This window comes from Rattus norvegicus, chromosome 4 (assembly GCF_036323735.1).
Source record: "Rattus norvegicus strain BN/NHsdMcwi chromosome 4, GRCr8, whole genome shotgun sequence".
NCBI lineage: Eukaryota > Metazoa > Chordata > Mammalia > Rodentia > Muridae > Rattus > Rattus norvegicus.
In genome coordinates, this window is record NC_086022.1 from 135125638 (window position 1) to 135269816 (window position 144179).

At 44.4% G+C, this 144179-nt stretch overlaps 3 long non-coding RNA genes across 24 annotated transcripts; 1 reads left to right on the forward strand and 2 right to left on the reverse strand.

The window, feature by feature from the left end:
- Positions 1-8360: 8360 nt before the first annotated feature.
- Positions 8361-69273, forward strand: LOC102555697 (uncharacterized). 17 transcript variants are annotated; one of them, XR_005503790.2, is made up of 9 exons: positions 8377-8644; positions 10182-10274; positions 13550-13654; positions 15508-15750; positions 64896-65088; positions 66849-67009; positions 67452-67681; positions 68328-68448; positions 68892-69273. It is a non-coding gene; the product is annotated as an uncharacterized LOC102555697 (long non-coding RNA). The 17 variants fall into 17 exon arrangements; XR_005503788.2 differs by lacking the exons at positions 10182-10274; positions 15508-15750 and adding exons at positions 40577-42943; positions 60076-60196; XR_592238.4 differs by lacking the exon at positions 10182-10274 and having other exon boundaries at positions 8361-8644.
- On the reverse strand, positions 12095-29281 carry LOC108350739 (uncharacterized). Of its 5 annotated transcripts, XR_010066240.1 has the most exons (8): positions 29119-29281; positions 28511-28586; positions 26647-26853; positions 25498-25667; positions 22182-22285; positions 21445-21547; positions 17262-17502; positions 12095-13013 (listed from the first exon to the last, which is right to left on the reverse strand). It is a non-coding gene; the product is annotated as an uncharacterized LOC108350739 (long non-coding RNA). The 5 variants fall into 5 exon arrangements; XR_005503802.2 differs by lacking the exon at positions 26647-26853; XR_010066239.1 differs by having other exon boundaries at positions 28511-29281.
- Positions 69274-82961: 13688 nt separating the features above from the next.
- LOC120102356 (uncharacterized) lies at positions 82962-90616 on the reverse strand. Of its 2 annotated transcripts, XR_005503803.2 has the most exons (4): positions 90475-90616; positions 89853-89985; positions 85384-85486; positions 82962-83272 (listed from the first exon to the last, which is right to left on the reverse strand). It is a non-coding gene; the product is annotated as an uncharacterized LOC120102356 (long non-coding RNA). The 2 variants fall into 2 exon arrangements; XR_010066242.1 differs by lacking the exons at positions 82962-83272; positions 85384-85486 and adding an exon at positions 88069-89289 and having other exon boundaries at positions 89853-90607.
- Between the last annotated feature and the right edge of the window lie 53563 nt (positions 90617-144179).

Sequence of the window (144179 nt, forward strand, 5' to 3'; positions counted from 1 at the left end):
GAAAATTAGACCTGAAAAAGGAGAAACTTCAGCAATAAAATCTCATGCTTTCTAGTTCAGTACACTCTTACCTGAAGCCTGTCTCGGGTGTCCAGGATGAGCAGGGTGGCACATGCTGTGTCCGGGAGTCACTTAGCTTCGTGTCCTGCACGTTCCAAAGGCTGCTTATTGTTCCTTCCAGAGAGGACCGAGTGCAAGCAGGTGCTCTCCTCATCGGAGTTTCTTGTTGGTGAGCCCAAGGACAGAAAGCAAGATGGTCCTGAGCATTTCATGGCTATTTTGAGCCCCCCCCCTGCTCCGAGAAGGGATTGTATAACTAGAGAATCATATGGCTCTTGCCTACGTCTAATTACTGGCTTTCACCAACACCACTTTTCTTCCCCAAACTAGAGAAAGTTGAGTGACTGATGGGCATCTTTCTCCCTTTCTGCATGTGGCCCTTGGGATTCCTATGACTTTGATCTGCATATTTAATTGGATAAAGAAAGACTAGGGCATAGAAATCAGAACCTGAGCAGGCCAACCAGCAGCTGGCCATGTTAATAGAGAGAGCAAGTGGCTCACATAACCATTGTGCTTGGCCAGAGCTTTGTCGTCCTTGTCCACTGTGGTGGCCCATTGGATGCTGGCTGGTCCTTTCTCATTAGTGTTCCTTCTGAGTGGAACGGCATGGTAGATGGTCTCTTGTCCTGGGGAATGGAGACTTCCCACGAGGCTATAACACAGAGGACTATCCCAGTGGGTGGGTGGAGCATCGTGTGTGCTGCTAATCTCAGATACAACTGTGTAGACAATGACAAGGTCATCGTCTTAGTCAGGGTTTCTATTGCTGTGGTAACACACCACGAGCAAAAGCAACTTGAGAGAATTGCAAAGGACTTATTTCAGTTGACAACTTTCAGGTCACAGCCCATCACCGAGGGAAATCAGAGCAGAAAGTCAAGACAGGAACTGAGGCAGAAGCCATAAAGAAACAGCACTTGTTGGCTTGTTCTGTAGGAGTTGCTCAGCTTGCTTTCTTACAGCAAGCAGGACCACCTGCCGACGGTTGCATGTCCACAATGGGCTGGGTCTTCCCACATCAATCATGGATTGAGAAAATGCCCCATAGGCTGGCCTACGGGCTACTTAGACACAGTTCAGGGCCCACTCCCTGAGCCCAGGAGAGTCCATAAACAATAGTAGCTAGAGAAGAGGGTAGTTAGTTCTGGTGGGAACAGTACAAAGGTCCTAGGACTCAAGTTTACCAACTTAAATGACATATATAAAGGTAAATTTAAATACATTTGAACAAAACTTGATTTGTAGCCTTTTAGAGGTGATTTTTAAATGGTATTATTTCTTGAATTCTCAGAATTGGACGTGATATATGCTTGCCCTTGCCTACTCATCTAAATTATACCTGCTTCCTTTACTCTGCCCTGGGAGCCTGGCTCATCTGAACACTACGGCTGGATTCTCTTTTCTTCTGGCTTCTGGTTTGTTAGCTTATAGGGAGGGCCCTTTATCTGAGTAAGGATGAACTCAGCATACACTTCTGTCGTGCCTCTTGCTGACAAGCCTGTGTGACAGAATGCCCTCTTCTGTGGAGCTTGTGCTGGTGTGCCCACCTCCCTCTTCTCTGTGTCCCTCTGCTCTTCACGCCTCTCTTACTTCCCTCCCCACTTCATTGCCACACTCTCAACCCACATGTGTAGATCATTTCCCTATTAAACACCTCTTAATTCCTAATTGAGGGTTTCATCTAGTTCCTGCCTCCAGGTTAGTGGTTTAAGGCAGGGATTCATTTTGTTCTCCAGCAGGCGTTTGGCAAAATCTGGAGATACGGTTGATTGTTACAAGTAGGGGTAGTTTGGGGTGTGCGCTGTGGGCATCTAGTGAGCAGAGGCCAGGGGTGCTGCTGACCATCCCATGATGCACTGGGCATTGCCCATAGCCAGCAGTTATCCAGACCCACAAGTTAGTAGAGCTGAGACGCTGATGCCATGAGAAATGCGGTGTTAATCATGAGAAGTTAATATACCTGAGAAACCCGACCTTAGATGTTAGTGCTCCTGTCCCTGTACTACTGAAATACCAGCACGAATTTGTAAGCTACGTATGGATAAAGCAGTAACGTATAGATAAACGTATAGGTAAAGCAGTAAACACACTGAAACTCAATCTTGTGGTGTTAGCCGAAAAGTCAAAATGACGTTATTCTGCTGAAATCAAATGGATGCTCCCGGTGAGAATGCTGGTGCTGACTGTTTGGGGTGAGCTGCTGCTTGGTTTGCTGTAACCTGGGACACGAGGCACTTCTTTCTGAATGTCTGTCTACACACGCTCCTGGGAAACCATGTCCCGGGGTACCCAGCAGGGCTGGGCTGGCTTTCATTGGGCTCCCGTATAGTAGTCATCTGAAGAAGGCCATTATCACCGGTTCTCATTAACCTGTGTCAATTGGAGTTATGTTAATCGGTGCTAATATGTTCATAAATGCAGCCACAAAGGAGGGCCCCATGGCATTTCTCAGTCTTCTGTCTCTTTGGAGATGTTACTAAAGACTTCAATAAATTAAGAGAGGATATTAAAATTAAATGTTTATGTGAGCCTCTGAGCCCCAGGTCCGTCCTGGGGGCACTGTGAGAGGAGAGTAGCTGGTGCTGGGTAGAAGACAGAAATGATCCCTGGTTCCTTCCCAGGGTCAATGGTGCAGAACACAGAAAGTTGCTGCTGTAGGGCAGGATGATTTTATGATGAATAAATAGAGACCTTTTTATTTTTTAAAAAAAATATAATCATTAGAAAGAATGCCTTTTATTCTGTCTGAGATAGGGTATCTCTATGCATCCCTAGGTGGCCTAGAACTTGATATGCAGACAAGGCTGGCCTTGAACTCATAGAGACCCACTTGCCTCTGCCTCCCAAGTATTGGGCTTCAAGATGTGGGCTGCCACATTTGGAAAAGTCTTTCTTTTTTTCTTTTTTCTTTTTCCCGGAGCTGAGGACCGAACCCAGGGCCTTGCACTCTACCACTGAGCTAAATCCCCAACCCCTGGAAAAGTCTTTCTAATAGAATCCTTATCCTCTAGGAGGTACCGGATGGGTAGTTCCCACCCCTATTTCAGTCACCCTGCTTTCTTTTCTCATCTGCGGGTTTTGAAACAGCCTCTAGACAGCAATGTGGGGGTTCTTCCTCTTTGTGAAAAACATTTGTTGTTCTTCCCGGCTTTTCCCCTGGCTGGGGAGGGTGAAAGCCTCAGGAGGCTTGAGATTTTCCCATTGATTTTCCCACTTTCTTCTAGACCGCCACAGCCCCCTGCCTCTGCCCGGTCCCTGCCCCGTATCTCACAACACGTCTAATTGATTGTATCAACTGCAAAAATCTTGTGTTGCTCTTTATTTCGCTCTTGTACTAGCACCTTTTGCAAATCTAAAACAATTATGAAACCATTTGGAAACAATAATGTTGAAATGCAAATACTTCAACGTTATTAAACTGTTAGCATCTCGGTGAATTATTTCCTACAGATAATTACTTCATTTCTTTATAGCCAGCCATGATGGACTGCTACTTAGGGTTGCTTTCCTGTTCTGTCAGAAAATACAGTTACAGGTTGGAAACCCCTCTGGATTCTCAACCACCAAGGCCAACACCATCTCAAAGCATTTTTGGTTATGGTGTCCTTGTTGTTGTGGTGTGTGGGGAGTGCTTCAGTTTAATTTGGATTTTATTTTTAAATAAATATTTGGCTACGATGATTTTGATGAAAAGCTCTTTGCTGGCTTTAATGAAGGATTTTTATGGATCCATATAACACCCATGTCTTAATTACTACAAATGGACAATAAACTCTTTCATATACGAGAATGGGGAACATAGTGAGCACCATTAGGAACAATTGGATTTTCACTTGATAATTCAGTAAAAAAAAAAAGATGTAAATACTGCAAATAATAGCCCAAGGGGGTGTCTCTGCAGCTCCAGGAGAAACTGTGGAGCAGAACTAATTTTTACAGAGATGTGGCTCTGTGTTTTTTGAGCTGTGACAAAAGCAAAATATAAATTCATGCCGCGAATGAAATAGTCACTCATTTGGTGGGTGCTAATTAATTTCTCTCTGTGTGCCAGAGACATTTAATTCCTCATCACCAAAAGCCCCTGAATTGAGGAATATGCCCAGAGAGGAAATATCTGATGCTGGGGAGTTACCTACAGTAGATGAGTGCTGATGCAGAGGGCTGTCTGCTTATTTGAGACAGGGTCTTACTGTGTAGCTCTGGTTACCCTGGGACTGCGTAAACAGGCTGGTTTTGAACTCATAGAAGTCTGCCTGATTTTGCCTCCCAAGTGCAGGGCTTAAAGGACTGTGATACTGGCTTTGGCATTTAATATACAGTTGCAAAAAAATTGACAAAAGTATACACTTAGTATACTTTTGATATGCACTTTCGTATACTAAATGTATACTTTCAACCTTATTTCAAAGTGCACTTCTACTTTTAGAAAGTTGACTGTAAAAAAGGCACACTGTGTGACCCCAGCAATAGTCAAGACATCTTATTATTAGCCGTGTCTCTTGCCTGCACCAAAATGTCATGTCCTATGACTGCCATGTGCCACCTACGTTTGTGTTCATGACTCTATGACATTTGTATCTTGACAAAGCCACCTTGTGATTTGCCCCTCAGGATGGATGTTCATGCTGTTCAGAAATCCATAACTATTTAGTAACTTCCTATGCAGAAGGTTTTGAACTAGTGTGTATCCAAGGCCCTCTTGTAAGATCAAGTAAACACAAAGGTGTCCAGAGGCCCCTCTTGATCCCCTTTGTTTAGGTGGAGTTTCCAGCTCTTGTGCTACTAAGTACTACGTGTCCAGACCATGCTGCTTCTTCTAGCAGGTCAAACATGCAATCTTTCTGAAACTGTTCTTTTTGTTGTTGTTCTTTTGTCTTGTAGTTCCATGAGAGTATTTAATTTTGGAACGGGAATGTAGGCTCAGTGCTTGCCCAGCATATGCAATGCTTTGGGTTCATCCCCAGAAAGGAAAAAAAAAAAAACTTGGTTCATAATTAGATGGGCCAAAATTTCAGAAACCCCTCTTGGCTTTCTAAAGGGCTCAGAGTCTTTTTCTGTGTGTGTTTATGTTTGTATATATGTGCAGGTTTATGTGTACATGTGTGTCCTTGTATGTGGTGGCCTATAGTCAGTGCCAGATTTTATCTGTCATCTACCTATTATCTACCTACCTCTGTCTGTCTGTCTGTCTGTCTGTCTGTCTGTCTGTCTATCTATCTATCTATCTATCTATCTATCTATCTATCTATCTATCTATCTTCTATCATCTATCTCCATCTTCTTTTTTTGAGACAGGGTTTCTTTGCCTTGCCCTGGCTGTTCTGGAACTTGCTCTGCAGATCAGCCTGGCCTTGAACTCATAGAGATCAGCCTACTTCTGCCTCCTAAGTGCTGGTATTAAAGGTGTCCACCCAGCACATTTCTACTGTATTGAGGATGTTGTCTCTCACTGAAGGGGCCTCTTGACTCAGTGAGATTTGTTGTTAAGCAAATCCCAGGGCCCCTGCCTCATCAGTACTGGGGTTAGAGTCTTCTATCACTCCTGGCTTTCTCTGTGAGTTCTTGGGACTGGAATCCTGATCTTCATGGTCATCTCCCCAAGTCTGTGCAGGAGTAGTAGATGGTAATGTTCTAATGATCTTCTGAAAAACCGAGTGCTGTCCTTTTTCAGAAGGAGATTCATACCTTGACTCTGGGGTGAATTAGGGCAGAAGACTATAAAACTCTAGAACCAAAGTATGAAGAAAAATTTCCACTGTAGGTTTTTTTTGTTTTTCTTTTTCTTTTTTTTCTTTTTTTTCTTTTTTCTTTTCTTTTTTGTAGTGAGACAAGTCTATTGTTTCAGGGATCAGGACTTTTTTAGTGGTATGGGTGGAAAGGTCTAATTGGTCATAGCAATCAAGTGAGCAGAAAAGGGCTGACTGGTTATAGCACAGCACCTAATTATCATGCAGGCAGGAAGCCAGAGTGGGATGGTTGTGCTGACTTACCCAGCCTTGCCCAGAGCTCTGTACAAAGTCACTTTTTAGACAAGGCCAGACACCTGTGTCCTGGGACACTCTTCAGACAAAGACAAGCAGAGACAGGAAGCCCTGCTGAGAAAGGGAGTCCTCCATTCTGCCCTGAGTTCAGAAAGCCATCTGGCCACAGGATGCTACCTTAATAGCCAGGCTCCCGATATTTCCCCAGCACCAATAATACAGTTTATTGGCTTCTTATAAAAGGTTTTTTGAACCAGACTTGGTGATGCACTAGCAGTTCAACACATGGAATCTATAAGTGGGAGGGAGGGTCATCACAAGTTCAAGGTCTGTCTGGTCTACACTAAGTGCCGGGGGAGTTAGGGCCTATAGACATACATACCATCACTACCATGATGACCCTTTCCCCCTCCCCTACCACCATCACCACCACCACCTCTACCACCACCACCATCATGACCCCTGCCCACACCACCATGCTCCCCACACCATGACCCCTCTCCTCCTCTCTCCTCCCCCTACCACTGACATCACTACCACCACAACCACCACCACTACCACCACCACCACCACCGCCAACCCCCATAAATCTTGGGTGTGCTTTCCCATTGGTACTTGGTTGAAGCTCTGTCATTGGACAGATAGCTGTCATTGGGGTTCACTTCCTATAACACAAAGAGTCACCTCTGCCCTAGCCTGTTCTCCCCTTTCCCACAGCTCCTATCTACACACATGGGATTCCCATCTAACGTATCTGGTGTTCTACGATGACAAACTCATTTCCAAAGGACCCGGAGTCAGAACCAGAGAAGTTATTTCTACTTCAGTTTCAGGATTGGTGAGTTGTTTTCATTTCTTTCCTCTGAAAAAATGTTTAGTTCATCTCTAATCCAAGAGGACTGCCTGAGTTCACACAGGATTCTTTTGCTTTACTTGACTAGCCAATGCCTAGATTTGGGGGAAGGCCACACCATGCTCTTTTCCTGCCATCCTTTCTTCTGACTTCCTCTGTTAGCCCTTGTATATAAGCCTACATTAAACTATCCTTAAGGAAACCTCTGCTTCATGAAAATTAGAATTTAAATGTTGATTCAAAGAGTAAGCTGTTTCCAGTTCTTAAAAGATTAATCAAGGTGTCAAGGAGAAAAGGTTGCTCAGTTCTGTTATCCAGATATAACTCAATCCTACTCTGTGTTAATATTCTGACAAGGTTGATGTCACTTCCCAAACTAGATTAAAATTTGTTTTTATTTTATGTCTACCAGTGTTATGCCTGCATGCCTGTCGGTGCACCACATGCACACCTGGGGCCTTCAGAAGCTAACGGAGGATGTCACATACCCTACCAGAGTTATGGTCAGTTGTGAGCTGCCATGATGGCGCTGGGAACTGAACCCAGTTCCTCTGCAAGTGCAGCACATACTGTTATCTACTGAGCCATCACTCCAGCCTCTCAACCCCCATCAGATTATGTTCAAAGAGTTTTTTTTCTTCCCTCTTGGAAAGTTACAGGCGACATCTGGGCCACATAGCTACATTGTCTCATTATTTGTTTGCTATTCAGCCATATTGTTTAGGAGCAGAGCGAACTGTGGTTCACTATCCATTCTGGTTTGGGCCCTTTTCTGATGTGGCTGGCTGGCTGCCTTTCCTCTTTCTCTAAGTTTTAGGACATCTAATTCTGGACAAGGGAAAGAGATTTCCCTCTTCCTCATCTCTCTCTCTATCAGGTCTTCGTCCTTATTCTTTCCTTTTCCCTTTCCTCTGCACTCTCCACCCCCTCCCTCAGCTGGCCTGTGTAGGTGGAAACACTAACAGTCCCAAGGGGATGTCTCAATCAATACCCACACGACACAGTGCAGAAAGATTTTTCTCTCTGTTGTTACTGCAGTAATTTGATATTTGCCTTGCCAATAGCCACCATGTCTTCTTTTAGCTAAGTGACATTTATTTGACACCTTTTGTCACATGAATAATCTTTACCCTGTGCAGTCTATTTATCTTCTTTGGGGGCAATTTCTGTTCACATAACATTTGTGGTGTAAGTCTATTGCTTATTGAACATGTACAGTGCCCCGGGGCTTGGAGGGAGAGACATTTTCTCACCTGACCCTCAAGAGGTCAATGGAGGAATCGTGATTTGACAGTGAGTCCCCTAGACGCAAGAAGCTAAGGGGTTTCTGCTCACTGTGACGGAGCTAGGATTCCAACTCTGGCCTTCCAGAGGCCAGTTGGTGAGGTAACAAACTGTCCCCTCCCCCAACAGCTGAAGGAACTTAGAGAGGGTGTTTAGATGTCTGACAGATAGATGACATCACAAAACAGAGTCTGTTCTCTTGCCAGGAGCTTCAAGTGATACAGAGAATCACCTGAGATCCAGGCTCTGCTAGACTTGTCCCCAACGTCCTACTCCCCCAGTCTCCCACAGTCAGGGTGCCCCATATCAGCTGAGACCTAGGGTTCTGTCTGAATTTGTTTGTTGTTTCCTAAGGTTCTAACCTGGCATCTTGCTCAAACTCCTTGGAGGACTCAGACAACCACAGGGAGCCTGAGAAGGAGCTGTTGTCTGGTGGACTTAATCATCGCCCAGACAAGACACAGTAAGGGATAGAAACGTGTTGGCTGCAGAAGCATTGGTGTGGAAAGAGAGCTGGCAGAGGGGCATGCACGCTTTGTCACATGGAGAGAGTACAAATCCTTGGGTGGAGGGAGGCTGGGAATCTGGAAGGTTCATCTAGAGGGCAGAAGAGCCCATAACTGGAGCTCCAGTACAAAATCAAATATGCTGACCCTCCAGGTTGTCAGTTCTGGGATTGCTTTTATTCCCACTTAGAAATTTCTTGTTTTAAAAGATCATTTTTAATTTATTCTTTGAAAATCTTATACGTTTATACAATGTGTTTTGATCATGTCTACCTGCCATGATCTCCCTCCAATTCCCCCCAGCGCTGTCACCCTGTAGGAGAGAGTCTTTTTTTTCTCTCTAGCCTCTTAAGAATTGTTGGGAGCGATGCCCTTGAAGCCCTCCATTATTGATGTTATTATGGTTAGTTAAGTATGACTGGGTTCATGGAAAATCCCCAGCCAGCTGCAGAATATTAATACAAATCTGGTGGTCAAGATAAATTCAAACTCAGGCCTTCATGCTTGCATGGGAAGCACTCTTCCCAGTGAGCTACCATCCCAATCCTGCTGTGCTTTTAAGAAGATGTATTTATTTACACACCAGAAGAGGAACTCAGATCCTATCAGATGATGATAAGCCACCATGTAGTTGCTGGGAATTGAACTCGGGACCTTTGGAAGAACAGTTAGTGCTCTTAACCACTGACCCATCTCTTCAGCCACCCTGCTGGATTCTTTTAAGTGAGGAGGATTTTTGTGTTTGTTTGTTTTCCTAGACATGGTTTCTCTTGTATCCCTGCCTGTCCTGGACTCTCTCTATAGACCAGGCTGACTTCGAATCCAGAGATCTGCCCGAGTGCTGGAAGTAAAGCTATGTGCCATGGTCACCTGCCAAGAGCATTATGAAGATTCTCCTGCTCATAATTTTAAAAAAAATGTGGATTTTTTTTGTGTAGTGAAAAGCAACATTTCTTTTCAAGTTATTTGCCGATTTGGAGATTTGTCAATTATTTCAAATTTATCTCTACATAGTCAGGCTCAGTAGACAGCACAGCCGATTCTGAGAACACAATGCTTTTTCCTCCCTAAATAGGGTTTTCTTTTAGAGCAAGGGCGAATCTCAAAATCACGCTCCTCCTCCTGGCTCAGTCTGCCAAGTTGCTGGAGTTGCAGGAATGTGGCACCAGGCTTGCAAAGAGTACTTCTTATTAACTTTAATTTCAAAACATTTATTTCACACAAATGAGCAGATACACAAATGGATGGGAACCGTCGTGAGCGATGAACTTAATGTGACAGTAACTCATGAAAATGTTCCTTCAGCACAAACTCTAGTACCTCTGTCGCCTCTGTTTATTCCGGATGGATTTTAGTGGCTTTCAGATGTCTTTGCAGTTGAAAAAAATTTAAACGCAAACACTCCAGTGGTCACACTGAGTGACACAATTGAATTAACTTGAGTTTAGTTTCCTGGTCTTTCTAACCGCGGTGTTGTCTCTACTTATTTTGAAGCTCCTATTTAAACACAGAAATACACTTTACCATGGGACAGAAGATAAGAACGACGAGCAGAGCAGGGGAGGCCCTGTGTGTGCTGACATGGAGGTAATGAATTCTCAGAATCTATTTCCACGTAGAACGCAATGTTTATTGAAGAATAAATAGAAAAGTCAGGCCAGTGAAACTTACATCGTACTGAAACCGAGAACGACGACTGCTTAGAACTTAGATCAGTGGCAGGCTGCTTTTTGCTTTGTTGCTGCTGTTGTTCATTTGTTTTCTTCAGTGTTTTATCATCTTTTGACATCTTTTAGATGAGCCTTGGGCTGGAGAGCTGGCTCGGTGGATAAAGGTGCTTCTCACACAAATGAAGATCTGAGTCTTATTTCTGAGTCAAGAACCAACTCCGGACACTTGTCTTCCGAGTGACTTCTACACACAAGCTGAGATGTGCACAGGCGCAGTCAGACAGACACAGACACACCCGCACATACATAGACACATAATTAATAAAGACTCGTCATTTATGATGATAGTAATGAAAAGAGCAACTAAATCAGCGAAGGATTTGGCCAAGGCATCCCACCCAGGAAGTGTAGGTACACAGAGGCCCAAGTCTCAGCTACATCTGAAGCATTTCTAGATGGCCTGTAATTCCTGGTGCAAGGGACACACTATGGGAAGAGTTGTTACAGTGTGTTGTTTAAAGACTGATGACAGGAACATTGTATGTGTTTAGTACAGATGTTTCCACCGTGGGCATGACTGTGCACTCAATGAGACCCAGGTGAACAATGTTCCAGGTAATGAATGCTGGAGAGGCCATAACTGGGCTTACCCACAAAGCACTTAATTCATACAAATTCAGCATGGTGTCCAAATTCATGGCAAATCTGAGTTCTGGAACTTTCTGGAAATAAAAAAAATATATTTGAATGGACCCAGCTATACCTCTCTTGGGCATATACCCAAAATATGCCCTAACATATAACAAAGACACGTGCTCCACTATGTTCATAGCAGCCTTATTTATAATAGCCAGAAGCTGGAAAGAACCCAGATGCCCTTCAATGGAGGAATGGATACAGAAAATGTGGTACATCTACACAATGGAATATTACTCAGCTATGAACAACAATGCCAAATGACTTTATGAAATTCATAGGCAAATGGATGGAACTGGAAAATATCATCCTGAGTGAGATAACCCAATCACAGAAAAACACACATGGTATGTACTCATTGATGAGTGGCTATTAGCCCAAATTCTTGAATTACCCTAGATGCACAGAACACATGAAACTCAAGAAGGATGACCAAAATGCAAATGCTTCACTCCTCCTTTAAAAGGGGAACAAGAATACCCTTGGCAGGGAATAGGGAAGCAAAGTTTAGAACAGAGGCAGAAGGAACACCCATTCAGAGCCTGCCCCACATGTGGCCCATACATATACAGCCACCAAACTAGATAAGATGGATGAAACAAAGAAGTGCAGGCTGACAGGAACCGGATGTAGATCTCTCCTGAGAGACACACCCAGAATACAGCAAATACAGAGGCGAATGCCAGCAGCAATCCGTTGAACTGAGAATGGGACCCGAGTTGAAGGAATCAGAGAAAGGACTGGAAGAGCTTGAAGGGTCTCGAGACCTCATATGAACAACAATGCCAACCAACCAGAGCTTCCAGGGACTAAGCCACTACCCAAAGACTATACATGGACTGACCCTGGGCTCCAACTTCATAGGTAGCAATGAATAGCCTAGTAAAAGCACCAGTGGAAGGGGAAGCTCTTGGTTCTGCCAAGACTGTACCCCCCAGTGAACGTGATTGTTGGGGGAAGGGTGGTAATGGGGGGAGGATGGGGAGGGGAACACCAATATAGAAGGGGAGGGGGAGAGGTTAGGAGGATGTTGGTCCGGAAACTGGGAAGGGGAATAACAACCAAAATGTAAATAAGAAATACTCAAGTTACTAAAGATAAAAAAATATATATTTGATTTATTATTTGAATCTTCAGATGCAAAATCCACAGAGACAGAAGACTGCCTGCTGAAGAAATTTATTATTGCGTGACACTACTTATATCTCTGTTTAAACAGAGACTTCAAAATGAACAAAGACAACACAATTAAGGCCAGGAAAAGAATTCAGGATATTCTCGTGACCTCTTGGGAAGGTCACAGCTCCTACCCTAGCTGTAGTAATTCTACTTAGCAGGAATGTTTTGGCTTCATGTATCTGAGCTATTTATTTCTTTTTTTCCCTTGCAGTCTCAAGAGTGCCCACCTGTCTGGGCAATATCTGAGCTATTTCTAATCCAACTGTCTCTCCACCTCTTCAGAGGCCCATGTTTCTCATAGGTCCTGAGCCAGCCTGAGCCAGAGTTCTGAGTCTTTGCAAATGTAGTTGCTTGGAGCACATGTTCTTGTTAGGGTACTTGACTCTGCAGCCCCACCATGTCAACAGGAGTCAATAGGAGTGTCGATGCTCACAGCAAGTGGGGTGTAGCCATCACTCTCCCCATTCCCCTGTGGTCTGATTGCCCTATGCCTGGGCACATGACAAAGTCAACATTGTGCACTCCAATAACACTTCTCTCTAATTCTTCATCAGGGTGCTCAAAATACCAGCCCACTCCCTCGGCAGTCAAGGCAGAAATAGAGCCACCCTGCATCGATGGCAATGTCGGAAGTTGTCTCTTAGCAGCCATGTTTACCATTCTCTCCCAGTTGTGTTTTCTTCCAAAATGGTTTTCCAACACACTGTCTCGGGGGACCACTGTGACCCTCTAATCCCATTAAGAGATGGTCCCTTTGCAAGGAAATCTTATCAGAAATTCCCTAGGAAGAAAAAAAATCATTATTAGATTTGGCTGAGGAAATCTTAATTATATACAAATTCAGCCTGTCCCAAGGATGTCCCTGGGGAGCTGGGGCCAAAGGACCCATGCACTATCCTTACCCTGCCAATGCTCACTCAGAGCTTTGATTTTTACTCTAGAGGCACTGAAGAGGACAGGTGTGGTCCATTTGGTTTTTGGCATAAGATAGAATGCCCATGGGAGTTAGGAGCACCCACAGCCAGTGCCACTGGTGTCCACAGATCATCTGGGGAAGAGGGAAAGGAAATTTTCTAATACGTAATTTTCTTGGTGGGATGGTGGTGGGATAATTTGGATTTGGGGAATAGAAGGTAAGTGACTTCTTTGGCTCAGGTCGTAAATGCCCCCTGTCCCCCCTGAAGGACCACGTGTAAAGTCTTGGTTGAGAAGTATCAATAGAATGTGGTGGTCTAGTGGGAGGTCTTTAGGTTATTGGAAGTATACCCCACTGGGAAATTATGGGACCCTAGTCTTTAATTTTCTTCTTCTTCCTAGTGATAAGGTGAGCAGTTCAGCTGTGTGACACACTCCTGTGATATGTTGCATTACCCTGGGTCCAAAGCAAAGGGACCAACCAATCCAGGTGGAGACTTCCAAACTGTGAGCACAAATACATCTTTTTTCTTTCTACATTGTCCTAGTGTTTGCTGTAGTAATGAAAGGCTGACTAATACAGTGACTGCAAGTATTCTGTCTCATATGAAAGATGAAACCTGACTAGACAGGAAGTTCCCACGGCAGCCTAGATCATGCTTATGAAATCACACGCTTCTTGTGAGACCGTTTGTTTGCCAGTCCTGGCTCTCTACCTCAGACCCATTTCGTGTCATTCCTCTACTCTGCTTAAGGGGACAGGAGATGACCCTTGCAGGCTCCACTCTCATCTGGCTGGCTTTGGTCAATGGGATGTTCAGGCAGGAGGGTAGGCACAAGCCCAGACATCTTCCATCCTGTTTCTGCCTTCCTGCTGGGGACAGGGTCTGGAGGCAGCAGCGTAAGCTTCAGTTTCTGTAGCTTCAGGCATGCCATGGTTCTGGTTTCTGTGGAGGCTCTGATGCCCTGGGCTGGTTTGATGCTGACCCTACCCTCTGTGTCTTACCTGTTGGGCAGCAATATCTTCCTGCAGTCCTGGAACTCTGAACTTCCCAGTGTCCGCTGTGGCTTCTGAACAATTCCCATTGCTGGGAAACCAGTTCCCCCCTTAAACATAGTCTGCTTCAAATGTAGAGATGTCTCCATTTTCCCTTAGATCATGAAGGACACAGCCTAATGCAAACCATACATGGGACAGAGGTTTAGTTTACTCTTTACCTCCTTCCTTCCTTCCTTCCTTCCTTCCTTCCTTCCTTCCTTCCCCTCTCTTTCTTTCTTTCTTTCTTTCTTTCTTTCTTTCTTTCTTTCTTTCTTTCTTCTTTTTTTCTTTCTTTTCTTTCTTTCTTTCTTTCCTTCCTTCCTTCCTTCCTTCTTTCTTCTTTCCTCTCTTTCTTTCTTTCTTTCTTTCTTTCTTTCTTTCTTTCTTTCTTTCTTCTTTTTTCTTTCTTTCTTCTTTTCTTTCTTTCTTTCTTTCTTTTGTTCTTTCTTTCGTTCTTTCTTCCTTTCTGTGTGTGCTTGTGTGTACAGAGGTATAGGTGCTCTTGGAAGTGAGAGGCACTGGATCCCCTTTCAGTTACAGGTAGTTGTGAGTCATCCAGCACAGGTTCTGGGTACTGAACTTGGTTCCTCTGTTAAGAGCAGTGCCCCGTTTTAACTTCTGGGCCTTCTTTCTTTCCCACTCTATTCATGTGCTTTTTTTCTCAGATTCCATTAAGGAGTAGACCCAACCTGTTCTAGATGTGTCTCTTTGCAGATGTGTACAACATTAGAGAATCTTTGTTTTCATGCTTAATGAGGTTAATCAGTTGAATGGCCTTAGGGGCCAGCATTTATAAACGCTGCCGGTCCAGAGCTGGGTGTTGATACGGGGATCTAATAGGTAGCTCCCCGGGCTCGGGAAGACTCCTGCCACCCACACTGGCTGCTCTCTATCCTGACTTTTTGTTGCTAGGACTCAGTGTCTTGGTGGAAAGAAGCCTATCAGCTCAGCCTGGGTCCTCTGGCTTCTGTACCAATGTGCACATGTGGGAGGAGGAAGTTGTATGCTTCAGCTTCTGTACTGGGTGTGAGGGTCTTTAATCATCACCCTATTTAAGAGCATATATGATGGAAGGGCAATTCCTCAGAGGGAGCTGGACTGATGCTGGCAGTGGGTGTGGGTGTTGGACCTACAGCAGGCAGGGATTCAGCACTTCATGTATGGTGGGCTGTCTCATGGTTGTCATTCATAATTCTCCAGAGGGTCTAAATGTGCTTGAAGTCTATTCACAGTTGTCTGTGAGATGGTGATGGTAATGATGATGATTATGGTGATGGTGGTGATGATGTTTTTTTTTTTTTTTTTTTTTTTTTTGAGACAGGATTTCTCACTGTGACCCTGGGTGCCCTGGAAGTCTCTTCAGAGGCCAGGCTGGCCTTGAACTCAAAAGATGTGCTTGCCTCTGCCTCCCGAGTGCTGGCATTAAAGGTGTGCACCAGCATCAGCAATCACCACCACTCAGCTTGAGCATCATCTTATTTAAGTCATTGCAACAGAGGGATCTGCCCAGCAAATGACAAAGGTCCTACAGCTGGGAGAGAAGCACAGTTGGATTTTGCCTCTGGTGGGTCAGACTTCAAAGTCTGGCATGGCAATTGGCTTGGTTCAGGGTTTCTCTGGTGGGAAATGGCCACTTCTTGCCTTCCTAACAGGAGGCCACTTCTTGCTCTTGTCCCACAGACATCCCACCTGATTTCCACATTGAATGCTGCATTTTCTGAAGGCCCACACGGCAGCTTGCAGTCAGAGAGCTGTGTGCTGTGTCAAGTCTCTTGCTCCACACAGGTGCTTTTCAGAGAACTCTAGTGATAAAGCCAGAGAGAGAGAGACAGAGAGAGAGAGAGAGAGAGAGAGAGAGAGAGAGAGAGAGAGACAGAGAGACAGAGAGACAGAGAGACAGAGGCAGAGACAGAAAGGACTAGAGGGAGAGAGAGAGGGAGACAGACAGACATAGATAGAGACAGACAGACATAGAAACAGACAGAGATGGAGGGAACACAGAGAAAACCAAACACCCAACCACCTACTTACCACTATGATTGTTTCCTTCAGGGACTCACAGAGTATAGTATAATTACTCTCCAGTAATCCCTAAGAACAGTACATCCCATTTGGCTCCCCGTCCAGTGCTGAGGATGGAACCTCGGTGGGGTGGGGTGCAGGCAAGGGTTCTACAACTGAGCTGTATCCCCAGGTCTTATGTTTTAACTAATTCGACCTTGGAATTAGTGTTCTTTAGCGTCTCTGCTTATGGATGTCGCTCAAGAGAACTCAGTGTGACGAGGTCTTCTATCTAGGCAAACCAAGCAGAAGGCTCCCCACCAGTGGAGAGGGAAGCTTGGGGGCTGGAGCCCTCTCTTCCACATCCTAGTGTTTTGACTGTGCTGGTTGGGGTGTGGGGGAGTTTATGCTCTTCCGTAGCGTCTTCTGTTCTGTTTGCATAGCAAGACCTGGGCTTATGTTATGTTGCATGATTTTACTTTTTATGGTACTGGCCTGGACCCCAGGGCTTCATGGGTGCCAAGTAAGTGCTCTATCATTGTGTTACACCCCCAGCCCCATAGCTTCTTTTTGTGAATCTCTCTCCTCTCTTCTCCAAATACAAGGGCACAGCATCTCATAAAATATTAAAAAGCATTATGTTACATTTTAGGACTGTAATAACAGCAGTGTAAGATAACTGGAGGTCTTGTAGGTATTTCACAACAAGATTTGAGGTCGGGTTCTAGTTTCAGTGTTTGTTCATGGATTCCATTACACTTTGGAGTTGAAGCAAACATATGACATCATCTGTTTCATTTTTTTTGTTTGTTTGTTTTAGCTCTCTCTGAGCTGCCTAGAAAAAGATTCTTTAATTTGATTGAGGCATCACCAGTTAAAATGGCAGTCTGCGGTGGCACATGCATTAATCCCAATACTCAGGAAGCAGATGCAGCTAGATCTCTGAGTTTGAGGCTAGCCTTGTCTACAGATAGAGTTCCAGGATAGCCAGGAGTATAGAGAGAAACCTTGTCTCAGAAAACAAAACAAAGCAAACCAAACAAAACAATAAGAACAATGAAATAGCAATCTCACTTCAAATTCAGTGGAACTGACATTTTCTGATGCAAAGTTTCCAAATGGAATTTCTTAGCTTGGTCATGTGTGGATGTATTAATGATGGCAGCAGTGGCTTCTGTTTAGCGACATTGTCATTAGAGGATTAAAGAGTAAGGTTTCTGCAGGATTATGGTGAATTCATCTGAACCATAAGCCATCTTCCCATGACGCATTGCAGCATCCACCTTTTGGCTACAGAGCAGCGAAGGCTTTAAATCTGAAAAGAGAGAGTCAAATTCTGAATTAGTCGTGTTGTCCTATTAGCTGCAGATTTTATGATAAATTCTGCACATAATAATTACCCTGCAACAGTTCTATCTGTGAGAACTTGTACAAATTCTATATATATCTTTAAAAATGAAGACGGATGAGTAGTGTTTTGGCCAAACAATAAATATATAATGAATCATCACCTTTGATCTTTCTGGCTTTCTATGGGGTCAAAGTTGGAATGGGTTATAAATCATGATTTATGCCTGGATGTCTCTGGTATTTTTTTTAATGTAGCCTTTCTCCCCATTGGTTTGCTTTTGAGTCGTTTAATTATTCATCACTCCCCAGCACCCAAGCTTCTTCAGAGTTAAGTGTATATGTTTAATTTTGAATGCAATTAGATTTTCAATACTTGTTTTCCAGCTCTGCTGTAAGGATATAAAAGTATCTTTTAAAATATATTGCATTATAGTATATTAATAATGGAATGACATTAATGTAGAGACTGCTACAGTAATTCTTCTCCTAGGGTTCAGGCCTTGTGAGCTCTCCTCTCTCCCTGTTAGCATGTCCATTGGTGTCATTCTTGGTCAGGTCATGCTTAGGCAGTCCTGGTGGTGAGGCTTCATGTGTACCTTCTGACATTTCTGGGAGACTCAAACTCATACTGAATTCCTTCATCCTCCGTGTCTTACAATCTTTCTGCCCCTTCTTCTGCAATGATCCCTGAGCCTCAGGTTCAGGTGCTGAGCTGTAGATCTACTGGAGCTGGGCACAAATAGTGCCCCAGGGAAAAGAATACTAATGGGCTTTCCAATACTAAATTGTCAGTCAGGCTGAAAATATACATGCAAATGACGTTATATGTACTTAATGTATTTAGGAAAATATATACATATATATGTATATGCACTCATATATACATATAGGAACATACATGTTTACATATACATATATACGAACATATATGAATATATACACATATATATATTCCATATGTATATGTAGTCCTATATGTATATATAGGTACACATATATTTAATAAATATGAATATATTCCTACATGTATATGGATTCCTGAATGTATATGTGTATTCCTATATGCATATATGTATATGTATGCACATGAATATATGTAACGATAATTAATGAAAAAAGAGGCCATGAATTTGAAAGGCAGGGGGCATACATGGGAAGGGTTGGAGAGTGGAAAGGGAAAGAGAAATGATATAATCTCAAAAAATTATTTTAAAAAAGATTGCGGTAAATGAAAGCCTAAAACATACGCATACATAGACACACATGTGTACCTATGACCAACTGCAAATGGGTTAGTTTTTTTAAGCAAAAATTTGCAGGCATTTCCTTCACTTGCTGTCTTTTCCTGCTTTTCGTTGGAGTTCAGATTTCTAAATCCTCACATGAGCTGTGGGGGGCGAATACGCATGCTTCTTCCCATAGTTACAACAGATTTGAAAGTGCTGCCTGATTTAATAGGACAGACACTTGTAAAAAGGAACGTTTTTGTAGTAAGTGTGTATGGATCCACGTGCATGTGTGCACATGTGTGTAGAGGCCACAGGTCTATGCTGGGTACCTTTCTCTGAGATTTTGAGACAGAGTCTGTCCTCGGTCTCTCTGCTCACTGATTGGGGTATCTGGCCCATTGGCAAGCTGCAGGACCCTGTGCCTCCCCAGCCCTGGGCTTATAGGTGTGCACTGCCTCGCTCAGGTTTAGGCTGGTTCTGGAATATGAACTTAGACTCTGTGCTCGTTCAACAAGCAGTTTATCAACTGATCCATCTCCCCGCTCCCTGATGAGATGAAGACTTTAAAGGGGGATTTCTTTATATGATAATTAGTTAATACTACAGTAAAACAAAGCCCGATCTAGCTTTGCAGCTCCTGAGAAGCAATAGATCTTTTCAAGCTAGAAAGATGGCGTGTGGATGCCTCCGTGGTTGGCTCTCCATTAGGGCTGATGGAAGGCCGAAACTCTGTTTTAGCCCCTCGGCTCCAAGTTATTTGATGTTAAAACACATCAATCAACTTTTTAGCATAACTTGATGCTGTAATTGGATCCTGACATAAGCTTATTTCATACATTACTTCTGTTAATTTGTTTTTATGCCCCAGTTAAAGTTTCAAGCCACTTAGCACCTTATGAGGAAGAAACAGTTGCCATCATACTTAAGAAAAACCCTTGGGTGCCTCACACCCTGGGCGAAATCCCTCTTCGCTCGCCCACTGTCTCTATACCTTGTGAGTTAGTTCCCCTAAGTATGAAATTGTTGAAACAGCACAGAATATTTTAGCTAAACTGGAGTCACCTCATTAAGCATCCTATGTAAGGGTTGAATGTGGCCGTGTGGCCACTCTAGTGGATATAGTCCCAGCACTAAAAAACATTTATTGCCACCATTAAAAAAAGAACTTTTAAAATGAGTTTGAAAGAAAGCCATTACCTCCTTAACTACCAAATAAACTCAGTGGTCTATGTAGATTATGATGAAATATCTCTGCTGCTTCAATCTTATTCTCTTTGTTCCCGAAGCTGTAATTCATGCTGCGCTTTTGCTGACAACTTGGTAACTACGTTTGCTCCCGGCCTGGTCCTGCCCCCTTCTCATCTCCCGCCTTCTTTCACTTATGGAATTTGCTTTGTTTGCTTTGCGCTCTTTCTCCCTCTTGCAATAAATTGTTTTTTTCCTTGTCCCCCCTTACCCCCGCCAGTGCCAGCCCATATGTGTGTGTCCTATATACACTTAAAATAAGACTTGGGTGCTTTGGGGAGGTGTGGTTGAGAACTGGCCACCCGAGGGTGTGTTACTTAGAGATTCTGCTAATGTCGTTTTGTAAATCTTGCAGCCTCCTGATGTGCACAGAGGAGAACTTAGGCTTGGCAGAGTACTTGCCTAGTCTACACAAACGCCGTTAGAGCTCCAGTACCACACAGGCTGGGGTGCATAAAACACAGTGCTGCATGCCTGTAATCAGCACTCAGGAGTCAGAGGCAGGGGGATCAGAAGTTTAAGGTCATCACTGGCTGAAAACAAGTTTGAGGCCAGCCTAAGTTGTTCTATGAGAATCGGTCTTTAAAAATATGTATATATGTACAGATATATGTATATTTATTTATAATTATAAATATGTACATATATATGTGTACATGCATATCAAAACATATTTAAGAACGTGTAACTGAATTTACTTGGATTGGGAATCAAGAAGTACTTTCTCTATATATCTTAAAACCAATATTTTAAAATAAAGCAAAACAGGAAGGCTCAGTTCCCTGGTAAACCAATCCCTTGCCCCAGGTAACTCTCAGGGCCTGAAAATACTGAGATCAGTATGGAATTTTCTCCATTATTACATTTCATGTATTTATTTTGTGTGTGCTCGCGTGAATGCAGGCACATAAGTGCCACAACATGCTTATGGAGGTCTGAGGACAGCTTTTGGGAGGTGGTTCTCACTTTTCACTCTGTCGGACCCAGGGATTGAACTCAGGGCATCTGGCTTGCATGGTACTCCATGTTACTGCTGAGACCTCCAGGCCAAAGTTTTTGAAATATCACGAAAAAGGATTTTGCCTATTGAGCCACAAAGTGGTGCAAGTGGTGCAGTGTGTGTGTGTGTGTGTGTGTGTGTGTGTGTGTGTGTGTGTGAAGGTGCTTGTCACTCAAGCCTTGCAACCCGAATCTGATGCCCAGAACCCACGAGGGAAGGAGAACTGACTCCTGAAAGTTCCTGAACCCTTTCACTCTTCTTCTGCACTTACACACACACACACACACACACACACACACACACAGAGTCCCATGATGGTGCCATTTTGAAAGTGAAAGTGATCATAGGATAATATTTCCTGTGTTTCCAACTATAAGTTGCCTTAAAGCAACAAGTCAATCCTTAGAGTTTTACAGCTCTGCTCAAAAGAGACCTTCAGGAGCCTAGCAAAACTGTCTTCTGAGGGGCTTCATCCAACAGCGGTTGAAAACAGATGCGGAGATCCCAAGCCAAACATCAGCTGTAGCTCGAAGAGTCTGGTGGAAGAGTGCGGGATAGAAGTGAGAGAGCCGGATGAGGAAAGAACACCACACGAAGACCTACAGAATCAACTAACCTGGGACCACGGAGGCTCAGAGACTCAACCACCAACCAAAGAGCATGCAATGGCTGGACATAGGCCACTACACATTTGTAACCAATGTGCAGCTTGGTCTTCATGTGGGTCATCTAACAATTGGAGCGGGGGCTCTCTGACTTTGTTGCCCGCCATTGGATCCCCTTCCCCTAGCTAGACTGCCTGGTCAAACCTCTGTGGGAGAGGATGCGCTTAGTCCTCTAGCAACTTGATGTTCTGGACAGGGTGCACTAGGCGGATTCTCTTCTCTGAGAAGGGGAGGGGGCACTGGGGGGAGGAGCTTCTGAGGGTGGGACTGGGAGGAGAGGAGGGAGGGGGGCTGTGATTGGGATGTAAAGTAAATGAATTAACAACCACCACCACTACCACCACCACCGCCACCACCACAACAACAACCCACCAGAACTTTAACCAGGTAGAATATGTGGACACCTAAGGATAATGTTTCACAGGAAATCTTGTGGCTCTGTATTATAGACTGACTGGCAGTTCTTTTGCACTGTCATGCAAACACAAATGGTGGGTATATTTACCTGAATAGCACCAGTATCGGCTAACATGGTGTTCCCCGGAACAACAGTAGTACACATACTGTTATGTATTCAGCATCTGCCTGGAGATGACCTGGAGTTGGTCACTGGCATTAAGAGAATGTGGAGAAGATTTTAGGGAGAGTCTGTTTTCAACATTCTTGTACCTTTTGAATTCAGAGCAAAACAACAACAACAACACCACCACCAAAACCTAAAAGAAATCTGAACTCTTACTGAGAATAGTAGATCTTGATGGGAGTAGGTTCCCATCTTTCCTGTGGTTCTGAATAAAGCAGCCTAGTCTTAGGGCTGTCTCCTGGACACATTACCACCATTAGATTTCTCAAGGAGAAGCAGGTTAGGAAGTGCAGATGTTGTGATGGTTTTGAATACTTCTTCACAGAGGGTGCAGGCAACTTTTAGACAACGTGGCAGACTTCTTTTGGTCTTTTGAAGAGAATGCAAGACACGGTAAATCCATGAAGAGTCTTCTTGGTATTGGCCTACTTTCAGGAACCGTATCTCTAGCAGTAAGTAGACAGAGCCACTCACTTTACAGTGAAACGTGATGTGCAGAATTTTTTAATGATGGAAAAAGCAAAAGATCTTTACTGCTAATGTATAAGAAGCTTTGAGCATCCCTGGGAGACTGGAGGAATGACTCTTTCTTCAATAAAAACCACAGTGGGTGCATTAGTTGGGGTTGTCTAGAGGAACAGAACTTATAGAATGAGTATACATACATACATATATGTGTATATATTCTATAAATATTTTCACTATATAAATATATATTATATATGAATACTATATAGATGTAAATGCAATATATAATATATATTATATATGACACAGTCTCTTAATGACAGTGACCAGCTCCATCAGGTAATGATCAAGGAGGAACTGTATCATTGCTATTCTGGGGGAGTTCCATGTTTGCCAACACTGGTGCTACGTGAGCACATCGAGTAGCTACTCATTGTGTTTGCGTGGCCTTGCAAAAGAACAGCCAGTTTATAAGTACTGTACACAGTACATATATATTTATGTATAATAAATATACAATATATGATATAGATTTATAAATATATAACATAACACACATTTATAAATATATAGAATATAAATATATACATTTATATTTAATGTAAATATATTAAATATAATACATGCATGGTTAATGATATATAAATATAAATATAAATTTATATGATTTATTATAATGGCTTGCAGGCTGTGGTCTAGCTGTTGTGAGGTATCCTCCAGAGAAGACTACTTAGACACAGGTTCGAGCCAATAGTGAGTCTTTACTAGCTGGTCAGTGACTACACTGGGCATTTGGGACCTGAGTACAGTCCCAAGCCTTTCTCGGGGTGAGGTTTTAAGTACAAACTCCACATCCTGGATTGAGATACCTCAGCGAGAACAGTGCATTCAGAGGTGGAACAACAGAAGCCAACAAGGAAAGGTTAGTATATTAGAGATGTTCCCAGAACTGTGGACTCAGACGGTTATGTCTTTGTTTTCATTTTGGCAGGTGGTGCTGCCTCTGTGCTGGGTTCCAAGGCCTGAGTGGTATTTCCATCATGGCCTCAGTTATGCTAAGGTCTAGAGTGAGGTGCTATTATGCAGCCAATCCAACAGTGGCTGTCTACCAATGGAAGGTCCAGGAATCCAGTATTTGCTCAATCCACAAAGCTGGATGTCTTGGCTGGTCTTCAGTGTATTACTGGAATCCTGAAGAAGCAGGCTCTAAGGGCACCGAAGGAATGGACTTGCCAATAAGAGCAAGCAGGCAAAGAGCAAGCTTCCTTCTTCCATGTCTGGCATGTAGGCTGCCATCAGGAGGTGTGGTCCAGATTAAAGGTATGTCTTCCCACCTCAAAAGACTTGAAATTTCTCTCACAGATGTGCCCTGCCACTTGGGTTTTAGTTAATTCAAGCTAACAACCATGAATAGCCACCACAGAGAACTTATTTACAGTAAAACTGCACTGAATAAGCTATTTTTAAAGTGACAATTTGTTACCAAAGTGCCAACGAAAAAAACACACCCCGAATATAAAAGTTTAGTTTCTGGAAAATTCCAAGTAGGATGTTTAAACTCAGTTTTTCAGTTTGGTAGGGCAAGTCATAAAACTCCTTCTACACTTTCCCTACTTGCTATGCAGCCCACTTAAACGCATAGCAGCCCTGTCTGTCTTTTTTTAAAGGTTTATTTATTTTTATTTTACATATACGAGTATTTGCCTGCATGTGTCTATATGCATCACATGCATGTCTGGAGTCTCAGACGCAAAGAGGGTGTCAGATCCCCTAAAACTAGAATTATGGACAACTTTGAGCCACTGTATGGGTGTTGAGAACAGAACCCAGGTCCTCTGGAGGAGCAGCCAGGGCTCTTAACTGCTGAGCCATTTCTCTGGCTCTGTCTGGAAATGCGGGTTGTTGTGTAGTCTGGCGAAGCCTTTTGACCGTTATATCATCATGTGGATCTATACTTGCTGTGCCAGCCATGGCTTAATTCTTATTTCCATGGGAATGTATAAAATGCTTTGGGCAGGAATAAATCCAGCCTCACCATAGTTTTAAAACTAATTGCAAACCATCTGTGCTATTTCATGAAACCCAGGCTTCAAGATGGAAAGCTGGACCTAGGTGTGCTAATGTTTGTGTCTGCTTTCTTTCTTTCTTTCTTTCTTTCTTTCTTTCTTTCTTTCTTTCTTCCTATCTATCCATCTATCTATCTATCTATTTTGCACACTGTAGCTGTCTTCAGACACACCAGAAGAGGGCATCGGATCGCATTACAAATGGTTGTGAACCACCATGTGGTTGCTGGGATTTGAACTCAGGACCTCTAGAAGAGCGGTCAGTGCTCTTAACCTCTGAGCCATCTCTCCAAGCCCCTGTGTCTGCTTTCAAATAGCCTTTTGTAGAGCCCACAGTGGTGGTTTGAATAGGAATGGCTCCTATAGACTCAGCTTGTGAATGCTTGGTCCATAGGGAATAGCCCTGTTAGGAGGTGTGGCCTTGTTGGACTGGGTGTGGGTGTGGCCTTATTGGAGGAAGTGCATCACTGTGGGGGAAGGGCTTTGAGGTCTCATTTGCTCAAGCTAGGCCTAGTGTGGTATTGTCCTTCAAGATATGGAACTCTCAGCTTCTCCAGCGCCACATCTGCGTGTATGCTGCTGTGATGATAATGGACTGAACCTCTGAAACTACAAGCCAGCCCCAATGAAATGTTTTCCCCTTTAAGAGTTCCCTGGCTGTGGTGTCTCTTCACAGCAAAAGAAACCCTGATTAAGATACTCACCTATCTGCCTAACAGGTAACGAAATCCAGAAGGCTTCAGAGTTGCAGAGTCGCAGCCTAGGGCCAGTGCAGCCAGTGGGAAGACCTCTTCACAATTGTCCCCTTCTTCCTAGATGTGATCCTAAATGTGTCCTCAGTAAACTTCTCCTTTCTTTCAGCATAGGACAGATTCTGGGCAAAAGACAAAATGAAAGTGTGTGTGTGTGTGTGTGTGTGTGTGTGTGTGTGTGTGTGTGTGTGAAGCAGTTGTTAAGAACACAAACTTGTTAAGATGGCCCTGCAGTTCCACCAGGGGCTTTGGAGGATGGTGGCCTACGTGGGTCATGCAGGGGCACTGCTCAGAAACTCCCTGCAGTGAACTCCCTAATCCTGTTCAATGCTATACTGTTGGTGTCTTGGTGTTCCGAATGGTTTTAGATAGACACACCATATTTTCATTCTACATCTGGGTTCTCCAAATTATGTAGTTGGTGCCAACTGTGGGCCTGTGGTGAGTTTATACAGATATTTTGCTGGGGTTTCCTAGCACCTGTGCAGGGGTGGCACCTTATACATTCTTGTACTAGAGCAGCCATCTGCAAGGCAGAGGCAATGGATAAGAAGCTGACACACGGAAACTTGGGCCACTCTCATGCATGTCCTCTCCCAAGGCTCTGGGAAAGCTGAACGAGTTAAAAATATTTGTGCAAAATTGTCTGACCTTTGTCTCTCTCTGCCTCTAGATACACCTCAGCTGATAGGATGCACTGTTTGGAAACTGACAGGGCATTCATGGCTGTTGTGATAACTGTAGGAGGCATTGCAGGCCAGTGGACATAGCTCAGAGATGCTTAACCTTTACCATACACTGAGCATGCACACATGGTATAGAAATCTCCTACATCATACATGACATTCAAATGACTCAGGTGTACATTCTTGTGTGTGTGTGTGTGTGTGTGTGTGTGTGTGTGTGTGTGTGTATAATTCATGTGTGCATATGTGTAGAGGTCAGAGGCTAACCTAAGGTATTGTTTCTCAGGAGTCATCCATTTCCCAACAGTCTCTCATTGACTTGGAGCTTGCCAAAAAGGCTGTGCTGGCTGGCCTACGAGCCCCGGAGAGCTTCTTGTCTCTCTACATCCCCAGTGCTGAGATTACAAACACACACCTCTATACCCAACTTTTTCCTTTTTCTTTTTCTTTTATGGATTTTGGAGATTGAACTAAGGTTCTCCTGCTCTGAAGGCAAGCAGACACTTCGCCATCTTCCCAGCCCCCACAGCATTGATTCTTGAGCATGAAACTAAGTTTCTCTTCACAGGTGTTAGGAAGGTGACCCCCATCCTCCACAGAGCTGCGGCCTGCTTTTGCTTGGCTTTACAAAACACAGAAATATTCATGGTTATAAGTGCAGTAAAATTTGAAACACTATCATAGCCTGTGCATTGGACCGTACTAAGAACTCACCACTGCGTTTGAAATCCTGTTACTAGAAGTAACTGTTTGTGGTAAGGAACCCCTGAGAGAGTACCCAATGGGAGTCTGCACAGGCAGAAGAAACTAAGTCACCTTCAGGCATAAGATAAAGCTTTATACACTTAGCACATATTACAAAGTGTCAAGGTGAAGGCACTCCCTCTAAGTGGGTGGCAACCCTGGACATCTTGTGTGATTTATCGCAGGGCAGGACTTTGAAAACTGTGGCCTGTGGGCTGGATTCATCCTGTGGTATGTTTTTGTAGAGTACTTGAGCTAAGAATGGTTCTTTTACTTTTTTGGTTGTCATACTTTAAAGTTGTTTAAAAAAATGAAAAGAATATTTAACAGTAATCCGTGTGACTCATGATTCCTAAACTAGATCTCTCTCTCTCTCTCTCTCTCTCTCTCTCTCTCTCTCTGTCTCTGTCTCTCTCAGTCTCTCTCTGTCTCTCTGTCTCTGTCTCTGTCTCTGTCTCTGTCTCTGTCTCTCTCTCTCTCTCTCTCTCTCTCTCCTTCTCCCTCTCTCTCTCTGCTATTTTGTTTTTCTCACCAAAGGTCACTGGTTTCTGGTCTACCATGGAGAATCTCAAGTATGTTTCTAACACCCACACAGTTATAATAAGCTTATTATCTGCTTTGCTCTTTGTTGTTTCTCTTTCCTGTTGCTGTTGGGTAACGTGAATTTGGTAATTTGTCTGTGGTCAGAGATCTACCCCTTTCTTTTAGAAAGGAAAAGAGGGTGTCTGATAGTTATCTCCGGTTGCTGTGTTCAAAGCCAATGTTTGTAAGGAGCCATGCTTGTCTGAGGACTTAGGGAGCTTTGTGATCTTCTCCACTGTTTGGGGTTTCCCAGCTTCCCCGTCTCAGTCCTGCTGGCTCAAGGCTCCCTATAACAGACCCATATTCTTCCTCTATTTATCTTTCTTGCCTCACCTGGAGGCTCTCAGAGGCTGGCCCAGCAGTGAGACTGGAGTTAGCCAATGGGAGGCTGCAGATAGCTAACTCCCCTCCCTCACACCGTGGTTGCTGGATTCTTCTTCTCTCAGCCCAGAGACCACTTTGGCCTTTCCAGTCTCATTGCACTGCCCAGTGTCCTGGAGGTTCCACACCTCTCCTCAACCTTCTTTTCTTCAAGCCTCTTTGACTTGGCCTTGAATTGCTGAAAGCAGGTGTGTGTGTGTGTGTGTGTGTGTGTGTGTGTGTGTGTGTGTGTGTGTGTGTGTACAAAGTGTACATGTTCGTGTGGGTGTGCATACATACTTGTGAGCATGCATATAAAGAGAAAAGGTTGCCATCTGGTATCTTTCTTGATCATTCTCCATCTTTTCTTTTTGAGACAGGAGTTCTCAACAAACCTGAAGCTCACTCACTGGACAAGATGGTTGGGTTCTGTCTATCTCCCTGTGTCCACTGCTGGGGTTATAGACATGTACCACCATGCCCAGATCTTGATGCGAGTGTTGAGAATCTGAGCTCAGGCCCTCATGCTTGGCTGACAGGTACTTTACCAACTGAGAAACCTCCCCAGCCCCACTGTTGAGTTTTTATAATACCTTTCTCACTTGTGGGCCCCAAGGTTCATATACTGGAGACTCGTTTCTCTGAGTGGCAGTGCTGAAGTGGAGGGAGCTTTAAGAAAGAGATAAGGCCCATTGTGAGGAAATCAGATCATTGTGGACACTACCTCTGAACAGATTACTGTTGTCTCCTGGTTGGGGGTGGTCACTGCTCTTCAGAGTGCATTTTTATGAAGAGAGGCCATCTCTTCTGCATGTGGGTATTTCTTTCTGAGTCCCTGCCATGTTGTGACAGGATCGAGGGAGCCTTGAGTAGAGGATGGGCAGATGGAGCTGGCTGATCTTATATTTTAAGCCTCCTACACGTGAGCTAAATAAAACTCATATTTAGAAGTGTTTATGCACTTTGCTATAGCAACAGAAAACAAACTAATACTATGCCAAGCCTGTCACTTCTGCAAAGAAAAAAAAATCAAAAACAAAGATGCATCTCGCGTTGGGGAGCCTGAAGTACTCTGCGCTCAGGAGCTGTGTTGGTGTCAGGAGGGTCTCCGACGCCTTATCTGCTCTTGGCCTTTGACAGAAAGCGATAGAAACTCAAGGGTCTTTGAGGAATGGTTTCTCTGTGCTCGTGGAACTTCCACCTTGTCTGGTTGCAGCTGCTCAGATGAAGTCAGGAATCTTCCTGCCTTCTGGCTGCACGCTGCATGTGGCCTTTCTTCGCAAGCTGGCTTTCCTCCGTGGTGGCCACCTTGGCTGTGGATGCGGCAAGTGGCTCTCTCCCCACTCTTTGCTTCTTCGTACGAAGGCAGGAAGCTTTTGTTCCTCCTCCCCCTCCTCCTCCCCCTCCTCCTCCTCCCCCTCCTCCTCCTCTTCCTCCTCTTCCTCCTCTTCCTCCTCTTCCTCCTCCTCCTCCTCTTCCTCCTCCTCCTCCCCCCTCCTCCTCCTTTTCCTCCCCCCTCCTCCTCCTCCTCCCCCTCCCCCTCCCTCCCTCCTCCCCCTTCTCCTCTGCCTCTTCCTCCTCACACTCCGGAACACTAGCCTGTGTGATGGAGCCCCCTCCTCTTTTTGGCAGGGCCTGTCTTCAAGATGCTCCTTTGGGCCAATCACAGTATAAGCTTTCTAGGGCAGGGCTTGGTCCTGTGTGGCTGGTGCTTACAGTTTTGTGAGGTGACAGTAGGAGCACGATTATGACTTTGAGTCATATTTCCTTCTCCAGGAATGAGGCTGACTCTGCTCATCTTTGCTGTTTGATGTCTGCGCCAGTCTCTCTTAGAGACATAGAGGGGTGGAGAAGGAGTGGTTCTGATGCTGACCTCATGTTGACCTGTGAACCCGTCTACTCCCTCCATTCCTTTTCATCTGACCAGCTCAGCAGAAACCCCCATCTGACTCCCTGTGTGCATGCTGGGGTCACATGACTGTCATTGAGCTGGCACCTCGATGCACACCCAAAGGCCAGACAGCTCTGTGAGAACACGCCAGCCGGAGGGAGGGGAAGGGTTGGCTCTGAAGGTGGTGGTTCTTAAACTGTGATGGGCACGTGTGCTACAGGAGTCTTGAGGAAAGTGCAGATCCTGATTCTGAGGGCTGGGATTGGCTCTGAGACTATGTCCACTAAGCTACTACTGCTGCTGCTGCTCCTGGCCTATGGACAAGGATTATAAAAGTCTAGCCATATGTATACCATATAGTGGTATACCATATATGGTACATTGTGAAATATACCACAAGGCAAAGGGATTCTGGGAGACACATGGCTCCCTTTCTCTTAGCCCATACATCATCTTTTAAAATTCTGTTCAACTCAGCACTTATAAATCCTTCATTTCCCACCAAGTGTTTTCCAACAAGTAGAAACACACAGTGATATTGTAATTTTCAACTTTCTAGCTTTTACTGTTTGAAATCCCTCAAAGTTTCTGGGATGGTAGGACACACGGACATGAAAAAAAATCACTGTGGTTTGATTTATCCTTGAAGAGCTTTGGGGTCCTTCATTTCCCTCACTGGGGCCCTGGCGGGAAGAGCCATTTCACAGGTGGACATAGTTGAACAGGCCTCTTTTGCTTGCCTTACCCAGAGAGTCCGCTGTGTTGGAGAAAATTAGTTCTCCATGCCAAACTCATCATTTATAGAAACAATCACTGGGAATAAACTCTCCTGGCTGAGGAAGATTTCAGTGCTTAGGAACACTGAAGCCAGGATGGCGATGGCAGTCTCTCTGAAGTGAACAGGATTCTTCAGGCCATTTGGTGCTGGGTAGAAATTATTCTCCTGGCACAAAATCGACACTACTTTATTCTGATGTGTGCACCTGGGTGGGGCTTGGAGGGAGACAACTCACTTCTTTGTGGCAGATTTCAGGGTGTGTAGAGAGGTGGAATAATCAGGGCTGCATCTGAGCCAGGGAGCGCCTAACAGCTGAGGTAGGCTGGGGCTTTGGGGCACCTCTTCCCCTGCTTAGTCTCTTTATATGATCTGTCTGTGGAAGCTTCATGGGTGTCAGTTCAGAGCTTCCTAAGCATACAAGAAGTGGGGGGGGGTGGAGGAGGAGATTGGGGGAAGGAGAAGAGAAGGAAAGAGAAGAAGGAGGTGCTGGGCCACATCACCTTTTGTGAGGAGGGCATCTTGGAAATTATGTAACACCATCTCCACCGGATTCTGACTAGTCAGTTTGTTTAAAAGGTCTTAGTTTTATAAAGATCTGGGGACCTGGATTTTCAATGTTGAAAGCCATTACTATCACATTGTGAGAAGACTCCAGTGGTTGAGTGTGGGGGATGTATAGCCATCCTTAAGAAAATCCAAACTGGCCGTAGATGCTGTGGAAGACATTTTAACCCTTAAAACCCATGCTTTCCTGACTCCTCCAAGGCTGACCTATGGTGTGAATCACTGTGGTAGTCTCTCGGTCACTGTCTTGGCTGCTGCCGAATGAATAGAGTTCATTTAGTAATGAACAAGGCATCGGTACCCTGGTTTGCCAGATTATAAGCACATTGATTTCTTTTCATTTTACCGTGATGGTTTCGATTGGTATTATGTGAAGAACTTAGGACTTTTCTAAGGTCAAAAAGGTGGAGATAGCGTCCCGGAACCAGCCATCCAACCTGCCTGTTCAGCAGAGCTGTATTATTATGGAGACAGGGGTGATGCTAGAACTCGGGCTCCTACCTCCAGGGCATGGCAGCAGATGGGGCGTGGAGTGTAATAAGCTTGAACTCCCCACTGCAGCCCCGCCACATAAGGAGAACAATAATAACACTCCAAGAATGAAAACATCCATCAGAGGCTGACAGCGCTTTGACACAGATTTTCCCCGCGTTACTCAAGGATCTAGTTAAATATGATGAAGTTGCTAATAAAAATTCTTTGGTGGTCCTAATGAAACAGCCATGCAGACCCCACCCCCTCCTTGTTAGGAAGGCAGAAAAGCTGTGTGAGAATTTTCCCTGGCTACCTCTCGTCCTAGTCTGAGCAAACAAAAGGCCACCACAGCAGTCATCTTTTAGCATTGGAGGTAATACGGTGGTGGATCGCTTTAATGGCAGTTTCCAGCATTAAGGAAGCTGGTCTTGTCGTTTTTGACGGACAGGGTATCCCTGGTGAGAGCAGGAAGTGATAGAATTGAAGAGCTGCTTATCCCCCCCTCCCCACCCCCAGGAATCTGAGGCGTTGCTTTGTTTACTGTTTAATTTTTTTTTTATGAAACATTGTCCTGTAAAGCAAATGTGCTCTTACTTATGGTGTCAGTGGAAGGAAGAGGGACACGTTTCATGTCGGAGTAGAGCCTGGTTGCGGAGCGAGTGGTGAATGCGACTCTTCAGTTGCAATGTGGCACCTCAGGCATGGTTAGGCTGGCTCCCCCTGCCTTAGTGGTACTGACTGCTCACGGTGGATGACTTCGTACAGGTGACCTTGCACAGCATCCTTATTTCTGCCTACTTTTGCTTTACTTGCCCATTCACTGAGGCAGGGGTGTTGTGAGAAGACAGAGGCTTGTGAACTCTTGTCCTCCTGTGTCTCATGCAATCATCTCTTCTGAAGTGTGACTACTGCCATGGCGGTCTAGAAGCAGGTTCTGGGTCACACCATTCCTAGATCTGAATACCCTTCAACACCTCACCCAGCTCAGTTGGATTTCTCCTTTCACCTCTCCTCTCTCTCTCTCCAGACACCTCCCTCTTTCCCAATTTCTTTGGTTTGAGCATTAAGGGTTTTATGCATGAAGTTTGTTTGTCCCCCCGCCCCCATCCAGTGTAAAAACACAGTAAGGTTTTACAGAAGCAGTTTTAAGATTCTGGCGCAGTGCCACATACCTTCAATCTCAGCCACGCAGGGATTTGGAAGCTGGCTTGGGCTTTCAAAACAAATGAACAAACACAATAAAAACCCAGGGAAAAAACCCCCGAAAACGATAATGTTTAATATAGATTTAAGCACAGCCATGGGAGGAGAAGGGTGCGTAGGGAGAGGGCAGCACATACCTAAGTCATGGGTATGGGCTTCTAGAGAGAGAGCCACACGTTTAAGTGATGTACGTGGGCTCTTCCAGAGCTCACCAGCCTGCATCTGCTTTCTTGAAAGTGACATACTTATCCTACAGATGAAGAAACTGAAGCCTGGGCAGATGGAAATATTTGGACAAATAATGCTGTTTGAGGTTGTTGGGCTAAAATTGTACCACCTAATGCCCAATCTGAGAGTATTTAACGCCAGCCAGAACCAACCCGCCTCATTGAATAGGGACTGAGCTTAATAGAAGCTTTTAGTATTTTTTTTTTATTGTGATAGCTAACAAAATTATCATTTGAACCTTTAAAAATATTTTATCCAATTTGTGCTTATTTTTAGTTTCGTTTTAGATCTCTAGTCGTGTCATGCAAAATATTCTCAATTTTATATATATCTAAAAATTTCAGTTAAAAAAAAAACCCTTACATTATTAGTATGTGATGTTATCAGCTTTCCTCAAGACATTTTTTTTAATCTCCTCTGCTCTCTCCTCTTTTCCTTCACGTTCCCATTATCCACTGCGGTCTAGACTGTTCCACCCCCAGTCCTCACCTTTTCACTTTCGTTCGACAGGTGCTCCATTACCCTTTCAGTCACTCTCCCTTAAAGCCCATTTCTTCCCCTGGTCCAGCCCCTTTCTAGTTTCCTGGTATCCCCCCTCCCCCAGTCTTACCTAGATACACATATATAAAAGGTAGACGCTAAGATTTGCATATGAGGGAGAATGTGAGGTGTTTATCTTTTTGGGTTTGACTTACCTCGCTTAATGTAACACTTTGGAGGTCTACCCATTTCTTGGACATTGCATAATTTCACTTTTCTTTACAGCTGACTAAAAATTCCATTGCATAAATGTACCACATCTTCATTATTAATTCCTCGGCTGATGGGCATCTAACTGATTCCCTTTTCCTACCTATTGTGATGGAAGAGAGTAGCAATGAGTTTGGCTGATTAAGTGTCTCTGTGGTAGGGTGTGGGCATGCCTTTTGGGCATGCGCAGCCGGGTCAGGTGCCGTTACAGCTCTCGATGCCGACTACCCTACACTTCTGGACTGAGCAGCGCTTGCACATCAGGGAATTGTGCCTTGGTTTATGCCGTAGTTATGTAGTTATGATGGTGTCAGACACTGACTTGGTGACTCCGATCAGGCAGAAATTCTACACGTGTTTTCTGACTCATAAACACCACCCAGATGAACACGAAGGTTCCTTCTTGCTGTGGTCTGCCTTTCCTGGCTTCAGACTCCAAGCAATCTCATTCCCCTCTACTCCCAGTCCTAAAAAAAGAAAAGAAAAGAACAGAAAAAGTATGCCCAGACTTGTGACTTCACAGTAGATGCCCGTTGGGTGTGCACATGCTTTGTATGACCTGGGGATGATCTCTTTCCTCACTGGCTTTGACTTCTGCACAAGAAATATGGAGCGTCATCATGTTGACAAGGAATCACCGAACAATCGATCTATGTCATTAAGGGTTTCTTACCAACCCCGTTGCACAAGTGTGGCCCTGGGCAGTGTCTCTGAAAACCATTGTTCCTCTCTGTCTGCCGTGAAAGGAGTTGACTGTGTACTGTGGTATGTCCGTCTTGGAGGAAGGAGTTCTCATTGACAATAAAAAGCTCCTGTCAGATTTGCTTTGCAAATCTAGCCCTCCTCTTGCTCAAGCTCTGCAGGCCTCAGGTGCCAAGTAGAGCAGAATGCTGCTTTTATAGCTCTGATCCTATCTTCACAATGAGAAAAAGTGTTTATGTAACTGATTTCTTTCCTCGCCAGACAGAGTGGCAAGCAGCTGGGGGCTACTCTTCATTATAGTCTTACCATCACCACTGCCGCTGCCGCCACTGCCACTGCTGCAGCCACCACCATTACCACCACCATTACCACCACCACCATCACCACCACCATCACCACCACCATCACCATCACCACCATCACCATCACCACCACCACCACCACCACCATCACCACCATCACCACCACCATCACCACCATCACCACCACCATCACCACCACTATCACCTTTACCTCCACCACCACCATGACCACCACCTTCGTTACCACCACCACCATCACCATCACCACCATCACCACCATTACCACCACTATCACCACCACCACCATCACCACCACCACCACCACCATCACCACCACTACCACCATCACCACCACCATCACCACCATCACCACCACCACCACCACCACCACCACCATCACCACCATCACCACCACCACCATCACCACCACCACCACTACCACCACCACCATTACCACCACCACCATCATTACCACCACCACCACTACCACCATCACCACCACCATCACCAACCCTACCATCACCACCACCACCACCACCACCATCATTACCACCACCACCATCACCACCACCATCACCACACCACCATCACCACACCACTGCCACCATCACCAGTAAGCAGGATTGTCGTCATCACCAATTACATTGAGACAGGGTGAATTACATTTCACTTCTATTTTTCCTTCCTCAGAACAAAGCCTGGTAGACTCGAGGTCTGCTAGCATCCGTAAGGCCCAGTTGCCTCATAGATAGGTTGTCTGCTTAGCTGAAGGAAGTGCGGACAAGGGGCACCAAACAGTGTCTCTTTTGAAGTGGATGAAATCCCATCAACAAGTTTGAGTATCTGCAGCTCCCAAAACTTTTCCTGGAGTCCTTTGGAAATTGCCCTGAAAATAAGTCAGCTCAGAGCTTAGGAGGGGTAATTAAGTCGGCACTTATGTGTGATGGTATGGGGGAGGGGGTTAAAAATAGGTGGTCCCTGACTTACTCGGTTCAACTTGGGCTGACTTTACGATGGTGCGAAAATGATACATATTCAGGAGATTTCAAATTCTGGGTTTGGATGTTTTCCTGGGTTTGAGATATTTGCTTCGATGTGTCTTCATGATCCAGAGCAGCAGAGAGTGACAGCCACCAGGTAGCCATTCTGTCACGATGGGACTCCCCTAGTGCTCCACAAAGCTTGCTGCTAAGCTGCTGTGTTCAGTAGGGCACCTTTATTAAATACATCTTCAACTCGGGCTATGTTCAACTTATGGGAGGTTTTCCAGAATGAAATCCCATTGTCAGTCAAGAGGTAATCTATGAGGCCCGGGACACCGTGAGGGGACCCCTCAAACACGCCACAGCTTTCCTTGTTGCTAAGATATCATGTTCAGTAGTGGGTGTATTATATACGTTTCAGCTTAGGATATGTTTAAGTTACAATGCCTTTCCTAGGATGTAGCCCCATTGGCATCCAGAGGCATCGATGTAGGTGTCATGGCTTTATTCTCACAGATTGGCATTCAGCAGGTTTGAAGGGAGAGGTAGGGATCTGTTAACATCCCCAATGGTCCCGCAGGCAGCTGGGCCTCAGTGCAGGTGGCCTCCAGTGTAGTTTGCTTCTCTGCACAGTAAAAAAAAGAACGCTGACTTTTAGGGCAGCGTTTGGTGGCACTGAGATTTGTGAGGAAGTGTTCAAAAGTTTCGTAGTTGAAATTTTCAAATAAAAAAAAAATCTTGGAATTCCACCTAGGCAGTTGACTGTTTTTCTAGCTGACATGCACATATAGGTCAGAGTTCTAGTTACCTGCTTCTGCCTAGCACAGAACCCGACTTGTAGCTTAAAATAAACCTTCAGATCTTGTGACCCGGGAATTTAGGAAGCACTTGTTGGGGCGGTTTGAATCTGACCTGAGGCACATAGCTGGGCTTCCAGGACTGATGACTGATTCCCAAATGGCTGTCTCATAGAGACGCTCACGCCCATGCTCTCCCGTGCCTCCTGCTCCCCTCGTGTTTTCCTTTTAATTTGCATAAAACCTACACAAAAGAGTCTTTTTAAAAATTCCCCTCTCCCAAACATGGCCTTTTTCTCAGTTATGCTTAGGGCTGCAGTGCTCACTGTCATCTGTCTCTGTCTGTCTGTCTGTCTGTCTGTCTGTCTGTCTGCCTGCCTGCCTGCCTGCCTGCCTGCCCATCTGTATGAATGGCTGTCACTGACTGCTGAATCTCTTCCAAAGCTCTCCCCCCATAGTTAGTTCATGTTCTTCAGGCATAATGGTCTCTTTCTGGATGGAGGCTGACATTTGAGAAGCAGGAAATAGAAGCTCCCAGGCCTGTTAAGAGCTCTGCGCATAGCTGTGTGGTGTCGCTCCTGTTGGATCACAGTGGTCAAAGCACTCATGTGGCCTGCTGAGCTCAGGAATTTCCTCAATACACTCTGTCCCCTGATGGGGGACTGCACAGCCACATTTCAGAAGGCTCCTGTGGGACGAGGGAGTTGCCAACGTTGTCATTATAAATACCCTCTTGCTTCCAGACCTCCCCTTTCCCAAGGATTAGGCAAAGAAGGGATTCCCCAGAGCGTGCCTGCCCAGGAGGTGGGTTCTGTACAATGCATAGCAATGGAAGGAAGTGTTTATTGGTAACAAAATATGAGTGCTGGACTGTTACTGTATTCACGCAGTGACAGACACTTCATTGCACTTCTTTGCATAGTCTCTTGGCATTTTTTGAGAAACGAATTCGATGTGCACAGTTTTACATTTACCCCTTTGTGACCTCTGCACCTCCCCCACGTGCGAATCTTCATCGGACGTGGACCTTGAACTTAGTGTGCCGCTGTGGGACAGCACTCCTGATCTCGAGTCAGTTTTGTGTTTATACATACAGCCTGCCTCTCCTTAAGCTTTAAAAATTCATATGTTCTCATCTTCCCTCCTCAGTGGTATTTCCTCTTTCCAATTATACTTAAAAATCCAATTTCTTTACCTCATCAGATGCGCTGTTTCCAATCCGATTTCTGCCCGCTCACTCCTTGGCAATTGATGCTACCATGTCACTGATGCTAACGAGGGGTTTTATTACACTTCAGCAACAAAGAATTGCAGGTTCTTTGCATTTTTAAATGTCTTAACCGCATGGAGGCTGTGCATACATTTCACTAAAATGCCTTGAACTTGATCCACAGATACGCCTCTGTATATTTGTGGTATTACTTTATGCTGAACAACAATTTCCCACTCAGAACTGTCCCTGTCGGTCTGTGCGTCTTAAATGTCATCTGCTCGTATTTATAAATGTGGAATGAGTGTACTTAAATTGAGTTTCTTGGGTCTCAGACACTTCTGATTTACCTAATGACCAAATAAGAAAAAAAAAAAAAGGCAGCAGAAGAGATTAAGAAAAAAAGGAAAAAGAAATCTGAGGCATACACAATTTCCAGGCAGTCAGGGATTGTTTAAACCCGCTTTATTCGACAGGAACAGTTAATAAAAGAAACATTTCCCCTAAGAATTGCCGTGGCCTTTAATTAAACTCCTTTCCCATAGGTTTGCAATATAGCATTGAACAATGTTTGGTCAGTTTCCCTGCCTGGGTTTCTTAGTCACATGCTGGACTTTATTGGATCCTGGGTCCTAAGGGAACATTAGAGCAGAGAGAGGCAGACTGCATCAAATGAAAAGTTAATTGTGTTTAAGCTGTGTTGGGAGCCAGCCTCCATTCTGCTTCGCCGAGAGCCAAACCAAACAGGCAGGTGCACAGCTGTCAGTCTGAGTCTGCGCTTGGACGTGTACCTGGCTCAGAGAAAGCCTCGTGGCCCAGAGCCTGGTGACCCTGGGACAGGCCAGCTCACAGCCTCACCTCTCCGCTACTTTGGGCTCCAAGACAATGGACAATGAGACGATTCATTCTCCCCCTGGGTCTGGAAGTTTGGGTTTTCTTCAAGAAAGGCGCGCTGCCGCGCCGCAACCGTTTATCAAGACTCGGAGCTGTCTTGTGGGAGAGTGGTGATAAATGGCTGTAACGGCTTGGGAGTTAAACACCGTTGCGGGCGCTAAAGAAGCAGTTTATCTGGTTTTCCTCCTACTTTAAAAAAAATTCAGTGTGTGTGTGTGTGTGTGTGTGTGTGTGTGTGTGTACATGTATGTGTACTTGCCATGACACACGTATGGAGGTGACAGGACAGATTTTTCTTCTACCTTGTTTTGAGGCAATATCTTGCTTTTTGCTTATGCCTCTGTGCCGGTCATCACATCTAGGTCAGTTAGTGAACTCCCAACAAATCCTCCCATCTCTCTTCCATCTCCGTGTAGGAATTCCGAGATTACAAACCTGTGCCACCACGTCGGACTTTTTACATGAGTTCTGGGAGCCTATTTTAGGGTTTTACGCTTCCAGAGGAAGCTCTTTTACCCTCTGAGCCATCCCTCTGGCCCTCTTTTTGCTCCTGAGCTCAGAATCATTGTTCAGAGCAGATGCCTGCACTTGGGGAGGTAGGGCTTAGCATACGAGACAGCGAAAGGATGTTATTTATTTCTATGGGACTGGAGAGATAGCTCAGCTGGTAAAGTGTTTGCCACACAGGCATGAGGACCTGGGTTTGTATCACCCGCATTCACACAAAAATCTGGGTGTGGTGGGCCATGCCGGTAGTGTCAGCATTGGGGGATGGAGACAGGCGGGTGCTGGCCAGCGTTGGGTTGAATCAGTGAATTCCAGGTTGAGTGAAAGACCCTGTCTCAAGAAAATAAAGGTGGAGAATGACAGAAAAAGAAATCCAACATTGACCTTTATACCTTTGAATGTATACATGCATGTACACCTACATATATGTACTTGTGCACACACACACACACACACACACACACACACACACACACCTCAAGGATAGGTGACCTTTACGTCTGCTCTTAGGGTAGCTCATGTACCCCTGCCTATCCTTGGACTCAGGAGCTTTTGGAACACCAGTAACGTTCAATTCTTCATCCGGAAGGCACTACACACTGTTCACATCACAGTTATTTATCCATCAGTTCATATGTTTGTTTGCACTACTGAAAAAATAAGTTAAAACATGAAATTGCTAATAGTGGGCCATTCTCCAGCCTTTAAAAGCAACAGTTTCATTACGTTCATTCTAACACCTTTTGTACAAAGACATCATAAGAGAGGGGATATTGTGAAGAAGCTCAGTTGTTACGAGATGCATTGTCCAAAGAAGCATCTTGTGATCTGGGTATTGGTGGTAACCATAGTAACCGTTCTACTAAAATAATGGCCTTCATTCTCCTTTTGCATTGGGAGTCAGCACAGTGTGATGGATCCTGATTGGCCTCTGTCACCTGACATGCAGGGGTCTACTTCCCATTATATGGAAGCTGCTTGGTCTTGGGGAAGGTCCTGGGCACAAGTTTTCCATCTCATAAAGGGTCGCATCTCAGAGATGGCTGAGCAAATCACAAGAGACAAAATCTGTCCTGGTAGATGTTATCTCCCTCACATCTGTCGCCTCCCCTTGGAATCTGAGACTGGACTCACTTTGAATTTCTTTTTATCTCTGTGACGGCATTAGGCCTTCATGTGCTAGCCAGTCTGCAAATGCTCATCCGTTTCCTGCAGAATGTTTTTGTTTTTTTCCCCATGGCTTTGCTCACATGGCTCTTATTTGAGATCTTGGCTCATTTATTTAAAAGTTTAATTATTTAAAACTATATTGTCTGTCTTGTGAATTTGTACATGACACTCTCCCCCGACCTCCCCCCCCATTCTCTTTATGATAGGCCTTGGAAGAAACTAACCTGTCGATGTCTTGACTTTGAACCTGTGGCTTGAATGAAAAGGAGATGATGAACTGAGCCACCCAGATTGTGTACATTGCCACAGCAACCTTAAGCACATATCCTTAATTAGTCGGCTTGGTATGCAATGACGTTATACATTAAACAAACTGGAAATCTCAGTGATGTTTAGCATAAAATATTTTCTTGCTCATGACCTGAGGTTAGGTAGTCCATCTAAACTCTCCAGGTGTTTCCAATCCTAGGCCCATGAGCCACAGGTAGCACAGAGCAGCTAAGAATTTGACCCAACACAAAATCATGAACTTACTTAAAATGAGAGGTTTGGGGGCACTTTTAAAAATAGCTTAATTTTGAGTGGTTCCCAAATGTGATCTTCGTAGATAATGTCATGTGACTCTGTCCAAAGCTTGGCTACCTGCTAGGTTAACTAAGTTCTGTACTTAGAAGATCACTTTCTGAGCCTGTCAGCTAGGGGAGAAGACAGAAGAACAAGAGGCTAAGGGAAGCTATTCAAAGCTGTTGGAAGCTCTGTCTCCTGACATTCAATTGACCGGAAAAGTCACCAGGCCAGACCTGCAGCAAATGAGTGGAAACGTGTACTCTATACAATCTAGTGAAGCTTTGACAAAGTCACGTGGTGACTGGAAGTCGTGGCAATGGCTCAACTGACCACAAACCTTCATGACAGAGACTCGTCCTCGATAAATGTGAGTTGGGGACAGAGAGATGTCTCAGACGGTAAAGGTGCTCGTCGCTAAGCCTGATGGTCTGGGCTCAATTCTTGGAACTCACATGCAGGTAGTATAACACAGACAGACAGACAGACAGACAGACAGACAGATAGACAGCCGATAGAATTGGCACCCAAAGCTCTCAGTGGAATGCCTGGCATTTATTTGACAAATGGCCATTGGTATTATAATATTTTCATTGTTTTTATGTTTGAAAAATCTCTCGTGTTCATTTTCTCCTGCAAGTGGAAATACACATTTTCCCCTTTGCACAAGCAGAATTAGCTGAGTGAGTTGTGTTACTATTTGGTTAAAAGTCTCTGTGGACCACATTCTTGCATCTGTGATTAATTCTTTTAAATTCTTGTAAATTGCATGTCTACTTCATTGAGCTGGAACAGAGATATGATTTCAAGTTTATGTTTCTTGTTAGAATATTGAGGGCACAATTAAATGTCTTTCTCCCCCTTCCTTCCTAAAAAAGAAGAAATCAAAGATTCTTAAAATGGATTGCCATGAAAGGACACATAAATATGTTTCGGTCAATACTTGAATTCTCTAAAGCACCATTGAGACAAAGTGTTAACTGTTCTGATTAAATTTGTGATCGGTTAAGGTGGAAATCCATACACTTGCGTGTCACACACTCTTTAATAAATGGCACATAGAGTCTCTTAATTGTACCCATCTATCACTTCCTTCTGTTTCTAGATGCGTAAAGTTAGAAGAATCTGGGAAGTCGTGCGTTTTCATCTTGGCGTGCTTTTTTGATCTTTGTCCTCAGCCTCTTTTGTTGAACCAAGTCTGGTTTTGAGTTAAATATTTCTGACAAGGCTTTAATGACTAGTTTACATCCAGACTGTAGCGGGAAATCTCCTTGCCAAAAAGGGTATCGGAACCAAATTTTATGCAAGATCTTATTTTTTTCCAAAGGAAGGCTTATTATTATCTATTATTTTGTAAATCAGAAACGCCCCCTCCCCCAATCTAAGTACTGTGGTCAGTGTCTAAGTAATTTTAAAGTTTTTGACATTGGACATTTATTGTCCATTCTGATGCTTATATGTATAACGGTTGTTATGACCCAAGAAATCAGAAGTGAACTTCGCCAACATGCCCATTGTCTTTGCTTTTGGAAGTCTGGTGAAGCCAGTTTAAAATATAGTGCCTGTCCTTCTTGCTGCAAGTTGGATGAGGCACACTTAAGGAAGGAGAGTAGAGAATTGCTGGAAGGCTCCTTGTCATCAAGTTGAGGCGTGAGTTATAGACATCCCAATGGTGAGAGGATGCATGCTGACTTGCTTGATGCTGCTGCTAAAGATAAGCACCGGCAAGCTTGTCTAGCTGGGAAACAGACATCTTCAGTGGAGACTGCAAGCTGGAAATTCCCAGGCACCCAGGTGGACCTCACCTCCCCACTACCTCATATCCCCAGGAATCCCTTTCCCATGCTATTAGAATTACAAGAAGAAGCCTTCCCAGCTTGTAAACCAGTCAGTGGCATCGGCTTCATTGGAGGTTGTTATTCTAGATGTCTGGAGGTGGAAGAACACATCCATTGTGTGCGGAGATCTGTCATGTTTCTTCTTGGACTGCGTTGCTCCAAGAAGGCCAGGTAAGAGCTTGGTCCATAACGTAAGAGCTCATGAATGTTTACAGTGGTTTAGACACCGAGTGTCTTACACATACAAGTTCAAGTTCTTTGGAGACAGGGTCTCATATAGCTCAAGCTGTCCTCAAATTCTCCATGCAGCTAAGCTTGACCTTGAACTCCTGATCCTCCCCCCTCTAAAAGTCTTTTTAGACCAGCTGTTATAACCCCCTTTTCATGAAGATTGACTTGAGGCCTTGGATGGGGGTAGCATGTGATGGGCAGAATTGGAGGTCAAACCTTGGCAGCTCAGCGATAGAGCCTGTATTCAGAATTACTGCACTTTCAAAGTCCAGGTTGTTCTTTCTTTGATCCTCTCTCCTGCTTTCCAGAGTTTTTAATGTCACCACCTAGAGGTGCCCCGTTGCGAGCTCTGAGAATTAAGCATGTTTTAGACAGGCAGGGTGCTTGTCTTCAAGGAGTTGTTGGTCTCTTAGAGGAAATGGTAAACAGGCAAATCAAAAAGTAAAGGAGTATAGGAAGTAGATGAGTAAAAGAGCAAACAAATGCATGTGCTATCCAATTTCAGCTGCAAAATGCTGGGAAATTCTCACGGAGCAGGGCCTGGAGGGGAGGAGGAAGCCACTGATGTTGGGAGTGGGGGGATGTCCTTTTTAATATTTAGTTGATTCTCTTTCTGTCCGCCTCTGTCTCTGCCTCCCACCCTGTATGTGTGTATGCATGTGTCACATGTGTCTGAGTATGAGCCTGCACATGCCATGGCGCACTTATGAAAGTTAGGAGACAGCTTTGAGTGTCCGTCCTCACCTTTCATATTGTTTGAGACAGGGTTTCTTGTTTACCACTTAGCATACCAGGCTGGCTGGTGTTTCCCAGAATTCATCTGCCTCTACCTCCTATCTCTCAGTGGGAGCACTGGGATTACAGCCATACACTACTGTGTCCAGCTTTCTGTGGGTTCTGGGGATCTAAACTCAGATCCCCACGCATCTTAGTCAGGGTTTCTATTGCTTCGATAAAACACCATGGCTAAAAGCAATGTGTGTAGGAAGAGTTTATCTTTTAGAGTTTATGGTTCCCCATCACAGTCCATCACTGGAGGAAGTCAGGCCAGGAACAAGAAGGCAAGAGCTGGTGCAGAACTCATGGAGGAGTGCTGCTTACTGGCTTGCTCTGCATGGCTTGCTCAGCCTGTCTTCTTTTCTTGGAGAACCCAGGACCACCATCCCAGTCACGGTGCCACCCACAGTGAGCTGGGCCCTCTCATATCCATCAAGAAAACACACCACAGGTTTGCCTGCAGGCCAATCGGACGGGGCCATTTTCCCAACTGAGAGCCTCTGTTTCTAAACAACTTTATCGTGTGTCTAGTTGACATAAAACTAGCTGACACATCATATTTGTGTGGCAAGCGCTCTATCCGCTGAGCCATCTATCTTCCTTGCCCAGTAGGAAGGCTTTCAACACAGCATACTAAGGTCTTTAAAATTCGTTGACTTGTTGGAGGGCCTGTAGGGATATTTCAACCTCTAGTCTGGAAGGTCTAGGTATCCGTGTGAATCTTTTACCATGGTGGAGCACAGTGTAAGAAGTAGATGCCAATAGGCAATATTTCTCAATTAATTTTATTCTTTATTTTCTTTTTCTTATTCCTTCCTTCTCTTCCTTTTCTTTTCTTTACTTTACTTTTCTTTGAAGTTTGGGAATGAAGCCCAGGACTCCACGCATGCTGGGCAAATACTCTACCACTAAGCCCTATTCCCTAGCACTTCAAAACAAAACAAAACAAAACAAAACTTAGTGTGTGTGTGTGTGTGTGTGTGTGTGTGTGTGTGTGTGTGTGTGTGTGTGTGTGAGAGAGAGAGAGAGAGAGAGAGAGAGAGAGAGAGAGAGAGAGAGAGAGAGAGAGAGAGAGACTCTCTAACCTTCCTGGTTAGCTTTGAACCAAGCTGGCCTTGAAATTGATTTTCTGATCTCAGACTCCTGAGTATCTGAGGTCATAGGCTACACCGCCAGCCTTGTCTAGTAAGTAGCATTTTTTAATGCATGCATCATGATGCTTGGGACATTTTTGCTTTATCCCTTTCCTCTCTAGCTCCTTTTAGTGTCCTGCTGGAAGTGGCAGTAAATCCTTTTTCCACTTCCTGAAATCATTAAAGACCAATGAGGAGACCCTGCTGATTAGGAAGATCATCTGGGAAAATAAAAAAAAAAAACTGTTGTGGGGTACAAGTCAGAACCGCCTAATCAGTCTCTGAGTGTTGAAGAGAACTAGATAAAAACAGCTGCAGACCGCCTGCTTCTTGTCTTATTTCCTCCTTATTAAGTAAAGTCATGGGTTTTTGTACTGGTGGAGGCCAGGGCTGATTCGGTCTCTTGGAGTGTCTTGCTGGGGATTCTGAGTTCCAGGTTTGTTTGGGGACAGGCAGGCCGCAGCATATAAGTTATCTGCTGGGAGCCACCCAGGAAAGGTGTCTCTGTGTCTAGATCAGTATTGCAGCCATTTTGTAGAAGCCTTGATATTCCCCTGGCGTGACTGAGGCCAGGGGACACAGTAAGGAGGTGTAGCTTGTGTGCTTTTAATGTATTAGTTTTGGGGATGATGGGGATTGAGTCCAGGGCCTTGAGAATGCTCACCATACATTCTAACACTGAGATAGCCTTTCATCTCCTCTTTTGGATGTTAACTTCCTCTGTCTAGTTTCTGTTCCTCCTTGTTTCTCTCCCACATGACACCTCTCTCTCTCTCCCACCCCCAATCAACACCACCTCCAATGTGCTGTGTGGCAAGGTTCTCAATTATCAAGAATAAAGTCGATACCTGGCTCCAGGTTCTGGTTCTGTTTTTGAGCGCACATCTGGCCAATTATGAATTTATTATAGGCGTGTGAGTCATATCGGCCTGTCTGCCTGCTTGCCTGTCTGCCTTCCTGCCTGCTGCCTGCCTGCCTGCCTGCCTGCCTCCCTGCCTGCCTGCCTCCCTGCCTGCCTGCCTCCCTGCCTGTCTGCCTTCCTGCCTGCTGCCTGACTGCCTGCCTGCCTCCCTCCCTGCCTGCCTGCCTGCCTGCCTGCCTCACAGACTCCTTGTGGACAGGGTCCATGTTGGTTTTAGTTCAGCAAGTTTCCCAAGCACTACCAGTTGGTCTGTAGTTCACTAAAATATTACATTAATATTAATAGAAACCTTTGATATGTCTATCATGAGTATATAATTAACTTTCCACTACAATTTAGGGATAGTTAATATTGGCTAACACATAATACTCCAGGCCTACTCTCAGGTATCGAAATGTGAGTCTTCAACATCTGATCCACTTTTCACATAGATGATGGCGGGATTATAATAAATGATAGTTATTATCAGCTGGAGTCTGCCCTTGCACGAATGCACATTAGAATAAATCTGATATAGACTTCCTGCAAAGCTCTTGGAAAAGTCAAAGTTTTCCTGCCAAACAGTAAATTCTGTTGCCTAAGTTCATGCAATGGAAAGTGAATCACTCTACAATACTGTGGCGCCAACCTCAGGTGGACCTTCTATGCACAGTGATTATATATCTATATATACTTATTACACACACACACACACACACACACACACACACACACACACACACACACACACATCTAAAGAGCCAGAGAGCAGAGGCTTAGCTCAGTGTAGGCCTGGGTGTTTTGGGTCTCAGTGAACATGTGTGCCCACAAGGGTTGATGCTGTGCAATGTCATCTTGAGAATAGCTTTGATGGGATGGGAAGGTGAGGTAGAGGTCTGCAGCCAGTCATCTTTGGTCATTTTACAGCTAAAAGGGAATCTTAATAGGAGGGGTAGGCTGACGGGAATTGAGACAGTCAAGGGCTGATGATTGATTTATGTGGCTGTGAAGGTAGAGAAATGATGACCTAGGTGTGGATTCTGGGAACAGGTATTGCTGGAGTGGATTCCCTGAAGGAGGCCCATTATTCTGTCTTATAAACTGGGCAGGTCCTTGGCTCAAAGGAAGTTGACAGTGTTGGTCTTTGATGACCTCTCACCTCTCTTTCATGGAGCCCCACTGTCTCAAGGACCTGCCCATGGCATCTGTCTTCAGTACTAACCCACTTGTTTGGTATGACGACTGTGGTCCTCATCCTTATTTACCACAATTGGCCACATGGACCAACATATTTCTCTCGATAATATTGCGAGGATGACTTAAGTCTCACAGGACTCCTACCCATGTGAAAACACTGGTGCTTAAAATATTTTTTTTAAAGTTTGAATTCATTTTTAGGTTTACTGAAAATTTGTAAAAATAGCATAGAGAATTCCTTTATTCCATAACGATTGTTCCTTACTTAATGTGGGACAATTATTATGACCAAGATATGAACAATGAATGAGGCAACCCATGGACTAAACTGTTTCTTATTTAGAGTTCACTAACTTTTCCTCCAGTTTCCCTTTCCTGTTTCAGACTCCTCCAACAGAGTCCCACGTTGACTTTAATTGTTGTTTTCTCAGTTTGAGTTCCTTGATCTTTTCTTATCTCCCATGATCTTCATTCACACTTGTATGTGAAAGTGCATGTGCATGGCTCTGTCAGTCAGTCAGTCAGTCAGTCTGTCTGTCTGTCTGTGTTTCTGTGCGCTCTCTCTCTCTCTCTCTCTCTCTCTGTGTGTGTGTGTGTGTGTGTGTGTGTGTGTGTGTGTGTGTGTGTGTGTAAACTTGGGTGTTGCTCCTATGGAGTTTTTTACCTTGTTTTCTAAGACCAGACCTCTCACTGGCTTGGACTTCGCTGACTAGGCTAGACTTAGCAAGCCTCAGTGGTCCCCTGCCTCTGCCTGGGATCATAAGTAAGTGCCACCATGCCTGGCTTTTTAAATGTGAGTTCAAACCCTCATGCTTGCACAGCAACCTTTACAGTTTTGAAGCCTGGACAGCTATTGTGGAGGAAAATCTTCAACCCTAGCCTTTAGAGGGAGGGCTCGCTCACGATTGTACCGAGGATATACAATTTTGTTAAGAATTCCAGAAAAATATTTGCTCTGCATATTAAAGGCTTCATAAAGCTCACAATTATAACAGGGACACTTTCCTTTATTCCTTGGTTAAGCTGGTGGTTGACAAGTGTCTCCCATGTAAGGCTTCTATATTATGGTATGTATGCTATACCACCCTCTTTTATCCTTCTCCCATTCCCATCAATCCCTTTTCCCTTTCTAAGCATCTCCCCAATTCTCTCTCTCTCTCTCTCTCTCTCTCTCTCTCTCTCTCTCTGTATGTGTATGTGCATGTACTCTCTCTCTCTCTCTCTCTCTCTCTCTCTCTGTATGTGTATGTGCATGTACTCTCTCTCTCTCTGCATGTGCATGTGTATGTGTGTGTCCCAGTTAGTTTAATCCGGATTACTTACAGGAGCACAGGCAGCTTAACGAGAACTACACTACTAGAGAAAAGTTCTCTTCTTCCCCTCCCTCTTTCCTCTGTCCCAGCAACCATCAACTGCCTATAGATCCTTAGGAAAGGGCAGGATTCCAGAGCCATTCTGCTCCCCATTCCCACGAGTCCTGACTCAGTCAGCCCAGAGCACCAGCAAAGCCCTGTTCTGTTTATGCTCATCTCTTGGCTGGAACATCTCTTCGTTTCTCACCTGTCTTGAAACTTTACTGTTTGGATTTACACAGTGATCTCATGCTTTCTGTGCCAGTTCTCAAGCCATCCTTTTGACTTCAACCCCTCCCTTCTATATCCTGCTCTGTGTTGCTGGGGCTGGGGCACTGTAAGTCACATTTCTGCTTTTGCTGACTGCTTTCTGTGAGGCTCTGTCAGGATAGAGGACTAGAGCATCTGGCAGATGGCTCACTCCCGAGAATCAGCCTACCATGATGCTTAAGCAGCTGCTGGTGGTGACGATGCTTCCAGACACAGCACTGGGATCTGCCTACGGTTTCCCCCAGAGTTAGCAGAATTGGCTGTGTTCTGGTTGCTCAGCAACTGGCCAAGGTTGTCTCTTTAGAATCCCAAGGAGAATCCTTCTGCTAAGCTCAGATTTCACAGTGAGGCCTCTTCCTCAGAGGTATTAGTCTTAGCTCTGGACAAAATTTTCTCCAAGCCTCCAAGTTCTAGTAATTTTGACTTTTTCCTTGTTCCTGCAGCCCTGGGGTTCAAGTAGGGTGGTAGAAGTAACTTCCTGATAGTGATGTGCAGTGTCCTCTTGTTGCTCCATATAATATCAACAGTCTTATCCCTAGAAGACACCGTTATTCAATTCTATGTTTAGCAACAATAGTAGACACTGGAAGTGATCATCCGAGCTGTGGGCAGTCAAAGTTTGTCGCTTGGTTTAGGAAGAAGTCTCAGATGTCCTAACCCAAGCTAGAGGTGAGCCTAAAGCAGTAACCCATAGCTCAGTAGCCAATCCAGATGGTGGCAGAGGATGAAAGTGAGGATAAGTACCTGTCAGTGATAAGTCTCTGGTCCAGAAGAGCATCTGGGAGATTCTGGAGCCAGACAAGGATTAGGTCTGTGTGAATATGAGGAGATCTTGATGGTCAACATAGTCTTTTCTACTGACCGTACCACTCCCAACATCGCTAGTGCCCATCTTGGTTTGCAGCACTGTAAGAGGCCCCCTGGTGCTGGGTCTGACATGGTGGGGTACTATGATGGAGGAATACCAGTTTCTAGCATCTGTGGAAGGAGAACCTGGGGTATGTGGTCTGAGCAGTTAAAACATCAAATTCCTCCTCACAGATGAGAAGACAGGCAACCGACTGGGAGATGGAATCCTAGCCTCATGAAATAATGGAACGATTGAGTCTTCCATGAGGCAGAAAGGATGACAAACATACAAGACCAGCATGCCCCATCATAAACCCCTTCCCACACCAAAAAAAGTGCTAATAGGGCTCCCAACCAATGCAGCATTTCCTTCCTGGTTTATCCAAGAGCGGCTCCAGCCCAGTAGCCACTAATACTGACATCCCAGGGAAGTGATCTAGCCTAGGCTTCTGCCCTTCTTTGTGTCCTTCCAGGTTTTCCCTGCTTGCCTTCTTCCAGGCCTTGGTTGGCCCTGGCTTCCAGAAGGAAGTGGAACGCTGTCTGGGTTGTCTAGCTTACTTCATCTCTGTCACAGCTGAGCTGGGCTAAGCAGTGTGAAGGCCACTCCAGGCTGTTCTATATCCCTAGCGCTCCCTGACTAGTTTGTCTGCCATTCTCAGTTATTATCTAGCTATGATAGCACCTGAAGTGTGTACTCTAACCTTCCCAGTCTTCATGAACATGTGGTTTACCCTGACCTTGCCTTGTTGTGATCCAGATACTTGTGATCCACCCAGGGAGACGGAATCTGTTGCTATTGCTCCTCCACAGCCTGGTCATCCCCTTTCTGGCCAACTGTTCAGGGATAGCAATGGCTCTAGTGGCTAGGGAAGGTTCATATGGCCCAATTCAACTGTTTTCAACTCTATATGGGAGGCAAGGTATGGCCCACGTCTATGTCTTCTCTGTGGACATCAGTCAAAGCACACTTTTCAACGTATAGCCTCTGGTACAAAGCCAGCTTCTGGAGCCTTACCTGTTTCACATAGGCTCTGTGGCCTGGAACTTGAACTGTAGGACTAGTATTTCCTTTTGGGCTGCCATTCCCTTAGTGCCAGCTGCCACCATTCCCAGGCAGACCCTCTCTAGACCCAGGCAGGAGAAACACAGGACCATGTGCACATACATGCACTGGAAGCTGTCTCCTGTGCCTCACCTCCCCAGTTCCAGCCCCCATGTCATGTCTCTGGACTCAGGCCTAATGGGTAGAGGAGTCTCTCTCTGTTTCAGTACTGACCAGGAAATAAAAATCCTGGCAAGAGAAAATGAAATGAAATTACAGCAGAGACAAAATGGCTTCCAATCAAATCCAGGCATTGTGGTTAACTTTCATTGGCAGGATTGGATTGGCAGGATAGAATCACCTAGGAGACCCTGGAGACACATGCTGGCTGTGTCTATGACAGAAGTTCCAGAGATGATTAAATGAGTCAAGGGAAGATAGATCCTGACTATGGGAAGTGACATCACCCAGACTCAGGGCCTGAATAGAGTGAAAGGGGAAAAGGAGAAAATGCACCCTGTCTTTGCTCCCATCTGCTAAGAAGCAAAGCACAGTTGCTGTTGCCACCATGATTCTCAGTCATGCACAGGGCCAAGAAACCATTCACTGAACCCTCTGAAACTGTGAGCCTCCCTTCTTCTTGTCATTCTGTCAGGTATTCAGATGGTGATGAGGACTCTATCTAACACGCCAGCTGTGGCCTCTACCCCCCTGACGACCCTGAATGATGTGCAAATTGTTCCAACAGGAGTCCTAGGACTCAGACACCCCAAGACAGATCTGGGGATCTGTTCTGCAAAACCCTAGCTTAAGTGTGATGTGGAGTTCTTGTTGGCGGGAATGAAATGCTGGTGACCCATGGAATACAGTGGGGTGGTTGTGATAAAGTTTGTACTGAAACCAGGTCTTAGGAGATGGATGGCCTCACAGAGGAGGGTGAGGACCAGTGTGGGGTAGTTAATGCAACCTTGGAGTCCTTATGGAAAGTGAGTGACAGGCTCTGGCCTTTCAGCCCCAGTCACTAGAGATCCAGAGAATTCCCTCGGAGAACACGAGAGGTGGCCTTACTGCAGGCACAGCTGGGGTGCGGGGTGGGGGTGGAGTGCGGGAGTGGGAATCTTATGTTTATCACTATCACAAGTTGGGGGAAAAGAGAAGGAATAGGAACACATTCCATGAGGCCAAGAAGCCTTCCTCTGCCTCAGGGTCAGCAGGAAAGCCAGGCAGGACATTTGGCCTAGGACAAACATGGCCGCCAATTTGGGGAGTCTGCATTCCCTATGTAAACCTGTATGCAGGATAGTCAGGACAGTGGCTCAAAGGCAGAAGTCCAGTGTCTTGTCATTCAGGAAGTGGGAAAAGGGAAAACAAGGACACTTGAGCATTGTCTCTGGGACAGAGTCTGACCTGCAAGCCAAGAAGGCCTCAGGCAAATGGAAGGAAGCTGGTTCCCCAGTGCTCTCTTGAGATTTAGGGCACAGCTTGGAAGTCTGGTGCCTTGGGAAGCTGGTGGGACTCAGAGTTTGGAGATGGGACAGACTTCAGTGTAGCTTAAAGTACAGTGGGGACTGAGGCAGCTCATGCCGTGTATGATCCTCTGCTGGGTTGCCATGTTTGGGGACTGGAGGGAGTTGTAGCTCTAGCTGAGGGACATTTTTCTAGTGTAGGCAAGGATCAAGAAGGGTGGTGCTGAAGTTCCTCACCCAGAAGTGCCAACGAAGACACCAGATACATTAATAGACTCAACTCAGTACTGGGTGCTCTTGAGATGGGGGCTGCTGGCTAGTGTAATTCACACTCACGGTATTCGTGTGTTTCATAGACTCAAGGTGCATTCATACCTGCTGGACAACTTTGCTCTCTTCTTCTTTTTCGAGGTTATAATTTAATTTTTAATTACATTTCTCCTTTCCTTTTTCTTTCTCCAAACCTTCCTGCCTTCCCCTCTCTACTCATCTTCAAATTCATACCCTCTTTTATCATTAATTGCTGTGACACGCGCATCCCTGTGCGCTCTCTCTCTCTCTCTCTCTCTCTCTCTCTCTCTCTCTCTCCATAGTCCTAAATATTTTTAAAGAGGAATGGTCAATCCTTTTTATTTACTCATGGAAGAGGGCTCTCCTTTTAAAAATGAGATTTAGAATTTGGAAACTCAGGGCAGAGGAGTGGCTAAGGACGCTCTGCAGCTGGTCTCCTGTTTTCCCCTACTCATTACAGTACTGCTTACGTGGTGTCTTTTTAGGGGAGCAAAAGGAAAGGAGGTTATTTGAAGGGGCTTTTGAGACTGTCATCCCTTCCTAGGCAGTTTAGGGTTTACTACTGGCAGACGTGGCCGGGCCTGCACGGAAATAACCCATTACTTGTCTGCCTTGTTGTTTTAAGCAGGCCGAATCCAGACGCTTTGAGTGTTTTGCTGTGGGGGTTTTGGCAGCACATATTTCAAGGGAGAGAAAGTGGTTAACAAACAGTGGGAAAGAGCAGGCGGATTGCCTATGGAGTGGCGCGTGCATGTTGTGTATGGTTATGAATTAGAGCATTTGGAACCCTTGTGGCATTCCCGTTGACGTCCTTTACTTATTATTCATGGTTTCATTATGGTCCCTCTTATTCACATGCACACACAGCTAGAGGCAGGGGAGGTGCCTGGCTCAGTCTTAAACAACAAATCCAAACATAAACTTCACCGTGTATTTTAGAGTTATAGGTGTAGGCATTACTTTGCCCCATCAAATCTTGCCTTTCCATTTTGGCCACATAAATGGTTGTCATAGTGATTTGCTTCCTGCCCCTGTGGCTTTGATGTAGATCCAAGGCTCAGAGGGTACCCAGTGACCATAAATTCAGCTCCCAACTGTCCCCTTTGGTCTCTGAAAGTAATCAGATATGAAATCTGCCAGAAAGCAGCTCCTGTGATTCCTGACCGAGTACAAATTACATTTCAATTAGGCTAACACAGACCTTATGTCAGAGCTATGCAGAATGGGGATGGTGGTCATTCGTTTTTGTGTGAGTTGGTTAGTTGTGCGTGTACAAGCATTGAGTTAGTCGAGGTCATGGCTTCCAGGATCCAGTGGTAGATGTAAATGTCTTCCTAAGAGTCTTTGCATCTCTTGTATCTGGACCAGACTCTTGAAGGAAGACATGTCTAAATATCTCTTCTAGTAGATTCTGCATTCTTCTTTCCTAGTGACATCTTGCTAATGTTATTTTGTAAAACTCTTGTGTATGTTAAGCTTGAACATCACCTTTACAGATCATTCCTTAAACGGGTGTGGGAAAACAGCTCAGCTGTTAAGAGTGATTGATACTTTGAGCCCACTTTGGGCTCCTCATAATAGACTGTAACTTTAGCTTGAAGAGATTGGGCTCCCTCTTTTGGACCCTGCAGGCACCTACACGCTCATACACATATACTTGCCTTCTCCATATACATATACTTTAAAAAAAAAGGAATAGAAAGATGTTCTTACAATCTTTTCTCTCTTAAATGGAATGAATTAATTATAATATGGAGGCAAAGACTTCAGGAACATCTTGGTGGTTGAAAGGTCTAAGCAACTAGAGACGATATACCTTTGTAAATTGTAATTAATAGGGGAGGAGGGGCTGACTCCATGACACTTTCCCCACCCATTTGTGTGTTCCCGAAGGACAAGGTGTTTCCCTCTATCTTTCCTGGGTCTAGCTTGCATCAGAGCCAGATAGGCACCCACCATTCAGGACGTGAAATTTAGAAGGCCAAAGATGAGCGGAGACAGCAAGTCGTCGAGATGCTTTGGCTGCTAGGAAAACAGAAGCACCCGAAGGTGACTTTATCAGTTTGCACATGCTTTCCTAACCTGCAGTTGAGAGGTAGAAAATTGCAGGGCAGACTTAGCAGGATCGTAGCTTACCCGCATCCCCCAGGTCTGGCTTCAGCATCCATTCACATCTGTGCAATCCAGTTTCCACTGCTTTGACAAAATACCTGAGAAAAATCAGCTTATAGGAGGGGCGATTTGTCTGGGATCATGGTTTCTGTCCGTGGTCCTCTGACTTAGTTATTTCTGAGCCCAAGGTGAGGCAGAAGTGTGGTGGGAAGTAGGCTGTGGAGCCAGGCTACTCATCCCATGGCAATGAGAAATGATGGAGACAGGTAGAGCTAGAGGTAGGTGGGCGGGGCAGAAGAAACAAAGGAGCGAGGAGATAAGAGGCGAAGAGCAAGATGTCTACTTCAGTGGCGTGGGTCCAGAGACCTACCTCCTTCAAGGAGCCTCCACCACCTAGTTCCCAATAGCTACAAACCTGACAGTAGATTAAGTCATTTGTCAAGATGAGAGTCGTCACGGTTCAATCGCCTCCCAAAGAATTTACTTTTGAACACTGTCGTGGTGATCATCAAGCCTTCTACACGTGAGCTTGCGGGAAGGAGGGGAGGCATTGCAGATCTTAATAGTAATGAGGCTAAGTCTGCAGAACACAAAGTGAGAAGCAAAGGGAAGATGAATACGTTCCTGTTGGCTCCTTCCTCTTCTTCCTTTCTGTGTTTTTTAAGCCCAGATAACTTCCCACACACATACCTTCCTGGATGTATCTCCTAATGTTTCACTGTAGGATTGTGTCCTAGAACTGCTTCTACTTGTAAAGTAAATAGGAAAATGAGTATCTGGTGACAGATGGTGTCTGAGTCAGGGTTTCTATTCCTGCACAAACATCATGACCGAGAAGCAAGTTGGGGAGGAAAGGGTTTATTCAGCTTACACTTCCATATTGCTGTTCATCACCAAAGGAAGTCAGGACTGGAACTCAAGCAGGTCAGGAAGCAGGAGCTGATGCAGAGGCCATGGAGGGATGTTACTTTCTGGCTTGCTTCCCCTGGCTTGTTCAGCTTGCTCTCTTATAGAACCCAAGACCACCAGCCCAGGGACGGCACCACCCACAGTGGGCTGGGTCCTCCCACCCTCCATCACTAGTTGAGAAAATGACTTACAGCTGGGTCTCGTGGAGGCATTTCCTCAACTGAAGCTCCTTTCTCTGTGATAACTTCAGCTTGTGTCAAGTTGACACACAAAACCAGCCAGTACAGATGATATCGCCTATGGGATAAAGGAAGAAGTGATCAATTGTTAGGTTGGGTAACCAACAGGGGTGACGATAGGCAAAATCTTGGAAGTGAAAAGATGTCATGGCCACTGCTTTCTTCTCCAGCCTGATTCACAAGGCAGGTGGTACTGATAAGACTCGAAGACCTGCCTACATCATTTGATTGAAGTCTGAGATCTGTGTCTCAACTTCCGATTCATGATCCGAATGTCAATGGATGATGACAAACACCTGGCTTGGATCCTCCAGCTGCCACCATGAGGGCGTTGTTTGTCATTTATTAGCTCACCCAGCTCTTGCCTTCCACACTGGGGAGCCTGCTGGCTTCTCAGTGCTGAGCGTGCATATGCCGTGGCTTCCCACTTCTGCTTGAAAAGTAGCCAATCATTTCTTTCTAATTAAGGATCAAACAACATGTCAGATAGTCCCCTTCCTAAGATGTCATGGGAGATGCTGCTCATACCTGTCATGGGTGCAGATCATGTTGTCAGTTTTGGCAACTCCTTCCTGGGATAAATAATAACATTATCATAATCTTGCACCAGAGGGAGGGTGAGCAATTTGTAGAGTCCATTAAGAATTGAGCAAAGGATTGTCCTTTAATGAGATGGAGAGCGTCGGGAAGCCTGTTCATCATGCTGCTCTGTCACAGATACACAAAAGGGTTCCTGGAGGGAGGGGCTCGCACCAGTCTGGCAGACAGGGTCCGTTGTCTTGGATGCACATTTACATATTGCCATTGATCAGCTGCTGGTGAGTAGGGTGACAGGCAGAAGAGCAGAGCTGGGGCAGGGCATGTGTCTGTGCCACCCTTGATTCATTCTCTGTGGACCGAGCAGCATTATTCTCCATTTTCTCATGTGACAGAAAGAAATGGAGTCAATGGGCATATCATCTCCTTGTTGGAGAGTGACATCTCCCTCATTGCAAATCCCCAACACATTGATGGAGGAGACTTCAGATTTCAGAGATATAAATGTTTCCTGTGATTATTTCTTGAAGTGACTTACAATTCAGGAGCCCATTTTTGAATCGAAGGCTTATTGTATACCCTCCATATAACAGCACAACCATCAAGGCAATGGCACATACGGCTTGCTAACACACATGCCTTCACTAGTACCTCCACTTCTGTTACCAATATCTAAAGCTTTGGGAAGGCTGAGCTGTCCATGTCTTGAGGACAAGCTCTTCCTATGATGATCCCTTCTGTCCCAGTCTGAAATTTTTAATTATTCTTGCTATCTTTTGGGAAAAGCAGGGAGATGCTACCCTTCTCTCACAGGACACTTCAATAGTGACAAGAGTGTACTTCCCATAATCCTGCCTGTCTTGGAAAAAGAAGAGCTCCTTCGACTTTAGGATGGTCAGAAATATCCCATTATCCTGAAACTCTTTGGAAATCTATTATATTTTAAGGCCTATTATAGTATTTATTTGTGTGCATACATTTGCACATGTGACTGCAGAGACCGGAAGAGGGCATTGGATCCCCTGGTGCTGGAGTTACAGGACGAATCACCAGACATGGGTTCTAGGAATTGAACCGTGGTCCTCTGGAAGAGCACTGTGTACTCTTAACCTCTGACCCACCCCTCCAGCCTTCGCTATTACATTTTAATTTCTTTCAGTGGCTATCGAGGCATGCTTTGATCTCAGGGTCCTTTGTAGGGCAGAATATTGAGCCTCTCATCTGTCATATCAGGAGGGAATTGTACCTGCAATGGCTTGTTTTCTGAATCATCAAGGTCTTCGCTGATGTGGCCTCTGAGGGTCATCTTGGGATTTAGTATAATGTTGATACTCTCATTGAGTGAGTGCTTTTATAAGAGGGACTGAATCTTTTGTTCAGTACCAAGAGCATGTGGGCACTTAATAAGAACCAATCAATAGCTTTTGCTGATATTGGAATGTGGGCTCAGTAACTTCCCGGATCACTCCACAGGGAAGGATGTGTTTATAGCTTGTTACATTTAAAGAAGATTCAAGGGCTGCTTTCTAGACTGCCTTTGTTTGAATTTATGCAGGGTGTGACACTCACCCATGTAAGGTGGTAGCTGGGCGTCTGGAGGATTCCTTGCCCTTCTACCGTAGATGCTGCTAATAGTTCTAATTTGTCTCATATGCCACTGCTGGGGAGGGGCAGGCTGGAGGTCTTTCTAAGCCTGTCAGCCCTCCACATTGCCTTAAGCCCACACTCTGCCTCCTTCATGTATTTCCAAGAACTTACAGGGTGCTGGCTATTCCATACTTGAGGGAACCTTTCTTTCAGAGAAGACAGAATTCTGGGAAGCACCAGCTCTTGTCACCATAGAAGCTGAGAACAGAGCCATTTACATTTACTGTAAAGGGTCTGCTAAAGTAACTTTTATTTGCTTGGTGTAGTTGCTGTCTTTGAGGCTTACTGCCTAGGTCTGCTAACCTAGCCCTAACTTAGCTTCTAGCATCCATACAATCAAATCTAGGGCTAGAATGTTTTCAGTCTTGAAACATGCTGCTGAATAAGCTCACTTTTTCTAGTCCTTCCTGAGCTCTGGCTGGCTGGCTTGACTCAGCTGTTCTGACTTAAACTCCTCTGCAAGCTGACTGACTCAATCTTGTTTCTCCTTTGGCCTTTGACTTTTTGCTCTGCTTGACTTCAAACTAAATCTGGCAATCAGTTCTAATCTTCCAGACCCATCTCATTGACTGGCTTGTACTGTCTTCATCTGTGTCTAGCTTGTTCTCTCTTCGACCTGTTTCTGTAAAACTCTCTCGGTAAAACTGCCTCTTTCTCTCTCTGCATTGCTCTCTCTTAAGTTACCTTCCTTTCCTCTCTCTTCTCGCAAGAGTTGGGCATATCCCATTCTGTCAAATCTTTCTCTGCCACTCAATTAGACATCGCTTTCAAACATGGCTGCTTCTTTCTACAAGCTAACTTCACCTTCGTTGTTTGGGATTAAAGGTGTGTGCTAAGGGCTGAGGCGCACCACAACTAGAAACAGGGTTTTCCAGGATCTTGCACAATCTCAGGGTTCACAGTGTGATCCAATATCCTGCAGCAGAGCCCAGCTCATTGGCTTGCAGCAATGGAGGGAGCAGTGAGCACAGCTGACATGCTGTGCACTAAGACACCACTTCTCTTCACCATCTCAGCTTCCCCCACATAGGGGAGCCTTCCTGTGGTCTTTCTTTCCATGGCTTTGAACACCCACACGCCATCACTTCCTCTCCTCCTCCTGCGTTTGAATCCATGCAGAAATGTGTGGAGTGTCTTCTGGGCCATGGGGCACAGGAGAGATGCTGGGGTGGACACCAGGACTGACATCATGAACCTATTAGTCTCTACACAGCAGGGAGGGGACGAATTAACACATTGCCCATTTACTGGCTGTGAGGACAGTGAGAGGGGCTACCTGGGTTCTTTAAACAAAGGTGACTATCTGCTCTACCTCACCTCCCAGGTCACCCAGGGAAGCCCTCAACCCCTCTTCTTATTCATTCATTTGCTAGCTTTCTTTTTGGATTGCATCAATCTAGAGATGGTTCTAGTTTAGGGCCCTTGACTTTGTGTCCAAAGAGGTCATCGGAATCCATGGAGGAAGCATAGACACTCTCCTTATAGCCACTTGACACTGCTCTTATGGGAAATTGTGATTTTATTTAAAGTGCATTTATCTCCTTGAAACACTGGCTTGTTCCCCTGCCCACCAATACCTGGGCCACGCAGACTGTGTGTGGGGAGGTTGTTTTGCATTGGCCACTGGGAGAATATGGGCTAGCAAGCCATCACGTGGTGACATAGCGTCTTCTTTACACAGCTCATGGCACATTGTTTCATTTCTTTATTTGCTTGTTTGTTTGAGACAGGGTCTCATCTGTAGCCGAAGCCAGCCTGTAACTCACTACATAGCCTCAGACTGGCCCTAAACATGGAGCAGCCTTCCTATCAGCCTTACTGCTGCTGCAGTCATAGGCATGAGAAACCACACCAAGATGCTATGCTTCTTATCTCATTATTACTTCCTCCCTTCTTCCTCCCTCCTCCCCTCCCTCCTCCCTCCTCCCCTCCCTCTTCCCTCCCTCCTCATCTCTTTTCTTTAATCCTTTTCCAAATGGTAAAAGCCGTATAACTGTAAGCACCATCTATAAATGGACATTCCTGATAGAGTCTAGGAGGAAACCCTACTGGGCACTGATGTGACTTGGTTACTTCCTCCTTTACCCCGAAGTAAACCCTGGGCTTGGAGGCTTTGAATGTGGAGGTAAAATTATAGAACCTTTCGTTCTGTTTACAATGTTGTTTTAATTAGTCTTGGCATGTGTATGCGTGTGTACATGGTATATGCATGGGTGTTCATATTTGTGTGCAGGCATGCTTTTGTGTGCCCATGTGAAGGGCAGAGGTCAACTTTGAGTGTCTTCCTCTATTGGTCCACACATTGTTTTGAGCCAGGATTGTCACTGAAATAAGAAACTCTCCATTTCAGTTAGGCTATTGGAAGCAAACCCCTGGGATCTGCCTGTCTCTATCCCCGACTCCCTCCGGTGCTGGGGTAAGAGGTGCACACCATCAACTCCTGACTTGACCAAACTGGATTCCCAACTCAGGTTCGTATGCTCGTTCAGCAAATAATTCATCCACTGAGCCATCTCCCCAGCCTTACCAGCTTATTTTGAAGACTATCTAATATAATACATATTATATTAGATATTATATATCAATATTATACATTATATATCGATAAGTTCACATTTCTTTCAAAGTCTAACTAGCTCTATTTTCAAACTTTACAGATGATATAATATACTAGGGTGGGTGCCAGGACAGAATAAAATCCTGCTCTGATTGGAATGAAGAAAACATAAATATCTCACTCAGGTGTGTCTCCAGAGACCTGGGCAGGTCCCTAAGAGGACAAAGGAGAAGATCTGGGAGTCCAGACTGGAAACCTGGCTTGAAGCCAGGTCTTTCCATCCACCATCCACCTAGCCTCGGGGAAGTTGTTTTTCTCTCTGAGCCTTGGTTTTTCCTCCTGCATGTGTTGATGAACACACAGCTGCTCTGAGAATGCAATACGAAGAAGCTTTAGAAAATTCTAGGGGGTAATATAGGATGAGTGTTGGTTATGAAGTTGGAATTGTGTCAATTAATAAATTAATCTATGACAGGGTCTCATAGATTCAGCTGCACAGTGGAGGGTTTCAGCTCCACTATGCAGCTGAGAAGTAGCTTGAACTTCTCTCTCTCCCTCCACTTTGCCATAGCTGGGATTTAGAGGCAGGAGCCACTGTGCCCAGTGGCAACATTGTATGGAATTAGGAAGTTATAAATTTTATAATGAAATATGTGACTGCATAGTCAACAGTGAAGGAGACCACAGCATGGCCTGGACACTTACAGAACAGAAATTATTTCCCAAAGATTCTTGGAGTTTGAGCTTGAGTGGGTAGCACAGGCATGGCTTGGGGGATGGGCACAGTAGAGGGGTTTGACTATCGGTCCTCATATTTACTAGGGACTGGAAACAGATTCACAAAAATGATAGGAAAAGTGTAAGCGGAGATAGGAAAAGAGCTTATGTGTTAGCCTGGGAGACAGACATGGGTACATGTCCTCTGGACAGAGGGCCTGCTCTTCTGTTCAGGGATTCTTGGCTGATATGATCAGACAGATAAACTCATCACCAAGCCTGCTCAGTTTATAGCAGCCATAAAAGGGCTTCATCCCTCCCAGTTCTAGGAGGTCCTTTTATAATAGTGATCTGTCTTCCCGGTTTACATCTCAACCTAAACCCTTTCTTTTCCACACTATCTAGCAGTCTCAGGAGCTCTGAAGGATGCTGGGCTTCTGGAAGTGAACTTGGGTTCAAGCCCTCAGTTTCCCTCTCTCCCCTGGTCATCACTCACCTTCTTCTTGGCTCTCAGGGGAGACTTCTTTGTTCCTAAAAGGAGATGTGTGTTCTCTTATAACCATTACTATTTTTCTCCCATGATCCTTATTTGATAAGGTAGGGAAGGCCAGACTCAGCTCCGTATTAGATGGCAGGCTCATTCCTTTATATTTCTGGCTCACTGTGAAAGTGTTAGGATGGAGCATAGGAAAACGGTTCTGTTTGCTTTTAGCAAAGCACTATTGGTGCAAAGGCAGCTTGACGGGCTGGACAGCTTCACCAGCCTTTTGCCTGTCTCCTGCTCCGAGACAGGGACTTTCTATGGATGTTCTAGTCTTTTTTTGTCCTAAAACCATCTTTAGTTTGTCCCTTGTCCCCAGTGGCATCCTCAACAGGAGCTATGCAAAACTTACTTTTATTTCTTGAATAGTCTTCGTTCCTGCTCTATTCTCAGATTTGCCATGAAGTGCCTGTTCCCCAAACCCTGCTCTGCCTCAAGGATTGACTTACCTGGTTAGCTCATTCTGGTCTCTGGAGTCACAGAACTACTAGAAGGCTCACTTGGAAAATACAAGAAAATATTTGGGATCCTTTTTCCCAGCATGCTCATAAAGGACTGTAAAAATTATTTAACCCAATCTTGGTGTGTGTGTGTGTGTGTGTGTGTGTGTGTGTGTGTTTCTGTGGGTGTGTGTGTTTATGTGTCTGTCTCTGTGTGTGTGTTTGTGTGTGTATGTGTGTCTGTGTTTCTGGGGTGTGTATGTGTGTCTGTGTTTCTGGGGTGTGTGTGAGTGTGTATGTGTCTGTGTGTGTGTGAGTGTGTATGTGTCTGTGTGTGTGTATGTGTGTGTGTGAGTGTATATGTGTCTGTCTTTCTCTGGGTGTGTGTGTGTGTGAGTGTATATGTGTCTGTCTGTCATTCTCTGGGTGTATGTGTGTGTATGTGTATGTGTGTGTATGTGTGTGTACATGTATGTGTGTATATGTGTGTGTGTATGTCTGTCTCTCTCTCTCTGGGTGTATGTGTGTGTGTATGTGTGTATGTATGTATATATGTCTGTCTGTCTCTCTGGGTGTGTGTGTGTGTGTATGTGTATATGTGTGTATGTGTGTGTGTATGTGTCTGTATGTCTCTTTCTGAGTGTGTGTGTGTGTCTGTCTGTCTCTCTCTCTCTCTCTGGGTGTATGTGTGTGTGTATATCTCTTTCTGGGTGTATGTGTGTGTGTGTGTGTGTGTGTGTGTGAGTGTGCACATACACTCAGCAAGTGTGGAGATAAGAGAACAATTTCATGAATAAATCTTCACCTTCGATGTTTGAGGCAGGTCTCTTATTGTTCACCTCAGGTTAGCTGACTCAGTTTCTGAGGATCTTCCTGCCTCTGCCTCTGTCTTGATGTAGAAGTGTTGTAATAACAAACATGTACTACCATGTGTCTGGATTTACATGTTGCTAGGGATCTGAACTGAGGACCTCAAGCTTGTATTGCCAGTGCTATTCCCACTGAGCCATTCCCCTTACCCCAAAGACTATGATTATTTATCAGGGAACCATGGCAACTCGTATCTGCCTATTGCTTGCTCATTTATCTCCAGCCCTGATGAGGTCAAGGGAAGTTATTGTGTTCACAGCTCCATCTGTCATGCCCAGAAATAATATCTACAACTAGTGTGTGCCCAACAAATACTTAATAAATGAATGAATGAAGTAATGAGTACTTGTGGGGGTTGTTATTATATGGGTTGATTTTGAGTCGATTCCCTTGTTGTATGGCCTCATTTTCACCCATGAGATAGCCCACTAAAGATGCAGTGACAATAAAATACAAGCCTGGGTTTCATGTCATCCCCATGGCCCAAGGTGTCTCTGATATCATGGGATCTTCCTGTTGACATGGCAACCGATTTAACTCAAAGAGGTACAGAGGGGTCATTTTCCAAGAGGAAAACTCCTTGAGGCTGATTCCATGGCATTGAGAGTAGAATAAACCGACTCAAACCAGACTGAGACTGACCCAAGGATATGTTAACTCTTTAGTTCTTGGTTCCTCATCTTGGAATATTGCTTAGCTCGTAATGGGCATGAATATTAATTACTGTGTCTAGAAGTGAAGCATAATTAAGACGGACAAAGGTGACTGTGGAAGGATCCCCAGAGCAGTCGTCTTATGCTGTATGTGAACGGAAAGCTCAAATTAATTTTGAACATCAGCAACTGGGCGTCAGTGCCAAGCATTGAGTGTGTCCTCACTGCACGTGACTGTGTCTCAGTGAGCGATGGGATTAGTGGCCTGCGAAAGCACTTCCTCATTCTTCCCTCTCCTGAAGCATCAGAGAAACAATGGAGTTCAGACTTCATAGTATAGTAGCAAATGGAGTGCTACCCTCATCCTTGCTGTCTTGGGAAGTCCTTGTCAAAAGGCACTTCTAACCCATCTCCCATCAACTTACCCATTTCTGCCATCTCAGATGCCCTGCTTCTGGGTAACCCTAGTCACCAGACTTACCCTGTTAGCAGGGACCATGGCAGACAGGTAAGAGGGTTGGAGTTGAGGTTGAAGATCAACCTGTGCTTTCCAAATTCCCCTGACACTTATAACAGTCATGATCTGACACTGACCTTAGTCATGATGTACCGTGACACATCAGCCCTGGAGCCATTTTGAATTTTGATTTTCTGGCTTCAAAACTGAGGCTACTTTAGGGGTACTGTGAGAGTATATAGCCGGCATCCTTCATCCCCAAAGAAGCACTTCCAGCTAGTCAGATGGCTTGGATATTTAATCCTGTTGACGTCTCTTTGGAATCACCTTCAGAATTAACAATGTGACACTGGGCTTGGTTTTCATGGAACTCACATGAGAATTTGATCCTTTAAATGAATATGTTATAACTGGAATATTCTCTGCCTTAGGGGAGAATAGACCTCAAGATTTGGGGAAGTGAATGATATTGAAATAATTATAGAACTTATCAAATTTCATGATTATACTCACAATAATGAGAATGGGATCATGAGTATAGAACTTTAGCCCGCATGTTTGTATATGCAGCTCCATGCATATGTATATATTCTGATATATGTAATGTGTTGACATGTGGTACAATATAGTGTCTATCTAAGATATGTACACCTATATACATATATGAGCAGCATGATAATTTAGTCCTTTAAAACATTTGTCACCTGCCAACTATATAAATGACTTAGAACAACCCTTTGGACTTGTAAATTATGCTGGGGACTGACGGTAATGTGAGTGTGATCAGCCGTTTTGACCTCTCCCATTTTGCCCCAGTTGATGGATCAGTCTGTCATGACATCACTCGCCAGACATCCACAGCCTTACAAATCACTCTGTTGCCACACGCTGTGTGTAATTACAATGGGGTAATTTTAAAACTGAATTATTGGCAGGACTTACAGGTATGGTTGTATAAGGACGTCAGCTTGCTCCAAAGCATCTATAAGGAGAAGAGCATCGACAAAGCATCTATTTCAGTGTGCCAGGAATTCATGCTTTTATGCTTGAAGAACTACTGAATCCGGCTGAGAACAGCAGAAGCCCATGGTGTCCTGGACGGAAGTTGCTCTCCCCAGTTCAGCTGAGGTGAGTTGTGTGGTCACATTAATGGGGGTTATAGATTCTTCAGAGAAACACAATCAGTATGGAGGATCTTCCTGCTCTTTCCTCTCCAAAAAGATTTAATATAAGGAACACGTTGAGTCTTAGATAGTTACGAGATCCCTCAGGTTGTGACCTGTAATCTAAAGAACTGGGAAGGCTCATGGTGCAGACTGAAGGCCTGGGAGCCATGGACCATCTTGGTGAAGATGTTGATTTGAATCTGAAGATTTGTGCTCTGGGATCACTGGAGACAGAGATCAATGTTTTAATTGACCAATTAGACAAAATGCAACCTTCATCATTTTTACTCGATCCAGAACCTAATGTATGTGGGTGACACCCACCCATATTGAGGAGGACCATCCCCTTTACTCAGTTCACCAATTTTGAAAGCCAATCATTTTCAGAAGCATCACACCACACACACACACACACACACACACACACACACACACACACACACAGAGTTTAAAGAGATATTAGGTTTTCTATGGCCCAGTCAATTTGACATATCAAATTATCCTCACCAGGGAATGCTAGGTTTGGAACAGTGGGTCAGGCAGTGGTGTTTCTGTGGAAAGTGGTCACCTGGGTAAGCAGTATAGACAGAGCCCCAGTAGCTTTGGTACCGTCATGTTTGGGAATGCCGATTTAATACTATACAGTTAAGACCAGAGAGAACATAAGCTGCTCAATACACCGTGCCTAACCCTGGAACTTTGCATATTATAAATTTGGAGAGTCTATAACTTAATCATAACAATCACAATGATGGGAACTAGTGAAGGAGGAAGTAAGTTTCAGCATGTGTATTTACACATATATACACGCAGAATGAGATGTGTTTATATATAAGTGTGTATACATACACATGTGGAAGAATTGTAATTTAGTACTTTAAAATATTTGTCACCTGCCAAAATATAAATGACTTAGCACAACCCCTTAAGATGACCGTGGTGCTGGAGTTATAGGAAGGGTCTAACAGCAAGCAAAAGCAAAAACCAGGCCGGACTTGAGAACAGGTTCACTTTAAATGCTAGCTCCTGTCCTTTGCCACCAGCACAGGGTAGATTTGGTGCCTTTGCCACTTGAGTTCACCACCATTTTGTTGTGATTAGCTGACCACTGAGCTTTACAGGTGTGGTAGGAACCCACGTACCTGAGTGTGGACCCCAGTGACAATACACTGCAGGAGAATTTTACAGATCTAGACAAAGTTACTCATTGGACAAAAAGAGACAAAAAGATGCAACACCAGAATCCAGGATTGGTACTGAGTATTGTCTGTAATGTGTGGTTTTCAGAACCATTGGTGAGACACGCAGAGAAGGGGGAAAGTGTTTGGGAGAAGCCACAGTTAATAGAAATGATCTCTGGATGTCTCAAGATTCAGGAGTTAGCAAAGATTTCAAAGCTGTTGTTATAAGCTACTTTACAAGGAAAGAATGTGTATTTTAGCTTGGTGGCAGTCTCTGGGGTGGGGCAGGTCATCAGAAATAAGAGTACACACATATATGTATGTCTGATCTGCTAGCCTCTATCTTTTTATAAAGCCATCAGTAATGAGAATAATTGAGAATAATTCAAGTGCATTGCATATATGCATAAAAGTGCTATAAAGACACTTGTTGGTTTATCTAATTAAATACATTTATAAAGTGGTTTGGGACCAAAAGCCAAGAGTATTCAATAACAACGGGTCCCCTTTATGACCTTTTTTAAACCATCACTTCTCAAAGGTCCATCTCCAAACACCATGGTCGGATTCAGTTTCTACCCTTCAAGGACCTCGCACAGGGGACTAAATTTCAACACAGGAACTCTGCATTCACTGCCACTAAGCCATAGCAGCAACTGAAGTCTGATAATCCTGAGTCAGCAAAATTAAAATCATAAGATAGTAAGTATGAAAAGGTAGCATGGGCATTCTGAAGTTGAGGAGAACTCAGGCATCAACCACAGACTCCCACCAACTCACACAGATGAGGATCTGGGATAAACAGAGCAAAGATACCTGAGTATATTACACAGTATCTGAAAATATCGAATTTGATTAAAGATACACTTAGCAAGCTTGGCATGCCCCACGTAGGCTAAACGTGAAATTATGGTTTATATACAACATAGTCAGACCCTTAAAAGTAAAAGGTGAAAACCTTGAATGGTAAGGAAAAGAAAGCTCACCACATCCGTAGGCACATCGGCATGATTGGTGGCCAATCCGTCTAGAACAAGGGACCCCAGCGCAGTGTCATGAGAGAGTCAGGATGTAGACAGACAAACACAATGAAAGTGAGGCTGTGCTAGCAACAAACCTTACCGCTCTTTATTCTTTTCATTAGACTCATTTCTACTCATCTTTCTGAATCAGGAGTCACACTTTCAAGGGGTGTTCTGTGTCTAACGCACCTAAGGGTGGTTAAGAAAGAACAGAGGAATGGAAACAAAAGAAACAGGAAAACAAGTACAACGGCCGATGTCTGTCCAATCAAATCAATAAGCCATTATATGGGAATGCTGTGAATACCTGAATGAGAGAGCAGACGTTGAGTTAGCTTTGTAAGAGAGCAAGGTAATGTCTCAGTGCACAGTAAGTGCAGTTGATAGAAAAAAAATACAAATCAAGATAAAAACTATTATGCTGCAGAGAACACTAATGAATAAAATAAAAATCTAAGAGAAAATAGTTGCAAATCTTTAATCTGAGAAGAAACTATATGCAAAATGTATAAAGAATTCTTATGATTCAATAACAATAAGACACATGAGCCAATTTAAAAGACAGAAAAAGATTGGAATAAACATCTCACTGAAAAATATAGTTAATCAGCACATAAACATATGTTCAACATCATTAATCTTCACAGAAATTCAGATTGAAATTACCATTAGGACCTACTATGCATTCCTAAGACAGGTATAGTAAAAAGCTGTACTATTCCAATTTTGACAATGTGTGGAAAGACTCAAGTATCATACACTTCTATTGGGAATATAAAATGGGATGGCCCTCAAGAAAACATTTGGTAGTTTCTTAAAAAATTAAAAATGGTTGACTCTATTACTCAGCCCTATCCCTAAAAAACACTCAGAAGAAATAATACTACAAGATCATATAAAGATATACAATCAGGATAGGATTATTTATGACAAATTCAAATAGGTTTATGAGGGGGCAAACAGGGAAACATAATATGGTGTATTGACATAATTCGCAGAATTTGGAAATACCAACAGATGTTTCCATGGGAACGAGCCTCAGAGATCATGATAAATAAGAGCATCCTCCAGAGTAAGAACTTGGGCTGAGTGATTCCAGCAGCGGAGAAGCTGGAAGAGGTAAGTTTAATGGAGATGGAAAACAGCACGGTTGCCTTAGGTGGGGGAAGGGAGTGGGGACTGACTAAGTGCATGGAGAACAGAGAAGCTTTGGGGGTGGCCTATGGGTCTTATGGAACATAGTCTATACACTAATAAGGTCACTTTAAATGAGAGTGAATCTGAAAATACCAAGTAGTCATCCTAAAGTTTTATTGCGCAACCCAGGTAAATGCTTCTTTTTAAACAAACGATGTGCTACAAGTCACTGAAGAAGCAGTCTTGTAGGCTTAGATTTGTTTCAAAACCTACTTTTAATAAGGGTTCTCAAATGCTTTGAGCCCTCTTCTAGCCCACTGTCCAGAGGTAGGGGAGAAAAGACGGTAAATAGGACAAGGGGACGTGGCCCTGTTTAGAAGTAGTTCTTTAGGGCGATTCCATCTCCATTTGTCTCGAATCCTCAGTGACGACACAATCCAGCAGAAATAGCCAGGCCTCTGACAAGTCGGTGGGAGCGATTAGGACCAGCCAGGACCCTAGGAGAAGTTCTCTGCCGAGTGTGCCTCTCACGACAAAGAAGACCAGCAAAGACGTGAACCCAATGAAGTGTTGCAAAGCTGTCTCTGCAAGCACCCAGTCACGGTCCATTGAGTCTTATGTATACTCTCTCCAAACATGTGTCCTCCCACGGGCCTTGCCTCAGCAAAACGCCATGTAAATCTGCATCACATGATATATCCGGAAACTTTCGCTTCCCAGTCTGAAATAACTATTTTCACTCTCTAGCCATAGCCCTCTGAATGTACCCCATCTTGTCTGAAATGAATACTTTAATGTATTATTTACTTTACTTGGTAATTATGGTTTTGCATGCTGTATTACCTACTCTGGTGACACTGAACAAAGGCCTGAGAGGAGCAACTTGGAGGAAGAAAGGTACATTTTGGCTTATGGTTTCAGTCAGTCACGGTGAGGAAGGCAGGGCAGAGTGGCTCTATTCATGGTGGCAGGAGTGTGAGGTGATGGCTTGTTTACGTGGTGGCAGACAGGAAACAAAGAGAGTAGGCAGCACTGAGACAAGCAGACAGAGGGGATAGTTTAGTAACCAGGACTCTACTTATTTTGGGTTCTGCACATACCTTTCTTTTAATAATGCACGTGGCAGCCCAAAAGCCTTACCTACGGGTACCAGGCACGCACACATGCAGTACTACGTACTGAGCAATGCACCTAGCATCTGTTAGTGACCTAGGACCCTCATCTGCACCAAGCTACATACACGCCCCAGTTTGAACAGTCAGTCTCTCTCTCCTTATTAGCCATCAAACTTAGACAGATTATATTCCATTGTGCTCTGCTTATCAGGAATGAAGTCAGCTTGAACTGGCTTTGGTTGCATGTACAATGTAAAACTGCTCTCAAGTAAACTTTAAGGGATCGTCCTCTATTTATTATCTTATGCCTGTGCATAATTAGGTATGCCTATGATTAAAATCAGGTGTATTATGGGAAGAGACACACATAGTAGAAAAATGATTGTATGATCCAATCTATTAATATACATACTACACTCTTAGGAACCAAACTCTTCCTTTTCTGAGCCCCCTGTGTTGATGACTGTGGCCTGTGTTTCCACCAGAGACCATGTGGATGTCCACGGTCTATGCTGTGGCCTGAAGCCATGTTAGTGTCCCTGGGCAGTGCAGCCACCAAGGGCCATGTTGATGTGAATAGCCATGCTGAGGCCTGAGGTCTGTGGTCTGTGCTGCCCCCGAAGCCAGGGCTGTGTTTGTGGTCTGTGCTGTGGCCCGGAACCACAGGGAAGCCCATAATCTGAGCTCTCGCTGACCACAAAGAGCAAGGAAGTTGGTTTTGCAGTGCTATCGATGACTGCCGATGCATAGTTGAAAAGGGACATGGAAGGCTTCTGTGACACCTCCCCAGCCCCCAAGAAAAGTAGCAGCTTAAACGGGAAGATATTGAAGAGAACTCTTACAACGTGCAATAAGAATGCTGAAGTTAGCCCTCCACAGTAGACGGCGCCAGGCAGGGCTGCAGGATGACAACGACTGCGTTCTATTTGGGGGCAGGCCCCTGAGAGTTTGACCATGCTCCATCTAGTTTATGGATAACATGGATTGGGTTTCTTTTTTCTTTTTAAGTTTAAATTTAAATTTTTTTCTGGAGGGTGATCACAGGGGTTGGAGTGGGGCAGGCACAGCAGGGCACTGAGAAATAAATGTGATGGGGTGCATGATGTGAAATTCTGGAAGAACCAATAAAAATAATATGTTAAAAAAGAGAGTCCCAAACAATAACCAGGGCTCGTGAGTATCTTTACTGTATATCTCACCGCTTCCTTGCACTGTATTCTGATCTCTATGTGTTGTTTTCAAGAAAGGATTGCTTTCAGTAAAGTTTCTTCTCGACTTTGCAATTGGTGTGAGGTTTTAGTTTGTTTTTTGAACAAAATACAGACAGTCTGGAAACACCTGGACACCACAGTGTCCAGAACCTGACCTGAGCCAGGGGCCTATGCCCCTAGTAATCTGCTTAGGATATCAGCCATGCATGCCTTGCTCAGACTCCCAAGGCATTTAAATAGTGCCCCGAGCTGGGAGCCAACTACTAAAATCATGAGCCTGTGGGAAACGTTCCAGACTCAAGCCACAACATTCTCCCAAAGCCCATTTCATCATGCAGAATGTGTTCAGTCCAGTTTTAAGAGTCCCTGTATTTTTAACAGACCCACTAACTGTTCAAAACTGTGAAATCCAAAGTCTCTCTGAGACTCCAGGCAAACTCCACAAGCCCATGTAAACACAGTAAGAAATGTAATTAGTTCCAATTTGCAATGACATAAAGGAAGAACAGGAAAGTCATATAGAAAGATTGGATCACAGAAAAAGAAAAGCCAAGAAGAACGAAAATGTTTTTAAAAAGTAATTCTATTCAAGTTATCCTCTTGGCTTTGTTGGGTTGGGGGGTTCCCTTCACTAGAGCCTTACCACCCTCAGCAGAAATGGGCTCTCCCAGGCTGGCTCCCTACAGAGTCCACAACTCTCTTGGCTGATGTCCTACATTGCTGGTGTGCCCAGCATCCTGAGGTCTCCATTGTAGCTGAGGTGTCGCCCTGAGCAGTTTCATACTCAGCCTGCTTGGGAACTCACTGCAGGGAGTATAACCTGTTACACACCCTCTAGGCTCGCGCAAGGGCTCAGTCCTGAGAGTCACTGGAAGTTCCCAGTTGGGTTTAGATAAATGACTTGTATTAGGCGCAGCCAATGTGCTTACAGGGAAATATTAGAGGAGATTTAGCCCAAATCAGTAGACACTCTGGAAAGGGTAAAATGGAATTTTAAAGCAGTTCTAATTCCCATTTCCCCGATGGCTACGGATATTGAATACATCTTTAAGCATCTTTTGGCCATTTGTGTTCCTTCCTTGGGGTGTTGTCTAGTGGGAGAGGGGCCTCAGATTGATTAGCCTGTATACTGATTGGATGCTTCCATTTTTGGCGTTTAATTTTTACAGTTCTTTATATGTCCCAGATATTAGTTTCTTGTCTAAAGTGCCAAGTGGCAAGGATTTTCATTTTTTCCTATTTCAAGGCTACCTCTTCATTCTGATGACTGTTTCCTATGCTATGTGAAAACCTTTTAATTTCATGTGATTCCATTTGTCAATTCTTGGGATTATTTCCTGTGTTATTGGAGCCCTAGTCAGAAAATCCTTGTCTATGATATATCTTGAATTTTTTTCCCCAGCTGTTTCAAAATTTCATGTTTGACAGTAAGGATACCATGGATGTATTAATACACACAGTGGGATTTTATGCAACCTTAAATAAAATGGCAGCATGCCATTTGCAGAGAAGTGGATGTTTGGACATCATGTTAAGTGAAATAAGCCAGATACTTAAAGGCATTACATCATGTCTTTCCTCACACAGAACGTAAATTTCAAATGTATGAGCATGTCTGCATACATGTGAGACTTATGTCTCTATTATTAAGTCGCAAAACTAAAAGGGGGATTGCCAAAAGGGAGGAGAGGATCTTAAGGAGACAGGAAATAGAGATAACGAATCAGAAGGACCAACTGGGGGAAGAGAAGAACCGGCTGGAGGTAGAGAAAGGTCAGGGCAGGGCAGTGGGAGAGGGAGGAAGGAGAAGGACAGATGTATGATTAGGCACAGGGAAGTCCACTAGTTTGTGTGCTAACCTAAAGTATTAATCGTGATAATTGGTTGGCATTTGGGGATGGGTGAAGCCTTTTGAACCTAGGATGAGCAGACATTGTCAGCTGCAAGGAGTGACCAATATTACAAGGAAGATTTATGGGGAAAAGGAAAAAAAATCTAGTCAGAGACTGTCACATTTTCAAGAATTAAAGAAAATGAAAGACCCTGCAGTATTCAGGAAGTTATTTCTTAGGGGTTGTTTATGTTTATGTTATGTTTATGTTTATGTGTATATAGCAGAATGATGTGGTGCCCCAGTATCTACCAAGCTTGCCAACTTCCAGCCCTGCTCAGTGGTAGGAGGCGGGTCTAGCAAAGAATGGTACCCACTCATTATCCTCAGCAACACAGTCCTGCCCTACTAGCATTCAACCTCATCCCTTGTATAATACGTGCCTCACATTGCAATGAAAATGGTATGTTTTTAGTTTTGCTATTCATTCCTTCAGTCCTCCGCCCGTTCACTTAACTTTTGAGACAAGGTCTCCATCGCTACATAGGGCCAGGATGACTTCGAACTTGTAGTCCTACAATGTAAGGTGCTTATTATATGAGGGATGGGGTTTTGATGTTAGTAAGCCAGGACAGTGTCATCTACAGATGGCAGAGGTTGCGCCTTACTTCTATGTCCCCGGTGGCTGTTGTATGTGACTTAACATTTATTTAGTAAAATTTTTGTTAGCTAATTGGTTGAGCGGGTGATTTCCCATATGTGTAGTGATTCTCTGGACATGTTTACTGTAGGCAGTGTCTTCATATTTCATAAGAACCATTGGCATCTCCTCTCTCAATCATCATTCCTAACTGGGAACTCTAGGTGTTTCAGATCAATTAAGTCTACGCATTATAAAGGATGTTGTGTGCTTTGGGATGTTCGTGAATGTCACTGGCTTCTACACTCTGGGGTCTGGCAGGACCTTATCCTCTTTAGTCAGAACAACCAACCCACATGTCTCTTGGAGAGCAGAATCATCCCTGTCTGAGAAACCTCTATAGGGGAAGAGTAAGGGTGAGTCTTGTGAACTGCTAGGTAGGATATGTATGTATATGCAACCTTTAAAAAATAACACAAAAATAAAACTTTAAAAAAAATCCATGCTTGCTTGGCGGAGAGGACCTATACCTTTTGTTATATTCTGGCAGAGGGGCAATGGCTCAGTAAGGTTAAGAAAGTTGGTTCTAGAATTTTCAAGTTATTTCCCACTGCCCTCTGATACATGGTTGAACTTAATAAGCAGAGAGGCTCAATGAGACCGCTGGTTAATGGCTATGCGAGTTCCAATCAAGTGCTCAAGCCTAATAAACCCGAATTGCTATGAGGCCCACAAAACAAGCCCTTTGAAATGTTTTGGAGAACCACTGTAAATATGGAAATTGAGTGCAAGCCTTCCTGTGACATATAGAACCTAACGGTCAATTCACTTAACAAAGGAGAATTAAATTGCACTTCTGAAACTTGAAAGTCAGCAGTAATTGGATAAAAAGCAAGAAGAGAAAGTCGCATAAACAGATGACTTAAAAATGGTCTCAGGTGAATCTGTGTATGGGCAGGAAAATTTAAATTATAAAGAAAGAAAGAAGATGGATGTAAGCATGGCTGAGCTGAATTTAATGGGCGATGTTTCCACTTACTTAATCACATAATGCCACTACTTGGGACTCTATATTACTGAAGCAAATCATTTGTTGCCTCCAAAGGGAGCCATAATAATGCAAAATGTGCCATGAAATACCCAATTAAATTATTTTAACACGTTGGAGATTGTGGGATGGTGCGCTTCCCCTAATCATTCCTCAGGCTGACAGTCTGGAGGGTGCGATCTGTATTTAATATCTGGTTTGTATTTCTGCAGTAGTGTGTGTGTGTGTGTGTGTGTGTGTGTTCCTGTTCTGCTCTAGCTATGAAAATATTTGAGTGCATCCCAGCTGGGAATGTAAGGGGTAAAAATAATCTGTAAGCAAGACAGTGGCCTCCCCGAGCACTCCTGAGGGACACTGGCGACATGACATAACTGGAACTTGGAAATGAGGCTCTGTAAGCTTGGCGCCATGGCAGAAGCTTATTGTGATGACTGTGCCAGGGGCACGTATCTGCTACCTGGTAAAATTGAGTTGTTTGCTCAACATAAACCTTCCACTGTCTCGTGTTGGTTTGGGTAAGGGAGAAGGCAGAGGGCGTGTAAAACATTCACTTGCAAACTGTTCCAATAAATGTGATATTTTACCAGTCTATTTTTTTTTAAAATGAAATATAACCAAGGGTGTGGATGAGTGATGTGTAGCTTAAATTTCCTGAATATACTTTCGAAATGTAAAGTTATATGCATTCATTATAGAAAATAGTTAAAAAGAAAACAGGGACCTACAGTATTACCACCAAGGAATAGTCTTCAAGTTACGAACATTTAAAAACTTTAAGAAGATTCCTATGAACACAGACAGACACAGAAACAGCATCCAACGTGTGGTACAGAGACGGTTTGCCTTACGCGCTCAAGTTCCGGCTTCCACCAAAGACTCTTGGCCTGTATTCGTGTGTGTCAGTGGGTGCTGCCTGTCTAATACTGTGTCGTGATTTGCTTCCTCAACCACCGATCAGCCCTGTCTACATTGCATAGCCAAACTTCATCGGTGTTTATGGAATGAGAAGGGTAGAAGAGCATCATTTTCTCTGAGAGAGGACAATGACAGCTCAAACCCATGATCTTACTTACATGTGTGCACACTCACGCGCAGCAGGGTGCGGGACTGTGGTGTTGAAGCAGGTGAGTCTATGTGATTTCAAGATTAACACGTTCTATACATCAAGTTCCATGACAGCCAGGGCTACATACTAGACCCTGTCTCAATAAACAAAACCAAACTACAACAAAACCACCACACACCCAGCTACCTATTTAATTCCACCGGAACGGGATCCTGAGGATCAGGGAGCCAGCTGGCACCTGCATGGTGCCATTGTGTGAAGGATGGAGACAGAGCTTCCCCTGGAACTTATGGCTTCCATTTGGTCCCTTAGTCTTCTGCAAGGCTCACACTGCTCAAGCATATGCGGCAGACTTGCTGTTATATATCTTGACGTTTATTTGTTTGCTTGCTTATTCACTTACCTAGTTACTTATTTTTCTTTTGGTGAGTCAGCGTCTTGATATAAGCTGGAGCATGGCCTTGAACTTGCTACTATGTAGCCAAGGTGCTTCTGAGTCCTCCTGTTTTTCTACCTCAGTTTCAGGGGTGCTGAGATTCACAGGTGCATACCATTTGTGTGTGTGTGTGTGTGTGTGTGTGTGTGTGTGTGTGTGTTGCATGCACGTGAGTATACAGGCACACACGGTCATGCACACACATGCAGAGACCAGAGCAGTGTTTTCCTCAACCACTTTTAGCTTTATTACCCCGAGCTAGGGTCTCTTGTTGACCTGGTAGCTCGCCTTTTCAGGCCAGACTGGATGGTTAGTGAGCTCTTCCGATCTGTTCGCTTCTGTCTCCCAGTGCTGGGGAGCCTGGCATTTTACACAGATGCTGAGGATTTGAACTCAGGTCCTCTTGCTTGTACAGGGAATGCTTTTATCCACAGAGTCATCTTCCTACCCCTCAGTTGTTTTTTGTTTGTACATAGATGAACCATTACTGTAGCAACATCCTGCTGTAAGAGTGCATATTTAATTACAGAGCATCCTTTATTCCAGATGCTGTCTGAGAGCTTTATAGGGCTTTAAATAACTAGGTACTTGGTACCTTTCATTGGCTCCATTTGACAGACGAGAAAATGGAGGCACAGAGGAATTAAGGCCTTTAGCCATCCAGCTAGCGAGTGACTGAGCTGGGATGTGAAGCTGAGTACTCTGATTTCTGAACCTGAAATCCTAATTAACCCCTTATTGGCAATGCCTCTCTCTTTCTTTTTCTTTCTTTCTTTCTTTCTTTCTTTCTTTCTTTCTTTCTTTCTTTCTTTCTTCCTTCCTTCCTTCCTTTCTTTCTTTCTTTCTTTCTTTCTTCCCTTCTTTTTTCTATTTAGATGTTTCAGTGAATATTTTCACTTGTTTCCTTAGGATAATTTCCGTGTAGTTTTTATGTAATAAACATTATTAAATAATGCCAAGTGCCCAATGATGCTCTAAGCTCTTTAGAAAAATCAATTCTCTTGATCTGAATGACAACCCTAAGACTCGGGACCCATTGCAAATTTCACTTTGTGTGTCAGACACAAGGAGACTCAGCAGAGTGAATGGTGGTGCAACAGGAGTCCAAGCTGGGTCCTTGGGCTCCAAGGTCAGCTTATATGATCTCTTTCCCCACAAATTAGGGAGAAACATCGTGGACCATAATTCGGGAAGAGGCCTGCCAGACTGAACCAAAGAACAAGAACTTGACGTATATACCTGTCTTGGGGCACAGTGTTCTAGCTGCCTTTTGTTACATGCATCGAGTTACATTTAAGACTATATCGTATATTCATATATACAAACTGTTACCCATAATATTAGTTTAGTTGTTCAAAATAATTTTAATAATACCTTATTCTTGAGAATTTCATAGTATATATTTTGATCATGTTTAATCCCTGTCCCTCCCCCTCAATCTTCCCAGAGACATCCCTTCCCCTGCAACATTAAACTTAATATCATAAAAGAAACAAAAGACAGAAAACAAAACAAAACAAAACCTTTGTGCTGCTTATCCTCATTCACGTGGGGCTGTCTTTTCATCGGAATGTGGTCATGCTCTTAAAGAAAAAGTCTTTCCCACTTTTGCAGAACATCAACTCTTAGCATCTCCTTAGCTGGGGGCAGGGACTCCTGAGCCCCTCCCCCTCCATGCTTTCATGTTGACTGGCTTGATCTTGAGCAGCAAAAGGCAGCTGCTGTGAGTTCACGGGTGCAGTAGGACTTGCCATCATTGTGTTTCTTAGGTTTTCCTTTGACTCTTCCAGTCTTTTGTCCATCTCTTCCTGAGCCCCACAGGGCCAAGGTATGATATAGATGTCCCCCTTTGTGGCTGAGTAATCCACACACACTCACTCTCTTCACTTTGACCAGTTGTGAGTCTCTGTGATAACCATCACCCACTGCACAAAGAAACTTCTCTGATGAGGCCCAAGAGCTGCTCTAGTCTAGGGGTATAGAGATTATTCAGAACATCTACAAATGTAGAAAAATTGAAAACCACCAGGTGATTCTTAGATAATCACTTCTGCTTTGGTAGGCTTCTAATATATCTTTTTAAATCAAAGGATAAATGTATGCACATTAACAATAAAATTGCTATTCTTTTATTTTGATTTTTGATATTTTAAAAATGGCAGCACTTATTGCTTTTATAAATTGAAAAGGTGTATTGTAACTAAACAGTCTGGGCAGAAAAAGGTTACGCTCCATTGTTACGTTTTCTGGAAAGCCCCTCACAGTGATGAATGCCTTCATTCGTTCAGTATAGCTGACCCGAGTCTGCCTTTGGGCTTTAAGTCATAGAGACGGCTGGCAAATGGTCTTCCTTTCTTTTCTCCCCAGTTTGGAGCATCCATGTCTGCTGTAGCAGCTCAGTCAGCTCATTACTCTTACGTTTCTTTCTGTGTTTCGTCTGAAGTTTACAGCTGGTATGGCTGGGAGTCCCCAGGTCCCTGGCCTTACCAGATGCTAAGCTCTTAGGTCTTCTAAGGATGAAATAGGTGTTGCATGTTAATTTAGTAAGGGTTTCCATGGCTGTGAGGAGACACCACGACCAAGGCAACTCTTATAAAAGAAAGCATTTAACTGGGAGCTTGTTTACAGTTTTAGAGGTCGAGTTCACTATCTTCACGGTAGGAAACATGATGGTCCACAGGCAGGCATGTTGTTGGAGCAGTAGCTGAGAGCTACATCCTCATTTAAAGGCAGGTGCAGGAGTGGGTAGGGGACTGCATCTAACATGGGCTTTTTAAAAAATTGGATATTTTTACTTACATTTCAAATATTATCCCCTTCCCCCCACCCAACCACCCACCCCTTCTGACCTCTCTACCCTGACATTCCCCTACACTAGGGGGAAGGGGGTCCAGCCTTGGCGGCACCAAGGGCTTCTCCTCCCTTTGGTGCCCAACAAGGCCATCCTCTGCTACATATGCAGGTGGAGCCATGAGTCTGATCATAACATGGGCTTTTGAACCTCAAAGTCCACCCTCAGTGACACACTCCCTCTAACAAGACCACATCTACTCCAACAAGCCACACCTCCTAGTCCTTCTCAAATAGTACCACTCCTGACACTAAGCATTCAAATACATGGAACCTGTGGCAGCCATTCTTATTCAAGCCACCACACATTCCAACAACTGAACCTCTGCGACATGCTACACCCATCAACCTAGGTAGCATTTTTATTTGTCACACAACAACAATTTATGTATGTTTTTGTGTGATGTCTCTTCCCCATGGGGGCATGTGAATGCCTATAGCCAGCACTCAGTCCCGCTATGCAGTAAGAGCTCCTTAATGAAACATTAAAGAAATGAATTAGGAAGCTGATGAGGAGGGTCTAAACTAGGATGAAGTCACTGCTCTCATTTGCATAAGTGACTCCCACTGGCTCCTGTGTGGGGTGTTTGTTCCCCAGGTGGCTGTTGGAAGGTGGTGAAGCATTTAAGAAGTGGGACCTCGTGAGAGGTCTTTTGGTTATAGGGTGTTCTCTCTTTTCTTTTTGGATTTTGTTCTAGTCAGGAGGTAAAGGGCTTACTCTATCATACAGGCCCACCGTGATGTGCAGCCATAGGACCAGAAGCAATAGTCAGTCATGAACTGAAATATCCCCAGTGTGAGCCCAAATGAACCTTTCTGATTTTTAAGCTGATACATAGCCTTGGTGTTTGTTATAGTAATGGTATAGAACAGTGCTAATCCACCAGAGTTAATGCAGGCACTGGGGATAAATGAATAAATGAGCACAGGATCAGGGAATTGTAACAGAAAACATTGCATATTCCTCTCTCTCTCTCTCTCTCTCTCTCTCTCTCTCTCTCTCTCTCTCTCTGTGTGTGTATGTGTGTGTGTGTGTGTGTGTTAGTGCATGGAGGCTAAGTGAAGACATCAGGTGTCTTGCTTTATCATTCTCCATTGATTCCCTTGATAGAGGGTCTCTCACTATTGCAAGAACTACCAGCAAACTCCAATGGATCTTTCTCTGCTCCTCTCAGTGCTGGTGGCCGCACACAGCATTTTCCATGGATCCTGGAGATTTGAGCTCAGGACCTCATGATTGTACAGTGAGTGCTCTTCCTCAAATAAGCCATCCCCCTATCCATTAACAAGGAACTTTAGGAGAACTTGCACACTGACTGGTTGAGGTGTGTGTGTGAGAAGATAGTAATGTATCCAGGACTGGAGGGAGAGGCTGTACCTTGGTTAAACCAAGGCATTCCAAGAATCAAGGAACAGGACCCATTGATATTTTTACATGGTGACCGGCACTCCTAATCTGGAATTAGCATTGATCTTGCCCATGGCCCCATCTTCGCTGGAACTGAGATTAAAAAGCAACAGTAACAAATTTCTAAATCTTCACCCTTTATCAGGGATGGCGCGTTCTACTGGGCGAGAAGCAAGCAAGTCTCGAATCCAGGAAATCTGCAAGGAAGGGATGTTTCTCTACGATAAGGAGCTTCGTGTTGAAATTTAATCCTTCAAACCTCTACCTCCTTAAGACTGCATTAAATGGCTTCTATTAGCGTGACTGCACCAAGATACCCGGAGAGCAGGGGAATATTTGAAACCCCCACAAGGGGCAAGGCATCGGAAGCTGAGCCTCTGCCGTGATTTAGGAGCCTCACTAAATTCCTAAGTGGAAATGGCTGACAGGCTCGGATGCTGAACCCTTTCATCTTCCTGATGGAATGCACCTTGGCTTGTGCAGTAAAATGAAAACTGGTGAGGAACAGCGCAGTAAAGTTCATGTTCTCTTAGTAGCAAGGTGAGGATCGGAGGATAATTACATGTAGAAATGCTGCCCTGGGCCTCCTTACCCATAGTGGCCGGGAGAGAGGCGGCATCTATTACAGATTCCAAGGCAACCTACATAATCTAAAGGTTTCTCATTAGCATCCTGTGCTCGGCTGGCCGAAGTCTCAGGCTCTCCGCTAATCCTGCAGCAGAAAGTCGTTGTTCCTGGAGCCTCATTTAAGGCGTTTAGCTCTCCTAATGGACTCCTGGTGTAATTAAGAAGCACAGGTTTCTATGCGTTCACGGAGAGAGGTACGACTTGAAGGGGCTTTGGTTATCATTTCTGTGCTGGTCTCTTACTGTGCCTGCCACCAATCCCTAAAGACCCAACCTTAGGGGACTGTTTACTTCTCAGCTTCAGGAGGAATGTTCTAAAGTGTCCTCAAGCTGTTAGAGGCGGAGAAGGAAGGAGCCTGATCTGAAATTGGATGCGGACCCTTAATGGCAAACTTGCGTGCATCCATAGTATTTTGGAAGGTGGAACAAAGCTGCCAAGCAGACAGTGTCAGTGACCCTCACCTATGCACCCGCCTTAAGGGATCCTAGACGGTAATTCCATAGGCTGTGGGGATTTGTCTTATGAAGGCTCAAAGTATATCACTCTCTAGTGCAGATCGGCACAGGAACAGCTTGGTCCGGCCACACAGGCACCCCTGCCACTACACCATTCTCTCTGCATGCTAGCATCACTCTCCTACCTATATTAGCAGGATTCCAAGGCAGTGGCCCAAGATTTCTCTAATTCCTGCCATAGGCAGCCTGCACAGGCCTGGGACTTCTTCATGCCCCTCCAGAAACTAGCCCAGCATGTCTCCTGAGCTGCCTCTCTTTCCTCAGGTAAGATGGGTACCATACAGGTTCTCCTAGGTATTGAGAACTACATTTTTTTTTTTTTACCCTGAAAGGAAACCTGCATCCTGTGGGGTGACTCTTAGCATCATGGTCCTGAGTTCCAGGTGACTTTAAAGTGCTGATGGACATGAACTCCAAGACCATGAAGCACAGGGCAGATGCTGACCTCAGTCTGGGTGGTGGGGAGACTGGTTATGTCCTTTGGATATGTCCCAGCTTGACTTCCACAGTCTCTGCTTGCACACAGTTGGGTGTGTCTGCTTTCGCATGGTGCTAGTGGTATAGCTGTAAGCTGAGCTTCAGATCCTAGATAGATCTGATTTGAGATTTGTGTCCTTGGGGTGAGGAAAGAGTGTGGCAGACGGTTTAGAGCAACCCCCTCCCCCCAAATTCAATCTCTGGCTGTGTACTCTCTCTGAAATCGTAATTTCATCTATAAAATCAGAATCGAGTCTACTGTGGGATGTATACGTCGGGGTATGCACGGAACGAGTTTGATGAGAAAGTGACAGAATGGGAAAGCATCGCTTTGCTTCACAGCTATCACTCAGCCATCTTGCAAATGTGGGCTGGGAACGCACTGTGCCACACCTGTGTGATTCAGGGAGCATCCTTGACCACTGATGAAAAGCTCTTGCGAGAGCACATCTCAGTGATGACACCTGCGGGGCTAACCTTTGTAAATGAGGAACAGCCTCGGCCTTTCCTTGTAATTCTGTGAACTCCTCTAAGACATCATCCCTCCTGGAAGACACTGTCCTTGCCCTAGCCCTGGGAATCTGCGTGAATGAGACTAGGAGCCTCACTGTATATGAAATTCTCTGCTTTGAAAGGTAGACCAAGTATGGCTGAGTTCTCCACCAGGTCTCCAACACCTGTTCCTTCCTACCTGTGTCACCTCTGTCTGCTGTCTCCTGTGTCACCTGTCTGCTGTCTCCTGTCTCACCTATGCAGAACACAACACGGCCCCCTTTCTGTTACTCCTGGAGACATGATTCTTCCCTCTCCCAGGCTTTAACCTAGTCACATCCATGGGAACTCATTGACTAAGCCATCTCCTCAGCATGAAGGTGGTGGTGACTAATTCTGATTCCTCTAGCTCCTCTTCTTCCTCTCCCTCTTCTTCAGTTTTCTGAGACAAGATTTCTCTGTGCAGCCCTGGCTATCCTGGAGCTCACTCTGTAGGCCAGGCCATCCTTGAACTCAGAGATCTGCCTGCCTCTGCCTCCTGAGTGCTGGGATTAAAGGCATGCACCACCATGCCTAGCTTTTTCTGATTTTTTTTCTAAGTCTGCACATTTGATAATGGCATGTTGCTGATGGAAAGTCTTTTTACCCTTTTTCTGAAGCCTGAATCAAAATTTATACTTTGTTTCTTTATGTAATTACTAGTGGGTCATGTCTCCCAAAGGTGAAATCGCTTTCCTGAAGGTCTTGTCTTTCCTGTTCACTGATATCCCAAGTACAGCTTAGGTGCATTTATCTATTTACTGACTGACTGAATCCTGTTCATTAGGCACTAATGGAATCTCTTTTGTTCTGTGACCATTACTGTAAGTTATAGGCGATGTCCTGCAGACTTGAGAATGTGTTCCGGAGCACTGGGGATGAGCTTCGGCACAGCGCGGGCCAGTCCGCTGTAGCTCAGACCGAGTTGGCTTCTTGTTGTCTGCCTGTGTAAGTTCGGGGCAGACAATGGTGGGAGCACTCAGGCAGATCAGCCGCAGCTGTATCTGGCAGGAAGCGATGACAGGTGATTAAGCAGCCTGTGCGTCCTTTCCTGGAAGAGGGGCGGAGCGGTGGAAGTGTCAGTAATCGATAATTGCCCATTTTATATGGAGACTTTATAGGCCAATCTCAATTAATTGTTTCTGAAAGAGTAGTAAAATTAGGCAAGGAGGCCATCAGAGATGATGGGTAGCAAGGGGCGGCAGCTCAGACAGGCAATTAGCATCACAGAGGTCAGAGCGGTCTGGATGTGAAGGGCATCCTGCATCCAGGACCAGGCCATCAGCAGAAGCAGAGTCCTGCAGTGAGCTTCCCTGGCAAACAGAAGGTTTGGCTTCGAGTGCAAGAAAAGACAGAGAGGACTGGTTATGTGTGGTGGAGAGGAAGAGTGGAAAATGGTGGCCAGAAGCCAGCCGGCTCCCTTCCTGGCAGGGTTTCCTCCTTAGGCACAAAGAAATTTTTTTTGCTATTGATGTAACTCATCGTGCTTTTGGCAGGTGCAGACTTTTAGTATAGTGCACATTTCTATGTGGACAAAAAAGAATGATCCTTAAACACCTCCAAAATGTTCCAGGTTTTAGGAGCTCACTGACAGGCTTCCAGGCCTAAAACATGTTATTTAAAACTCTTTTCAACAACGCGGTAGATAATATCTACTGAGTGTCTTTTGTGTGGTGCTGCAAAGTCCACGAGAAGGAAATCGTGGAGTAATGAGTGTGAGTTTGTTTGTAAAGAAAATGATTAGGAAGCTAGCCAAATAAAATGAGAGAGAAAATACAGTGCTAATTACTGAGAACAGTACTCTAGGTTTATACAAACCATTATGCATCTTTTCTCTTTGCTTTGTGTCTAAAAACGTGAAGCCAAAAAAAATAAAAAACCAACCAACCAAACAAACAAACAAACAAAACAAAACAAAAAAGACACCCAACAAGCAAATATTCTCAAAAACCTTCATTAAGAATGTGAAGGGAGAAACAAGATTAGCTGGACCTGTTGACGTCTCCTTCTTCTCCTCCTCCTCCCCTTGTTGATGCTTGCAATGAACTAGAAGTTCCCAAAGAGAGATTGCTGGAGGAGAGGAAGGGGCAAAGAGCCTACTTAATCAACTCTGACTGTCCGATCAATCGATGGCAGGCTGGCCTCTTAAAAACCCCACTGGACTGCTTCTGGACAAACAAATGTCAATATCTTGTCCAGCATGTTTTGGTCCAGGTGGGGAGACTTCTGAGAGGCTTAACAAACTGGAGTCTCCCTGACCCAACTACTTGGAGAGGGCACAGTTTGCACTTTCTGGTCAAATGGAATTACCAACTGTCAACACTCATGTACAAACATTCTGGAACAAAGACCTTAGCCGGGTAGTAGTTTTTAGGAAGTTAAATGGGTCTTATCCCATGCCAACAACTACTAGTAGTTTTAAACACAGCAGAAACGCTGACAGTTGCTCTTACATTTTCCTTCATGATTTTACCTTCGATGAAAGAAAACTTGAGGATTCCGAGTTCTGTGGTCCCTTTCTTATTGAGATCTACTCTACCCAATATAGTGGCCACTAGACATACGAGATTATTTACATATGAATTAATATCTTAGAGCAAAAATGGTGAGTTTAAGATGAATTTAGATGTGAAAGTTTAGGTTAAAATTTAAAATGCTTATTAGAGGTTAGCTAAGTGGCCGTGTGACTAGTGGCTGTCACGTTAGCAACTTCAAGTGTGGAATAGTCACACATGGTACCTGGACCATGCTGTATATGATTGGCACATTCTGAAACCACGACATGCACTGGCCTGTTTATAGGGAGGGTCATTTGTCTTGTGAGATTTGGGTTGGTGGATATTTGGGGCACAGGAGAGGCAGCAGTCAGAAAGCTTTTGGTAATTTTCCCATCCCCAGTCATTTCTTAGTTTACTTGTACATCCCCAGAATATGCCTCTTGTCAGTATACTGACACCGCTTGGGGGTTGATTAGCTTCTCCACGTGAGTTCGATGCTAATCTGGGTTAACAAATTCAAAGGAATTCCTGTCATTTCTAGAGATGGTTAGTAGGAGATGAATCAAACAGGGGGGCAGAATCACAAGTAACTCCTCTCTTAAGGCACTGACTGGCTGATGTTCGTAGCCCCAGGGCATTGAAGCAGTCTGCGGGTAAAGCTTACCCTCCTCCAAATGTGGTCTCGTGATGGAGCTACAGCTGGCTGGTGCGAACTCTGGATGCTTCACTTAAACGTATCTCATCCGGAGAGCAGGTCCACGGCTGCCCTGCGAATGATGCAGGAGCTATTGATTGAATGTTAGGAAAACAAGTATCTCTACTGGGTTTGAGAAAACACAGTGTGCCACCTGCTTAGCGAGAATCAATAATGCAGGAGAATTTACTGGCTGCCGTTCAAATCTCAGCTCCCCTAATTGTTGGGTCTTGCAAAGTTACTGGTTTTCGAGGTGAGAGGTTAGCCAGTAAGTACCACTCACTAGCTCCTTGGTAGACCTGAAAAGAGTTTTGAGTTGTTTTCTATGATAATGAAATGGAAAAAAGCAAAGAAGGCTGGCTGCTGTGCGAGCTGGAGGCTGAAGAATGAAGCGCCGCTCCTAAGAGTTCAGGGTCCACTGTGTGGAGGATAATTACCGAGCAGAGCTCGAAGCAGGAATCTTTGCCCTGGCTCTCTTGTGCTGCGTGAGTTTCTTCTCTCTGGGCCTGGTTGGGGTTTGAGTTGATGACCCTGCTTGGGGAAAACTCTGGCATTGTTTCTAACTAGGACAATTTAAAAGCAAAAAGAGAGAGGAGAGACTCGGCCAGGAGCCCCGGAGTGTGGCCGGAATTGTGGGTTGTACTTGCTTTGCCTGGTCCATCCTGTCATGAGCATTAAGAATCAGTAAAAGGAATCTAGAGACAGAGAGAGAGAAGGGAAGCATGCAGGGCAGAGCAAGCTGGCTGGGGGCAGGGTACGCGATGGTGAGCGAGCTGAGTATTGAACTCTGGGCAGTAATATGGTGAGTTATAGTCCCAGGCCTGAAGGAGAGCTGGACGTCATCAAGTCTCTCAGTTTTACTAAGTTGTCACTCCTGTGTTATATTAGATGAACTGGTAACTACTATTCCGGAGGAATCAGCCCTCCGCTCTATGCCGTTACCTCCCTGGTATTGATTTTCGTGTGTGGGTGGGCAGTGATTCATGAGACGGCCCCTCCCTTCTCTGCCCGCGCTGGATCTTCTAGGAACCTAAGATTTGCCCTAGTTTAGCAACAACTTAGCCTGGATTTCATTCCGTGTTTGTAGATGATATCTTGGGATTTGGGGGATAGGGGTAGGGTGGGGCTCTGTGGTAAAATCACCAAATACGTGGTGAAATAAGGAAGGTAAGGAGCGAGGTGACTTTGTAAACCAGGAGCGGACAGCAGCCGCAGCTACCACCCTTGAACTCAAGGCTACCTCCCGGAGGAAGGTTGTTACTCTGACGTTTTATGGACCATTTTCCTAGACACACATTCTGGGTTTGCTGATAACTGTGTTCCATGCTGCTCTGCTCTGAGGAGAAGTAAGGGTCTGTCAGGACTGAGCTAGGAATGGAGGGCTTATTCAACATGCTAGCCCCACGGCCCCCAGGTTTGATCTTCAGAACTGCATGCAGGATTATTATACAATAAAGACGGTGGACCCCCTGGTCTCTGGTGGTTCCAGTTTTGTTCTTCGGTAGAAACTTAGGTGCAGTGGTGATTTTCTGCCTTTTCCCAGTGGGCAGTTGGGGTAAGAAGCTGATTTTTAGTCATTATTAGCTTTTGATCAAATACTTGGTTCATGTTGAAGGGTGATGAGGCTTGTGAGAAGCATGTATGTGTGTACATGTGTGTGTACATGTGTGTGTACGTGTGTGTGTGTACGTGTGTGTGTGTGTGTGTGCGCGCGCGCGCGAGAAACAACTAGGAGCATTGCTCCTCAGGCATATTTTGCCTTGAAGTTTTGGGCAGGGTCTTTCCTGGTGCTCTTTAGACTGGCAGGCTAGGCAGCCCCAGGGAGCTACCTGCCTATACCTTGTCAGTCTGGGATTATAGATGCGCGCTTCTGGGTCTGGCTTTTTAATGTGGATTCTGGAAATCAAACTTGTGCTTGCACGGCAGCATTTCACGATTGAGCTTTGTCTCCTCTTCAGCTCTGAGAAACAGGAGGCATTTCATGCAAATTGATGATTTGACCTCCTTGGACCTAGGGATTTGGGGCCTTATCCTTGTTTTATTCCCTCTGTGGTTGCGCTCTCTAGCCCTCACACAACGCAGTAAAGCGGCTCTCATCCAACCCACTGGGTGATAAAATGTTAGGTTTTACTTATATTGGTAGTCGTGTTTTGACACTGTGGTGGTTTGAAAGAGAAATGTCCCTCAAGGCTCACATACTCGAACATTTGAACACTTGGTTTTATTTAGGGAAGTGAAGCCTTGCTGGAGTAAAATGCATTAGTGAGGCTTTGAGAGGTTGTAGCCTCACCCCATCCCCATTTCTAACCCTCGTTCTCCACCTTCTGTGTGCAGCTGACCGTATGAGCTCTCAGTTGCTTGCTCTGACCTCTTGCTGCCACCCTGACCCCCATATTGTGGACTGTGTAAACCAAAATAAACCCTTTCTCCCGTGAGATGCTTTTGGTTATCATCTTATCACAGTAACAGAAAACTATTACACATACACACACACACACACACACACACACACACGCACGCACGCACACACACACACGTACTCTGTTGGTGTAAAGTTGCTAATCCAATGTAATTATTTTACTGTCACCAATGTTATATCCTCACTACGTGTTGCCTTCCCCTTATCCAAAATGTCGGACGCAGAAATGTATCAGACTTTAGATTTTTTTTTTATTATTTAATGTTTATGAGCATTCTGTTGCTGACAAACCAGAAGAGGGCATCAGATCCCATTACAGATGGTTGAGAGCCACCATGTGGGTGCTGGGAATTGAACTCAGGACCTCTGGAGGAGCAGACAGTGCTCCTAACCACTTAGCCATATCTCCAGCCCCATATTTTTTTTATTAATTTTTTTTCCTGTTGAGCATCTCTAAGCCCCAAATTGGGAGTCTAAAGATATTTCAGCATGACATGATGTTCCAGTCATTTGATTTTTGCACCATTGTTTGGACTTCAAATATTAGGATTAGGTATACTCAGCCTCCTCTGTTTACTGAGCACTTATGACGAGCTATGCCGTGTTACCCTTCTCACATATGTGGTGGTGGGAATAGGAATGGCCCCATAGGCTCATATACCTTCATGCTTGGTCATTGTGGAGTGATGGTACTTCAGATTAGGAGGTGTGCCTTGTTGGAAGAGGTGTGGCCTTGCTGGAGCAAGTGTGTCACTGGGGGGAGACTTTGGGGTTTCAAAGGCTCAAGGCTGGTTCTGTCTCTCACTTTTCCTGTTGCCTTTGAATCTGTATATAGAACTCTTAGCTATGTCTGCCTGCATGCCAGCGTGTTCCCCGCCATGAAGATAATGGACTAAACCTCTGAAAGTGTGAGCCAGCCCCAGTGAAATGCTTTCCTTTATAAGAGTTGCTGTGGTCATGGTGTCTCTCCACAGCAAGAGAACACTGGTGTGGCTACTGCTTTACTCATATCATCAACTGAGGTTTACGGAGTTCAAGAGTCTTGCTTAGCTGCACAGTGAGAGTGCAGGGGCGGGGTAGGCTTTCCTTCTCTCGGTGTTTTGTGTCACACCACTGCTTCTTTACTGTCCCTTGTGTTATATTCTGTCCTGAAACTTGGCAGGAGAGGTGCGTCCAAACTCAGGTGCTGCTGTTTCTCCTTCACTCCTTCTGCTCTCTAGGTGATGGAGTGCCAGTTTCCTCCTCCAGGAAGATGCCATTTTCCAGAGAACTGATGATGGTCCTGAGTCCCATTAGTTGACTGATGCTGTAGATTTCAGGGCAGCTGTTTAATGGGTTGTGAAGCCAGTTCACCGCTGGGTCACCCTATCCTGGCTGATCCTGAGTGAGGCATTTACAGATGGGCACAGGTTCATCCCACAGCAGGTGTGCTCCGGGGCATACACTTCCCAGGGCACCTTGGTGAATCGAATGTGTTGATTAGCAGAGTCTCCTCGCCCCTGCCTACTCTGATTCTCACTCCAACTGGCTGCTGCCTGTAAGTAATGAATAAATAGCTGTGCAGGGAGCCCTGTGATGGTGAGGTGGGGCTAGGCTGGGAAGTGGGGTACTTGACTCAGTCTTAACTTGTTCTGGTTGACAAGAGTATTAACAAGCCCCAATCTCTGGGCAAGGAACATTCTACCACATTCCATGGAATGAAAGGCATCAGAGTTTATTTTATTTACCCCTTGCACTAGGATATACCAAAGCAGATCACAGTGTCAGGATGGACAGTCAGATGCTAATGCATACATATTGGAAACAGTTAAGAGCAGGGATCTGTAATTTGTTAATATGGACACTATGCCTAGAAACACATGTCACTATTGTTCTAGATCATTCTATTCTTCATGGCCCCTGTAGGCCCTCATGTTAGACAGCAGTTTTAATGAGACAAAATTCCTACGTGAAGAAGATCATTTGAGACACTCAGTTTGTTCCTGTTGTCCTGGCAAAGTCATCAATGAAAGTCACTTACCATTTCAATCTGGAAGGTGTCCTGTTAGAATCAAAAGTCTTTTCATGATGTGATAGAGAATGCAGGTGCTGGAGTCCAGAGTCCAAGTGGGGGCTCAGTTAATTCTCTTCTGTGAACTCCACCTTCCTCATCTCTATAGCAGAGAAAGCAATGGCTATTGTTTTTGAAGGTTATCTTGAGGACGCAGTGCTGCAGAACTCATAAAGCATCAGAAGGGGCTGACACATAAGAATCTGAGGAAACTGTGTTTACTCTACTATGTAGACTTGCAATTTCTGGTGTGTGCAAGAAACCCAAACTGGATTTTATAGAATTCAATCTATTTTATAACTCAGATGCCCCAGCTTCTGTGTTTCTTGAATCTGGCAATATTTAATAACAAGCCCATGTCAGACACTAGCCATGCTGGTTCACAGGAATTATTTCTCAATTCCTCTATTGTTTTCTTGTATATGGTGGGCTAATGGTTACAACCCAGAGCCTAGGACTACAGGTTTTCAATCATTTCTGCTCTTAAACTTTAGCTCCTCCTTCCCATGGTTGGGTGGCCAGGGAGGAGTATGTTTGTTGCCCCACCCTAACCTTGTAGTGTCTACATGATCTAGAATAATGTTTGTCCTACCTCAGTCTTACTTATCTTGACCCAATGCCTCTAGACTAGAAGTTTGTCTTCAGTTGAGTTACCAAAAACTGCTTGGCTCTAGACTAGGTGCCTGAACATTCAGCAGACAACCTCTAAATTTATCATAATTCCATTCTTGTACTAAATGGAACCTTCCCAGAGCCACAGCAGCTCACAATTGTTCTCATGACTACCAGTAAAGAGCCTAAAAGGTAACAAAAAGAGGTGGTGCTAAGATTCCTGAGAAATCTCCAGTCAACTCCAGGAAAGACACAGTGATTCTTTCCCTTTATAAGCCCATCTCTCACCATCCTAGCTTAGGCCTTATCATTAGAGCCTCCCAACTCTTAATCTGTGGGTCTATCACTTCTGTACTTGCCCAAGAATGAACAACTCTTATTTCTACTGGATCAGCATTCAGCCTTATTGCTCCCACAATGCCAAGAGGGGAGAGAGGACTAAGGTACCATATCTGGCACCCCAGTTCAAACATGGTCTGATGAGTTATGCTCCTCATTGGACAGCTACTTTTTTTGACTAAGGAAGCTCTTATCAATAGCAAAGGGACATTTGGTTTCTAGTACCTGCTGTAAGGCAGGGTTATTTACCACAAGGCATAGCCTAGGGAAGGTTAGGTGAGGGAAAAAGACATTGGTTCTGGGAGACTAAAAATCACCTTTCTTTCAAGACTGGCTTATTTCCAGGTCTTGGTGGTGGTGGGGTGACTCTTCTAGAAAGCTGAGCAATGTCTCTGTTATGGACCCAGGGCTCCTGACTGGACCGTTGGGAGCCAGTGGCCCCAGAACAACCTTCCTGGAACTTCTCTGACATGTGGATCTTGGCTTAATGTAAAGACATAATATGTATATCATATTACCATGATAATTCTACATACCTCAACATCCTGTCTTAACTGTGATATTTTATTTCGTGCAAGAAACTTCTTTGTCCTTTGCCAAGATTTTCTCAGACTATTCCTCCTCTGTACTCTAGATTTTAAATTCTAGGGCTTTTAACTTTACCTTTTTCTTCATGAAGAGGGCAGCCAGGTACCCTGGAATAGGCATCTGAGGTGGGGTGAGAGCCCACGGCAGATACTCAAGGTGAAGATGTCATCTTTGGGATATCTGGCCAAGTCCTCATCAGACCCAGAAGTATCCTCTGCTTTAATGGAATTGTTTTGCATCCATTTGTTGTCTGGGTTTCGTGCTTGTGGTCACCATAAAGACATTAACCTGAGGGCAGCAGAAGTAGATTCTATGAGGAATTTATTTTTCTAACTCGTGTTTGTGATTACTAGACATAGAAAACGATTCCTGAAAGTAGAATTGGGTAAGATTTTAGACTCACCGAAGTAAATCGCTCTAGAATTGCGGAAGTACCATTTACCAAACAGCTTGCAACTGCTTTTTTGAAGAGAATTTCTCCTGACCATGTGTTTAGGCTCACAGATATCTTGTGATTTTCCTTTTGATTTTACTTTTGGATTCTCTATGTATAAAAGTTTTTATTCTTGTTTGACCAGCATGCCTGAGCTAAAACAATTCTTATGAGCAACTTTGAGAGAATTCTTCAACTGTAGTTGCAACAGGTGCATAAGAAGTATCAGGTCCTGTCTGTCTGTCTGTCTGTCTGTCTTTCTCTCTTGGGTTTTCTGTGTTCACTTAGAAAGATGGAGGACTTCTGATAACCCCTAGTGCTGTTTCTACAAGCTAAACTCGAGGCCTTTAGGCAATAAAAGAAAAGAAAAAAAAATAAACGTTTCTTATGGGTCCTGTCTAAATTTGAAGCAGCAAGAGACATTTTAAGATCTATAAAAAGCTCTTTGTAAAAGTGGCAAGGACTCACAATAAAACAGAACAGGAAACGAAAGGTCAGAGTGTGGAAGAGAACTCCCCTGTTGGGTGGCTGTGGAGAATGCTGTTTGCCTAGGTCATTGAAGGGCTACAACTGATTAGAAATAAGTTAGAATTTAGCCACCAACTCTTGAAAGCTTGACTCCCTGCCCTTTATGAAAGGGTTTCAGCTTGTGAAGGTGTCTCCTTTTCTGCTGATTGGCTCTTAGGACAGGGAAAGGATCCAGATCAACTTACAACTGCATGGGGGGCCTCACCTCTTGACATCTTTGCTTTTACTGGGCCTTCACTTAGGTCCTTCTCAGCCATCATCAGGCTAAGTAAATATTCTATCCTGTTTCAGCTAAAAGTCACAGTTTTGAAAGTTCAGCTTTAGAATTAAGGGTTGTCTGGGCCTGTGGAGGAAGTAGTCAGGCAAACAGTCTAACTTGAAAAACCGGAAAGTGGTACTGTGATGGATATTCCTGGTGTCAACTTGACAGCATCTGGAATGACCTACAATCCAAAGATGGAGGGCACATCTGTGATTCAGATCTTGGCCCAGGCAAGATGGTACACACCTTTAATCCCAGGGTACAGAAGCAAGCAGATCTCTGAGTTAAAGGCCAACCTGGGAAGAGCAAGTTCCAAGTAAAGAAAAGCTTAGGTCTAGGCATGGTGGTATATACCTTCGATCTGGCCATATCTTCTGCTGAAGGCCTACAATAAGGACAGTGGAAAAAGGAAGGTTTCATTCTTCTTTGCCTGCTGACACTTACTTGCCAGCACATCTGTTGGAGCCTACTTCTTCAGGATTCCAGCTAATACAGAAAACCAGCTGAAATACCTTGCCTTGTGGGACTGAGCAACTACCAGAGTCTTGGACTTCCCACTCACAGTTACTCATTGTTGGGTTAGTTAGACTGCAGCCTGTATGTCATTCCAATAAATTCCCTTAATATATAGATACAGTCCATACATTCTGTGACTCTAGAGAACCCCAACTAATACAGATACTCTAAATGAAAGCTATAAATTCTTTCTTCCTTTTTGGTCTATTTTTTATGTTTTATGTGTATGCCTGTGGGTGTGTTATGCCTACCTGTGTTCTTATGCTTCCAAATTATCATGGGACCAAATAAATGGATACCTGTTAGAAAACTTGAAAAATACTTTGTTTCATACTTTTAATGGCTGGGGAAAATGTTGAGTAAATAAGATTTGTTTATTGTTGGTTTAGTAAAAGCAGTTATACACATGTATGCAATGTAGGCAAAACCCATTACTCCCTGCTATAAAAAATGGTCAGGTGATGGCTATCTAGCTCCTTAGTGTATCAAAAGTTCCATAAGTAATTCATACAATTGTTATGAATGGACAAATTTAATAAGTATAAACAGAATAATTTCACTTTACAAAAATAATTTTTATGTGTATTGTTATTTTGCATATGTGTGTGTGTGTGTGTGTGTGTGTGTGTGTGTGTGTGTGTGTGTGTATCTGTGGACTACACATGTATAATACCCTCAGAGGTCAAAGGAAGGAGTCAGGTTTTCTGCAGTTTGAGATCACCTGCAGTTATAGATGGTTGTGAGCCACTGTGTGGGTACTAGGAATTGAACTCAGGTCTTCTGGAAAAGCAGCCAACCAGGTTCCTTTTTAGTAACCTAACATCTTATTCTATGCTTCATCTATATTCATATTATAGTAGGTTAAGTTAGATGAAGTTCAGTATTATGCATTAGTTTGTAGGTCAGTTTACTCAGTAGAAAATTAAAGTGTCATAGCAACTCACAACTGGTCAAATTCTAGGCAATACAAATCTGTCAAGTGCTTGGTCACAAATGCTTGGGAGCTGTGGTTGCCTTCACAAGACCCATGGAAGATCAAGCCAGTGAGCATTCTGGCATGAAAGAGTAGGGCTGTGTAAGGCCTGACTCCTACCTGTGGCACTACCGACAGTTGAGGGGGTCCTTGGGAGTCCGTTTTCTTTAAGAGTGGGTATCTATGTTAGCCATGGTCTAGTAGATGACCCAACACTCCCAAGTAAGTGAGCAGCACAAAATGGATTTGGTGGACTGTTTATATTGGGATTGGATTTGGGGGTAGATCTGGAAGGACTTGAGGGAACAGCGAAGGGCAAATATAATCAAAACACTGTGCATGCATTTTGGAATTCTCAAAGAATAAACTATGTGTAGAAATAAAAACAGATGAGTAAAATTGTATTAGTTATTAATAAGTTTAAAATCTATGTACTTTGATAATACTGTGAAATATACTTGGATCCATTTGCAAACTTAAAATTATGAAAGAAAAACCATATAGTTCTAAAACCTGAGTAATTTGCACAATTATGAAAGATTGATAACTATCGGGATATCACTAATTCTGTATGCAAGTTAAATGAAACATTTTATGAAGGAAATCAGAAGATGAGGGGCAAATTATAGCTAACAAAATATGGAAGAAAGAGAGAGGCAGTAGGTTATATTAAGGGTTTGGACAAGTCGTGAATAGTTTGAGAAAGTAGTAAACAGTTTAGAAAGGAATGAAACTGGCTGGCATCTATGCTGTGCTCTGGCATTATTTCATGCTAGTACATTCGTTATTCAGAGAAAATTACACATGTTAAAATTAGAACTATTTCTTTCACTTCAAGACTGGTGGAACTAGTCTTCTGGCTATGCAAGGACCAAATGAAGGGACCAAAGCTAATGAAGATAAGGGGGTAAAAGGACATTTACTATTTTTGACCATCACCCCACAAGGCCAGCCAAACACAGGGCAGGGTAGGACCCTATAAAGGAGCCTCGCAACTCCAGTTAGATTACTGACTCTTTGATTAGATGAGTCATGAGGAATTTAGAGACTAGAAGTCGACCAGTGCATATTTGCAAAGGATCCTTGGAGAAGAGCATGTCTCCATTGATCCCAAGAGGAGTTGTGTAGTCAGGGAGACCCTGGCCCATTGCAAGAGGTGACGCAGATGGTCTAGGGATGCATGACTAAAGACCAAGACAAGACAAGACCAAGAGGCTCATCATACTGCCGTAAAAGTAACCATGGAGAAAACTCCATGAGCCAAAATGAATCCTAACTTATGTGTCCAGATGCTTTGCCTCAGCAACGGGAAGTAGAACACACTAGCTCCTGGTTGTCCCTCAATCGCTGTTACTGGTCTCTCTCAGGATTTCTCAGTTTGGGTTATTCAAACTCTGGGCTTTGTGATAGAAGCTGAAGCTTGACGCCTGTGGTTTTTAATCACTCAAAAGTCACATAGGATCACAAACATCTTTATCTGTCATCTCGTTTTGTTGTTGTTGTTTTTTTTTTTTTTTGCCAGGTTATTTTCCTTTTTTTGTTTTGTTTTGTTTTTCTAAGCTATGACCCAGGATTTGTAATGATTCTTTCTACTCTAAGATTAAACGGAACTCTGATGAACACCCAACACTTCCTGTAGTTTTTATATAGACACGAGTAGAATCATAGAAGGAAGAGGGAGACTTTAGGCTTTTAGAAAAATTAACCTGTCTTGATGATTAAACTCCAGCCATCTCAGGCCTGAATACTTACTTCATAGTTATAGAGGAACTACCAAGCATTACCTGCCTTTGTCCCTTAGAGACTCCTAATGGCTCCCCTACTCCTTCTGCTCATTGGGCCTGTCTGGTCTCATTCCTAAGTGAAAGGCTAGAGGCTATAATGGTACAAATGATATTCACTCCAGGGCTATGAACAGCTAGACCTGCAACCAGGTCATAGCCAAACCTGTGTAAGATTAGCAAGGGACAAGGTTTTCCTCACTAATGGTTCCATTAATAACTCTCAAATTCAAAATTAAAATGTACAAGATTAGCCTGCATCAGGAACAAGGGGAGGGATAAGAGGGAGGATTGTTCTGTGCCCTAAGCTCCTGCTGACTGACCACAAGACCTTGCTAAGCTCTACCCCACCATAAACTCAAAGAACAAGATGCCTACTGGCCAATAGTTTATTTTCAGGCAGGCTGGGCAAAAGTAGTTGGATCCAAGATTTTCCATTAAAATCTGCCAAGTGTATTCCCAACAGTCTCTACATGAAACTTCACCATATTACCTCCCGGGTGCTGAATGACACCTCCAGAGTGTTGACAACTGCCACAATGTTGGCTGAGAGTTGTCCCCATATTCCTGGGGAAATCTCCACTCATTCCAGGAAAGTTATAGATAGGTTCCTCCTTATGTCTATAACTTTGTGATCCCCAATATGTCAAGATATTGATTTCCTTGTCTCTATTTTTCTGTTTTTAGTCAAGAATATAAATCCCCCTTATTGCTTTTTCAGCACTGGGCATTGCTACTGGGTCCAAAAGGGGAAATGGACATGGCTTGGGATCAAAGAAACACCTCTTTGTTTCTTTTCCCAACTGTGAAGTCAGGACTGAATGCTTTGCAGGCATTCACCTCTAACTGTGTTCAACATGTAGTAAGTGTTTGATGTATGTGAAACATAGATATTCATTCACTTTTTAGGGAACCATAAAAAATTTAAAACTTTAATTCTACCATACAGAGTATTTTTACTATGTGTTTCACAATGGCAGTTTTCTTCAAGTATTTCATGTTTTTTGACCATATTCTTTCCCCATCATGTTCTCTGGTCCTCCCTTTCTCCCCTTCTCTGTCTCATCAGTTCCTGTCCTCTTTCCAATGATTCTCCCTCTATTTTCATATATGCTCCACTCATATGTGCACACATATGCACATACACATGTGTTATGTGTATATATGAAACTCGTAAAGATGCAGTCATGGCATAAGATACTTGGCAATCCTTTAAGCTATATTCTCCATCTTATTAGTATTTAGAAACACCCTCTTTATTAGTGCTACTAAATTTTGTCATGCAATGAGATGCGTTTTTCATTACCTATGTGTATGTATATATCATTTCTTATTTTTTCTCTGATAAATACTTTTTTTGGCAAATTAATTAAAAGGTGAATTCCTAGAATACTTTTGGCCATTTCCTTTTGTTAGAGTCCTACTTACAGAGAGCGAGTCTAATTGTTGGACCTCTTTTTAGCTCCATGGATGTATTTATGGATGTATGTAATATACATGCATCATCTATCTATCTATCTATCTATCTATCTATCTATCTATCTATCTATCCATCCATCCATCCACCCACCCACCCACCCACCCACCCACCCATCCATCCATCCATCCATCCATCCATCCATCCTTCTAACTAACCATCTATCCCTATATATCTGTCCTTGTATGCTTTTAGACATAGCACCAAAGTGTTTTTCTGAGCAGCCAGTCATGACTGGGCTGTCTCCTCAGTGCTTCTTCATCTCAAAGTGCTCCTTTTCTTGGCTCACTGGATTGTGTTAGTTCTCCTTTCTAGACCAGGGACAGAACTCTGTATAATGAGAGAAGCACTGTGTATCAGCATTGCCCATCATGGTAGCTACCGGTTGCAGCCACTATTAAAGTTAGGGAATGTAGCTAGTAACACATGGGGGAGAGTTGGAAACTTTATTCAGGTTTAAATAGCGTCTTGTGGTTAATTACTGCCTTACTGGATGATTCAGTGCTAAACTCCATAAGCCCAGAGGAGTGGCGTTGGTTTCTCTAGAGTTTCAGCAGGGCTCCCTGAGGCTCTCTGCTGCAGGCAGGGAGATGAAGCGAGGAAACTTAGAAGGGTAATATTGGGAAGCAGCCCTGTTTTCATTTTCTGTGTCATTTAGCTGTGTCCCTAAAAGGCCACCAGAGAGTGGAGAAATATCTACCAGGAGAGGAGATTTCTGTTGTGCAGTAATTTTCCTTACTGCACTGTCCACACTGTCCACACTTGTTATCTTGGTATTTTCAGACCAGGGTGGCCCAGGAGTCCTGGTGTATAATTACCTCTGCTGCTTTTCTGTCCAGTTTGAATATTGGTCAGCAATGGGGGGTGGTGGTCAAGGTTGGTTTTCTATACCTTTTTGCCCTTCAACTGTGGGAGACCGTCCAAGCTCAAGGTGCAGAGACTTATTTTCACCCCTCCCCCAGGCCAAACCTGTGTTCCACTCTTTTTGTGCTGAGTGTACCACAGGCAACCCTGTAGACTCCACGGCAGGTCTAAGCTCAGCTCCTCTGTGATAGACAGCCAGATCCTCTGCAAAGTGTGACTCCATCTGCTCAGCTACTGGGACCCAAATCAAACAAGGCCAAACCGCCCAGGAAACAGCTGCCAAATGGCCCTTGGCAGCTGCAGAACTGCCCAGTGGCCTACTCCTGACCACATCAGAAGAGAAATTAATGTCACACTGTATCATCCAGTTACTTAATTCTTGGCAAGCCCAGGCTACAGATAATCTCATTTGTAAATAGATTGAATCAATTCCAAGCCCCCCCCCCCAAAGAAAGAGGGAGTAAGAAATGGGAAGGAGTTTAATCTACTTTTAGGCTTGTGTAACCTGTTCATGTTGTGAGAGTCAACCTGCTCAGCCCCTGTGGTCTGTTTATAATTGCTTTTAATTTAAGAAAATCATTACTTGTATTCTGTAGATCGAAAAGATCAGGGATTTACATGTGTAAACAATCCCACGCCATTTCCCTCTGAAACGCGTGTTCTTTCTGAAGTAGCCGGACCGGAGGGAACCGGCCCTCTGATGGTTCGGCTTTGTGTCTGCGGAGCGTCCATCACTGCACTTTATGCATTTACATGGATTATTCTGTTTAATCCTTTAACATGCTCCTGGAAGCAGAGACATTTTAAAATCCCATTTGTGGATGACAAAGTTTAAAGGTAGCGAGGGTGGGGTTGGCTTCCCAAATGCTATCCTCTAGTCAGGTGACGAACCTGAGGTTATTACGGATTCAGACTCAGGGGTCCCTATTCCCACGTTGCGTGTGATTCAGATGATTTGGGGCATACACTGGTGAACACAGGAGCGCTTGCCTTCCCATTGCTGGGACTGTGCTATGCCCTAGACGATTAATCCTCCCCTGGGTTCATTGGTAGGTACAGTTTCTTATGACGGTTGTGAAGTTGCATTGTTGGTGCTTGTTCACGGAGCCTTTGATCAACACATTAACTAACTCTACATCCCACATAAATGTTTAAAATGCACACAAGTGCTAATACCAGATTTCATCTCCAGGATTCCCATGCACAGTCGGATCCTTAGGTATCTTTTGGTCCCATGGGGAAAACACTTAGCATTTGAAACTATCAAAAACAAGAAGAAGAGGAGAAAGATTTGAGCTTGAAATGTTTCCTACTGTAGTGGACATTTACCCGGGTGCCAGGGATTGAACTTTGGTCCTCATGCTTGCAAGGCAAATATTTTACCCTCTGAAACATCTCTCTGGCACCTTGGAGTGGTTTTTATTATTATTATTATTATTATTATTATTATTATTATTATTATTATTAACTTGAGTATTTCTTATTTACATTTTGAATGTTATTCCCTTTCCTGGTTTCCGGGCCAACATCCCCCTAACCCCTCCCCCTCCCCTTCTATATGGGTGTTCCCCTCCCTGTCCTCCCCCCATTACCGCCCTCCCCCCAACAATCACGTTCACTGGCGGTTTAGTCTTGGTAGGACCAAGGGCTTCTCCTTCTACTGGTGCTCTTACTAGGCTATTCATTGCTACCTATGAGGTTAGAGTCCAGGGTCAGTCCATGTATAGTCTTTGGGTAGTGGCTTAGTCCCTGGAAGCTCTGGTTGGTTGGCATTGTTGTTCATATGGGGTCTCGAGCCCCTTCAAGCTCTTCCAGCCCTTTCTCTGATTCCTTCAATGGGAGTCCTGTTCTCAGTTCAGTGGTTTGCTGCTGGCATTCGCCTATGTATTTGCTGTATTCTGGCTGTGTCTCTCAGGAGAGATCTACATTGGAGTGGCTTCTTAAGCACATGTCTATGCACTGTGCTAGCTGGGTCTTGTTGTGAAAGACTAAGTCTTATCTCGAATGCAGGTCCGATCATGTTTCTACTGCATATGACTTGTGGATGTGGTTCATGTGTACAATTCACCAGAAAGTTAACAGTCCACAAATGGCCCGTGCCTGGTCCTGTAAGGCAAGGCATAGACTCTGTGGGTATCTCCATACTACTCAATTGCCCTGATAATTTTAATTTTTACCTCTCTGTTTCTGTACTCACCGTAGATAGGAACAGATAATGAATGGACCCACGCCAATCATAAACTCTGAGAATTAGTCCCAGAAATGAAAGATTTCAGGGTCAGAATTCAGTAAACATTGATTCTAGTTCCTGTCTATAGCTCGCTGTGGGGTTCTAAGAAAGTCACTTAACATCTCTGGGTTTAGTTTCTTCGTCTCCAAGGTAGGGTGTTTGTGGCAGACAAATTAATACCCCAGTTCAAAGATACGGCTATTCATGTTGACATGAACACCTTTTGTACTTTAGCTGGGAGCCTTAGGAACAACGTGTGTTTAGAACATTCTGACCCTGGCCCATTTCAAGTCAGAGCCCGACAGAGGTGTTCAATGCTTTGCCTGGTAAAGAGTTCTTGTGATTTATAGCCCATGACATTCCTTTGTTAGAAAAAAATGATTTTGAAGGACAGCAGAGAGGCTGAATATGTTAGACCTGAATGTCAAAGTGGGCCACAGTGAGCTGCATGGGGTAAATCTCCAAGTTTAATGATCACGGTGGTTAACATAACAGATGTAATGAGGTCTGTAAGGCGCAGTTTCCTGGCTGCTCATCACGTGGGGTTTCTTTTCACATCAGCGGGAAAGCTGGTGCTGGGGTCCTCAGGTCCCGGTCCTGGGTTTCTGTTGTGTTTGAGAAAGGGATTCAGGGGCCTCCTCCCATACAGCTTTAGAATGTCTTTGTGTTTCCTCAAATCTTCCTTCTGAAGTGAGGCCATCCATCGGGCAGCCTGAGTCTCAGTCCCACCTGAGAGCTGAATCAGATTCCATATTTTAGCAAGATCGCAAGAAAGACACACACACACACACACACACACACACACACACAAACACACACACACACACAAACACACACACGTACAGGGAGGGTGGCGGGAAGCCATTGAACATGCCGTTGAGAAAGGCAGGGGTACGAGTTGATTGTTCAGTGGGCCACCCTCTCAGGATGCCAGGCACTATACTGGCCACTGGGACCAGGTTTGAAAGAGTCAGATCTCGGCTCCCTCTCAGAGATGTAGGACGACATGGTTAATTATTCTTACTGGATATGGAAGCTGTGAGACTAGAGCCCTGGGTGTACAGACAAGGTGTGGGGATTTGGTTTGCTTCTGACTCCCTAAGGAATTCAAAGAAGGCCATGGCAGCTGCTGCGACTGCGTGGTCCTCTGAGCCCCCAACCGTTTGGCTGCCCTTCTTAAATCACCTTACTGTCCTGAGTTCACGACTAAAACATTCCACAGCTAGATCGAGGTAGCCCCTTAAGCCAACACTTGCCTAGTCCTGAACTAGGCATCTTTAGCTTCTCTACAGTTAGAGCGGCCACTCTGAAGCCATAGAGCTTCACTTAGGGTTTTACACATTCACTAGCAATTTTATTTTATATAGTTATCCACCATAGAGAAAAAAAAAACCAATTATAACTGAGCTGTAGCTAGAGAAACAAAGTGAATTACCTATCTTTATGACTTGGGTCCTTTCGCCTGTATCCCTGTCTTCCTCTTTGCCTACTATTAACCTCACCTGTCTCCTCTGTAAATGTTACACTGGATCTGCACAGCTGTTCAAATATATACACGTATGTACCTGATAGGCTAGGATGTGCCTGTGAGGGGGCACGCGTTTTTCTTTACTTTCTGAGTTTATATCACATCCCTTAAAATTATACTTTTCAAGTCCATTCACTTCCTGCAAATTTTATAATTTCAGTTTTCTTTAAAGATGAACAATATTTATCTTTGTAAATGTATTACATCTTTCCCATCCATCCACCTACCCACCCGTCCATCTGTCCATCCATCCATCCATCCATCCATCCGTCCGTCCATCCATCCATCAATGCTAGGCTACAGAGTCCACTGATGTTTGCCCATCAGTGAAAGAGCCGTGTTAAAGGACAGTTTTCATTTTCTGTTTTTTGAGGAGCCTCCAAACTGATTTTCATAATGGCTGTATTGATTTGCGCCCTCCTAGCAGTGAATGAGGGCTCCTCTCTCCACATCCTTTCCAGTGTTTGTCACCAACCTTTTGCAATTAAAAAATTAAAATATAATTATGTAATTTCCCCTTCTTCTCTTCCATCTATTCCCCTCCCCTACCCCTTTGTTACCTCTCAAATTTCATTGTTTCTTTTTCATTGTGTGTGTGTGTGTGTGTGTGTGTGTGTGTGTGTGTGTGTGTAAATAAATATGGAAATCCGCCCGGCTGAGACCATTTAGTTTTGCTTGTATGTAGTTATATGATTTCAGGGCTGACCACTTGGTATTGGATAACCAATTAAGGGCCTCATCTCTGGGGAAGACTAATTCTCTGCTGCTCAGCCATAAGTTAAAGCAAGCTTCTTGTTGGCCTCTGCTCTGCTAGTTCAAGGGCAGGCAAACTATGGCCCAGAGACTAACTCTAGCTTCCTACCTATCGTCCTGCTTTCCTTCCCCTCCCCTTCCCTTTCCCTCCCCTCCTTCCCCTTCCCTTCTATCTCCTCTTCCTTTTCTTAGTAGCATATTTAGAACCCAGGACCTTGTATATGCTTACACGATCTCTACTGCTAATATACCCCAAACCTTTGTGGTTGTTGAGACAAGTTCTTGTTGTAGAGCTCAGAGCAGCCTTCAACTTCTTATCACCCAGGCTGGCCTTGAACTCCCAGTTGTTCTGACTCTGCCTCCTGAGACTGAGATTTCAGTACCAGTGTGATACCTAGCCTCTTGTGTAGTTGTGTGACTACAGTTTTATCAAAATACTGACGTGCCTGTTTTCTTTGCTTACTGTCTGGCTGCTTGGTCATACAACAGCAGGCTTGTATCAGGCCTGCACTAGAGATGCCCTGGCTTTGCTTTGGGAAGAGACACTGGGTAAGACATTTGCAGCCTCATTTTATTTCTTATTAGATTGATTTGCATTTATTCCCTTGCATCTGTTGGCATATAGGCCCATGCGTCCTCCCTTCCTCCCTCCCTCAGTCCCTCCCCCCCTCTCTGTGTATGTGTGTGTGTGTGTCTGTGGAGGGTGGCAATCAAGGAAGTTTCAGGTAGTCATGGGCTTCCTTATGTGACATGGGTACTGTGATCTGAACTCCTATCCCCTGAAAGAGCAGCAGGTGTGCCCTTAACCGTTAACCACTAAGGCATCTCTCCATTCCTATGTAGTGTCCTTCTCTGACCAGTGGTTTTCAATGCGTGAACTACAGCTTAGCAACAGCAGAACAGTAGACACTGGCATTCTTAGACCCACTTTGGATCCACTTAGCAGTCGCCAAGGGCAAGGTTCACAGTGTATGCTGGACAAGCCTCCTAGATTATCCAGATAACATAGGAAGTTTGAGAAATACCACCAAGTCCACTGGTTTGCTCTGTGGGCTTTTACACAGACTCATCTCTCTGCTCTGGTTGTCCTTAGGTGGTGTGTGCCTTATTTCTTCTTTCCTTTAAGCCTTAGTTAGCTCCAATGATGCTGCTCCATAAAGATCCACCTTGAACAAGCGGCGAAGGGCACCACACCAGCCTATCTGTGCCCTCACCTGCCATTTCTTATGACGTCATTATTTTCCTCCACTTTATGCCTTTTTAAAGGTGACTAAATGCATATATTTATAGGGTATGATATGATATACATACATGTACATATACATATTGTGGAAGGGTTAAATTAAGCTAGTTACCACATCTATTGTCTCATCTTGTTAGTTCTACCGAGGTCATTCTCTTCTGGAATTGTGGAGTGGCAGCATGAAACCCATAGATGTTTCTACCGCTCCCCACCAGCCTGGCCATGGTAGCCTCTCTTTCTTGGACACAGGAGTCAGGACTATGGGAATACAGGAAATCATCAAAGGGGAGGGGTCCTTTCCTCTGAATGCTTTACTTTTTTCCTGGTGTTTAACGTTGTACACACTGAAGTTGCCATCAGTAAGGAGACTTGAGCAGTCTCCTGGAAGGCCAGGGAGAGGGAGGATGCTGCGTGTCAGGGTTATTTCTGAGTGCAAGAGTAGTCCAATGGCTGCATAGCTGTCTGAAGGTTGCCTTGTGTACCTATGGTGTGCATGATCAAATAACACATGATCAAGAATTGCTAGCCAGGACAAATACATAATTTCTGTGTCTTCCTTCTTTAAGGCCTCTTTGAAATAAGGCAGATATGAGATTGATGGTTATATTAAGCTAGGCCCTCCTTGTTCTAAGAATTAGACAATAATAAGGGATGCTGTTTTCCCAGGCACTTCGGCTCGGGACTTTGTAATTACTTTTCTTCTTGATAACATCCTGGGCCAGGTTGTTTTTATTGCTTGCAAAGGAGTGCCCGGACGTTATCTAGGAAGTCAGTCAGAGGCACGTTTATAAAGGTATTGACCCTGAGGTAATAATAAAATGTGTGGTCGAGGGAGTGTGGAGGCATATTGGGTTTGTCGCTGGGGAGCAAGAGGGTGGGGGAGAACTGGAGAGCTCAAACCTAGCCAGCGATTGAAGGGCACGGGATGCTTTTAGTTTGCTTCTGATTCCCCGAGGCCAGAAACAGTTACCAGAGCACAGATAACCCTCTGACCAGTCTTCCCATGGCTTTCCTGGAGGTAGTTCAGTAGTTTCAAAGTCTAGGAAGAAAAGAAAGGGTTGAGAATAAACTAGAACTCTGTTGCTGAGATCTTGGGTTCCCACAGACAAAGCTGGAGCCACTGGCTCATACACGGCCATTCAGTTCTCAGGTGTGAACCATACTGGCTTAGCTTTGGAAAGGCCTAGAGGAGTGTCCTTTCCCTGCTTCTCTGCAATAAACATCATGTAAATGAAGCTAGCTTTGGCCTTTCATTGAAGGTAAGAGACATTGTAGGATACGTGACAGGAGAGTGGCTGACCACATGCCAAAAATCTCACCAAGTCCCGCTTCCACAGCACAGCCCAAGGTGGCAAATGATATCATTAGACAGCCTTGATTTACTGGCCATGGCTGACTGAACTGTTAGGTGAAGAACCCAAAGGTCACCTCTAGCCTCAGCAACAGAAAAACATCACAACTGTTTAGCCATGTCTCCTGAGGGAGACAAGAGAGGATCGTGGTTCTGTGCATATTAGGGACGGACATCCACCTACTATGGGGAAGTTAGGGAAAGTGCCATACTGTGCAATTCTATGGCACAGTTAGCCAGTTGCCTCTTTCTTTTCTTCTGTCATGTGCCTGTGTGCTCTATATGGGCACACTCACGTAGGCATCCATGAGACGGCACCAGATCCCCTGGAGATCCAGGTGTTTGGGAGCTTCCTGGTGTGAGACAAGCTTGAGTTGCCTGGGAGACGGACAAATGCTCTTAACCACTGAGCTATCTTTCTAGCCTCTTTTAAAATGATGGTGGTGGAGAGGATTGCTCCATAAAAGGTGATCTTACTTATATTCTGTAGGAACATGTATGTTCATGTGTCCTAAGCCTGAAGGGCTAGCAAACCTTTCCTATGAGTGACCAGAAAGTAGATGCTTCAGTCTTCACAGGCTATGCGAAGTCTGTCACAGCCACTGATCCTTGCTACTACAGTGCACGGGCAGTCGTAGATCATATGTGAACGAATGGGCATGGCTGCTTTCCAATAAAACTTTATGAAAAATAGTCGGTGGACCAGGTTTGGCTCATGAATCACAGTCTGCCCTTCCCTGGGATAAAGCGGTGCTAATGGGATCTACTGGGGAGAGGCATAGGCTGTTTTGATGAATGCTCCTGGTGCTGGGTTGGGACTGTGTATGGTAGAGCAGCTTCTCTGGCTACAGCCAGGTGTCTAATCTGTGAGTAGCAACTCTTGTACAGAGGAGGATGATCCATCAGCTTTGGTCTCAGGAAAACAAAGGCTTTGCCTCTCTTTTCAGTTTGCAATGTCATTCTTTCTTTGACATTGTGTGCAGCCGATTTAGAAGCATCCCAGAGACCATGTTATTATAACAAGCAGGAACAATGACATAGTAGTAAAACAGCATGGGATCATTGTGAGGCTCCTACTTAAAGCTTCAAGAAGTATTACAGTTTACCACCCAAGGGGGCTCCTCACTCTGAACTTACAGGAGCAGCTTAGTTTGTGGCCTAAGACTTCTTTATGGTGACCCAATGATCTCCTCTATGCTTCTCTCCTGTCTCTCTCTAACTTAGTCCACAGCACCTGGTAACGATCAGCCCCATTTTCCTGCTTAAAAGCACCCCTGTACTACCACTCTCTTACACTGCTCCTCTTTCTTCCTGTATAGTGTCTATCTGTATCTGAAATATTATTTTTGTGTGTCTATGTATGCAAATCTCTCTTTCACTCGTGTGTGTGTGTGTGTGTGTGTGTGTGTGTGTGTGTGCAAGCACGAGGAGGTCACTCACAGACTACCCTATAGGAGTTCTCTTTTTATCAAATAGAACTCAGTCTTGGTGGCCAGTGTCTGTACCTACTGGGCACCTTGCTGGCACTCTGCCTTACATTTTGAGACCGAGTCTTTCACTGGCCCTGGATATCACTGAGCTAAGCTGACTGGCTAACAAGTTCCTGGGGTCCACTTGTTTCTGCCTCTCCAATGCTGGATTTACAGGTACATGCCATAGTGTCCCATTTTTTTTTATGCATTAGAGATCTCATGCGTGCATAGCAAAGCACTTTGTCCACACAGCCGTCTCCCCAGATATGTCTAAAATGCTCTTGTTTCTACTCTCCGCTGGAGTGTACATTCTGAATACAATGACCAGTGTACCTTCTGTATTCAGTCCATGACAGGCACACACCACTGGTCAGTGACTATCTTAATCACTAGAGATCACAAGAGGACCTGTTAAAGGAAGCAACATTCCAGTTTCTAGAGCTGGTTTTTTAGTACAGTTAAAGGCAAGAGCAGATGAGAACCATATTTTGATGACATTTGCCCACGAGGCTCTGAAGCTGTGTTCTGCTGTTGTGAGCAGGCGTGTGTTTCCAATGCTGTGTTGTCCGGTCTGACTTTGGAAGGTTTGTTCCATATGGCTGCTTCTTCTTGCCTTTGTCTTTTACCACCACCACCTCCTATTCCTCCGCTCCCTGCTTCCTTTTATCCCTCCATCCCTCCTTCTTCTCTCCTCATCCCTTCCTTTTACTCCTCCCATCCTCCTGGTTCCCCAGGGTCTCTTAGCCTACTTTCCCTCTTCTTCTTCTCCTTTATTCATTTCCTCCCCCATCCTCTCTTTCTTTCTCCTCTTCCTCTACTTCTTCCTCAACTCTTCATCTTTAGTCCTCACCCTCTATAGAAGGCTACCAGTGAAAAGTTGGGGGCAGCATTCAGGGTTCACAAGACTATGTCTGTCATGAGCTTGTGTGAAAGGGATTGGGGGGAAAGAAGCTCGCACATAATTCTAAAAGACCTTTTCTCATAGTCCCCCTCCATCACTCATGATTCCAAACATCAGGAGTCACTGTCCATGTCAGGGTCTAAAATGCGGCAGGTAGACTGGTCACATAATTCTGGGCCACTGTGCCATAGAATGTTTCCAAATAGGCTTGGTCTTTGCTACAGGAATGAACTCTGTCTGGAAATGTTTGGTTCTTGTGCTGTTGTCTTAAGCTCACCTCATGGACAGGACAACGATAACTGTGAAAGGGTGAACCTCCCTGGGAGGAGGCAAAATAGATGTGCTCAAGGCTGTGGGGTTCTGGCCACATGAACTCAGCTCTGCCGTCGAAACTTAGACGCAGCGCTGGACGCTCGATGGTGCGGGGCGTTCTGATAAAACTTTATTAGCAACAGGAAGTGAGCCAGATGGGGCCCCTGGACAGTTGTTGGGATACCTCATGCTGTAGCAAGTCAACAAATAGGAATGTGGAATCATTCACACCTGTTTAGGGGCCAGGTCCATGGCTTCTTGGCCATTTGAACTTGAAGAGGCCTGAGATCCCTTCCCTCTTTAGTTGGACACTAAGGGGTTCCTGAGCACAAACCCTGTTGTCTCAGAGATGGTCCATTTTACCTTGAACCCTGTACCTAGAAATGGATTCTCTATGTAGGGACACTAACAACAATCATGTTTTCAGGTCAAACATCAGACTTTTAACTTTCCAGAGTTCTCTGGCCAAGCAAGGTTCTGAGCACCCTGGCCAGAAATCGATGTACTGACATTTCCATGCTTTTGTTATCATGGAACAAACCAGACCACAACACGAAGCTTTAATGAATGTTTGGCCTCCCATCCCACCCTCAGATGCCCCAAGCAAATAAGAGATTTTTAAGCCAGGTTTCTCATATGAAATGTTGCAGTCTGCAGTCTGTGATGCTGTACCGAACCCATTCTCATCTTCCTACCCAATTGTTTCCTCTGCTGTCCATCACGGCAGTGGCCGCTCAGCAGAATCCAGGGGGCTGCTTAATGAGGGGTGAAGACAATATGGACTCGGAGATGTGGCCGGTCGCCTTTTCACAGTTGGTAAGCAGCGTTGCAGGTGCTTTCTCTTAATGAGGGTTAATTTGTCTCATATTTTAATCTGACAGACGCTGGTCGTGTTGTTCTGTAGTCCTTGGAGATCACTGCCTTGTTCTTGGTGGCTCAAAGAGACAAAAACTGAGTATGATTTTTGGGTTATGGAAACCATACAGCAGCAGGCTGGAGATGGTAAGAAACCCTACTTTTTGGAATATCCATAATCACATTTACTGGGAGAAAAGTCATTTTGGCAGAAAAAGAAAGATAATGGAGTCTTGAATTATGTTTCTGGAAAATTCTAGTTTCCAGCTGTGAACTATACATTGACTCGAATCAAGCAAACCCACTCGAGGTGTTAGTTTGCTGGTGTGCGCAATTTTGCCCGTTTCAGATACTGCTGTATCTGAAATATCTGAAATCCCATAGGGAATGGGATCTGTGGCTCTTGCTCTAGATGTGAACACAGTGTTTCTGAAAAAAATGGTTTGTTTTTTCTTTTTTAAAAAACCATATAGTAATACTGCTGTGCTTGTATAAAAGTCAAAGTAAAGAAATCCAATTGATGGGGCTTTTTCTTACCTCAAATCTCAACCACACATTTTTCAGATATACGCACTGTTGAGGTACTTGGATATGTTTTGGGTTCTGAGGGAGGCATATGGAGGAGTCCATGAATAGATTTGTGGTTTACAGCAGAGTTCTTTTGCTTGCATAAGATAGAAACCCAGCTCAAACTAGCTTAAGCCAAAGGGAAATCAGGAGCTTAGGGTAGTGGGGAAGGCCAGGTGCCCATCTGGGTTTTGTCCCGATTGGACCTTTCTCGTTTATGAAAAACCGGCAATCCATTCCAGTCTGATGCAGAGGACTGGGACCCCTGTCCCTCCTCTGTGGCTGGGAACCAGGTTTTGCACATAGCGTTCCCGTTCACTGAAGAATCCTCCTTATCTGGTTCCTATAGGTCAGTCTTTGGAAGAACAGCATTGTGCTATGCTTGTACCAACCTCTGTTGCTTGTAAGGACTCTAACGCTGGACTAATGCTCATCTTTATCTCTGTGAGCAGAGTGAGTGGGCAGTTACCACTGGCGACTGCAAATGTCAGGACCGTATGAACTTAAAGAAGGAATTGTTGGTCCCAGAAAAGGGAAAAAGAATGCCAGTCAGCAGATACACGTGCATGAACACACACACACACACACACACACACACACACACACACACACACACACTTTATTTAAAAAAAAGGAATATATAATCTCTACTATTTCACAACTTCATTTTTTTTAACATTTCACATATCCTTTTGCACATATGAATTCTTACATCGTTGTTACTAAGTGCTATGTGGTGTTTCTTTTGGAATACGTGGAGAATATACAAAACACACAGCACACAGCTAGACAGTGACCAGAGCCTGGGGACATGGACTCTGGATGCTCTGGATGCTTTGGATGGCCTGTTCCACTGTAGAAGTAGTTGACATGAACATTTATAGCCTCAGAACAAAAGACAGTCATAAATTAATAATTTGGGGCTTGGGGATTTAGCTCAGTGGTAGAGCGCTTGCCTAGCAAGCGCAAGGCCCTGGGTTCGGTCCCCAGCTCCAAAAAAAGAAATTAATAATTTGCCAAATAATGATGTTAGAGACGACAGGTACACAGGCTACAGCAAAGTTGGGTAAACGAAATAGCTTAGAGATGATGTCTGCTGGAACTTGGGTTTGGGGTTGGTGGAAGGTGGTGATCTGCTGAGTTAAGCCTGCTGAAGGTCTTGTCTGGTAGCCAAAGGATGCTCTCGAGGTGGCTGTGAATGCCACTAACGGGACTAAGAAAGCCCAAGGTAGTTTGCGTTTCAGTCTGCAGCGTTTCCAGTCTCCACCATCATAGAAATTCTACTGCTAGGCAACAGATGCTCCAGCCTGGGTGTGGTTTTCACAGGGAACTTCCGTTGACGGTGATATTTATTTAGCTCATATCAAAGAAAGGTCTAAATAAAAAAATAACCACATGGCGCCTATTTTCAAGACCTTAAAAATCCAGGCCTAGAAATTTCCTCATCTGGATGCTTTTTCCTGGCCTCCTAATTTCACTAAGGAGATTTATTTATATTTCTTTTTTTTTTTTTTTTTTTTTTGTTCTTTTTTTCGGAGCTGGGGACCGAACCCAAGGCCTTGCGCTTCCTAGGTAAGCGCTCCCTAGGTAGGCGCTCTACCACTGAGCTAAATCCCCAGCCCAGGAGATTTAAAAGTATGTGAAACTTAGGGGAAAGGGGGACCAGGATTCCCGTCCATTCAGCAGAACCCTTGCATGGCCCTTTACTGCTTAGAACTCCTCCCCCACAGTGATGCTCCCTTTGCCTAAGTGAGAACATGTTTTATATCGAATCATCCTTACTCCAGGTAAATAAACACTCAGAATCTCTGGCGTGAAGGATTTGGGGGGGACATGGGAGGGAATCATGAACCTCCCAGGACGGACGTTGTTCCTTTGGCCTAGGGGCTTCTTAGGGACCGAGAGTCAGAAGAGGTTTATCTTGGGCATTCTACAGAATTTCTACAGAATCCAGCTGTTTGGTTTTCCCTCCTAATGGCTGAATATGTTTTTGAGAAATGCATCATTAGGCAGTTGTGGCACTGTGTGAAAACTATGAAGTGTACTTACAGCAGCCATGATGACTACAGCGTTATTAAGGAATATTACCTACGGCACTATGGTTACCATATGGTCAACCGCCGACACACAAAAGAATTACTGATTAAGCCCTTATCTGTTGGAGAACCTCCATATTTTCAGGAATAAGGATTGAGTTATGCTGTAGAAATTCCTTTTAGATTTATGTATTTATGTGTATGAGTGTTTGGCCTATACACATGTACGTGTACCACACTTGTGTAGCATCTGTAGAGGTCAGAAGAGGGCGCTAAATTCCCCAAGCTGGAGTTTCAGATGGTGGCAAGCCACTGCGCGTGTCCTGGAACCTGAACCACGTCCTTTGCAAGAGCACTAAGTGCTTTTATTAACGGAGCCCTCTCTCCAGCCCCCCACCACGAGACTTTTTATATACAGATAAAAAAAGCCAAGTTGCCAGGAAACACAAAACTTCTGCCTCAACAAAGACAGAAAACCCCCAAATTCCCCAGATCTTAAGTGAATACTGACGTCCCCTCCAGGGCGGATCGTCTTAATGGTGCTTCTTGGCTAAACTGGAGTCTCTAAAGGTTATTCCAGCCGGAAGCCTGGTCTTAGGTCAACCCAGCCTTACTCCCTCTTTGTCTCAGCTCTGCTACTTAGGGCCTCCTGCTTTGTTCCCTGCTGGGGTTTATTAGCTGTGGAGCAGTGGTATGGTCTAAAGTTCCTGATTTCTGTTTACATCTGACTAGGAGCTTGTTTATCAGACTCCTCACATCTTAATTATGAAACTCGGAGATGGGCTTTGAAATGGAAGCCAAATCTCGTTAAGGACTTAATCACAGGTCTTGAGGTCCTGTAATAACTTGTGATCTCCTTGTTTGTCTGTTTCCCTGCTCCCCTCTCTGCCCTTATGAAAAGCATGTTTGATATCCACATTTCTGTAAGATCACTGCATCACAAGGGTTTAGATCTAGCATAAACCAGTTCAGATTGCAAGGGTGTGTGTGTGTGTGTGTGTGTGTGTGTGTGTGTGTGTATGTTTACATATGTGTGTGTAAGGAGAATGGTTTCTTATTACACTGAATGTCCTTTAACTTTTCAAATACATGTTTCATGTTTTACCCACTGGCTTTAAATCCAGGGCAGTCTACCCTGTTGAGTCCTAGAAGAAAGATTTGGTAAGCCAGGATAGCTCTATGATGAGGTCAGAATGAACATCGCTTTGTTTACTTCGTATTATTACTTTGTATCACTTTGTATTACGTTTTGTCTGAGTGTGCATGTGAATGTGCCTGTGTGGAGGTTAGAACAGCTTGTGGGAATTGTTTCTCTCCTACCATGTGGGTCCTGTTGGCCTGCTCAGGTGCTCAGACTTGGTGGCCGCCTCATTATAAATGTGCATTATAAATGATGTGTGAAGGCATCTCTTTGGCCCTTGAGCATCATGAGATGCAGGTGAACCTGTGAACACAATAGAGTCTGGTTTCCTCTTTCGCTAGAGTCAGGGAGACTTCAAATTTCATTCCCATGGGTCCATGACTCTCTTCCTTCAATGAAAGCAAGAATTCTCTCCTAAGACAGGCCATGCTGAAGACTTCCTAAGGGTGGAAAGACTGTGATAAGGGGAAGGAACTGAACTTGTGGCCCAAAGCTGTTCATTTTGAATTTACTCAACCACAGTTAAAAGAAAACAGGGGAAGGGAAGGGTGGGGTAAGAGAGTCGGTGAGCTTCACTCTATGTTTGTATTTTGACTTCTGTAGTCAGTTCTTTCTTTTGTCCATTTATCCAGTCATGTGTCAGTGACTTCCTTTTATCTTGACCTAGGCTTTAAAGATTTGAAAAATCAAACTGTCCTTTATTTCGACTGTTTCTCATCAAACACAAATGCTTACAAATACACCAAGGCACAGGTCAGAAATCAAATTCCATCTTCCAAAAATTACTTGTGTGCGCTAGATGGCTGCTCCGGGGAACAAGTTCAATATCTTGTATTTTACTCTAAGAGATTACTTGTTTATCTTCCTAATGTCTAGAACATGCTATGGGATATGTTTTCTTATAAAGAAAAAAAATCGCAACTGTTTACTGGGAGCGCAAGAGAGAGAGAGCTCAATGTTTAACTGTGTCCGGATCCAGCACTGTGCAGGCCCCATAGGTAGTTAGACTCTGTGTGATACTAGGTCACCTGCCTGGGTCCTTATGGGCTGAGGAATCCTTGTCAAAGGGTTTAAAGTTCTTGTCCCCAGATGATGCAGGGCCACTGCATTAGTGGTGGTGTCACTTTGCACACAGGTACACTTGCCTCCTCTTCTTCCTCCTCTTCTTTGAGATGAGGTCTCATGTGGTTCAGGCTGACTTCATACTCACTGTTTAGGCAAGGGACGGCATTAGTTTCCAACCCCTTTCCTCTACCTCTTATGTGAAGTACTGAGATTCTACGCATACACTAACATACTCTGTTCTTGCTATGCATGCACCCCACCAAATGAACCAAGTCCCAGCCTCAGTTTTTCCTCTTCGTTTGAACACACAGAATATTCATTGTCAGGTTTCTTTGTCCCACTGATAGCTGTCTCTACTCATTGTGAGCTGTGTCTTGGTTCGACCCCAAGACTTAACTTCAAGTATCAAAGCCATCTCATTACAATTTATCTTCAAAAGAGCATAGGTGGTTTAAAGGCCATTTAAAGCTCCCCTCTCATCTGAACCCAAATTTTATATATATATATATATATATATATATCTCAAGTATATATACTTCTTTTGGAGTTTTGGGAAGGGGAAGATTGGTTCTAGACTCCTGTGAATTCCTAAAGTCTTGAGTACTCAAGTCTATCATAGCAAAGGATGAAGTTTTATCATCTATTGTTTCCTCTTAGGTACTTTAAGTCCTCTGTGGAGAATGTATGATGCTTGTATTCTATAGAGATGCTTAATGCATGTGCTATGCGTGCTATGTGTTGCATAATTGTGAGGACAGCGAAATGTAGTACATCTTCTGTATAGATAAAATCTTTCCCGAATATTTTTTTTTATCTGAAGTTGAGGAAAAACTGATAGGCACAGAAGGACGATTCTATAGGATGAAAATGAGCAGAGCCACAATCCTTGTGGCTTACATGTGTTTACTCGTGCATCCATCCAATGTGGGTCAAAACGTGATGTGGATTGGGACTGTGGTTGGAGCTGGGACATACTAGCAAATTAGACAATTAGCTTCACGGTGTTATAAAGGTCAGGGTTTATGGGAAGAAGGAAAAATGGGTAAATTATTAATAGGTAGCAAGGAACTTTTAAGAGGCCATAAAATAATGTCACATAGGGGTAGTTGCCATGAAAGTGATAAACCAGATGACGTAGCGGGGGCAGAGGTGGAGCAGAGCCACTGTGGTGGAGAACATGGCTAGAGAAGGTTTTCCCAAGAGTCACCTCTTCAGCTATGACTTAAAGAACGGTTGAGCTTTGGAGTGTGGACCGTGCAGAGGTCTGATGAGGGGCACTGTAATGACAGAGCAGAGGCCCGAGTGGGAAGCAGCTGAGTGTTAGAGGAGAAGCAGAGACAGAAGGAGGGGAGAATAATTAACAAGGAGCAATGAGCAGGTTGCCCCAAGTCCTGTGACCGGGTATGTCTGCTGACCAGTATGTCCTTTTTACCTCTCTGCGGGGGCAATGGCAGCCTCCTATACTTTGTCTGAGGGATAATTAAGTGAGCCAATACTCGCAAAGCACTTGGATCAATGTCCAGCATCCATGAAGTACCACAGAAGTGTTTTCTAGATAAATGTATCTTCCCAGTGTTAGGCCAAGAAGTCTGAGAGATGACGTTTACTCCCAGTAACAATGTTCATGCATTGACAGCAACATCACAATGTCAAGGGCATCACATGGAAGTAAGATGGCTGAAGTGCTGATCTAGTTCAATATCCTCATCTCAGGGAAGAAATTGATCCTTCCTTGAAGATTTCATTTAAATTATTCATGACGGGTAACATCTGAGACGGTGTTCTTGCAGCAGGACAGACACACACAGCAACCAAAGCTAAATGCTGTTAGATGTCTTTCTGGACACCAGCATCTGACCCTGCTGACATTTGTTTATGTAGTAACTCATGTCTGAAAATATAGAAATAAGCATTTAAAGACGTATGTGTGCACATGAACCTTCATGAGTATATGTGCACCACATGCATACAATTGTCCACAGAGACCAGAAGTGGCCATCGTATCCCCATCTAAGGCAGTCGGGAGCCTCTGTCTAGTTGCTGGGAAACCAACACAGGTAGGACCTTTGCAAGAGCAGTAAAAACCCTAACCACTGAGACGTCTTTTCAGCACCACAGTTTTAATTTTAAAATGCTGTTAAAAAACATATAGTTTTTTTTTGGGGGGGGGCTGGAGAAATGGATCCATGGTTAAGAGCACTGACTGCTCTTCCAGAGGTTAAGAGCACTGAGTACTCTTCCAGAGGTCCTGAGTTCAAATCCCAGCAACCATATGGCGGAATCTTGTCTTTGCAACAGAAACCATTAAAAACACCACAATCGATCAAAATGCAGAGTTATGAGCCCAGCCTGAATGGATACGTCTACAAACCGATTTCTGCACTGAAGGCTCAGGGATCATTGCAAAAGTGGGGGGGAAGAGATTGTAAAAGCCCAAAGAACAGGGGAATTTCTAAGAACATCAGAAGCTACGCCCATAAAGTTTCACTAACATGACTGACCAAACATGAGTAGAACAAGGACAATTATAGACATGTTAGTGTGGATGGAAGGCTGGAGGCCTCAATTACACATACACTACAGTCACTTAAGGAATACTGAGAGTGCAAGAAATAGTTCCCTCCCCCCCCCCCGGGAGAGCACACAAACTGGTTATTTGATAACCAAATGACCAGCCCTGAAAACATGTTAGTGACATTTTACACTGGGCAGGTTGGACCATGTTCAGTAACAGAAATGGGTAGATCTATATTACAACAGTTAATGAAAAAAAGAAATTTATTTGAGAGGAAGGAGGAGAATATGGAAGGGTTTGGAGGGAGGGGAGGAGGAAGATAGTTTCATCATAATCTCGAAAAAGGGAAACATAAGAATTTTGTGTTAAGTACATTAGACATAAACATTTATACCTCAACCAACCATTTTACATATAAATACGAATCAATGACATCATATTTTCTATCTATGTATCTATGTATCTATCTATTATCTATTTAACATGTATGGGTATTTTGCCTGCATGTATGTGTGTGCATTACCCATGTGCATGCCATGTCCATAAAGGCCAGGAAGGGGGTTGGGTCCACTGAGACTAGAGATACAGATGGTTGTGATGCACTGAATGGGAACTGTAAGCCTTCATGAGGACGCTGTGAGCCATCATGTGGGTGCTGAGGTCAAACCCAGGTCTTCTGGCAGAACAGCCACTGCTCTAACCATTGGATAATCTCTCCAGTCCCATGGGCCAGTGGCTTTAATAACCATGAGTATTGGTGCCATTGTAGAAAATCTTACTCTTAAACTTGTTAATTTTCACTTATAACTTCTGTTTAATTTTGTGCTATTAACCTCATGTTCAAGAATATTTTCTTTGGGATTATGTATCCTTTCTTTAGTCTTGGCTTGACATTTCAAGGAGTTATAAATAGTTTGGGAATCTTTTCCTTCCTTCTGTTCTTTTGTTTCATTGTTCCAGGGAAACTGAGTCTCTGGAATATTTTATCTCAATTGCCAATTAATAAAACATATTCTGGGGCCATATCCAACAGCAGATTTTATGCTTCTGCATGTCTTTCTTGCTTAGGAAGCAGAATGATCCTTTCATTCATGAAGAAAGAGACCCCTCGGTCAGCAGGACAAGCCATCGGCCAGTACTCTGTGACAGCCACTGAGGGTTCCATGCTGGCCCAAATGTGGCTGATGAATTATGGAGGCAAGTTACTTCTTTAAATAAAGCCCGTCTGTGAGGACTGCAATCTGCCTGGTCTCTTATCTGTTTGCCTTCCTTCATAATTTGAGGGCTGCCCAGATGTGGCTGGGTAAATACCAGCAATGTGGTTTTTAATCAGACGCCTGTCCATCCCATCACAACTGTTAGGTTTCACATGACTCCCACCACATATGGGGCAGGGCTGGCAGCCACACAGAGCCAAGCCACCCTTTAATGGCCAAAGGATGTGAGGAGTGGTGCACTGGATGTGGAAGCCTTCAGCTTCCATGGATCAGTTCACAGGTTAGCCCACATCTGCGCTGGCTGTGACGGGGAGTATGGCTGTGCAGTGCTGTTGCAGCTGACTGGAAGGTTCTCTTTCTATGTCAGGGCCTGCTGCACAGAGCATCAGGTCTAACCTGTGCATTTAGTGATGCTGACTGCCAGAGCGAGTACTAATATTGTTACTCTTTGTGTGTTTGTGTGTGTGTGTGTGTGTGTGTGTGTGTGTATGTGTGTGTACGTGTGTTCTTCACCTTAATTTTTGAGATATGATCCTCTCATTGAACCAGTTTGGCTGGATTAGCTGGTCACCAAGCCCAAGGGACTCTCTTGTCTCTGTTTCCCTAGCCTTGGGAATACAAGTGTGTACATTAAAAACAAACAAATAAAACAAAACAATAACCACTGCCCCACAAAACAGTCAGAAGAGTTAAGTCTTGTGATAGATAACAATTATAGGGAATTGAAATTCAAATTTTGGTTGGGGATTTGGCTCCGTGGTAGAGCACTTGGCTAGGAAGCACAAGGTCCTGGGTTCGGTCCCCAGCCCCGGGGGAAAAAAAAAAAGAAAAAGAAAAAGAAAAAAAATGAAATTCAAATTTTGGTATTTATAGGCATCATCTGTGGCACCAAAGTGTGAATTGTTTATTTACGTATCGTGGAAGAATGCTTTCCTACAGCAGCTGGGTAGACTCTTGGAAATGGAAACTCCCCTGTGGGCAGAAAGTTAGTGCCCATGGAGTACTTACTGCCTAGCTGCTGTTAGAAGGCCTGCTTCTTGGTCATGATGAGGTTAACCTCTGTCAGGCAGTGGGTACATTCACCACTAACCAAAGGAGTGAGCACATCTTCATTTTCCAGTGCACGTGGGCATGCACATGTATGTGCACACGCATTCATGAGTATTTAAGCCTACACAGGCATGTCTCTATGGAGGCCAGAAGGCAACCCTGGGTGTCTCCTTCAGGAAGGCCCTCCTCTGAGACAAGGTCTTTGATTGGCTGGAGCTTACCAATTAGTGTCGTGTTGGCTGGCCACCAAGTCCTGCTGGAATGTACTGCCATGGTCAGCATCTTTGCATGTTCTGGAAACTAAGCTCAGGTCTTGGTGCTTGCTTGGTTGAGCCATCTCCATGGTCCACAGTAGGGAGCACTTACCTCAGCCTCATTGCACATCAGGAATTGTGTGGGGTGCTTTACCTCACTCCAGCCCTTTGAGCCAGGCATCTTTCTGGTTCAAACCTGCATTTCTATAGGATGAACCTGAGAAGCACGGGCCACCCCGATAGGTTCTCTCATTGCCTACCTTTGTCAGAATGAGGAGAAAGGGTGTCAAATGGCAGCTAGAAGCTGGCTCGACCCTCAGCTCCTCTACACTGTATTCTCCAAGAAGCAAAGATTTTGTGGACACACAAGCGACTGCTGCGGTTCTGTACAGGCAGCTTCAAGTGTCCCACAAGCCAGGTTGCTACCTTTAGTGTTTGAGAGTCCAGACAGCTACTTTTTAGCCTGGGTAGCTGGCTTCTCCCTTCCCAAGGATGGGATGCTGTCTGTAATGATCTCATTTTCATCAGGGAGGTTAGAAGATTTAGTTAAAAACTGAGGGAGGTGAGGTGTATTCCAGGCACCCCTTAAGCCGTGCTAAAGCAAGTCTTCATAATACCTCATCTTTCTCTGGAACCCGAGGTTTCAAATCCCAGCAGGCTCCACTGCTTTCAAGTAAGATAAACAGAAGCTCATGTGGTGACTGTGAGAATCGGTCTCTTTTTGATGGTCTCACAAGGTGAGAGCCCCTCCATTTCCTTTGAAGACATCGCAGTTTAGGAGCTGTGGCTGAGTCTCTGCTGGAATAAATTTAGTCTGTTTCTCACAGCCATGGCACTTACGCTATGGACCATAAGTAGGGCATGTGCTGGGGAAGTGTGAGAGGAGAAAGGTCCTTGGTACAACCTTCTAGAAATTTCTCCATCTCCTACTACCCAGCCCCCATTGCCATCCATCCCAACTCAGTGTGCAGAAAGAACTCGCTGTCTAAAACACCTTTGCTGCTTTCTTTTGTGTGTGCAATTGGCTTTTAGTTTTAAAATACTAGCACCTTTGAAAAGCACACATTGCAGAAATCTCCAGAGAAAAAGAATCTGTATGAGGAAATTTTGTAGGGCTTGGGCTGGAGGGCCGTGAGGCAGTGTGCGTTTTAACGAGGAGACAAAGTATTTGGGAGGAAACTCAACGGAGAGGCGAGCAGGAGGCTGTGGTTGATGTCTGCCCATATTCACCGCGGCTTGTGTGAGCAAAGACTGACTCGCGGCAGAGACTGGGGGTTGTTAGGGGAAGACTCCCTGCTATAAGTGGGATTTGGGATCCACTTTGAAATGAGAACAGATTTCTTTACCAAAGAGCATTGGGGATGGATTAGCCACAGAAAAAAGAGGAAAATCATTCAAGAAGGAAGAAGGAAAAATTAAAACATGATCAGATTTCTTTACGCTGCCCATTAAAGCTCATGTCTAATATGGGCAAACCGGAGCACACAGCAGATCTGGCTGCGGCTGGCCTTTCCAAAGAATGTTTGACTGGAACGCGATCACACTGCTTTCGTGTCATTTGTGGTTTCTGTTGTTGCACTGTGACAAGGTCAGAGGTTATAAGTGGGACCAAGTGGCCCCATTGCTCCCTATTTAGTCCCTTAGTGGGAGATCCACTACCCACTGGCATCGATAAGGATATAGGAGATGAAATTCAAGCAGCTAATAAGCATATATTTTAAAAAAAAAAACTGTTCCATTCACCAGAGACATATAAATTAAAACTGCTTTGATTCTATCTCTCCACCGGCAGAACGGCACTAAGAAAACATAAATAACAGGGCGGGACAGACTGCTGAGGCAAGCCTAGAACCTGTGGCCACGCCTGGTGAGTGGAGATCCATCAGCCTGTCGAGGAAGGACAGAGCTGACTGCCACAGGTTGTCCTCTAACATCCGTGTGTGCATTGTCAGACACACAGACACACACAGAGACAGACACAGACACACACAGAGACAGACACAGATACAGACACACAGACACAGACACATACAGATACACACATACACACACGCAGAGAGAAAGACATAGATACAGACACACAGATACACACCCAGACACACCCAGATACACATATAGACAGACACAGATACAGACACACAGACACACACAGAGATGCACACACACAGACATACACACACAGAGACACACATACAGACACATACACACAGACATACACACACAGAGACACACATACAGATGCACACACACAGACAAACACACAGTCACAAACACACACACAGGCACAGACACATGCACACACACTGTAATTTTTTTTAAGGAACAACAAAAAATGCTTGTTAAGATGAGGGAAGTTTTGGACACTGCTAGTGGGCATGGCAACTGGTCTGGCCTCTATGGAAACAGGATGAAGACTCTTCAGAAAAACTAGAAGCAGACTTTATATGATCCGGATGCACCTGGTTAGGTACTGGAAATGTTCAACCTATCAGAGTCAACCTATCATAGACCCTTGCACACGAATATTTATGGCAGTGTTCATCACAACAGCCAGTTATACAACCAGTCAAGGTGTCTGTCAACAAAGGAGTGGGTGTGAAAACATGAAGTGTATACATTGTGAGATTTCTTCATCCATAAAGGAAGATGAAGTTACATTGTTCACAGGAGAGTGGCTGTGCCTGGAGAGATCTTACTAAGTGGATTAAGTCAGTGCCAGAAAGACCAATCCCGAGTGTTTTCTCTCATTTGTGATCCGAGGTTTTATATAGACATTCACAATTATACATGTGCAGATGGCAAGAAAGGAAGTGAAACTGTCTGTGGGAGGAAGGGGGTTCATGGGAGGAGAGAGGCAAGAGAGGAGGAAGGGAATGGGTGATGGTGTACACGTACATGTGTGTGTGTGTGTGTGTGTGTGTGTGTGTGTGTGTGTGTGTGTGTGTGTGTGTATGTGTGGTGGTTGTGGTGGTAGTGGTGGTTTGGACAATGTGGCCCCTGTACGTTTGTACATTTGAATACTTAGTTCCTGGTTGGTGGCACTGTTTGGGCACAGGGGTTGGAAGCTTGCTGAAGAAAGTGTATCATTGCTGAAGGCTTTGAATTTGTAGTCTCACCCCATCTTGAGTTTGCCTCTCTTTCATGTCTTTGGTTGAAGTTTCCCCGATAAGCTTCTCTGCCACTTTCCGACTTCCCCCTGGAACCATAAGCCAAAATAAACTCCTCCTTCCATAAGTTGCTTTTGATCATGGTGTTTTATCACAGCAACAGAAACGTAACTAACACAGAGACTGTGCTCAAAGCACTTTATGTACTTGCGTGAAAATGCTCTTTGAAACTTGGGTTCATACGGTAAAATAATTTAAAAAGTAAGTGATGTATAAATGGGAAAGAAAGACGAGGAGAAACTTAGAAGGAAAGGAGAAAAAGAAAGGGAGTTTGTCTAGGGGCAGACACACGGGCTCTTGGGTTTGCTTGTACATAGGAAGTGCCACCATTCAAACCAGCCCCTCCCCTTTCCCACCCATTCCTCACAGCCTTTGACAGCTCCTCTTTCTGTGGGGCCTTAGAGTCCCAGAATAAGCATGTCAGCCACAGAAGCCCTAGCATAGCTGGTTGCCCTGAAGACTTTGGAGTAATACAAAATTCAAAAGGCAAAAATTTGAAACTCCGTAGAGTCATAGCGTGCATGAGTAAGTGGTGCGTTGTGGCCCGGAGGCCAATGCATTAGCATCCTGCCTCAGAAGTTCCCTGCTACACACACCAGAACAGCTCATCACGGTGAATCTAGCCTGTCCCCAAATTCTGGTATCGTGCGTGAGAGTTGAGATGGAGCTCCCGGCCTGCTAAAGAGTTTCTCATAGCTCTTTCCTATTTCATAGAGCTCTGACTGAGAATGCAGGGAGGCCTGGTTTTGACCCAGGTGTTATCCACCACTCTCTGTCTCAGTCTCTGTCTTTGTATCTGTGTCTGTCCGTCCCTCTGTATCTGTCTCTGTTTTTGTATCTGTCTCTGTCTGTCTGTTTGTCTTTGTCAGTCTTTGATTCTGTCTGTTTGTCTCTCTCTGTCTCTATGTCTGTCTGTGTCTATGCCTATCTCTCTGTATCTGTCTGTCTGTGTCTGTGTCTATCTCTCTGTATCCGTGTCTGTCTCTGTCTGTCTCTGTCTGTGTCTGTGTCTGTCCTTGTATCTGTCTCTGTTTGTCTCTCTCTGTCTATCTTTCTGTGTCTGTCTCTGTCTCTATCAACAAAGCATGTGGTATATGAATCCTATTTTGGGATGCAGTGACCTAGATATTAGTTTGTGATCAATATATACATTTAGAGGTAGACATAATCTCAAAGGTCACACAGCCCCATGCTCTCATAATAATGCTGTGAGCCATCTTCCAAGGGACTTTATAAAATCACCTTTAGGCCTGAGAGCCTGGGATCTTGACATTAATGTTGCTCAGGCATGTGTCTGTGGAGTTCGGGCTTAGAGAGATTGTAATTGCAATTTATAATGGTGCCCAGACCTCTCAGGCTCTGCTACTATTGGTCCCACAGCCTTCTCCTTCCCATGGGGGTGATGACAAAGGGGGCTGAGACAATAAAGCTTTATAATTGGACTCTAAAAGGTCAGCTGCTAAGAAAAAGACGTGGACCTGCACACTGCCTAGATGGTCTTGGATGAGGAGTTTGGGCTAAAAAACACCCTGTGTTTCCTAAGTAGCACCAGATCAGGCCTAATTGCCCTAAGTCAGGGTTTGGAAACTAGCAATTGGCAGAAGGCCATGTTGGCTGCGATAACCCCCTCCTTCCATGGCATCCTCTCTCACTTCCTTAGCAACACTGTCTGAGTATGAATTTTGCTTCCTACTACTTGACAAGTTTTTCAGACAAAGGAAGGGTGTCCCTGGGGTTTTGGGATGTTTTGTCAGGGTCCATAAAAAGTTCTGGGATAAATCCAGTGTGTTTTACAAGAGAGCCTGTGGCGTGTGTGTGTGTGTGTGTGTGTTATATGTGTGTGAGAGTATATATGTCTGAGTGTGTGTATAGTATGTGTATGTGTTTATATGTGTCTCTGTGTATGTAGTGTGTGATTGTGTATGTATGTGTATGTGTGTGTCTGTCTAGACTAGTGCTGAGGAGTCACATGACAGAGGTCAAAGGGCTACTACAGCTGTTGTTCCTCACCTCACCTTATTTGAGACAGGATTCTTCTTGTTACTGTGCTGTCTGTCAGGATAGATGGCCCATGAGCTTCTGGGGATTCCCCTACCTCCATCTCCCATTTCCCCATAAGGGGACACTGGGTTTTCATGTGTGTGCTGGTGACCAGCTTTTATGTGGGCTCTGAACTTAGGCTATCAGGCTTGTGCAGCAAGAACTGTATCCACTAAGCCATTTTTTCCCGTCTCTAGAGAGCCATTTTAAATGTCTTTTTATTGAAGCATAACATATCCACAGAGAATAGCACACATGTCCTGGCCATATATTCTGTTTTCACCATCTGATAGTACCACAGAAGCAGCCCTGTGTCTGCCCCCCCATCTCTCTCTCCCTATGTGTCTTCCTGTCTGTATGTCTCTCTGTGTGTCTCTCTGTCTCTGTCTCTCTGTCTCTCTCTGTCTCTGTCTCTCTCTTTCTCTCTCTCTCTGTGTGTGTGTGTGTGTGTGTGTGTGTGTGTAGGCTGGGGGATAACCTTGGGTGGTGTTCCTCAGGATGCTGTCCTTCTTGGGGTTTGAGACAGGGTCTCTCACTGAACCTGAGACTCGGCAATTTGGCTAGACTGACTTGTCAGCAAGCTGCAAAGATCCACTTGACTGTCTAGTCAGCCAAGGAATTGCAGCATGTGTCATCACACGTAGGTTTTTAAAAAGATGCCAGTTGTGGGCATTGAGCTCAGACCCTCATGCTTGTATGGCAAACACTGACTGAGTTGTCTCCCCCCACCCCCACCCCCCGCAGTATCACTTATGTGTCATGTAGTCAAGTAAAACCACTGTGCATTGCTAGTTGAGTATCTGGTGTTTTATAATAAGATACAATTTAGCCATTCAGCTCTCTGGAGCCACTCCTTCCAAGTTCCATCTCTAGAAATGGTGCTACTCCCTTTTCAGGAGGATAGACAACCCTTTGTTGACATGAAGTTTGATGGTCAGTGACGGAGCTTTTGGAGAACAGACCAGACAGGGGAAGAAGAGGCCATTACTCTTTCTGAGTGCTTACCCTCACTGAGTGCTGAGCTTACACTGCCCACAGCCCTGAGCATGGGCACACAGAAAGCCACTGCAACTGTGTGAGCCCAGTGTGCCCTTACGGGAAGATAAGAGATGGAGGTAGGGGAATCCCCAGAGGCTCATGGGCCAGCAATCCTGGCAGACAGCACAGTAACAAGAGGGACTCTGTCTCAAGTAAGGTGCAAGGCAAGGAGAGGAATGACAGCTAAAATAGCCTTTTGATCTCCACATGTGTGTCATGTGACTCCCCAGCACCAGCCTACACAGACACACGTATACAGACATACATACAGTCACACATATACACTACACATAGACACACACATATAAACACACATACTATACTCACATAGACATGTACACCCTCACATACATATAACACACACACATACATGCACACACACACACACACAGACAGAGACAGAGAGAGAGACAGAGACAGAGACAGAGAGAGAGACAGGCTGTCTTGAAAAACACATTGGATTTATCTCAAGAGCTTTTTTCATACTACAAATTTTCCAACATGTCCTGCATATACTGAGTTGGGTTCTCAGGTCCAAAGTCTTGGAATTTGACATTTGGTATTCATTCAGTCTCTTCTTTGACATTTGTTTGCTTTTCTTTGTTAGGAGCAAGTGATCTTTTGAAAGATATTTCTCTACCCCTTCTCTCTCTCTCTCTCTCTTGATATATATATATATATATATATATATATATATATATATTCCTGAAAAAAAAAAACCTCCCGACTTCTTACAGCATTCTGCAAACAAAAACATCATGTTTAGGCTGTAGACACACACCAACGATCTCATTGCATGGCCCTCTGTCAGTGTGGAGGAAAAGCAATCCAAGTTGAATTTGGAATGAATTACCTTCAAATGGCCATGCTATGCAATGTCCCACTGTAATCTGGGATATTGCAAGCAGCTTAATGTGCTGGGTGATGACACGTATGACCATTATGTGGCTCACCCTCATTGAATGCATTGGGCGCAGCCCAAATCATAAATCTGCCAGCAGACAAAACATAAAATTTACATGCAAGATCAAATCTCCCCTGTCCTGATTTTTACACAAGGGTCACCAGTGGGTAGTAAATTAAGATTCAGAATAAAAGTTACCTGCAGGTGCTAAATCACTAGACCATGTCAGGCTCGCAGGATTTTCTTTTGTTAATAATGCTAGCATTTGTTATCAGCGCCTGTGCATATATAAATGATGGGTCGATGTTTGTGTAAGGAAAGGTGCCCTTTGTCCCTTAGAGATTTTGGATTTCATTTGTCAAATGGAATCACATTGTTTACCCAAATAGCAGATTACGTGGTCCCAAGATTTGGGTTTGAAAGCTAAGCATAGGGGAGCAGGCATGCTTGGCTGGTCTGCAGTATTAATAAATCTCTGGTTGCCAAGAAATTACACATATATTTTAATTTCATTAGCCTTCAAGAAATATTTATGGAACACCTGCTGCCAGATACCATGCTCAGCCCTGGGTGTGTGAATATGATCAGGGCCGTTCCAGGGAGAGTCAAAACAGTGTGTGTAAAGACTCAGTCCAGTTCTGGGGCAGGACTCACAGCTCCAGGTAGAGTCTGAGCAGGATGGAGTCTCATGTTGTAACCAGGTGATTAAAAATCCCAGGAACAACCAAGAAAAATGCTACTTTGAGCACATGGGAGGCACAATCCAGTCTGTGAGGAGGAGCTCCCCAGAATCCACCTGCATTTCCATCGCAGTCACCCTTTGACATCCAAGGGCAGAAAGTGCCATCTTCCTGATTTCTTACTCACGCAAGTCTGGGAGTTTGTGGATAACGCAGAAAGAATAGAATAGGATCAAAAGGCAGCAGGTAGTTTGCTGAGAAATGTTCTATCTGGGGTTAGAGGGTGGTTGCAGGGTGGGAGATGTGACAGGGTTATGGAAAGATTGTGAAATTTCCCATGAGCTTCAATGTGTACAAATGACCCTTGCCACCCAGACATTCAACTAAGACAGTTTACAGAGAAGCTAAGTCCTCAGCACGGTGCTGAGGTATACACTGTAAACTTTTCCAGTGGTAGCATAATGCCTGTGAAGGCACAATACTGTACGGTCACGAAGTACTCTTGAATATATTTTTCTTCATGAGACCAATATTGGAAGAATTGGGTATCAATAAAAGCAAGTGTTCTACTTGTCTTACTCATTTTTCTACAAAACCACTACCATCACCACCACCACAATCATCACCCTCACTTCAACCCCATCACCATATCACTACCACCACACCATCACCACCACCATCACCACTTACCACCATCATCAGCATCACCACCACCACCCACCACCACCCACCACCACCATCACTATCCTCATTTGTGGTGCTGAGGTTGGAATCTTGTTCATGCTAGGCAAGTTCTCTACCACTGAGTCATAGCCCCAGCCTGAAACACTCTTGTTCTTGCCAGCAGAGCTTTAATGACCATCACCCCATGATGAAATGTAAGGAGGAAGCCTTGTTCTCTTCCTCCCCATCCCCAACTTGTCCTATCCCACCTTAGGAAACCAAGTGTGCACATGAAATGACTGGTATGCTTTGGGAATGTTTTGCTGGTAAGCGAACAAAGAGATTCATATTTCATTGTCTTTGTGTGCTGTCTCTAACTCTACCCACCATAGACGGCAGGCTCCTTAGGCTGAGAAGACACAGGTTAAGAACCCTTTTATAATTTGAAGTTAGAACTGGGAGAGGCAGTTCAGGGAAGGCAAGAGGGTAAGGAATACAGGCGAGTTCAGCCAAGTCCCATGATGCCAGACTGTCATTGAGGACACAGCAGGAGTTTCCAGTCTGATAAGGGCTCCCACGACTGTAATAATAATAAAAGTGAACAATCATAGCAAAATCCACTAATGGTTACTTAGAGATTATTACTTCCCAGCCCTATGCTAAAGCCATATATCACTACCTTATTTTGCTTTGTTTCTTCATAGAGGTGCATTTCAGAAAAACACAAACAGACAGTCCTTTCCCCTAGATAGCCATGCTATTCCTTTTGCATATCTTTACAGATATATCTTATGCATGCAAGCAGATAATTGTGTTTAATCTTGACCCCAGCCTTTATGTTTTAAAAGCACACTCCTAATCCATACCTAAGCACCTCACTTCACAATATTCTATTTAACAGAACCGTGATTCTTTTAAGACAAAACAGGACTCATCTATTTCCGGTCATTTGTGGGAGGACAGCATGTTAATTACAGTGTGTCAGTCTTCTACCGAGAGCCACTAGAGGTGTAACCATTTGATCACAGACACAGATGCTGCTGTAACGAAAACCTATAGGTACAGTGTCATCCTTCGGAATCTGTGAGAAGTTGGTTCAGGATCCCTGTAGATACTAAACTTGGTGGATGGTCAAGTTGTGTATATAAAATTGTATTTTATCTGCACAGAGCCTACATACTTCCTCCTGTAAGCTATCTAGGATGAGTTATCACCTAGAACAATGTACGTCTTAGAGCAGTAATTGCCACAGTGTATGGCTCAGGAACAGCAATCGTTAAGGTCAGAACATGTTCGGCAGAGACAGAATTTTATGCACCAGACACTTTTGACCCAAGGTTGCTGCAGTCTGCTGATTTGGATCCTGTGGACAAAAAGCCCAGCTTGTCTATTTGTAGGACTGTATTTTAGGGGTGGAATTGCCAAGCCAGTGGGCATGTGTCATTTTGGTAAGCAAGTGCCAGATGGCTCTACATCATGCTTGTATCCACTTAGCTCTTCTGTCCCCTGTTGCATAATGGCTACCTCAAGTTTACCTCCTCCTCAATAAGCTAGTTAAAATTCTTCTTTAGGGACTGACAAGGTGCCCACTCAGTAAAGTACTTCTGCAAAAATACAAGCTCCTGAGTTGCATATGTATGTGTACACACACACACATGTACACCCGCATGCACACGCACATGTTATACATGGGTACACATGTGCTTATACATGTATACACATAAAATGTATATACATGTATACACAAAAATCTATGTATGTTTATATATATGGATATGCACACATACACACACACATACCCATGCACACAAATGTGTATTTATGGGTACACCACCCTTCTACATTATTGTGGTTACAATTGACCTCTTTGTGTTTTGTTATTTGCATTTTGTACTTTCTATTGTGTATGGGTTTTTCTTAGGGGGGCTAGAGCTCTTATTCATGATAGCTAACCTTTTGTCTGTAGTGTAATTTGCTAGAATTCCCCCAGTTTGTCCGGTAGGTGTTTAGATTTCACATGTATGCTTCTGCTGTGCTGACCATCAGAAGGGTCATGTAATCAAAACTTTCCTTTCATGTTTTGTATGGTACTGTCACATCTCCCATTGGGATGTTAACAAAAAATTTCTAACTTATAAAAATACTTCTGAATCGCTTCTCGGCCTTTTGGCTAAGATCAAGTATAAAAATACTTCTGTGGTTTAATTTCCATGTGGTTTAATTTTAACCTTTGATCCACTGGTATACAATATCAGCATGTGTATATTCATGTCTCATGTATCCTAATACATGAGAATGTATAGGATCGTATCTCACGTTGTTGTCCAAGTATGGCTTAGTGAAATGGGTCTTTCTTACCCATTGGAAATGCATTGGTTATATACCACAATATCCTTGAAGTTACATGACAAGCATCTGAACTCATCATTGGCCTTCCATTGCACAGATCAGGAAACTGAGTCTTAAAGAGGCAATGTAACGGAAATGACTCATTGATTCTGGGTCTCACCAGTGTCCACTACACTATTCTGCTTCTCTCAACAGTAGCTCTAGATGTTTCTATCAGGAGCATATTCCTGACTTCTTCTCTAGTGTAATGTCCATCCCCTGTGGTTTGTATGTAAAATATTTCCATAGGCTCCAGTGTTGAAACACTTTAGCTGCTGATGCTGTTAGGAAAGAGTGTGAAGCCTTGAGAAGCTTGAGCCTCCCAGAAAGAATTAGGTCACTGGGGGTGGGTCTTGAAGAATTATTGCCCCCCCCCCTACTGCCTGTACACATTTTTCTTTTTGAGAGTGGCTGTCATGTGAGGGGCTAGCCTTCTGATCCTGTGGCCATGCCTTCCCCACCATGATGGATTGTATCCCTCTGAGCCCTTTCTCCCTTAAGCTGCGTTTGTCTGCATTTGTCTGGTTGCTTTATCAAAGCAACGAGAATGTAACCAAGGCAGAATGCTACGGTGACCCAGCAGTCTTTGCTGTGCTACCGTGACCCAGCAGCCTTTGCTGTGCTACCGTGACCCAGCAGTCTTTGCTGTGCTACCGTGACTCAGCAGTCTTTGCTGTGCTACCGTGACCCAGCAGCCTTTGCTGTGCTACCGTGACTCAGCAGTCTTTGCTGTGCTACCGTGACCCAGCAGCCTTTGCTGTGCTACCGTGACCCAGCAGCCTTTGCTGTGCTACCGTGACTCAGCAGTCTTTGCTGTGCTACCGTGACCCAGCAGCCTTTGCTGTGCTACCGTGACTCAGCAGTCTTTGCTGTGCTACCGTGACTCAGCAGTCTTTGCTGTGCTACTGTGGCTGCTGTCACTGACCACCCTTCTCAGCAGGTTCAAATGTAGGTGCCAGAGCCCACTCTGTTAGCTTTGCATATGGGCATCTCTACCCATCTGCGCCACAAAAACTGGCAGACACCTTGGCAGAGCTGGTAAGACTTTGCCCACTTCAACTTGGTAACAACAACAACAACAACAATCACACCTTTCCTACCCAAACTGGGTACCTGGTCACATGTCCTGGTCACATTTTGTTATATCTGGCAGAATGGGTTACATGCTTTGAGGCATTGATGTTCATTTCTTGTTTTCTCTTGCAGATGAGTAAGCTTTGCTTGAAGTTTTATGTGTTTCTTAAAGAAAAAGAGACAACATAAAACACGAAGTAGCTGTTGCCTTTAATCCTGCCTCCCTGAAATAAAAACTAATGTTGTGTACGTTTCCTTTCACACTTGTTTCAAAAATAAATGCATATATGCACCAATATGAGATGCTCTCTTATACAGTGCTTTGCCTTTTTACTGCAAATACTACTGGCTTATTCCGGTTACTATGTTTAGATCTGTTTTCCTTTTCTTCCCATGGTTCTAGGGAGAGAATGAAAGACCCCCAGACTTGGGGAGACTCTCGCTCCAGTCACGGGTTGAGGTACCCCCAGGAAACACGAGAAGCCGGTCTTGATGTAATCAACAAGAGGCAGTTTTATTTACGAGATCTCGGGCTGACACGTATCTCACACAGGAGATTGAGTCAAGCCCCGAGCCTCTCTAGGCAGGAGCTTATATAGGGAAAACCAGGGGTTTCGTGTGAATACACATAATTGGCTAATACAAAGGGTGCACAGTTACTTTTGGCACGGAGTTACATCAACAAAGCATACGTGTAATCTAGCATCTCAGCAATGTGGGCAGGGCAACTCATCTCACTGCAGCAGGGGGATGACCCATCCTCAGGGAGTGAAGGAAGGGGAGGAGGTGGCTCCAGATGGCCAGTGTCCTTGGGAGTTGATAGTCGGGCCAGTGAGCCCTATCTCAAATTCTCTCAGGCATGTCTGGACTTTGTTCATGACTAACTTTTAGAAATTTTAACCCTTCATTCCCCTCTACTCCTTGTGAATAGTCCTAATCTTAGGACTCCATGATGAATCTAGCGTCTAGTGGCTCTTCACTCCGTACAGCCCGATACTGTTGTCTCAACATAAGGACTTGTATAGCACTAATCCGTTCCCTAATAAAAGCAAAAAGGCGGTTAATGAGGTAGGGCCCAACAGTGAGCAAAAGGAGGAGGATAATCAAGGGACCAGCTAAGGCTGACAGCAGGGTGGTAAGCCATGGGGACCTATCGAACCAGCTTTGAAACCAGTTATTAGTGGTTTCTCGTTCTCGTCATCTCTTGTCCAACCTCTCCCTAAGTTTAGCCATAGAATCTTTAATGGTCCCGGAGTGATCGAGGTAAAAACAACATTCTTCTCTCAAAGCAGCACATTCTTTCTTTAAGGAATATCAGGTCTAATCTTCTATTTTGAAGGACTACCTCTGAGAGGGAGGTTACGTATTCTTGGAGGTCAGCTAAAAAGTCTTTAGGATTCCAATCTGAACACTATCTAAACCTATACACCAAGGTCATGACTATCTTAGAACTTTTAAACTTATGGTCCCTGAGGCACAGTCCCAAGAAGTGTTAGGAGTATTAACATATGTAATGTTACATCATTTGTAATAGAAATCAAGCCTATCTCTATATTTTTTTCGATGGAACCCAGGGCAAACATTAAATTCTTGTTTCTAAAGCACACTCCTCAAGTGAGCATTATAGCAACATCCCAGTCACGTCTCTGATGTATCCACTTATCTGATGTGTAAGTCTAGGGAGCTTTTTGAAGATCTGAGTGTCCCTCTAGGTCCCAGCTCTCAGCCCCAACGGCTAGTATGCGGCTGGTGAGGGCTGAGAATTGACAGCTGTCAGGGTGGTCAGCAGCATCAGGTACGGTCCTTTCCAGTGAGGCTCGAGTGTCTGGGCTCCGTGTCATTGTATGTACCTACAGTCTCCGACCTGGAACGGATGAGATGTCTCGGAGGTCCCTGGGGCATAGGCTGCTGCCAGCTGTGAGCAGATTTCTTTCTGTATCACCTGTAGGTCTTTTAGCCTGACACATAAATCATTATTACTATGACATGTTGGTTCAGTAACATCATCTAATACAGTCAGAGGATCTGAGGCCCCATATAAGATCTCAAAGGGGGTAAAGCTGAATCTGGAAGGGATATTTCTTGCTCTGAAGAGAGCGAGAGGGAAGGAGTGTCACCCAGTCTGCGCCAGTCTCCATGGTCAATTTAATTTGGTCAGGGTCTCTTTTAGAGTTTTATTTATTTACTCTACTTGTCCTGAACTTTGAGGTCTGTAAATATAATGTAATTTTCAATCAACCTCTAAATACTTGGCCACACCCTGGCTTACCTTGGCAACGAAAGTAGGGCCATTGTCTGACCAGATTACCTTGGGCATTCCAAATCGGGGGAAAGATTTCTTCCAGTATCTTCTTGATGATTATAGAGGCCGTCTCTTAGTCCAATCCCAGTTCCCAGTGACTGTCTCTTGTAGGCAGTTGTTGGCTTCACCAGGGCATCCAAGAGATGGTAAAGGCATCTGCAGCGCTGATGTGCTGGGGGGTAGAAGTTCAGCCATCCCAGATGACATTGTGTTGTCCACCATGGCAGCACCCACTTATCTCTGACCTTCACGAAGAGAACTGTTCCCGTCTGTGGACAAGGTCTTCGGCTTTCAGCAGGGGTCAATCAGCCAGTCACAGAGGTCTTTCCTCCACCCATGGGCTTCTGCCAGTGCTTGACACTTGTGGTGTGGTGGCTCCAGGTCAGGATTGGGCAGCAAGGTGACCAGATTGCCCCCAACAGGTGGAGAATCTAGTCCATGTCAGCTGATCAGTGATCCCATCCTCTGGGACATTTCATTTAAAGGCAAAACATCAGCCACTCTACCGCAGTTTAAGTCCTGGATTGGGTGATAATTGTCAGAGCCTGGCTAGCAGGAATGATGTGTTCCAGGCAGAACGGCACTAAGCCACACACACACATCTCCCAGCATCAGGTACTGGTGCACTGAGACAGGTCTTAAGCTCCACATACACAGTCTGTAGATATGCATACACATGGCCTCACCCAGCCATGTTAGCCCACACAAGCCATTTTGGAGAGCAATTTTCTCATGAGCAAGGGATAGGGGCAGTCAGGGATGACCATGAACTAGTGGGTGGGTTACCCGGCCCACGCCAAGGTCCACTGTTCTTCGGGCAGTCCATAAGTATTGTTCGTTGCCAGTAGCCCCTTGCACTCAAGGTCTTTGGATATTGACCCACTGGGGGGGGGCATAGGAGCACAGAGCATTGGGTCCCTGTATCCACACTTCCCTTTTATCTCTGTACATAGCCAGCACTCTAGGACCAAGAAGCTCTCCAGTGGCCCCTCTTGTTCTTTCTTGGGCAGTCCCTGACCCAGTGTCCTTTTTCTTCGTATTAGGCACACCGATCTTTAGCCAGGAATTCTCTTCTGTTGCCAGGTACTATCTTCCTAGGTTCCCTAACTACTGTGGCCAGTATATGTTCCTCTCTTGTCTCTTTCTCTTCCTCAGTCTCTCTGTCTGTATCTTCTTCTACAGCTATTAGTTGCTGTCTACTTTTGTGCACCGACCCTGAACCATATATCAACCTTATTTTCTCTGCAACTTACAACAACTCTCTCAGTGACTTAGCTTAACCCTTCAAGTTTCTGTAACTTTTTCTTTATATTTTTTTCTTACTTTAGCCAAATTGGTGGGGCATTTTCTAGCCCCTCTGAGACCCACCCTTGGAGCCTGGCGGCAGACCTGGCACTCCCTACCTTTAGGCGTTTTGAAGTCAACAGGCAGAAGTGAGGGCCTTCCATCCGTGTCTGGAACATTCTTTCTGTCCTCTAGTAGGATTCCGTCTTTCCTCAGTGGTAAAGAAGACCTGTAACAGTTACTAACAAGCATCTCAAATGGGATGGTGAGAAAACAAGGGAATCTTGAGAATAGAGGTCCACTGAAGAGGACAAATAGCATTTAGTCACACAGCTAAACCAGGAGGCCTTCTTGGGACAAAAAGGCCGTTGTAGAAATAAGCACAAGCTTTGTGCCTATGAAACAGAACGGCAAGCAGAGAGGGAGCTGATCTGTTATCGACTATCTCTCTGGACTTAGATTTTACTTAAGAAGTACCTCCCTTCAGTGTCAGCTCAGTGGCTCTGTCTCTCAATAAACCCAGCCTCTGAAGGACACTAGGCTTCTAGTAAGAACTAATAACAAAAGGATGGAGAGAGGGTTAGGACCTGGGTGTTAGATGCCAAGTGGCTGACAAAAGAATTGTAACCAGTTCACCTGGGGCTATCAGGACTGTAGTAGTAGTAGTCCTTTACCAAGTTGTCTCACTGGGTTAAAGGCCCATGGAAAAGAAAACATTAATCCTGACCTTGGCCACAGCCAAAGACTGAATTCTAAATTTTGACTGGCAAAACAAAGTTCTTTACAGTTTGTTGCAGATTCTTTGAAACTATTTTAGGGGCTTCTCTGCCCCCCAACCTGGGGCATTTTGACCACAGGGGCAGGAACTGGCTGCTGTGGGGATAGGATCAAAGGCACTCTCCATGTCAATGATGACTAACAGGGAAGGTTACTTAATGTTGGAGATCAACTCCTCTCTTGGAATAGGGCCAGCAGATAAGGCAGGCTCCCTTAAAGAACTTCTCTTAATGAACACTCTCCTTTTGTGAGCAAGTGTTGAAGGTCTGGCCACTGAAGGCAGCAACTGGAATTTTTTTTTTTTCAGGGCCAAAATACAACCACTAACTCTACGCTATCTTTGTTGTCAAAGCGCCAACCCCAGCCAGCCTCCTTACCTTGAAACTCCTCTTTCGCTAACTTGGCCAGAGCTGCGCTGTTGCCCACGCGCAGCCTGTAGCTTGCTAGCAGGCCTGTATGCTCACCACCCTCAGCCCCTACATTTTCCTACTCTGTGTTGTCCCTTCCTTAGAAGCTGTGAATGTTTAAGCAATAGGGAGAATTTTTCTTCAGGATCTAAGGTAAAGCTTTCAGGTTCTTGTTAATGCCTGCTTCAGACGGATCACTCGCTAACCTGGAGTCCTTCATACACAACGGTTAACAGCAGCTGGGCTGGACAATGGGAGTAAAGAGAGGGGCAGCTCTCCTTGGGGAGGAGGCTCAAGAGAGAAAGATAAAACTCCCCGGCAGAAAACAATTTCTCTCAAGCAAATTATTTTTAACTTTTAAGTTAAGCACCAAGAGGACCAAGTAAAACTCCTTGACAAACAAAGCAAACAGTTTCATGATTTCAAACACAGTCGTCAGTCCAAGATTTCAAACACAGTTGTCAGTCCAAGTCCAAAAATGAAACAAAAGCCAAAAAGACACTGGACAATACCACAGAAAACAAACCAGACAAACAAGACCCAAGACAAAGCATCCTATAACCAATTTCCACAGATGCCTGGTACCTTCAGTACCTGGCCCAAACTGCAGCTTAACCTTAGCTGCTTCTGGGATACCAAACACAGAAACAGAATACAGACAACAGACACTAACACATCTAAGCACACTTGTCCATGCCTATACTTAAATAGGCAGCCGAACACGACCTCCGAAGTCAAGTCACAGTCAGATCTCTTTGACTGTCACCTGCCGGGTCCTCCCGACAAAAGTTGGCTTGTGGGACGTCTCCCAGAGCTGGGGCGTCCTCACTTCCGCTATCTAAAAAAAAAGAACAAAAAGAAAACAGCTATTCGAAGTAGAAACCCAGTACCTACTCACAGGCGTCTGTCCGGGATGGGAAGCCCTTCCATCCAAGCACACTTAAATACGGGGTAGGAAGCCCATCTACCCAAGTGTACTTAAAAACAACGGGGTGGGAAGCCCATCCACCCGAGTGAACTCAAAAACAACGGGGTGGGAAGCCCATCCACCCGAGTGTACTCAAAAACAACGGGGTGGGAAGCCCATCCACCCGAGTGCGCTCAAAAACAACACAGAGTGGGAAGCCCATCCACTCGAGTGCACTCAAAAACAACACAGAGTGGGAAGCCCATCCACTCGAGTGCACTCAAAAACAACGGGGTGGGAAGCCCATCCACCCGAGTGCACTCAACAACAACGGGGTGGGAAGCCCATCCACCCGAGTACACTCAAAAACAACAGAGTGGGAAGCCCATCCACTCGAGTGCACTCAAAAACAACGGAGTGGGGAGTCTTCTTCTGCCCAGACAGTGCACCAAGACCTTAAACCGGTACTGAAAAACACAGACTACAGGACTTAATTCACACACACACTACTCTCACACTCACACAGCGGCCGCTTTCCAGCACTCACACTAACGTACCTCCAAGAGGCATTCGGATCTCCGGGGGTTACGCTCCTATCCCGGACGAGCCCCCAATGAAAGACCCCCAGACTTGGGGAGACTCTCGCTCCAGTCACGGGTTGAGGTACCCCCAGGAAACACGAGAAGCCGGTCTTGATGTAATCAACAAGAGGCAGTTTTATTTACGAGATCTCGGGCTGACACGTATCTCACACAGGAGATTGAGTCAAGCCCCGAGCCTCTCTAGGCAGGAGCTTATATAGGGAAAACCAGGGGTTTCGTGTGAATACACATAATTGGCTAATACAAAGGGTGCACAGTTACTTTTGGCACGGAGTTACATCAACAAAGCATACGTGTAATCTAGCATCTCAGCAATGTGGGCAGGGCAACTCATCTCACTGCAGCAGGGGGATGACCCATCCTCAGGGAGTGAAGGAAGGGGAGGAGGTGGCTCCAGATGGCCAGTGTCCTTGGGAGTTGATAGTCGGGCCAGTGAGCCCTATCTCAAATTCTCTCAGGCATGTCTGGACTTTGTTCATGACTAACTTTTAGAAATTTTAACCCTTCAAGAACACAGGGCCTGATGCTTGCTAGGTGACTGCTCTACAAATGAGTTATGTCCCCAGCCATAAATCTACTTAAAAAAAAAAAAGAGCTGCAACATTTCACGACATGCTCAGTCTTTCTATTAATAGATACTATAGGTCTAATATTTTTGTTATTGGTAGCATATTAATTACTATCCTGATCCATGCAGGTTTATGGATGTCCAGCGGTGGAATTGTCCGGTGTCAGGGGAAATATATGGAGAAATAGGCGAATAGGAGTCTAGCTGTAAACCACATCCTTGTCTCACAAGGTCTTCCAGAACCGCCACATTTGCTAAAAGTCTGCAAAGCGGGCGCTAACTTTATGAAAGGGGGTCACTTTCCTGGTTGTTGGAGAGGGCTTTGCTGTGTAGGAATGTGTAACCAGCTGCTGTGTGGTCACGTGTGGTCTCCTGTGTTTTTCTGCCTTTCCATATACACCGGAAGCTGGTCTTGTAGGGGCAGGTGCAGCAGCGTTTAGGCCCCTCCTACTTGGGGATCCGCGAACGGATTTTCCTGTTCCATTTGCAGTTGTTTTGGGATGTCTTCTCTTTCTCTTCCAGTGTTAACTTCTTGATTGTAAGGTGGCTGGAGTTTTCCTGGGCCCGCACTGTGATCTGAACACGTAGCAGGGAGTGAATGCTGTGGCCCAGGAAGCTGAAGGCAGAGTTGGTTTATGTAGAGTGGGCAAGTGTTTTTTTCCCTTACTGTCACTCCAGGCACCAAACCAAACAGCAGCAAGAGACACGGCAGACCAGTTGATATGTGTCCTTGTGTATATGCAAGTCTCTAGTTCTTAGCTTGGTGTTCTTTCCTTTTTTTTTTTTTTTTTTTGAGTCTGAAGATCTGATGATCTGTATGAAGGAGAAGGGAAAACTGTGTGTGAGGGAACGTATATATGTGTGTGTATGTATGTGCACACATGTCTTTAGCCTTTAGTGAGGTGTCCCACCCAAAGGTCCCATGACCAGATACCATCAGCATAGGAATTCAAGTATAGTACAACTTTGAGGGGACATGTTTTTCTGTTTCAAGCTCTTGCAGGTTGACCGGTGACTTTGGGTTTGGAGAAAACACTTACTTTAGGTAGTTGGTAAATGTTGGAGACTTTATTTGATCAGCAATCACCTCTTCCTCTCAGTGTTGCTCCAGGGATAAATCTATAAATTATAAATTATAAATTATAAATAAATCTAGATAGCAATGTTTATCTATGCCAGCTCGAGTCAATTGTCTATGGATGACAACAGTATTTGTTCCTAGGCCTTGCCTTGTATTAGCTCACTCAGTCCCCAGCATAACCCTGAAAAGAGGGGCCATTTTGGTTCCTGCAGTTTATAGTGCTTGCGTTTTTTACCAGCAGCTTAGGTCCCTTTATTCCCGTGAGAATTTAAGCTTCACAAGAAAGGATTGTTTAGTCAGGCTTGCCAGGGCTGGCAGACAATGAGTCAATAACTCATCTAGAAATCCAAGGGTGAGGCAGTGTTTCAGAGACATGAGGCCGGGAGAGACCTGGGCTTTGGTTAGGGGATGAGGTACACTTTGATACTCTTCATTATTCCAAGTAGGTCTGGGAACTCGCTGGCCCAGGAGAGCTAATCAGTGTGGTTAACAGTGAGTTGGAATCTGGTGTTCCTCCTCTTCCTTCCGAACATATCCCTCTTCTTTCCTATCTTACATATTAAATGATATGTGTAGGCATAGGCATAGGTATAGGTATACACACACGTACACGAATACACACACACACATACACACATACACACACAAATAATTTAGAGTCCACATGTTGTATCTGCCATTCTGATTCTACCTCATTTCACACAACACGATTATCGCTGTGCAGTTCCAGCAAACGGCAGAATTTCACTTTTCTGGTGGACTGAAACGCCATGTGTGGTCATGGCACATCCGTGTGTTGATAGCACTGGGTCGGTGCTGTCTCTTGGCTGTATACCGTAAATATGGCTGCAGAAGGCATAGATGTGCAGGGGGAAGGCTTTCTACTGGAAGCAGCAGACCTACTGCGACCTGGGACAAGCACAGGTCCACGGACACCCCTTAGCCTGAGCTCACTCAGGGGCGATGTGGCTGAGATTAGACAACGTGGGCTGGGAAGACACCAGGCTGGGCTTTAAGAAGGGAACAATCCACAAAAAAGAGCCTGGTCCTTTCCTCCTCCCCTACCAGAGCTAACACAGACTACGCACTGATGGTTTTAGGTCAGGCCACTCTTGTGTCACAGGGCTATCCTAAGTATTGAATGGTGTTGACCAGCCTTCCTACGACATGCTTGTAGCATTTCATTACTGTTGTGGCCTTTGAAAAATGCCTCAGGGCATTGTACAATATTCCCCCACCCCACCCCACCCCACCCTCCAGCCCCAGGCAAATTACCCCAGTGGAGAGCCAGCACGCTGAGAAATTTGTATCAGTCTCCATCAGTGGGACCTGAGGCACAGGAAGCAAACCACAGTTCCCGCAGTGTGTGCGCTAGAGAAAAAAAGAAGGGCTCCAATGTATCCCAGAACTGAGAGATTTGACGTGGCCATATTTCACCATCCTACCAGACAGGTAGGTCTCTCTAGAAACTCAGACCATTCCCCAAGCTGGGGGCTTTCTATAGATGAAAGAGCTCTCCAGTTTGTTTCTTTGTTCATGCAGCGCATCCTTGCGGGGTACTTTAGATGTGCTAGGCATGGCGGTGCGGGCAGGACACGCGTGCGCCAGTACTTGTGGGTGGAGGCGCAGGGTGGGTATCCTGGGCTGTGGGATGCTGTTTGCTCCTGTTACTCTTACCAACGGCCTTATTGTTATTCCAGTAGTGCAGATTCCAGCTTAAGAGCTTTCTTTCAGCCAAACTTTGAACTCTGTTGCGCTGCAATCCAGGCACCAAAAATCTCTTTGTTGTTTTCCTCACAGAAACTGAAGGCAAATTTTTTTTTTAACTCAATGCAAAGTAACTTCGATTTTTTTCAAGTCCTGTCCATTAATTGTTTTCCTCTTTCCTGGGTCAGCGATGAGCACTGGCTGTTCTCGTGGGTCTTTTAATAAGAAGTTTCAGATCCAGTCTGCTCAAACTCCCTCCTAATGTGCTGGGGCGAGTGTTGCAACTTTTTTTTTTCTTAAAAAGGAAGATTCTGTTTCATTTTAGGCTCCGTGTGAATTCTAGCCTCAAGAGCACGCGTGTAAGTTTCCAGCACCCTGAGAAGGAAGCCTTTTGATAAATGGCACCATAAACGCAAGCAATTTTCTACATCTTGTTTGTAGGCTTTTGAAATTTACAAGGTTTCTCTTTAATACAATTGTCTATGCCAGCTGACGGGCACTTTTATAGTCTGTTCCTATTTATCATTAGAATAAAAAAAATCCTACAACCCTCCCCTTAGATCCTTTATTTTGCACAGAGCATAAATAATTCCAAATAACCCACAATGGCTCAGCTGCTGTGGATTTCCCAGCTCTGGGTGAAGCACTAGGGTTTTGCTAACCATCACACTACTTTTACCATGAACTTTTTTTTTTTTCTTTTTCTTTTGAGTTTTAAAACGCCTGGGCAAACCTTAAACTGTCTGATATGGGTCTGACCGATGCATAAAAAAATGACAAAGAGCAGTTTTGAAATAATGATGATAGATGACCTGAGGTCCTTGCAAAATCTTCCACATGTGTGTGGGGAAGGCCAGCAGCCAGCTCGCCTTTGAGGAGAGACTGAAAAATGTCTTCAGATTAGCTCAGGGCTTTGTACGTTCCCTTCCAGAGTGTCCCGGCTTACAGCTTTGTGGCCTCTCTGTTCCTGCAATGCTGAAGAAGGAACCCAGGGCAGCAGGCACATTTGCCAAGCATCCTACCACTGGGCAGTCTCCCCAGCCTTACTCAATAGCTTTATAGACACGGAGTTCTGATTTTCTTTTACTGGAACAAGCAGCTGAGTTTGTTATCCTACTAAGGATAAATAGGATTAAGCCAGTTGACTCCCCTAAAGTGCCTAAATAATTCTAAAATATGTAAACTTATTTTGCCCTTACTATAGCTATATGTGACTAATCTCAGCATATTAGAGCAAAGAAATAATAAATATATCTATAGGACAAGATGCATTTTATACAGTATATACACACACATATGTGTTATAAATACATATATACATACATTGTATATCATATATATGCCTCTTTTACTATACACACATATATCTTCAGAGCATAAGAAAGCTTAAACCTTCTTTTGCTATTATTGGTTTTGTATTGCTCATAACTTGCACTACAGGATGGCTTCACACCAGACCCAGTGGTGCACACCTGGTATCCCACCACTTGGGAAATCTGAGGCAGGAGAATCTTGAATTCGGAACTAGTCTGGGCTCATCTCAAAATAAAAGAAACAAAAACCAAAACAAACAAATAAACAAAGCCTTGCAAAGACCTCTTCAGCTATAAGCTATAACAACAGCAAAATGGCAGCAATCTAGATAAGATTAAGTTAGCCTTTCTTTCAGGTTAAACAGTGGGAGAGGAGACTTCTGAGTTAATAGGATGGTGGCTTATCAGGGCCCCTGTCTCCTTCCAGCCATTTTTTCCCATCCTGAGTATATATTATTATTGGCTTATGTTCCATTATGGTCGCCAGAGTTGCAAACATCACAGCCAGGACCCAGGCACTAGAAGCAGTAAGAAGGGGAAGTCTCTGTCCTTGCTTCCTTAAGCAAGTTGTATGAGGGCCACACACACAGAAGTTCTACTTTGACCCTGTATGGTGAAAACTTAATTACAAGCCAACACCTACCAACAAAGAAGATTAATTAGGAAATATATTCTTTCATTTGGTTGACAGTGTGCCCAGCTGAGGATCAGGGCTCTGTTACTGAGAGAGCCCGCCAATGTGCTAGATAATCTTTGTCACATCATCATCCAAACAGGGGGAAAAAGGAACTTTTCAAGTTAGAATAGTTCTCAGGAAAAGGCTATCTTTGCAGTGAGCCTCATTTCTTTTCTCCCCTGGCTGATATCAAGGGGAGTTATGGTTATGGTAGGAGGGATACACACACACACACACACACACACACACACACACACACACACACACACACCACACAATATATGTGTATATATAATATATATTTAAATTATATAGATATATATAAAATATAAACATGTTTGTACACAGATATATGTATGTGAATATGTGTATATATAGAATGCATCTACAGAAGGTACTTCTGTAGTCTGTGCTCACATCTGGCACATGGACTATCCCTGCTGTGGCATGGGGCTGCTGGCCCTGGCTCTCCCTTGAGAACATTCTTCCCTGTGGCTGGTGTGGTTTGCTCCCTGGGCTCAGCAGGGATCCTTGGGTGAAGTAGACTGCAGTCTTCACTGCTCCTTCTGTTTATAAGTTCTCCTTGGAGTTCTTAGGACTTCTGTAGCCTTAGGAGCATTGCATGTGAACACCTCTTAGGGAGATCAGACTGGGCAAACCTCAGGCCCATACTTTTCTCCTGACCTAGACACCTCCCGGAGACACCTGTCCAGGGCTTTTCTCAGGGGAGTGGGGTCCACCCCTTCTCCCATTTCCTCATCTCTGAGGGTGGAGGGAGAACTCTTGGCTCTTTATTGTCCTCTGCCATCAGTCGTTCCCTCAGATGCCCCATTGTCTTCCTATGTTGAATAAATCATTGTTCTGGGACTAGCTGCTTCTTCCTTTCCCAGTAAGTGTCATGGCGTACCCTGAGTAAGAGCTGAATGGGGAGATCTTATAAAGTGTTCACAAGGAAGCATGCTTCATAAAGCATCCTTTGACACGCATAGAAGCTATTCATTTCTTTTGTCTGTGGGTGTATTTATGAGTGTGTGTGGGGTACATCTGCAATGCTGTGGACACCTGGGTGTCCTCCTCAGTTGTGTCTCCACCTTGTTTTGGAGGCAGGGCCTCTCACTGAACTTAGAGCTCATGAGTTGGCTAGACAGGGTGGTCAGAAGGCAGTAGGGATCCTATTGTCTTCATCTCTCCGAGGCTGGCTTTGTAGGAAGGTACCACCACCCTGGGCTCTTTTTGTGTGAGCTGGGAATCTGAACGGAGAGCTTTACTTCATCCTGAGCCAAATCATCAGTCACACTGATCATCTCCCAAGTCAGACACAGGCTGCGATGCTATCTGTTTCGTTAGCAATGCCATGAAAATTACCATTGGCTTTACCTCTATTCAGTTATCCAGAACATCCAGGAAAGAGTCCTGGCTGCACCTTCTTATAGCAGTCTGTTAGGTGGCAAGATTAGAATGTGTATCTTTTTTTTTTTTTTTAAGTAACACTAAGTTGCTTGGATTAAAAAATGTTTTAAAGATCTATTCATATGTGTATATGTCCCATGTGTGTAGGTGTCCACAGTGACCAGGAGAAGGTGTAGGCTCCCCCGGGGCTAGAGTTACAGATGGTTAGGAGTAACCCTATATGGGTACTGGGAGCCATCTGAAGAGCAGGAGGCACTCTTAATCACTGAGCAACGTCTCCAGCCTGTACTCATAAATGTTTTCAATCCCAAGTCTGCAAATCTTGAATGAACGATAGAATCATGAACTACAGATGAACTACAGATGTGTCCAAAGTGCCACAGGGACAAAGGAAAACATTTTCAAGATATTCTCTCTCTCTCTCTCTCTCTCTCTCTCTCTCTCTC